The sequence below is a fragment of the Haliotis rubra genome, unplaced genomic scaffold (genome assembly GCF_003918875.1).
Source record: "Haliotis rubra isolate DU_JTF1 unplaced genomic scaffold, ASM391887v1 Scf507, whole genome shotgun sequence".
Taxonomy (NCBI): Eukaryota; Metazoa; Mollusca; class Gastropoda; order Lepetellida; family Haliotidae; genus Haliotis; species Haliotis rubra.
In genome coordinates, this window is record NW_025767199.1 from 501,106 (window position 1) to 645,284 (window position 144,179).

General features: G+C 43.1%; 1 protein-coding gene across 5 annotated transcripts; it reads right to left on the bottom strand.

Moving 5' to 3' along the window:
* Nucleotides 1-12,437: 12,437 nt before the first annotated feature.
* Nucleotides 12,438-110,998, bottom strand: LOC124292098. Of its 5 annotated transcripts, none has more exons than XM_046729137.1 (3): nucleotides 110,242-110,998; nucleotides 72,931-73,077; nucleotides 12,438-18,421 (listed from the first exon to the last, which is right to left on the bottom strand). In XM_046729137.1, the coding sequence occupies exon 3, from the start codon at nucleotides 18,416-18,418 to the stop codon at nucleotides 16,469-16,471; it is 1,950 nt and encodes a 649-aa protein (XP_046585093.1). In that variant the 5' UTR covers nucleotides 18,419-18,421; nucleotides 72,931-73,077; nucleotides 110,242-110,998; the 3' UTR covers nucleotides 12,438-16,468. The 5 variants fall into 5 exon arrangements, with proteins under 5 accessions (XP_046585093.1, XP_046585094.1, XP_046585095.1 ...); XM_046729138.1 differs by lacking the exon at nucleotides 110,242-110,998 and adding an exon at nucleotides 104,054-104,314; XM_046729139.1 differs by lacking the exon at nucleotides 110,242-110,998 and adding an exon at nucleotides 78,004-78,069.
* Between the last annotated feature and the right edge of the window lie 33,181 nt (nucleotides 110,999-144,179).

Sequence of the window (144,179 nt, forward strand, 5' to 3'; positions counted from 1 at the left end):
GTTATGTCATGGCGTGACACTGTGGATCAGGGCGTTGACGGTTTCAGTTATGCCATGGCGTGACACTGTGGATCAGGGCGTCGACGGTTTCAGTTATGCCATGGCGTGACACTGTGGATCAGGGCGTTGACGGTTCAGTTATGTCATGGCGTGACACTGTGGATCAGGGCGTTGACGGTTTCAGTTATGCCATGGCGTGACACTGTGGATCAGGGCGTCGACGGTTTCAGTTATGTCATGGCGCGACACTGTGGATCAGGGCGTTGACGGTTCAGTTATGTCATGGCGTGACACTGTGGACCAGGGCGTTGACGGTTTCAGTTATGCCATGGCGTGACACTGTGGATCAGGGCGTTGACGGTTCAGTTATGTCATGGCGCGACACTGTGGATCAGGGCGTTGACGGTTTCAGTTATGCCATGGCGTGGTACTGTGGATGAGGGCGTTGACGGTTTCAGTTACTGTGGATCAGGGCGTTGACGGTTTCAGTTATGCCATGGCGCGACACTGTGGATGAGGGCGTTGACGGTTTCAGTTACTGTGGATCAGGGCGTTGACGGTTTCAGTTATGCCATGGCGTGACACTGTGGATGATGGCGTTGACGGTTTCATTTATGCCATGGCGCGATACCGTGGATGAAGGCGTTGACGGTTTCAGTTTGTTGAAACAAAAAAGCACAGATATGCTGCTGAGAAACCCTTGTCCATAGCCTTGGCAAACATGGTATTCACTATCTGCAGATCCTGCGCTTGCTACGGGGCGACAACTGCTCATATGGAAAGAGAAACAATTTGCATGATCAGTTCTTTAGTAATTTGTGAGGCAGTGAACACTTTAGGCAGTATTCTAATTCAGTTACATACCGGTTTGTCGGCTTATTGTGGGAGAAAGATCCACAATGATGGTGGTAGACGTATATCGCCTCATTAAAACCCATGAACCCAAGTAGGAAGACAACAGTTATGACATTATACGATTTAAGGGAGACTACTCTTGCTGCCTTCACGCTGTTTTTCATCGGGATCAGGTACATGCTTTCGGCGGTAGTTAAAAGACACAGGTTGGTCGTTTTTCTGTCGGATTTCAAACCAGGATATTTCCACAGAAATTCATGTTTGTCTGCCTGTGGGATTCTGGAGCAGACTATTTCCACAGAACCCCATATTTGTTTCTCTATGGGGTTCCGAGGCAGACTATTTCAAAAGAAATCCATGTTTGTCTACCTATGGGATTCCGGAGCAGACTATTTCCACAGAACCCCATGCTTGTCACCTTGTGGGATTCCGGGGCAGACTATTACCACAGAAACCCATGCTTGTTACCTTCTGGGATTCCGGGGCAGACTATTTCCACAGAACCCCATGCTTATCTCCTTGTGGAATTCCGGAGCAGACTATTTCCACAGAACCCCATGCTTGTCTCCTTGTGGGATTCAGGGGCAGACTAGTTCCACAGAACCCCATGCTTGTCACCTTGTGGAATTCCGGGGCTAACTATTTCCACAGAACCCCATGCTTGTCTCCTTGTGGGATTCCAACCCAGGATATTTCCACAGATCCCCATGCTTGTCTCCTTGTGGAATTCCGGGGAAGACTATTTCCACAGAAACCCATGCTTGTCACCTTGTGGAATTCCGGGGCAGACTATTTCCACAGAAACCCATGCTTGTCACCTTGTGGGAATTCCAGATCCCCAGACTATTTCCACAGATCCCCATGCTTGTCACCTTGTGGAATTCCGGGGAAGACTATTTCCACAGATCCCCATGCTTGTCACCTTGTGGAATTCCGGGGAAGACTATTTCCACAGAAACCCATGCTTGTCACCTTGTGGAATTCCGGGGCAGACTATTTCCACAGAACCCCATGCTTGTCACCTTGTGGAATTCCGGGGCAGACTATTTCCACAGAACCCCATGCTTGTGGAATTCCGGGGCCTTGTGGAATTCCGGGGAAGACTATTTCCACAGAACCCCATGCTTGTCACCTTGTGGATTTCAGGGCAGACTATTACCACAGAAACCCATGCTTGTCACCTTGTGGAATTCCGGAGCAGACTATTTCCACAGAGCTCCATGCTTGTCACCACAGATCTCCATGCTTGTGTGTGGAATTCCGGGAAGACTATTTCCACAGATCTCCATGCTTGTCACCTTGTGGAAATCCGGGGAAGACTATTTCCACAGAAACCCATGCTTGTCACCTTGTGGAATTCCGGGGCAGACTATTTCCACAGAACCCCATGCTTGTCACCTTGTGGAATTCCGGGGCAGACTATTTCCACAGAACACCTTGCTTGTCACCTTGTGGAATTCCGGGGCAGACTATTTCCACAGAACCCCATGCTTGTCACCTTGTGGAATTCCGGGGCAGACTATTTCCACAGATCCCCATGCTTGTCACCTTGTGGAAATCCGGGGAAGACTATTTCCACAGAACCCCATGCTTGTCACCTTGTGGAATTCCGGGGCAGACTATTACCACAGAAACCCATGCTTGTCACCTTGTGGAATTCCGGAGCAGACTATTTCCACAGATCTCCATGCTTGTCACCTTGTGGAATTCCGGGGAAGACTATTTCCACAGATCTCCATGCTTGTCACCTTGTGGAAATCCGGGGAAGACTATTTCCACAGAAACCCATGCTTGTCACCTTGTGGGATTCCGGGGCAGACTATTTCCACAGAACCCCATGCTTGTCTCCTTGTGGGATTCCGAGGTAGACTATTTCCACAGAATGTCATGTTTGTCTCCTTGTGGGATTCCGGGCCACAGAACTTCCGGTTTGTTTCCTTGTGGGATTCCGGGGCAGACTATTCCTACTGAATTTCTTCTTTGTCTCCCCTTGGGTTTCCAGAGCAGACCATTTCACTAATAATTCAGGTTTGTCTCCTTATGGAGTTCCGGGGCAGACTTTTTCCACAGAACTTCAGGTTTGTCTCATTGTGGGATTCCGGGGCAGACTATTTCGATAGTACTTCATCATTGTATCCCTTTGGGATTCCTGGAGACTATTTCTACAGTACCCCACATTTGTCTCCCTGTGAGATTCCTGGAGACTATTTCCACAGTATCCCATATTTGTCTCCCCGTAAGATTCCGGAGCAGACTCTTTCAAAAGTACTTCATATTTGTCTCCTTCAGGGAAGAATGAAAACTGATGCTGTTATTGTCCCTGGTTTTCCTCGTTGAAGTTGTTTTTCCTCATTGAAGCTAATTTTCCTAACTGACGCTGCCTATTTTCCCCCTCACTAATGCTGTTTTTCCTGTTCACCTCACCCCACTCCCCACCCAAACACACACACAAACACACTCAATAATGCTGTTTTTCCTTACTTGCGTTGTACTCCCCCTTCACTAATGCTGGTTTTCCTGTTCACCTCACCCCACTCCCCACCCAAACACACCCACACACTCAATGCTGTTTTTCCTTACTTGCATTGTACTCCCCCTTCACTGATGCTATATTTCCTGACTAACGCTGCTTGTCGTCACTGGCTCTGTATCTGACGATGCATGGACTCAGGTTCAAGTATCTTGTGGCTGGAATCTAACAGGCTGATTGTGTGTCAGCCGAAGATCGACATTTTTGACTGTACCAGACTTGCTTATGGACGGACTCAGATGCACCTAAAATAACACACATCGTGGCTCTGAAAAAATCCATTCTCTCACTTATGAGTGATGTAACGATCGGATTCCTGCAAGCTTTTCAACAACGTAAAATAGTTCTGTCAGTTTCTTGCCGCCCTTGATCACAAGCAGCCACTGCAAACCTAAATTTTACTTAACTGCTTGTGTCTATGCTTGAATTCGAATCGGGAGAAGCTGTCAAGGCATATGTAAGATGCTATACATCCTTGTTTACAATCCGTGAAATTTGAAATCAGGATTCGTTCAAAAATCAAACAGATCTCAGGTGGATTGTGTATTTATGGACCCTGTCTTCACGTCAGTATGTCTTCAAGTCAGTATGTCTTCAAGTCAGTATATGTCTTCAACACCGACGTGAATGCACTAGGGCAAATACACAAATCATCCTCTTAGTTCCTGTCGGCGCCCTTCCGTCTCACGCATGGTGACAGCAGGATAAACAGCTTTCTTCGTTAGAGATGAGAATAGAAAGGGAGAACCGTTTCAATTGAATAGAAATTGATGATCTCTAGTTTCATCATTCGTCAATAAATTATGCAGTGCTTCTCGCTTTTATAAGAAAACATGCCAGTACAAGCGAAATGGGATTTTCTTTGATCAGAAATTCCGTGCATTTCGGATAACGGGCTTTGGCGAGCAGCTGCTGCAGTTCTAACGAAATTCCTTTGAAAGGGAAGTAATGCCACTGGCTGACAGCTTTACGATACACTTCGGGGGAATCGGCAATGCAACTACCGGACGGCATTATCTCCCTTTGTGCACATTAAACATTCGGCACTGCTCGGGTTTTTACGTCAGACTAACAGACGTAACTGACGTAGCGAGAGCTGTGTATCTCGAGTGTTGAGGCTATGTATGCTTTCATCGATTAACATAAGCCTGTACAGTACTTTGTTTACAGAATGATTACTTTCAGCGTTACATTTCACGTATCGCGACAAGCCTATACCAGTCAGCTCTGTTAGCCAGTGGCTCGTCCAGACAACACATACTTGGTTAAAGCGTTCGCTTGTCACGCGGTAGGTCGGGTTCGATGCCTCACATGGGTACAACGCGTGAAGCCTATTTATGGTGTCCCCACAGGGGCGTTTGGGTAGTCTTGTGCTCAAGCGTTCGCTTGTCATGTCGAAGACCGGGTCCTCTATTTCGCTTTATATGCCCAATGTGTTTTGTTTGACGATCATGCTAGTCGTAAGAGGCGACTAACGGGATCGGGTGGTCAGGCTGACTTGGTTGACACATGTCATCGTATCCCAATTGCGCAGACCGATGCTCATGCTGTTGATCACTGGATTGTCTGGTCCAGACTTGATTATTTACAGACCGCCGCCATATAGCTGGAATATTGCTGAGTGCGGCGTAAAACTAAACTCACTCACTCATCCAGGCTTACTGTGTGACATTCAAGTTGATCAACGGGGCCAATATCGTCTTGTCCCTTAAGCAATTGTCATTACTCTTGTCCTCAAATCTGAATACTAAATCTGTTTTAATGAAGGTATAACTTTAGCCTTTTTCCCATCAAAACAGTAGTCTGAAGAACCCGTGTTCGTCTAAACCCGTCCACATGGGTACAATGTGTGAAGCCCCTGTCTGGTGTCACCGTGATATTACTGGAATATTGCTGAAAACGGCGTGAAACCATACTCACTCACACGTCTAAGCACATATGTTCTTGCCATTAATGTGCCATATCATTTATGTACCAGTTTCCATTAAGGAAGCCATGTACATATTCTTGTCCATAATGGCAATAGCGTGCCATACTTTCGAATTCGTTCATCGAAGAACTTGTATGCCACCATTGGTGAATCAAGGCATCCATGCACAGTAATTCTACTTCAGCAAAGCTTCGGCTTACGATATTCTTGTCAAACAATCACTAGCTTTGCCTGTTGCCCACCATATTGAGTACGAATCAAAGCATTTGTATATACAATTCTTGCCAACCAAGACAGCTGAAGACCATGTTCCTTTTCATCGAGGCAATGAAGTGGCATATTCTTGTCCATATTCTTGTCAGTGGAGGTGTACCATATTCCTGTTCATCGGTCAATAGAGTACGATGTTCAATAGAGTACGATGTTCAATAGAGTACGATGCTATCACCCAACGGGCATTGTTGCACTCATTCTTGTCCAACCAGAATACACTACCATCTCAAAAATGCCACCTGAGATGTCAGTGAACACTATTCTTGTCTCTGAAGACATAATTATCATATTCTTGACTTCTTTGATGGGTATTTTTAGAAATTGAGGTGATGAGTGAGTGAATTTAGTTTTACGCCGCTTTAACAACATTCCAGCAATATCACGGCGGGGGCCACCAGAAATGAGCTTCACACATTGTGCCCATGTGGGAAATCGAACCCGGGTCTTCGGCGCGACGAGCGAACGCTTTAACCACTAGGCTACCCACCGCCCCTCAGGTGATGAAGAATGATGATAATTTTATGGATATACAAAATAAAGAAGTTGTATATCCATAATATCATATTCTTGTTTATTGGAGCATTCGTGAGTCATGACCTATAGCCTATCCAGGTGCCCATCAGAGGAGCTTGGTCCGCCAACAGCCTAAATACGGACGTCCAGGTGAATGAGGTTTTACTGGTGATGAATACAAAATTGGGGACAAGTAATATGCGTATTTTATCGCCGGTCACAAGCTGTGCTCAAAATAAAGACAGCACTTTCTACTTAAGCTCGTAATTGAAACCAGCATAACGTTGTCAGTAACAACGTGTATCCATTAACCTTGAGCACCAGGCAACGCAAGTAACTGTTGACTTATTAATGCCGTTTTCTGATAACAGAAATACATTTCAAAGTGTACATTTACTGGCGATCTTGGCAACCAGTGTTAACTTCACGATGAACAGGATTTTTGTGTTTGTGCTCCAAACTACCAAACCGTATTCATTCAAGTAACGGGATGACCTTCGCGTATACGAATATTCACAGCAACGTTGATGCACTTACGTTTGGGCGAGCGTGCGTGCGTGCGTGCGTGCGTGTGTGTGTGTGTGTTTGTACTAGTCCAGACTACACGTTGGTAGTGCTAGAACATTTAGATACCATTCCTCAGTTTTTTAACAATACTAGCCTACTCTGACACAGTAAACTGACTCCGAGGTGAAGGGTTTGTTTAACCTGTTGAGGGTCGAGACGGTGACATTTGCACATGTGTGAAGCAATAGGATTGTGATTAATGTACGTATTAAGTACTGGGTGTACATGCCTCATTCAAATGTTTTAGGAGACGGTTTGGGGACAAACTTTAAGTGGTTAGAACCTACATATTTCAAAGTTCAATCTCATTCCGAAGACACCTGTCCTTGTTTCATCTTCATGTCGAACACCAGGCAAGGTAGCTTAAAGTATCATATTTAACGGCTTTGGTAATGACGCGACCAGGAATCGAACTGGCGTCCTTCCACTAGACCGCGGAGGCGCTTTCAGATCCCATGGAAACATGTCCCACTTTCATCAGGCTGAATCGTCAGTAACCTAACCCACTGGGCCATCCAATAGTCTGATAACCTGGGGATGATACATTTTCGAGGAACCCGTGAAGATCCAGGCTACAATTTGTCTTCAGGAACCCATGGTTGTGGTAAGGGGCAACTAGTGGGATGTGACTTGATGTTCATGATGTCAATCACTGGACTGTCTGGTCCATACCATTCTCTTCCCACAAAGGTTACTCAAGTCATATTTTCCCACGTAACCTCTGTTCTAATACGGCCATATTACCCGGTTCTCGTAAGATCCCAAGTCGACAAAAAATTCGCAACACGAATTATCTCCCTTCTTTCTATCCAATCAGAATACGCGTTACATCGACTTAGATCCTATATGGCGCCCGCCATGGAGTTAGTTGATCAATATGCATAGGACAGATTCGGTATTCCATGTTTAACTGAAAACCAGAAACTAGCGATAGAAAGTTGGGCCACAAATATCCCTCCTCTGTCGATGTCATATGTTGATGTGACACACGAGACATTTAATGGCTAGCGTGTCCGTTGTCAACGAGGGCGATTGAGACGCCATTGATCTGCCATTACATGTCTGAGTTCTGTCTAAAAGAAACGTTTGCGCATCGCGCAGGGGAGGAGGTTCTAGTTTTCCCGAAGCATACGGAAATTACCGAGGCTTTGCGAATGATCACTTGTGAAACAACGTCGCTGATTGCACAACTAAATCTGATTGCAAGCAATCACGAATCCTGAACACTCGCACCATGAAAGGGCCGTATTGTACAGAGGTTACATGGGAAGATATGACTTGAGTAAGCTCTGTGGGAAGAGAATGGGTCCACACTCGATTACTTACAAACCGCAAACAAACTTTCTTGAAGTAATTTGTAGAAAAATGTTTCAGAAGGGATAATGTTGCCTCTGACCACTTAACGTTTGCTTCAAGTCCCCAAACCGCCTGATTGCCTAACACAATTGAATGATGTATGTACACCCGGTAGTTGGGGCGGTGGGGTAGCCTAGTGGTTAAAGCGTTCACTCGTCACGCCGAAAACCCGGGTTCGATTCCCCACATGGGCACAATGTGTGAAGCCCATTTGTGGTGTCCCCCGCAGTGATATTGCTGGAATATTGCAAAAAGCGGCGTAAAACCAAACTCACCCACTCACTAACTCACACCCGGTAGTCAATACGTACTCTAATCACAATCACATTGTTTCACACATGGTACTAATTTTAACGTCTAGACCATCGCCAACCATCAGCAGTCACTTCAAACCGACTGTAACGAGTCCGTCAAACCCAGACATGTACCTGTTAGGGTTACACAAACCCTTCAAAGACCATTTCCCGGCAGCATCACACACGACAGCCACTGCTTCACATCCGACCACGGCGGACTTCATTGTCCTTGTTTAGGGCCAAACAAACCTTCTCTCGAGCCCTACCCGAGGGGGGCATCAAACGCTGATCACAGAGAGCGGCGACAGGAGGCCCCAAAGGAAGACGTCATCAAAGTGGCATCTGATATTGAAACAAAGGAGGATTAATGCTGACAGGGGAGATGGGGATGGAGATTACGTGGCCCGCTGAGGTTTGTAGTGTCTAGACTCCCCAAAGTGGCCATCAACAGCTCATCGGCTCTCTCAACTGTCTCCAAATCCGCCCGTGATTGAACTCAGGCCTTGCACCGACGTTGACGCCTAATAAACACAGCTAATCTTATCTCGAACTCTCAATAACCACCCTCAAGAATAGAAGAAGCTAATACTTGAGATATATCCAGTTTGATGATTGGACGCCGATTGCTTGATCCCGAGAGCGTCAGCCATCAATACTTATACACGTGTAGAACATGCGCATGCGCGAGCACGGTTACGCACCTACCGTTATGTGTCTCCAGGGGTGATGGAGTGTGATTCTAAACATTCACTGAAAAGACCAATTTGTCTGTTGCTAGTGATCGTAACGGGAGATAAATGGCAGTAAGCTGAACCTAATAAGGTTCCTCTCTTCAGACTCTTTCTGTGACACATGACTGTAAGCGGATCAACGTTGTCCACTGGAAGCTTACAGAGATACTGATTACTTGAATGTTGAAGTTTCCACACCGGAAATGTATGACGTCCGTCAGACCTCGCGGAAAAGGCAGATTTGTGACCCCATACTTACACACATACACCACCCTGCAACTTAATACATGTAACAGGAATAGATATTCAGTCAGGTTTGGTTGTTGCCGCCACAGGGAACAGGCCTGTCCCGAAGAGTTAGTGAGTATGTTTTACGCCGCTTTTAGCAATATTCCAGCAATATCACGGCGGGGAACACCAGAAATGGGCTTCACTCATTGTACCCATGTGGGGAGTCGAACCCGTGTATTCAGCGCGACAGGCGAACGCTTTAACCACTAGGCTACCCCACCGCCCCTCCCCCATACAATAACAGTGTGTCCGTGTCATGTAATTATCTGCCTGTTATCGCATACCTATGTTATAAACCGAAACCTATCTTTCTTAAAACACAGGCGTAGCCATCAACTTCATTTTGGTGATGATTCGTGATATGTTTGTGTCTAAAGGTCTGTTTACGATGTAATGCTGTTTGAACAGCCCGGTAACCTTAGTGCAATGTTAAAGGTCACATAAACCCTAAGGGGTACAAATACATAAATCACTAACTGGCATCGTTATAAATGAAACCCCGTCATTAAAACTACTCATTTCGACCTTTAATTGACTTAAATCGACCTTTTTGACAACAGTGCACAATTCTCACCCGCGAACGAAATTTCAACCAATCAGAGCGGCGCGTCTCTGTGACGTCATATGAGGAATAGCTTTGAGGGCCGATGCAGAATTCATCTACATTTTAGGGGGTAAATTATCTTGTTTACAGGCTTGTATAAACCTGAAATCGTGACAATTGTTGTGGAAAATGAAAGCTATATGTTCTCACAATCTACTGGCATTTAATTTTGTCTCCTGCTTTGCCTAGTTTCCGAGTTACAACTTGTTTTCATAGACGATTCTGTCAAAATCGATTGGTGTCGTTAGGCCCTATTTGTATAATGACTGATCTAAATTGATCCCATTTCTGTGTTTTTTTTTACCTCGATATTTAATCATATCATGTAAAAATCTGTTTGTATTCTCAAAACAGTGTCGGCCCATAAGTTTTCACATGCAATACAGCAATTAATATTCCCTTGTTCTAACCCTTGTTAGGTGGTATAAACCTACACGTTATTTGTCATCATTCACTTGATGGTCAGTTAATGAATTTATAACAGGTATAATTAGTGGTAACACACTTAGATTACCCGACAAAGGTTCCCATTTGGCATTTCTTGTGTCTGGAGTAAATATTCAACATTATAAACATCGATCAAAGGATTAACCGATAACACGCTGACTGATTAATTACTTTTATCTTACACAGCGGAATTGTCAAAGGTAGTGTTTATGTATGTAGATTTACTAATCTATACTGAATACACTCTGTCGTGTCGGTGTCTGCGTAAAACAACGTGCTCCGTTCAAAGGATTAACCGGCAATACATTGATTGATTGCCCATTATTGGCTAACTAAATTACTGTTTTTAAAGAAAGGCGGACATTATGCAATTAGTTGCCAGGTGTGCTATCTTGGGTGACCAATGAGACTATACACCAATACCTGAAAAGATTGATCACTTTTTCGTATATTAAACTGTTAAACGACACATCATTTGGAACAGTTTTGTGGATATTGATGGATACATTCCTCGAACATGGTAATGGCCTGATATTGTTCCTATAACTTTAATCTGTTTTAATTTTAATATTTGCATTTTGTTTTTGTTCATTTGTCGTAGCATTCAACAGAATCATTGTTTTCGCCGTGAAGTGTAATGAGACAGACAACATGCACTAGGGTGTGTGTGCGAATTATGATTCACATTGGCAAACTATAAAATGTCTAGATATTACAGTTCTGTTATAAATTCACTATAAGTATCAGCAGATCGTCTGCTTTTTATTTAGTTTCAAAATGCATACAAGTATGATCACAAACTAATTAGGATTATAAGACCAAATATAAAGACGCACATTGACTAGTATCTACATACTGGTGAGTGGACATTAACCATGTGAATGTAGCAAGAAATTTATCGCGCAGTATTGTAACTTCGACCCCCACCTCGCTTCCGTGGAAGAAATCGTTATGTTATAAGTTGTGTCATGCAAAATCCGTTTGGTTATGATTCCAATACATATTTAACTACGAGTAGAAAGTAGTTTTGATTTTCTAACTTGATGAAAACAAACTATAATCTCATTAATTCTAACAGACTTTACGATTTTCAAAAATGGCGGCGCCCTGTCGGGAACATCCGCCAGTCTGAGGATAAATGCTATTTAGATTTGTTTTCACCGAGTTACAAAATCAAAACTACTTTCTACTGGTAGTAAAATATTTATTTTATTGATGGCCAATAGGATTTTGCATGACATAGCGTATAGTATAACAATTTCTCTCCTGGCAGCGAGGTGGGTGTCAATATAATACTACTTACAATATTATTGTTACTTCGACCACAACTTCACTTCCGAGGAAGAAATCGTTATGTTACAAGTTGTGTCATGGAAAATCTTTATGGTCATCAATCATATACATATTTTACTACTAGTAAGTAGTTTTGATTCTTTAACTTCCGTGAAGCGATCTGAACACAAGTAAGATATCGTTTCAGGCTTCCACAACGCTCGCTTCGCACTCACAAACATAACCCATTTAGCACGAACTGCGGGGTCCTGTGGAAATCTGTGCATGGTGACACCATCGCCCGACCCCGAGGAGCAATTGACGACAAAGCAACGATTCGACATGTCGTCGTTGATGTCGAGAAATCATCAAAATGATGAGCATGCTACACACTTTCTATACAACTAACTGAAAATCGTTCCTCATATGACGTCACTGCAGTGCTCTGGCGACAGAGTTACGTAACCTGTCTGTGGTTTCGTTGGCGGACGAGAGAGAAGCAGGCGACTTTTTTGGCCACTTTTAAACGCTCGGTATTAATTAACCACAAGTTTTTAAAGAATAAATTTGGTGTTCCGCATAAGACTAACCACAAATCTTTCATATGTAATGGTTAAAAGAGTAACAAAAAACAAAGTTTAGTGGTTCTTTAAAGAATGGGAGTTAAGGTTGGTTAACCTTAGTGAAGGTTGCTTCGTGAAAGGAGCCCCAGGCACGTTCTGGTAAAAAGAATTGGTAACTGGTAGCTGGTAAAGACGGTCAAATAGTACAGTATGGTATATCTAGATTTATTTCACAAATGAGAGTATCCAAATAAGCATGTCATTATTTCGAAAGAATATTATTGTAATTGTTGATCATAAACATTCCATACAGAGCCAAAGGAAAAGGACGCATTTATGAGAAAGTGAGTACTATATTGTTTTACACCGCTTTGAGTGATGTTCCAGCAGCATTAAGTCTAGAGATGTCTGGGAAGGGCTTAACACATTGTACTCATATCTACACGTGGACCTAGTACGACGAGTGAATGAACACTGTAGGCTACACCACGGATACACATGAAATTAAATCGATTGGTGTTCTCACATTTGTGTAATAACAGAAATGGATTCGCGAGACAAGAGAAGCTACCATAGCCATAGGGGCCACCAATTCAATTGTGTTTATAAGACTTAGCTTGTTACTTAATGGTAAAGTATCTGATGTATCAAATTGAAGCATTGTGCTCGCCTAAACATCCCCGTGAGGATCCTGGATGGCTGGCTTGTGTCCCATGATGTTGGCAGGAGTCAACGAAACTATAGGAAGGTTATATAGTAGTTGGTTGATAGACTAATCCTTGAGTGAGTGACTTTAGTTTTATCCTGCTTTCAGCAATACTCCAGCACTATCACGGCGGGGGACACCATAAATAGGCTTCACACACTGTTCCCATGTTGGGAATCGAACCCGTGTCATGGGCATAACGAGCGACAGCTTAAACCTCCAGGCTACGCCACCGCCCGACTAACCCTTGAACGCAATGTGTCTCGGTGGTCTTAATATCAACCAGTAGTTTCTCTGGTCTAGCTTTCGTAGCATTACGGGGGCGGTGGGGTAGCTTAGTGGTTAGATCGTTCGCTCGTCACGTCCACGACCCGGGTTCGATTCTTCACATAAATGGTGTCCCGTCCTGATATTGCTGGAATATTACCAAAAGCGGCGTAAAACCAAACTCACTCGTAGCATTATGCCTGTCGTAAGTCTATGTTACGCCATCCCTAGGACTACGAACGCCCTGTTATCTGTGTAAACATGCCGATGAACGTTTTTTACAGGGATAACCAAATCTGTCATTTTGACTGACTGACTGAGTTTGGTTTTACGCCGCTTTTAGCAATATTCCAGCAATATCATGGCGGGGGACACCAGAAATGGGCTTCACTCATTGTACCCATGTGGGGATTCGAACCCGGGTCTTCGGCGTGACGAGCCAACGCTTTAACCACTAGACTACCCCACCGCCCCTGTCATTTTGAAACATACACTTGACACATTACGAAAATCATTTTTGTGTATCATTAAAAGATAAAAAAAGCATCCCTAAAAAATGGAGTTGTACAAGTCGTGGAGAAATAGCTGATATCTGGCGCGACGTTAAAGACGATTCTCTTGCTCACAACCATAAGATGATGGTTATAAATTATAATGTTATATAGGGATTATAGAGAAAAGGAGGACAGATTTACTTGGCTCTGCAATGGTGTGTATGAACAACAAGAAATTGATAGAAATTATGTCGCCTTAACTTTACAACATCATCAACAGTATGGACAAATAAACAAACATAAATAATGTGAACACAGGCATGTTTGTTGAACAACAGAAACAATCAGCGTATCTTCAACGAACGTATTGCACAAATTAAGGAAATAAATAGCACTATAATTGCATTTTCTATAAACGGTTAAACAAGTTCCCACGAATGGCGCTAAATGTATTTCATAACACTAACATAACATAACGCTGTTTGTCTCCGTAAGATATCCTCAATCACTTGACCCCAAACGATACTTAGCAACCATACGGAAGTACACATTGCATTCGTCAACACTCGTGTAATTCAGGGAAAAGCCGTACTTGTGTCCCGATCGGGAACATTGGTTCCGTCAAAAGACATAAGTTAATTGTGGAACTGCTTGAGATTGTCTTGTCGATTTTATATGTATATTGCCATAAAAGTTGTTCTTTACGATCAAAGAAGAGTTGGCGTACATTCCGTATAATTCACCAAGTCTAACTCTCGTCTTATTCTTTACCAAGATTTATAAAGAAGGATTTCCTCTTTGAACTTTAATCACACTCGTACGAGTATGCCCATTTCCAAAAATAACAGTAAACGGATCTTGTTGCAGGTTACGGAAAAAGGCGAGTGATTACGGAAAGGGGCGAGTGGTGACGAATATCTTGCTGGTTGCTCTAACCTCGGACTCGGTCGTGTATGAATCCTGAACCTATTTCTGAAGCCACGGACAAAAACTCGATCTTAACATTAACTGTGCAGATTCTTTCCCACGTTTTCCGGTGCAAATATAACTACAGAACATTTGGGAGTGATTGTAAATAAATTGCTGATAGGTGATCTTAAAATATTTAACAATTTCCGCAAATATCAAACAAATAACTCGATCTTGTAAACATGGGATGGTAAATCCTTAGGTGACGGTGAATATGAAGGAATAATAACCAGTAAAAATACATGTATTCAACAGAGATTGTATACACTACCGTTCGCCTGATCTCTGTGCTATGTGTACGGCTGCCTTAGCCCCACAGCGATTGATTCAGATCCCATCGTCGGGCATGTTCGCCTCCATGCTACTTGCTACATGAATGACGTCCAATATCGAGCACTAATCTATATATCACGATCGTCTTCAAATATAACGGTTATCTCATGGGCCTTCATTCAAACAGTTTACCCAAATTATCAAGATTCTATTTTTTAACATTGAGCAAATGTGATTTCCTTGATGACATAACAAGCAGTCATATCAGAGAAATGGGTTTTAAAACGGCTTATCTGATTAAAGCTAAAAGGATACGAGACCAACCAATAGACATTCGTGAAGAGGGGGGGTCCTTGGAATTTCCTTGGATACTGCGTAGTTTTATCTACAGGTGAAAAACAGGATTAAAAGAACAACTATGACCCTACATTTTTGCAAAAAATATATATTTTGTACGCACAGTTTTATGCACACATTTTTTTCAAACATTCTGGGTCAATTGATTTTTGGGAAAACAAGTCCCATCTCTTCACCCCTCCAACACTGAATGGTCGGTCCCTAATTTTACTTAAGTTTTTTGAATTATCATATCGTAATATAACTAATGAGTCAACTGCATCACCATTCTACCTTACGGCAAATGTTATAAGCATTAAACATTCGTGAAACACATGTACAAAGCTGTCTGAGATAGGAACACAAAGTTCTACGTGTATATATGTAATGTGCTTGACGACACATAACTGGCCTTGCCATGTGATCTTTTGGCAAAGAAGGATTTGTAAGACAAAAATTTGATCCGTCCGACGACACCGAACTGTCGTACAAAATCTCAGCCGAACTCCGGCACAAGATCCCAGCCGAACTGTGGAACATTCAGACGCCATATCACAGACATCAGACGTGGAATGTTGGAGGAAACAGTGCAGCTGTCCCTTCACGAACAGAAGCCATCACAGAAAGAAATAATACTAATCACTGGTTCACAACATGTACAGATCCAGGAACACGCGACATGGGAACGCGCTCCGGGCACACATCCAATGTTAGGCATTCCGTGACTGTATCTATCTCCAAGCCTCAGAATTAAGAATGTTATCGTGCAAACTTAAGACAACATGTGTGCGAATAGAAGAGTTAATTGAGTAGAAAGACTTGAATAGAATAAACTATAGCTGAGAAGACGTGATACACGTCTCGAAGAAAGATTTCAATGTACACAGGGCATTCTCCCGGCAAGCGTTGATTGGAATGTTTATGCTGGTGGCTTATGTAATGCTGTCTTCTCATCACACTCTGGAATTCTTGAAACTGACGCAGGGTCACAATGCTATCCCTGTTGTGTAAGGTGGTCAGATATGAACGATGGTTATGAAATGTCTAATTATGAGCCGTCGTACGACCGTGTGATTTGTTACACATTATACTATGCCGACTGGAAAGAACACACATTTTGATGACGTATTACACAAAGGGTGATGACGACCAAAGACCACACATTTTGATGACATGTTACACAAAGGGGAGATTACTACCTCCCAAACGTCCTTTTACACGAGAAACTATCGTCTTGGTCGCACATGAGTGTCTGGTGATAAAATACTTGTTGGGTTTCAGTGTTGTAAAGTTTGAAGTCCACACTGAATTCCATCTTACAACCACTCACACACTTTTTATCTACTGATGGCATTGTGTTGTTGAACCCTGCCAGGAATTGGTGACAGTACACATCACTGTGCTTTCCAAACTCGCTCTTCTCCTTCCGACGAGTGTTCGGGCCAATTTCACACAGTTTTGCCCGGGTACAGTTGTTATAGCAACAGGTGTCGTCACGTGTCACCTCCACCTCCATCTTAGTACCGAAGGCGCACGTTGCACAGACGCGCAAGATGTGATCCACTATCCCGTCCCGACTAACTCCGGATGGAGCTGGGCCAATATATTTATGCCCTAGTACGAATCGCGTCACTTCCGGTGAGCTAGGACAGTTAATGCGAATCATATTTTGAAGAGTGCCTGGATTTGATTGGTTCAAATATATATGCTGCTGATAGGAAGAGAGTGGCAGGACCGAGGGACAATATGCTGTGACACCTACAACTAGACGCGAGCCCCGTAAGACGTCGAGGGTGCTGCTTGTATTCATACACAGGCTCTGGTAAATTTCAAGTTTTGATAGACGGAAGTCGTTGGTACTCACACCTTTGGAACTGGACACCTTGAGTGCTACACACGTTAGACGAATGGAATGAAATATTTTAAAACAGCTGCCGTATATATGGTTATAAAGCACATCTCTCTCATTTTTCACCGTACGTGCGACCTCGGTGCAGATATCGTGGTCTAAAGTCGTGTCCGATCCCTCGATCGATAAACACAAGTTTATAAACACATTTGTCCCACTTGAGCAAAAGGATTCCTTCATTTTTTCTACTGACACATTGGTACCTAGAGGAAGCGGTAGAAAGTAGTTAGGCATCTCCTTCTGATTCTCGTGACAATTGTCCTGGGTGGTCGGCCAGGGCAGAGCGTCCATCATGACAGGTGCGCCACCGTCTGTGGTGAGCGACCCCTGAATGAACGATCCGTGGTATGTGTACTGACCCCCACATTTGGTCACACGGAGGGGGAGACGGGAGTTGCACTCCTCGCGTGTGACATTAGTCCGTGACTGAACGTGAGGTTTGATGAGCCCTTTGGAGATACGAAGAAACACTTCCGCATACGTCCCGAGAGGCAATGTCACAATGTGGGACAAGGGAACCGACATATCGGCATCCGGTTTGGTCACTGAAAATACTTTACACTCCAGACTTTTAAATCCGTGTGTCCAGTCGTAACTAACAATGGTACCGTCGGGTAACATAACGGATGCGAAATTGTTATCACCTTTAAACTGGATGTGGGTCAGGTCCGACCCCTTGGCATCACCAACACTTATAGAGAACAAGGAATGGAAACTCCCATCCATGCCCTTATGGCCAAACGTCCGGAGAGTGGTTCCGTTACTGAATGTCACTTCAAAAAGCTTGCTGCTGCTAGAATCCCTGAAAGACTGGAATTTCTGGATGTAAAGTTCCGGTGGTGGTTTGGGCGTCGGAGACGGCGGCGATGGAGGAGGGACCACCATAGAGGTGTTGATTGTTGTTGAGTTGAGCCACGTAGCAGGTCTCATTGCGTTACCTTTGGAAACACTGAAGAACACTCCCACGAATACTGCAAGTATTAAGATCGCCACAAGGAATATTATAATCACTAAAATCCACCATTTTCGTCTTGGTCTCTTGAACACGGAGACCGATGTTGGCTTATCCAAGCCTCCGACTCCCAGGAAAGCCTCGCTTTCAGGCTGGATGTGCCCATTGCCATTGGCTAGACCGGCCTCGTTGGTTTCCGCTGACAGGAGACCTTCCTGTGACGAGTCGAAAGTGGGTCGGTCTGGGTCACGTGTCCGAATGCCCGTCAACTCGATGTCCGCCATAGTCTGCAATAGAAAATCATTCAATCAGAAATTTGTCAATAATTCTCATTCATGAATCATGATGGCACAATAACATATGACTGAAGTACGGTTTGTTCCAGCATCAAGATGACGATAACCTTTAAGGAATTCATCGTATCCCCACTGCGTAGATCGATGCTCATGCTGTTGATCACTGGATTGTCTGGCCCAGACTCTGTTGTGTACAGACCGCCGCCATATAGCTGAATATTGCTGAGTGTGGCGTAAAACTAAACTCACTCACTCTTTGTTTTCATCAAGATAAAGACAGCAGAAAAATACAATATGACATTCTTTTCACTCATTGACCCTTTTCATCCTTAATTATCAAATTAACACTTGCAGATGGTGCTTTGATTCAAAGCTTGCAGGTGCCATACAGGCAAACCCAAAGTCTGGCATATATACTCATGCCAATAATGGAGACTGGTTATTCTCTGGCTTGGACTTTTCCTATTTTAACGTTGACTTTTTCTATTTTCACGATGCTATAAAACTGAACAACTGTTCAAAGCGTGTGACTCACTCATGCTAAAAGACCCACGCCCCCGTTAAGTAAACCCGTGTCAAATCCGCCATAACATCTGCTACTCAAGAGTATTGCTTCCAAATAACGCAGCGAATCTTTGATAGAACAAGGGAAAAGTAAGGTTTGGTCTTCTTTGAGCTCTTTGGTCTGTTGACTTTGAAGTCGCAATTACCAGGGTTGCATGGCGAAATATTGCATTCAAAATGGTTGTGTTATAAGGCAGATAAAACACTTGGAAAAAAACCATTATTTTTTTAGTTAAATATCATCAATTGATTCCAACTCTTCCTGGCGAGCGTTCGATCGCTGGAGCCTTCAACTAAATGAATGACAAAGGGGTGCAATACAGCCACGGGAAGTAATTTCACTACTGCTAAATCATATTAACATTCTTGTAAACATTAATTTGATTTGCGGAAGCGATCCATTTCAGTTGGGCTTATGGCCACGACTGCAGCACGCTATTGATTGTAGCCATTACGTACAACGATCACGGTAAACACTCGACGTATGAAGACCCATATCAAAGGGAACACTTCGTGGACGATTTCAGAAACGCACTTAAAATCGGGCAGAAAATTGTCATAAATTTTCATGATTGTAAATGGGATTCCGGTATGATTGTAATTCTCAATATTCCGTCTTTGTCCTTTAAGGTGCATTAACATAAGGCGTTCATCTGCAAGAAGCACAATTGATCCGCGCACACTCATAATGTAGGATAATCGGGTTTTTAAAGAAGAGTATAGTTGCCATAATTGCACATATCTGGAAATAGTAGTTCCTCTGAAATAAAAATAGCCCTGTGGTTATGTAATTGACAATATTCTGCTGATGCCCAGAAGGCAATACAGCTGAAATGATCGGGGGAAAGCAGTATTTATTTTGATTCTTGCTCTGATTCGTTTTGATTTGCAACCATTCGCGGTCCAGCATGGCCTGGGTGGACACCTGCAGCGTCCACAGGCATATAAATCACACAGGGTGAGTGAGTAAATTTGATTTTCCACCGCTATTAGTCTTACAAAACGGAATGAACAGTCGACGTTATATGATGGTGTTCGAAGACGGGTAATGGGCGTGTAGGGTTTCCCCCGAAAATATGCCCCGTTTTTGCCCAATCTCTTATTATAGCCCTTGTTGCGTAATATTAAAGACATGATGTCAACATTAACCCAACGTTGATATTGTAATCAAAGATACCGTAATGGGTCCACACTAACATACAAAAAAGACTAAATACCCTACGAGGAGATATTGTATCAGCAACGATTTACATGTTCCCGTGCACAAATAGCGAACGCAGAGAGTGAGAGAGTGACTTTAATTTTACGCCGCTTTTAACAATATTCCAGCAATGTCACGGCGGGAAAACAGAAATGATCTTCATACATTGTACTCATGTGGGGAATCGAACCCGGGTATTCAGCGTGATGAGCGAACACTTTAATCACAAGGCAGAGAGACTTGGCAAGGAATTTCAGGAGCAGTTCATTCACACGAAAGGAAACTAGACGAATTTATGCAGTAGTACCATTTCAGATACATAAATGAAAGACCTATAATTTCATAATTCGAGAAAATCAAAATAGATGAAATGGACAAATATATACACTGAAATTGAGAAATGAAATTTGAAAAGATTTTAATAATATTCACCAAAAACGTTGACAACGATGTTTTCATATCAAGTTAAAAGTAAACGATTTTCAAAGAACTCGACCCTGTCCCTTAAGGATAACAATTGCAGCAAACTAAAAATGTAGTGTAACAAGAGCCCAACTCCAGTCAAAGTCAGCACCGGGGACCAATATCATCAGTTGCTAACTCAAGTTCCCCATACACAGTTTATGTGACGCCCGTGTCAAATGAATTGAATTACCCAGCAACCTCATACAAATTAAAGGTCAAGGCCATGGTTAAATACACTTCCGCCAACGTCACGTGACATGACGTTAGGTGACGTGTGCACACACGGGAGGCCGTAACTGATTTAAATAATCAGAGCTGGGGAACCTCTCGGGATATTACTCAGTGACTAAAGCTAATGTCGTCAGTCTCTAAGGCTGTAATTGTCGTTGATGAAGTTGCAATTGTCACTGATGAGAGATGCACAGAATGAACTTGTGAGCAGATGAAAGAACTGATACAGTTGAAAGAAGCGATAGGTTGGTAGTGGAACAGCTGCGTCCCGTTACGTAATTGTTGCCGTTGTGAGTGAGTGAGTGAGTGAGTATAGTTTTACGCCGCTTTGAGCATTATTTCAGCAATATAACGGCGGTGGACACCAGAAATAGGCTTCACACATTGTGCCCATGTGGGGAATTAAACCCGGGTCTGACGAGCGAACGCTTTGACGACTAGGCTACCCCACCGCCCCATGCAGTGGTGCTTTTACTTTATCTTACTGCAGGATAGTCTTACCTATGAGTCTATGACCACCGTTCAACTGAGTTAATCGTAATTGGAGGATTTCGTCAGAAGTGTTATTATTATGTAAAGGAGGTTTGGACCAAAGACTTGGAGCAAGTAAACCCTGTAAAATTTCGACCTACGACACACAGGCACGAACGCACACACACGCGCACGCGCACAGACATAGACACAAGCGCGCGCGCACACACAATATATATATGCAGACGCACGCACAAACGCACGCACACACATACATACATACATACATACATACATACATACATACATACATACATACATACATACATACATACATACATACATTTTCGGATGACATACAGTCAACGCTTCCAACACACGTCTTTCCCCATCCTTTCAACGGATACTGCACCCCGGCAAATTGGATGTCCAGACAGGTTGGTTCAACTCGCCGAAACACCAACTTTCGCCAGATACTTCAATCTTTTAGGAAGTGTAACAATTTATCTGCTGACGATCACCCAAATTACAGAGCGACATATTTTTACCAGCCATCAATTATATCATCTCAATCTACACTGGGAACGGACAACAGACCGTGGGTCGCAGGCCGGTTCCGAGGGGTGGATGGCCATGTCACTGTAAGTATGTTCTCTTCTGGATTTGGTGTAAAGCAGCAGTCCAATAGAAAACAGGTTTTATGCGTGCACATGGACAACGTATGCATTCGTGCTAATCCTAGCTGTCCCCAGTGTTCGCTCCACAGGGGACTCTCTCTGCCCAGAATAAACTTGTGGCATTAATAAAAGCGCACTGCAATGACATGGAATCATCAATCAGTTGGACATATCAAAACATCAGAAAACTCGTTACAGTGATGAAGCGCAGTACAGAGAATAAATAAAGCAACTTGGATTTGTTCTCGAGGGAATTCATTACAAGCCTGGATTAAGAAAAAGTATTTAAAGTGTTTTCTCCAACAGCTCGTCCTGTAAATACTGGAAAGGTGGGGTAGCCTAGTGGTTAAACCTAAGTTCCATTGCCCACATGGGTGAAATTTGTGAAGCCCATTTGTTGTGTCCCCGCCGTGATGTTGCTGGCATAATGCTAAAAGCGGCGTCACTCACTCCTGTAAATACTGATAAGTCAAACAGGACACATACGTCCAGGACAATGCATAGCTCATCAATATAATAAAACAACGTACTGCTCATACGTTGTCTGACTACAGTTTGAGTGAATGCACGAGTGAGTGCGTGAGTGAGTTATTGTCGTTAATATTCCATTTATGTCACGACTGAAATTGGCTTCACACAATATACTCATTACGAACCGGTAATTTGGTGTGATCAGCGAACACTTCTAACACTAGGCTACCTAAAGGAGGGGATACGGAGGGGGAAGTGTACATCGTCCTTACAATACCCACCACCACCACCACCCTCCACACACACACACACACGCCTATCATAATAACTAAAAACGGTAGACACAATGGTCACAACGTTTTTTAACGATACAATTATCAAAGGTCACTCAACCATCAAGTACGATTCTATGAACAGCACGTAGTAAATCTTTCAATAATGGTGTAAAAACGCTGAAATGGAAAATATATCATTTTCCTTAACATTTCGTTTTGTCTGTAGGCCTGTGACAAAACATATCCGTCCTAATCCACAATTCGTAATTTTCGTCCAGGCTACCAAATCTCTAGGATATATAACATCAATGTATCCCCAGAAGCTATCATTAAAAGGGAGAATTCTTTCAAACGAAGGTATAATGTATTGTCTAGGGAGTATGAACTCGTGATCACTGGCTGCAAATTGTCGAGGGATTGGATACAATTAAGTAGTACCAAACAGTCAATCACTAAATCTAGTGACACCAAATATGATAAGTGCGCTTATGAAATATGCTAGAGTGTTATGGATATGCCAGTGCAGCCCCTTCCCTCCCCAGCCACAGAGAACGCTGGCACAGAACATGCAAATGCGACATTTCATATAGGTTGCGTTCCAACAAGACTATAATACAAAACGATAGAGATGGATGCTTGAGGGGAAATTTAGCAATGTTGGTGTGATCAATACCTCGGACTAAAGTGGAGTGGTTCCATAACTGATTCAATTGCCATGGCGTGAGGTGGCATTTCAAACACCACACACAACCAGACAATACAGGAGATAGAATAAAACAACCACGTATATACCTTGTGTCGGAAAAACATGTTGGCGGTAGTTGTGGAATAACCACTCCTTCTATAAATGGCCCCTTGACATAGTCTTCCAGACGCCGAAGAAATGGGTGATTTGTCTTGAGCAGACGACACAGACGAAAGGGCTTACCACCCTTTGATGTACAGCTTTACCTCGTGCAGCTTGTTAGAAGCAGACGCCATCCAAAATATGACACCGGCAGACGACATCGAGCACATGAAACGACACCAGAGTGAGCAGACGACATTAGAATCTGACACCACTGGTAGTAATTTCTTCGTCGATGTAGATTTCTGGCCATTGTTCTGTGTTACAGGCAGAAGAGGCTGCCACGCGGCATGACGCTACTGAGAACGGCAGCTCTGGAACCAGAGCTAGCTTCCTAGGCAGGTGCATACAAATCGCCTCAAGCAGACGACACACATGCTCCCCGAATCTGAAACCGTGAGTTACGCATGCCCTCTAACTTCCGGTCAACAGATGCAACTGAGCGAGGTGTCTGCCAGCAGGATTGACAGATCAAATATTAATACACGCAATGTGTCTAAACGCAGCAATTGACATGGTTTCAGACGAGGTTGTTCCATATTCAAATGATACTGTGCACTTAGACACCATATCGATGGAGGATACCAGGCCACAGTGTCACAACTGCATTTTAATGAGGATTACAGAGCAGCGTGAGAAGACTAGGCGATGCAGGGGATTTGCAGAAGCGGGCATGTTATGTTCAAATCAATGAAATGGCACCTCAACTATAAAGAATTGATGTGTAACAGAAGAGGTAACTTACACCTACGAAATTCTGCTATCACATCTACGAGGTGAAACAACAGCACCATCTCATCACATTGACAAGTAGGCTAGTATCGTCTTGTCACTTTAGGAACACCCCGAGTCGATATGACTTGTTTGTAACATACAGTAAGATGTACAAGTCCGGAGAGAGCCTTCTGTCTGCCTGGTGAGGGCGGTGGTGAGCTGGACAGATAGCTCACCAACTTGTTTTCACGGCTGATGCTGCTAGAGAGTTTTAGTGTTTCTCCAACGTCAACACTCTTTGTTATCATGTTAAAAGCAAGCTGATCAATGGGATATAAACTAAACAAATACCAAAATAGCTGAGAGCAAAGCTCTTACTGTCGTCCATAGTCTATTGAAGAGTTAGTGGTGTTTAATGCCGCTCTTAGTGGTTCTACAGCAACTGAAGACACCAGACATGACTGCACACATTCTGTACTTAAGTATTTCGGTGCGGCCAACAGAACACAGTTATCGTGCACAAGGATCTGACGCCCTAAGGTCGGCCCTTTAAAAATATGTGTCATGTTTTTGTGACAGGTTTATGATGAGGTTCAAATGGCCCTTTTCAGGACCAAATTCTGCTTTCGAAGGTATTTGAACGAGGAATAAAGAAAGTATGAAAGCAAATGCAATACCTAGAAAATATTGAGAATAATGAGATAATTTTGATTTTTTTTCTTTTCAAGAATGTTTTAATAATAAGACATATGACGAGGTTCAAACGGCCCTATTCAGCTGCAAATTCCGCGTTGCACGGTATCAGAACAAAAAATAAAGAAATGAAGAAAGCACAAGGAATACTAACAAAATGCGCTTATCAACATCGAAAATATTGAGAATAAGACTTTTTTTAATAATAAGACATAAAATTACCCGGGAAGCAAATCAGCAGATTATGATTAAACTGTCATGCTCAGCAAAATGTGCTGTACGTTTATGCCTCTGTTCTACATCACAAAGATATGGGTCTCAAACTTTGTCCCAATGACGGGAATCAATCCGGTATTCGGCTTTACGAGCGTTTACTTAAACCACAAGAATACGAATTACTAAAGCACAGAATATGCAGGTCACACATTGCAGTCAAATGATTCACATGTTTGCAATGATTCAATGAGGGCCAGATCCAGAACCCTTAGGGACTCACTCTCCTGAATGGTCAGAAAATCAAAGCGGAATCTTTCGAGTTTCGAGATACAGATGGTTTAATGTTTTAGAAAGGGACATAGATTTTCAAAATTACACGTTTAAAACAGGTCATGCAACAAAGTCAGTTGTCATATCCTGTGCAATAATCTGTTTACACTATGTTCACACTATGTTCACGGGTTAATACATGTCGCATCGACTTGGAAGTAGTGAGTGAGTGTGTGAATATGGTTTTACGCCGCTTTAAACAATACTCCAGGATTTGACGGCGGTGGACACAAGAAATGGGCTTCACACATTGTCCCCATGTCTTCAGCGTGGCCCGTGACGCTCTTACCACCAGGCTACCCCACCGCCCCGACATAGAAGTAAATATATAACGTCAAGGCATGAGTGAGTGAGTTAACATTTTAAGTCACATCGGCAGTATTTAAGCCATATCGTGACTATATCAAGTTATATACTAATAATAATTATAGATAAAAACCTGTCAACAAAGGACAGTAAAACAACTAGACTATCACACATACATATCTTAAAACTAGTAATTAAAGTTAAAACATTGACACCATACATGACAAGACAATATAAAAACAGGCTATATGGATCGCCAATAACTGAAGGTAGATCACCAAACTAGGGACCATGGGGACTTACAGCACCTGTGCTGCCTGCATGGATCCTAACTGGACCTACACCATCCCTTCTGCTCCTGGCGATTGTAGGGAAATTTAGCCATAATTTATGATAACAAATATTCTACGTTTTAAAAACCGGTATGTTTAAATTTCCTTCGATGGTTTTGGGACTTACGTACATTCTCAGGAGGACAATAATTCCACAGTACTTTAACCCCCCTTGAGGATACAGCCACTAACAATCTGAGTTACTAATGTAAACTTCCAATCATAAAGTAGTTATCTATTTACAAATCATTTAACAAATCTATTTCTTTTATTCAAGGCATGAGGATAACAGTCTCGATTATTTGACGTAAGAATTCCGCAATGTGAATGGATGACTGAAAATAACGTGATGACACCAGGTGTTCGCGAAAAGGGTACAAGCTGATGAATGTCAGGGCATCGTTGCCCAAACGTAATGCGTAAGAAGAAGCATGGTACAAGAGTGAGTGAGTGTGTATGGTTCTACGCCGTTTCTAGCTATATTCCAGTACTATCACGGCGGTGAACACCAGAAATGGGCTCCACATACTGATACCTGAAAGTCATTGTGCACGTACATTTTATATTTGTACACATGCTGATACTAGAACTTGATAATACAGTTTTGAACTCCATATTTTCAGTACTGATGGTGAACTTCATCAAATCTTATTCCTCTCACAGAAATACAGATATACATACATAGTGCACGGCTGTTCTTTCGGGTGTACCGTTTCCCTGTGCGAAGGCGTAGTGGGTTGGGGGGTGAGTGGGGCGTGCATTTGACCATGTATTCAAGCGGGGAATCGAACCTGTGTATTCAGCTTGACTACCGAACGCTTAACCATCGCCCCTCCCCCATACAATAACAGCGTGTTATCGCATACCTATGTTATAAACCGAAACCTGTATTCTTAAAACCCAGGCGCAGCCATCAACTTCATTTGGGTGATGATTCGTGATATGTTTGTGTCTAAAGGTCTGCTTACAATGTAATGCTGTCTGAACAGCCCGGTCTCTACCCACCCTCCTTCCTGATTCTCTGCCAACAAGGTCACGCCTTTAACATCGGATCGAAGCACTACAATGGTATTAACTAACTTTCATGGTATTCAGTGACATCACAGCTGATTGCTGTAGACAGGACCCCAGTCTACAGAGATGGTTAACTGAATGTAACTTACGACTTCGACCAGAATTATCACTAAGAGGCTCCGAAGGAGGAATTATCACCAATAATGTCAAATTAGGACGTCACGTATAATATAATAGACCTCAGTTATGTCATGAAATTAGAAGTCCTTTGACACACATACGTATAGCTTCCTTTCGAACATGGCGCCAACTCTAAAGCGTGTACATTCTTAAACGTCACAATCACATGATTCTAGCTAATATATACACTATTTCTGTTATGATATACAAGTTCATTTCATCTTTCCTTAAAAAATCAAATACAATATTTGGAATGGCAAATCACCCATCTATACACAACATAGCTCGATTTTTCGACACGCTTGAGTGAACATCCGAGACGCAGGAGCCTGGTGGGTAGTGTGGCACGTATAATCTATAATATTTTCTAGTGAGGTAGACTGTTCTCCATAGTTTAGTATCACGCATTCTGAGCAAGTCAATGTTGTTTTACGACACAATCAACAATATTCAGTTGCATAACGACGGTCTATAAATAGTGAGTGAGTGAGTTTAGTTTTACGCCGCACTCAGCAATATTCCAGTTTTATGGCGGCGGTCTGTAAATAATCGAATCTGAACCAGACAATGAAGTGATCAACAGCATGAGCATCGATCTGCGCAATTGGGAACCGATGACATGTGTCAACCAAGTCAGCGAGCCTGACCACCCGATCTTACGACAAGCATGGGTTACTGAAGATCAATATCCTAACCCGGATCTTCACGGGTCGGTCTATACATAACTGAGTTTGGAACAGGGAATTGGTGTTGGGCAGAGAATCAGCAACAACAATCAACGCCTTCGAATCACAACGTCACACATTCAGTATATTGTTAACATAGAGAGAATGGACAACGTTTTACAAGTATTATGACCAAATACACTGTGTATATAGTGTGAATGACCATGTGTTGATGCATAAGTGTGTCAGATGTGCAACAATAAATCATGTATAAACTGTTGTCTTACGTTGGTTACTTTGGAGTGAGACTATGGTTTTAATCTGCTTTTAGCAATATTCCAACCAAATCACGGTGGCGGACACCAAAAAATGGGCTTTGCACATTGTACCCATGTGGGGAATCGAACCCTAGTCTTCGGCGTGGCGAGCGAACGCTTTAACAACTTCCCCACCGTCCCCGGTTACTTTGTAACACATATCGGGGCGGTGGGGTAGCCTAATGGTTAAAGCGTTGGCTCGTCACGCCGAAGACCCGGGTTCGAATCCCCACATGGGTTCAATGTGTGAAGCCCATTTCTTGTGTCCCCCGCCGTGATGTTGCTGGAATATTGCTAAAAGCGGCGTAAAACAAAACTCAGTCAGTCAGTCAGTGTAACACATATCGTAATTAACATACGGTTTTATTTTGTGTAATTCTTTTATATCATTGCTGTCCCTGGTGTATATATAAATAAATGATTGTAACATACTATAAAACTTGATTGTGTGTATTTTATTGTAGAGTAATTATGTATGTTGATTCTGTGCCTGACTAATAAACTAATCTTTTATTTACTAAGGGGTTGTGTTATGTGGGTTGGTAGCGCACTTTGGTACCTCTGTCGAGCGAGCTGATTTCAATTCTATCCTTTTAATAACATGGTGGTTCGGGCCCGGACATGTCAAGGAACTATCTTTCTACGAGAGTATATGGAATTCTGCTTATTGATGTCGAACTGGGCACAACCTAGCATGGAGAAGGCGAAAAAGTCATGGGTTTTCGCCAACACCCGGTGTCATCACTAATTTAACAGTGATTCATTAAGGCATGCTCATATCGACCCTGCTTTTAGCAGAGATTTCTAATGGATGTGGAAAGGATTTTGACGCTTCTATTTCGACATTGTATCACTGTGGAAAAACAACCGGGGCTTTCGATCTGACACGCGAATGCTTTATCCACAAAACACAACTCTATGAGGAGCGAAGACCCGAGTTCAATTCCTCACAATGTGTGAAGAGCATTTGAAAACGTAGTTTGATCCTAGTGAGTGAAAAATTGAATGCGCCCAGACAGTAATATCACTTCTCACGCAAACCAGAGGTCGAAAGCATGAACATTTTCTCGCTCGTCACTTATATACTAAACAACATTCAACAATATGAAAAAAACGAAAGTAAATTATACATATTTTAAAAAAACATCCTTAATAAAAAAATTCCCAATCACGCGTTTCCTTAAACTGATCTACTCTGTCTCACAGTCCCTATTTTCCCTACAGCCAAGCCCTCGCTGCAATGCTAAAGCCCTAAATGAAGCAAGTCTAGATTTCCCCAGGTTCTGAATCTCTGGTCTCCCTGGGGCTCCTTTCCAATGTGAATGGGATTGTTTGTTACTATCAAATTATAGATATTCAGAGACTAAACGTTAGTCTAAAACTGTTCCTACCCTGAATGTTCGTGTTGCTGTAACGCAACCTTGACGAGGAAACCCGTTCCCTGGCTGGCAACAGATATTGATCACCACATACTAGCCTCTTCAAGCCAGCAGAGTGCAACTCTGGTCTTTCATTGACTGATAAATATGTGATCTACAATGCTTCATCGTATGCAATTACAAACAATAGGAAGCAGATGAAAGGGTCTTGAGATGCATGTTTTCCTTCTCCAGCGAAAATCGCCTGGAGAAATAGTTAATGAAAATGTTACTGGAAGGATGGATTTTCCAACCCGTTTAGAATCTCAATGAGTGGCGTTTTGTTACAAACCAGTAGCCAGAACAAATACTGTTATCCAACAGTTACAGAGTTCCGGCTAAATTAGCCTGGCTTAACTGACGCTATCATCAGCAAGACCCATAATGGGCAGTATTTGCAAAGGTTAAAAACCAACATAGGGAACTGAATGAGAAAATGTAACTTAATTGTTGGTGGAGGAAAGTTGCACTGATGTATTCATCCTTTAAAGTTAACAAAGTTAAGACGAATTAGACTTTGCCAAGAGGCTTGCTTGTCTCTGGGAAGAATGGGCGATGTAGTCGGTACGTGTGGTGGTTTGTAGACTCATAGGATACCAGGGCAGCGTGACTTCCAGATGACGGAAACACAGAGTGATGGACATTAGCATGTTCTTCAGTACCCTTGTGGAGAAACTAACATGGTACGAGTCTGGTTGTCCAAGTATAATAATAAGCTGTAACTAGGCAGTGATATATATCGCTGTCCTGTGATAGACCTCATTCATGTAGTCATTCCTGCAGTTGAGAAAAAACAGTGATCAATATGTTGGTTGTAAAATCAGTGCGAGTATTGTATCGCAAGAGATATGAGCAGTTACATCGCAGGAAGGAACGATGCATATGCATGGCAATGTCATCAGTGATTTCTATTATAGCCTTGAAACAGGGAAGGCATTAATGCTGACATTGGGGATCGTTTCTGAACATGGACACACATGTCCAGCAGAGGATACTCCAACATGGTGAAACACAGCAGGCGATACTCAAACAGATTCGCATTAAAGCTCTTGATACTCTAGACACTGGTCGAGATGAGACGCAAAAGCTATAGTAATCAGGTTAGATATCGACTTCAACATAATCAGGAGTAACTGGCTTCAAGATGACGAAAGTAGATAACAGCTGCACAAATCAGGCTTTTTATATGCACAATCTACATATTACAGTTTCAGAAGACACCAAAGGCCTACAACTGACACAGCGGAGGGTCTTGATGGAAGATATACTACTGTACCAAACTCAGCCACATTGCAAGGACTCCCACAAAACTTAACGCAACGACGAGTCAAATTAAGATGGTAAAGAATAAATCAAACAAACGATAGTCGAAGCAGCAAGGTCGCTCTCTCCTCTCCCTAGTAAAAAGCCGAAAATAACGCTATGTACAGTGTACGGGATTTAAACCTGGCTATCTGTCATTCTCCTGCCACGACCAGCAATCTGGGTTTCTTTGCCTATTACAGTGACTGACTTGTGATTTCTCCAATTGCTACCACAATTACCCCAATATCAGGAAGTCAGAAGAACCTGTGCGAGCCGATATCAACACAATTCCATTAAATTGACATCGGCGTAGAAAGTGTATTTTCTGTGATAGGCATGTGTATTGATCGCACGTCTCAGTACAGGAACATTTTAACAACTCGGTCTGGTATATCTACCTCATCTTGCGCTGACTCAAGGTGTTATCGCATACAGGCCCGCATATCCAGCTCTCAATATTAAAACAGGTACATGTCTCTTGCAGCATTTTCTGTGCGGAAAAACGGCTATTTTGTGCCTAAGGATGTAAAACCTGCCCCTGATCTCTCATAAGACTAAAAACTGGACACTTTCTAATTAAACCTCCAGAACCTGACATGAAGCAATTTAATAGCCGGTGATCGCGGCTGTAAAAAATAGCGCCTCTCTGAGTAGTTCTGTCAGTCAGAGATGAAGTAAGTCTGGGTTTCCATGCTGCATCACGACACGGCATGGGGGTAACGTCCTCTAGGTGACGGGGTCCTGGTGCTGCTTCACAAGGTACGATGGTAACGTCCTCTAGGTGACGAGGTCCTGGTGCTGCTTCACAAGGTACGGGGTTAACGTCCTCTAGGTGACGAGGTCCTGGTGCTGCTTCACAAGGTACGGGGATAACGTCCTCTAGGTGACGAGGTCCTGGTACTGCTTCACAAGGTATGGTGGTAACGTCCTCTAGGTGACGAGGTCCTAGTGCTGCTTCACAAGGTACGGGGGTAACGTCCTCTAGGTGACGAGGTCCTGGTGCTGCTTCACAAGGTACGGGGTAACGTCCTCTAGGTGACGAGGTCCTGGTGCTGCTTCACAAGGTACGGGGGTAACGTCCTCTAGGTGACGAGGTCCTGGTGCTGCTTCACAAGGTACGGGGGTAACGTCCTCTAGGTGACGAGGTCCTGGTGCTGCTTCACAAGGTACGATGGTAACGTCCTCTAGATGACGAGGTCCTGGTGCTGCTTCACAAGGTACGGGGTAACGTCCTCTAGGTGACGAGGTCCTGGTGCTGCTTCACAAGGTACGGGGTAACGTCCTCTAGGTGACGAGGTCCTGGTGCTGCTTCACAAGGTACGGGGGTAACGTCCTCTAGGTGACGAGGTCCTGGTGCTGCTTCACAAGGTACGGGGGCAACGTCCTCTAGATGACGAGGTCCTGGTGCTGCTTCACAAGGTACGGGGGTAACGTCCTCTAGTTGACGAGATCCTCATGCGAATTCACCACAAGAGATAGAAGGAACAATTGTGTCTCGACAAGGGATTGGGGTGGGGTGGGGCCGTTAACGTTAATCTGAAGACGGGGTCGCATGCTTTGTCACGATACGGAGTGGAAATTACGTCCTCAAAGTTGCAAAGTCGCTCTGCTGCATCACGACAAGAGATGGAAGGACTCTCTCTATGAGACGAGGTCCGCATGCTGCGTCACAATGGATGAGGTTAACGTCTTATAGATAACGTGGTCTCCATGCAGCGACGTCATTTAGGCGGCTAAAGTCACGAAAAGAGGCGGTATTGACTTCTAATAGATGACGAGGCCCTAATGCTACGGCAAGATACGGAATGGAGTAACGTCCTTCGGGTGACGAAGTCCTCATGCTACGACAAGATACGGGATGGGGTAACGTCCTTCGGGTGACGAGGTCCTCATGCTACGGCAAGATACGGGATGGGTAACGTCCTTTGGGTGACGAGGTCCTCATGCTACGGCAAGATACGGAAAGGGGAAACGTCCTTCGGGTGACGAGGTCCTCACGATGAGAGATGAATGTAACGTCCGCTAAATGACGATGCTGCGTCACCACAACAGGTAACACAACGTCCTCTAAAGAACGAGGTTATCCTGATGCATCACGACAAGGGATGGTAACGTCCTTCAGATGACAAGATGAACATTAGGAACATTTTGAGAAGGACTGCAGGCAATACAGGTGACGAGGTTGAAGTACGGTGACGAGTTCAAAATGCCAACATTATCAGATATTTGGGGCTAACGAGATGCGAACTTAATGTCAAGGAAAGGAGGTAAGGAGCCTACTAGTGACGATGTTAACAGTGTGAACATTAGGAGAGATAAAGTACGATCCTCTCAGGGAGGCGATAAACAGTGACTACACCATGAGAAGGATTAGTGATAAAGGTTGCCCGGGTGACAAAGGTAACGGTTACTTTAAGGCCAACAAATAGGGTAAGACCACATTTGGTTGTAAAGTTCAATTTGTTGCACTAGACGATGACACAAGGCCACCCCTATCTAAACTTGTTAATGTGAAGCTGAAATATTGTTGTAACCAGACAGGACAGGAAGATTAACAAATCTGAACATAAAACAAAATTACACATCACAGAAAATCAAGCAAAGTCTCATAAACACCTCTCATGTGACCCTCTAAATGAAAACTAACACATTTAAATCGTGAATTAAGACGTAGATGCCAATATACTACTCTATACCTTACACAGGCTACCTGTTGCTTACCTACAGCGGGACCATGCAGGGGGGTCCATCTGAGCATCTCCATACATATGCATGTGTTTCTACCCGAATACTCTGAGCAGAGCAGCCCAGGTAACACTATACGGTAAGGAAGAAGTACGAACCTTGAATATCCTGACCGGGTTATACTTGGCCATGCTGACGATTGTTCCGGCGTCAGATACAGTGTTGTATTGATCCACAGCAAATACGATGAAAAAGCCAGTTGTGATGTTCCTATGTTGTGGAAGAAGGGCATGTATCCACCCTCCCTCCACGACACACACACACACACAGACAAACACACACACTAACGAGGGGAGTCCCTCATGCGAGAAGGAAAGCCCACACCAGACTCTCCAAGAGAATATTGATCGGATTTAGTCTCTTCAAGACGCCGGGGAGGGTCGACATTTACCCTCGCGCGAGGCAGTCCTGAATTATACTACACTGCCACCACGTGGAGAAGTTACCAATTTTCTCGAAAATCACGTGACACATTAGATACATTTCGATCAGGAATTCCCGACAAACATGTTCAGGATCACAGTTGTCTAATCATCCACCACTTGCGACTAGCGATAGAGAGTGAAACTCATCACATAAACTCAGCAATCGGAAATTTCATTAAGATTGTAGACACGGCATAACCTGGTGGTATTCTCGCCCAAGCGAGGTGGAGGACAAACCACATGTAGCTAATCTGTCTATCAACCCTACACCCGTGCGTCTCAGACACTACACCAGTGCATCCTAGACACCACACCACAGCAGCTCACGTCTCAGACACATTTGCCTCCCCAGCTGCAGCTCTGATGCTGACATACTCCCATCGCTCATCATCCTCAGCGTCCACAACGTTAACAATGAACGAAAGGATCATATTTTTAAAAATCCAAATGAGTTTAAAAAGGCAGTAAGCTAGTGGTTGTACACTGAGCTGCTTGCTACTCGAGAGTCCCTGTTTCAAACAGAGGCTTACTGAGCAAGAAGCGCATCTTGCCTAACAACACGTTTCAGGGAACCGGTGCTGGAAAACCAGGAAGAGATCATAGCAACAAGCCACGCGAGCAAAAAACGATGTATTTGTAGAATTACAAATGCCATAGGAGATTATACCTTGTCAGCAATACTATTAGTGAGTGAGTGAGTGAGTTTGGTTTTACGCCGCTTTTAGCAATATTCCAGCAATATCACGGCGGGGGACACCAGAAATGGGCTTCACACATTGTACCCATGTGGGGAATCGAACCCGGGTCTTCGGCGTGACGAGCGAACGATTTAACCACTAGGCTACCCCACCGCCCCCAGCAATACTATTTAGTAAATGCTATTTTATTATTGCATATACCTGATCGAGGCGGAATAGACGAATGCTGGATGAAAATAATGTATATGAATAAGTTTCTCTGTTTGGTGAAAAAATGTGGCGTATTTGGTTTCTCGTTCTAGAACCGCTCCTTCCTGAAGGAGATTGCAGTCTTAAAGATAGATTTGAATTTAAACAGACACTTATAGAGAATGTCATTTATGTTATCATATATCATGATGCTTTTATTTTTTTACCAAAATATTACAGTATGTTGTTACTTTATGTTCCACGTTTTTCTGATTACATGGAATACGTGAGTTGATTTCAGGTCACTTAGGCAAGAGACCCCTGTTTGGATTCCGGAATAGAATATGTCCTCAGCAGCCTTTGCTGGTCATTAGATACGATTATGTGGATAAGATGGTCAGACTCGGTGACTTAGTTGGTGGCCTGTCATCGTATCCAGACAGCTTTGATCGTTACTCATAATATCGATCACTGGATTGTTGAGACTCGGGTTACCTGGCTGGAATATTGACAGTGCGGGGTCAAACAAAACCAGCCGGCATCTGATATACTGCATAGTCAATCTGGACAGTGTTGTCACAAAACCAGCCGGCATCTGATATACTGCATAGTCAATCTGGACAGTGGTGTCACAAAACCAGCCGGCATCTGATATACTGCATAGTCAATCTGGACAGTGGTGTCCCAAAACCAGCCGGCATCTGATATACTGCATAGTCAATCTGGACAGTGGTGTCACAAAACCAGCCGGCATCTGATATACTATCAATCTGTCACAAAACCATAGCATCTGATATACTGCATAGTCAATCTGGACAGTGGTGTCACAAAACCAGCATCTGATATACTGGCATCTGATATACTGCATAGTCAATCTGGACAGTGGTGTCACAAAACCAGCCGGCATCTGATATACTGCATAGTCAATCTGGACAGTGGTGTCACAAAACCAGCCGGCATCTGATATACTGCATAGTCAATCTGGACAGTGGTGTCACAAAACCAGCCGGCATCTGATATACTGCATAGTCAATCTGGACAGTGGTATCACAAAACCAGCCGGCATCCGATATACTGCATAGTCAATCTGGACAGTGGTATCACAAAACCAGCCGGCATCCGATATACTGCATAGTCAATCTGGACAGTGGTATCACAAAACCAGCCGGCATCTGATATACTGCATAGTCAATCTGGACAGTGGTATCACAAAACCAGATATACGGCATCTGATATCACAAAACCAGCCGGCTGTATAGTCAATCTGGACAGTGGTGGCACAAAACATGTCTGAATGAAGCCAAGATCTATGGATAGCACAGCTTCTTAACTGCAATGAAATCTCGGTCTCGGTGTAGATACTAACACCGTTATAAAGAGTCATAACGTCGTTAGTATCTATCTATAGAACTTGGGTTTCCTTCATCTCTACAACTTCTAAAATGCCTCTCAAAGAAGTTATGTCTGAATGGATCTAAGTCATTTTGCCAAACGGCGCTTACTGAATTTAACAGCAGTCTTCACATATACATTAATCAAATCTGTCCAACTACCGACTGTGATGTTAAACAAACCAACCAACAATCATAAGCAAAATCCCAGTCATTACACCAGATATGATTGGCAACCAAATACATTGTAATTACCATGTGAATATCTGAACCCGGGATTTGATTGACTTATCATTGAGCTACACAATCACCCAAACGTGAATAAGGAAACTACAGGGCCAGAGGAAACATACGATCTCACATTCACAAACAAGTGTCATAAAAGTATTCAGGGAATATTATTAGCACGTCAGCATAAAGAGCTCTCGGGTTTCGGGCCTTGAGTACAGTATATGATTACAGTATGCAATGATTTGTTAGGAATCGAACCGAGTACTTTATGTAATTGACAAAAGGACTTGAACACAAAATACTTCTGATAAACACCTGAGTGAATGTTAATAAACACCCCATATTACTGATGGGCAACAGAGTGAATGTTTTTAAATGACCCGGGTGAATGTTCTTATACACCTGACCTTACTGATATGACCTTACTGATAAGCACCCGGTGAATGTTCTTATACACCTGACCTTACTGATAAGCACCCGAGTGAATGTTCTTATACACCTTACCTTACTGATAACACCCGGTGAATGTTCTTATACACCTGACCTTACTGATAAGCACCCGAGTGAATGTTCTTATACACCTTACCTTACTGATAACACCCGGTGAATGTTCTTATACACCTGACCTTACTGATAAGCACCCGGTGAATGTTCTTATACACCTGACCTTACTGATAAGCACCCGGTGAATGTTCTTATACACCTGACCTTACTGATAAGCACCCGAGTGAATGTTCTTATACACCTGACCTTACTGATAAGCACCCGAGTGAATGTTCTTATACACCTGACATACACCTGACCTTACTGACCGAGTTACTGATACAGCTGACCTTACTGTAAATGTAAATGTTCTTTACACCTGACCTTACCAATAAGCACCCGAGTAAATGTTCTTATACACCTGACCTTACTGATAAGCACCCGAGTAAATGTTCTTATACACCTGACCTTACTGATACCCATGTTCTTATACACCTGACCTTACTGATAAGAATGTTCTTATACACCTGAAATGTTCTTATACACCTGACCTTACTGATAAGATAAGCCCGGGTGAATGTTCTTATACACCTGACCTTACTGATAAGCACCGGGTGAATGTTCTTATACACCTGACCTTACTGATAAGCACCCGAGTGAATGTTCTTATACACCTGACCTTACCGATAAGCACCGGGTAAATGTTCTTATACACCTGCCCTTACCGATAAGCACCCGGGTGAATGTTCTTATACACCTGACCTTACTGATAAACACCCGAGTAAATGTTCTTATACACCTGACCTTACTGATAAGCACCCGAGTAAATGTTCTTATACACCTGACCTTACTGATAAGCACTCGGGTGAATGTTCTTATACACCTGACCTTACTGATAAGCACCGGGTAAATGTTCTTATACACCTGACCTTACTGATAAGCACCCGAGTAAATGTTCTTATACACCTGACCTTACCGATAAGCACCCGAGTAAATGTTCTTATACACCTGACCTTACTGATAAGCACCGGGTAAATGTTCTTATACATCTGACCTTACTGATAAGCACCCGAGTAAATGTTCTTATACATCTGACCTTACTGATAAGCACCGGGTAAATGTTCTTATACATCTGACCTTACTGATAAGCACCGGGTAAATGTTCTTATACATCTGACCTTACTGATAAGCACAGGGTGAATGTTTTTAACACCGCAGTGAGTAATATTTCAGCTGTGCCATTGTGACCAGTAAACCTTCCAGTCTGGGCCAGGCAAACCAGTGTTTGACTGCATGAGGAGCAATGCAGGTATCAGGATACGGTGACACCGACGTTTTAACTCCCCGATACTCATTACTACTGGAGTAGCCTAGTGGTTAAAGCCTTCGCTCGTTACGCTGAAGACCGGGTTCTATTTCCCACATGGGTACATTGTGTGAAGCCCATTTCTGGTGTCCCCCGCCGTGACATTGCTGAATACTGCTAAAAGCGGCGTAAAACCATATTCACACACTCACTCATTAGTCAGCTCCTAGTTTGAACTGATCTTCAGTAACCGTAACACTAACGGGATCGGGTTTGGGACTACCAGACGTGATTGATGCATGTAATCGCATATCAAAGGAATTCATTCACTGGATAGTCTGGTCCAGACTCAATTATTCACAGACAGCTGGAGTATTGCTGCGTTACAGACACACAAAATATCTCGGCTATTATTACAAACATGGATGATGGAGATATATTCAGCTGTGGAATTCCTAAGGGACAAATATAGCTATTGAAGAAATATTCCCATTTCAGAATGTATACCACAGAGCTGATGTCTTGACACTGATGATAGACGCCGTGCGCCGCTCCAGTTCACATTACGATCGAATGAACTCGGACAATTTGTAAAGACTGCGAGACCGGTGTTCACAACAGCCCCACAGCAAGCTAGACCCACACCACCAGGGGGTGTTGACCATATTGATGACGGAAATAGCTCTCGTTGACACTAATTAGACCAGAAACGCATGAATACTATTATCACAAAGCAATACCTCTCAAAGACTAAAATTAGTTTCTTTCGCCCTCTTAAGTCTAAATCAACACTCCTTCCTCGACCCAAGCCCTTCATCCGCGCATCAAACATACAGGCCTTCAATATCGACCACAATGTTCCAAATTAATGTCCCCATCTAATGAATACGGCAGATTACTGGACATGAGATCTGAGGGCGATGCCGGTCTGAGATGTCAGACAAGTGTTTCTCAGAAAGCCAAGCGAGTGAGTGCATGTTGTTTGATGCCACGTCATCAATGTTCCAGCTACCCTTGGCGTTACAGGAAGTAATTCGCGTGTTCTGTGTGTTTGGTGTCTTCAGTGAGTGAGTGAGTGAGTGAGTGAGTGAGTGAGTGAGTGAGTGAGTGAGTGTGAGTGAGTGAGTGAGTGAGTGAGTGAGTGAGTGAGTGAGTGAGTGAGTGTGTGTGTGTGTGTGTGTGTGTGTGTTTATGCGTGCGTGCGTGCGTGGAAATATTGTCCATAGTAGGACCAGACAAAGAAGTGTCACCAATGCTTACGTACTGGCAATAAACTTAAAAATGGAGATGTTTCAGGTGGATGTTTGTCAGCTTATATAGACAGGCATTTCTCAGGAGCTAGGAGAGTAAACACTACGCTGTTGTAGTAACAGTTTTCAGTTTGTCACATTAGATGTTACTCAGCCATAAATCATCAAATTATGTACACTCGACAAATTTGGCGCGGAACCGGAAACTGACAACAGAAACATGGCGACTCCCATAGCATGACAGTCCCGCAGCTATCTTCGTCCGTTATCACAAAGAACTAAATCCATCCAAATTCCTACAAGCAAATAGTATGGAACCGGTTTCCTACATTATAGAGGACTAAACCAATCTCAGGGATATACCATTGCTCTACAAGCCAACAACATGGAATCACGATTTGTTATCTCATAGAACTAATCCATTCAAGAGAATATCCCAAATGTTCTATAAGCAAACATTATAGAATCACTGGCAAGCGATTCAAGACATCCATCTTGTGGGTACACGTGAGATATTAAAAAAAATGAGATTTGTTTTAAGATGACCTAAAGTCCGAGAGAGATTCAATTCTACCGAGATATGATGTAATCATCTTGAAAATTGAAAAGGTCTCGTACACTGAAGTCGCTATACCACATCATGTACTGGAAGTATTCGTGTTCGTGTGAAAAGGACGTGTCAGCCCTGGATTTGCTCAACACGAGCTCCGGAGGAGTCATGTACTTGACTGTTCTTGAGAGATGAAGCTCACTGTGGGCGGAACGATGGAGTAGATGTACGTTGATTTTAGCAAGTTTGCTGCCATTTCAATGCGGATAAACACAATGACCTTATCAAATACGTGGCTGAGAATATACACGATTCATACATGCCAAATCAGCCAAATCAGCATGTTATTGACGGAATGATGCCAAACCCTTCCAGTACTGAAATTATTGAGCAATTGTTGAGTAGCAGGACTCAGAAGATCCTCTGTACGGTTTGGAATATTTAAAGCAACACTGATCACAAGTTTAACAATAACAAAGGTCACGATATTGGCAATATGGATGTGAAAGGCGAATGATTGTTCAAAATGATGCTGGAAAAATCCCCTTATAATCTATGGATTAGACAGATCATCATATATTCAATTAGGCTGCCAGTGGCTAATTTAAAACCAGTAATACTAGTCATTGTTGAGATCATTCACACAAACATTCATCTACAGGATGCATTGGTTCCGCCGATTGACGACTGGGGTACGACGGAATAAAACTAGTCTAGGGTTTTACGAACATTGTCTGCCCACTATAGGGCGGTGGGGTAACCTAGAGGTTAAAGTGTTGGCTCGTCACGCCGAAGACCCGGGTTCGAATCCCCACATGGGTACAATGTGTGAAGCCCATTTCTGGTGTCCCCCGCCCTGATGTTGCTGGAATATTACTAAAAGCGGCGTAAAACCAAAACTCAGTCAGTCAGTCAGTATGCCCTCTATGAATTATAGTGTTACTTTAAAAGGACTTATCGCGGTCGCGTTACATGATTGTGTACCCCCTAAATAAGGGACTGTCTGATTGTGACACTGGTTTTGCGTACAATCACAATTGATTTATTGCAAGGGAAGGTGTGTATTTCGCCAATGAATTGTATTTAGCATTGTGTTAATCAATAAAACGCTATTAGGCATGCCATTCCCAGGAATATGATATAGATTCATTGCACAAATTCGCATTTCCTCTTTTTATGAGAGATGACTCACCCTCCAAGCTGGGTACTGGTGAATATCACCGCATATACTGTATATATGTCTATTGGTGTTTGAATCGTCAGGGGCACTGTGGTCTACAGAGTGAGTAATTCTTAAGATATGTACGTATACAGATACTAGAAGGAAAATCGTACACACACTGATACTTGCAGGTCAAAGTATACGTACAGATACTTAAAGGTCATTGAACACTTGTAATTAAACTGATACCAGAAGGTCATTGTGCACATACAAATACCTATAGCTCAGGGTATATATACTGCTATTACAAGTGCATGGACACGACACTAGCTAGAAGCTCCTGGTGAAACCACCTATCCTCGAAGGTCGAATTAGTAACTACTAACTACTCTATCATTGCAAACACACTGCTAATATATATTATTTGTACACATTCTGAAATCAAAGTGACTGTGTGAGTGAGTATGGTTTTACGCCGCTTTTAGCAATATTCCAGAAATATCACGGCGGGGGACACCAGAAATGGGCTTCAAAGATTGTACCCATGTGGGGAATCGAACAGCGTATGACGAGCGGACGCTTTAACCATTAGGCTATCCCATCGCCCTCTGAAACCAGAAAGTCATTGTACGCATAGTGATGTAAGAATGTCATTGTACACACGATGATGCCAGAAAGCACTTGTACACCTACATTTTGCAAGATTATTGTACACATGCTGATAGTAGAACTTGATAATACAGTTTTGATCTTCATATTTTCAGTACTGATGGTGAACTTCATCAAATCTTATTGCACCCACAGAAATACAGATACATACATAGACACCAGTACATGAGCTGTTCTTTCTGGTGCACCGATTCCCTGTGTGGAGGCGTAGGGGGGAAATATTTGACCATGGAGGTTAGAAAGGAAGGCATCGCTGCCATTGTACAAATTGCTCAGACCATGCATCATATTTGTGTGTCTGTGTAGGGCACCCGTGGGAGTACAACCCGGGATTACAGCAGGATAACAATGCATTTGTAGTGGAATGTGTTTACACTGGAACTAATACCCGCCGGTGAATTCTGCATCTGACGAGGCGGTGTGTCTGATTGACGTGATAGCGAAGCACTATGTTTTATTTATCGTGTAGAACCAACCTGTACATTATCTGTTACAGCAGGTTGTTTATGTAGGTTATTGAGGCGAGACATATATTACGTAGAAAACCATTTTATAGCTTTCAGGAAAACGATGCTATCAAGTCCATAGTTCTAGTCATTTTTAACATTTCTACAACCTCCGTGGTGAAGTGGATTGCCTGTCTGCCGGAGAGAGGAATGTCAGTGGTTTCCTTTGGCTGGCCGTGTCAAAGGATATTAAAAGGTGGTATTTGTTATTACCCTGACTGCGCGCAGCCTTAAAGGGGTAAAATAAGTACTAGCTGGCGTAGAATGAGTGTTTGAGTGGCGACATGGCATGGACATAGGCTAGCACAATAAAAACGTCATACGGTTCAGGGGCGGATACAGCTTTCTGAGAAAGGGGGGAGGGTGCACACATCATTTTCACCCTTTTTTCAATGGTCATTTAATAAACTTTCAGGACAAAAGGGGTGGGGTGGGGTGCTGGATCCGCCAATGCCGTTGGACTTGTGTTATCAGCCACCCATCGTCACATAGCTGGGGGAAAATGTATCGTACATGTAATGGTACCCGTGCTGGGGGCGAGCCACATCGCCTTTGTGGTAAACGGAAGCCCCTAGCATATGGTTACGTCTTTGTCCATTGTGTGTGCGCGCGTACGTGCGCGCGCGTGTGTGTATTTTGGCTTTGTGTGTGGTTTTCCAGTGGTGTGATGGTGAGGTGGGGGGAGAGGGAGACAGATTGGAGCGTTTGGTGGAGGGATGTCACAGGTGGCCGAGTCGTTCCAGTCCCCTCAGCCAAGCCAGAGACATAAAAGTGAGTGAGTGAGTTTAGTTTTACGCCGCACTCAGCAATAATCCAGCTATATGGCGGCGGTCTGTAAATAATCGAGTCTGGAAAAGACAATCCAGTGATCAACGGCATGATCATCGATCTACGCAATTGGGATACAATGTGTCAACCAAGTCAGCGAGTCTGGCCATCCGATCCCGTTAGTCGCCTCTTACGACAATCATGGGTTGCTGAAGATCAATTCCAACCCGGATCTTCACGGGTACAGAAACATAACACGACGCTTAAGATCATCATCAGTTCAGGCTTCCCTCCCACATCAAGCTGCCACGCCATGACATAACTGAAATGTTGTTCAAGACGGCGTTATACCAACCTCACTCACTCTAACCCTGTATGCTGGGTATTGTCTTATTGAGTGTACTAAGACCTTAATTACTTCTCCGGGAATGATCATTGATTCCTGCACTGGATATAACATGTTAAATGAATAAGTTTCCTTTTACGTCGCTTTTAGCAATATTCCAGCAATATCACGGTTGAGGATACCAGAAATGGGCTTCACACATGTTAAATGACAAATCGTAAAACATACACGCAAAACGATAGTGAAACTAAGGTTGTCAGGTGAACTATTTCATAAAGCGTTATAAATATTGATTTGACTGACTGAGTTTGGTTTTACGCCGCTTTTAGCAATATTCCAGCAACATCACGGCGGGGGACACCAGAAATGGGCTTCACACATTGTACCCATGTGGGGATTCGAACCCGGGTCTTCCGCGTGACGAGCCAATGCTTTAACCACTAGGTTACACCACCGCCCCCATATTGATTTGAGAATTATGAGTATCTGGAACTGACACAAAGGTCCAAACGTGCACATACCACTTACACGAAACACATATGAAACATCCCACAAAGTATACTTCCGTTTCCGGCAAGTTACTCACATCCTTCGTAGATAACAATACTTTGACGGAAACAGGCTCCAGATGTAGAAGTCGTGCGTCGTGGAAGATGTGTTGACATTTACAAACAACTCGTAGATTATTACCAGCTTTATCTATTTTTAACGTAATCATTCAGATAAGACTTACAGAAAACATCGACAAAAATAAATCTTCTTAGAAGTATTACCAATCCGCTCTGTGGCACTATCATCTACTGGACAAGCGTGGGTTATAGTCGCCTGTGGCCTGTGCACACATGTAATGCATTAGGACATCGTATTGACATTATGCTTGGAACGTCACCATGTGATGTTATTCACAGGCTGTAGTGATACTCGTGTGTAAACAGCGCCCAATAAAATAGTCCCGTCCGCCGACGCAATATCGCGCTTGAAGGATATACTGCATATCAATATTCCTAACAGTAATTTTCTTTATGAGTTCTTTCCAAATATTTTGTCTGCACTAGCACTGACACTTATTGTCAAATATTCGTATCTGTGGGCATGGAGATTGTATTAGTTTCAAAGGAAAATATTATTTTGGATTTAGATACGTGTTCATAAACATTGACACCCTGGTGAGACAGGAATCAAGCACTTGTGCCAATACACGAGTGTTGTTGTGGTCGTACTATATGCAAAGAAATTGAACATTTAAAAAATTATCACGAAAAGAAAAATATATGTTTTAAAAAACATGATATCTGTGAATAAATGAACACGGTAACCACATATGAAAGTATTCCACTTTCTGTCAAGACAACAATGCTGTCAAGCAGAGAGATGCTCTTGTTTCGGTGACATTACTGTCACATTAATATGCTGTATCACATGCAGAGATAATACACAATGGCTAATCACCAAAATTGTGTACACAACCTAATTCACTATAAACATCTTGTGTATCTCAGAATGAACTCTTACATCGCATGTCTTGCAAAAGGAACACTGAGAATGTCACCAAAGAACATTATGAACATCACATGTGTCACCAGAGGATCACTATGAACATCACATGTGTCACCAGAGGATCACTATGAACGTCACATGTGTCACCAGAGGATCACTATGAACATCACATGTGTCACCAAAGGATCACTATGAACATCACATGTGTCACCAAAGGACTACTATGAACATCACATGTGTCACCAAAGGATCACTATGAAACCCCATGTGTCACCAGAGGATCAGAATGAACATCACGTGTCTCGCCAAAGGATCACAATAAGCATCACGTGTGTCGTCATAGCAACACTAATACATTCCAATTGTCGACATACGAACACTATGAACACACCATCAACATAACATAATGAACAGTACGGACATGTCAGTTTCATGAAGATGAACAGTATTAGACCAGGTGTAGCCCAGATATAGAAAACTTTGTAGACGGCACCATCACAGATTGAACACTTTAGACATGAAGCCTTAACAACCTGAAATGGAGAGTACAATAAGAAACACAATATGTACATCAGCTGCATATAAGATACCCCCACCCCATCCCCTACAGAATACCGACATTACGTGGGTGGAAGTAAGACACATTGAACTGATTAGCAGAAACAAATCCCTTTATGATCACAACGCGTATATGAGAAAGCAACACTTGTATCTACGTGTATGTAAACAATACATATTGACAGAATGCGTACGTCAAACAGACCATTATATCCAGATATAGAAGACACAACATTATAACCAGATATAGAAGACACAACATTATAACCAGATATAGAAGATAAAATAATGGACACAATGCCAACATCAGTAGAAACCTTACGGACAACTTGTAATATCATAAACGAATAATGGACATCAAGTGTATTTCAGAGGGAACGTTTTTAGCATAAATGAAAGCTAAACTTTGCTTTATATGAGCCCATTTAACCATTCTTTGTCCTTCAGTCGTTAACAGGTGGGAATACCTTTAACGCGTTTTGCAGCCTCCACGCTGTTAACCTTAGCACAATTGCAACACTGTATCACACATGACCAAAAAAATATGTTACATTAAGAAATAATATTTACTCAGAAAGGGATGATATTATGAAATAACACTGAAACACAATGCAGTCTCTTGCTTCAAAGGGGGATCGTTCCCCATATGACTCGGCTCTGGAGATATTTGCAAAGCAAATATTTAGTTTGCTTTCGTGATGGAACGTTTTTATTGAATACTTTAACTCCAGTGTACTGAAAATATTGTGTAGGTACCCCAGGTTGGTATGCCCTCTTCCTTGGAAGTAAATAGGTCTTGTAAGGTTTGGGATGTGTGATATTTGTGACGAAAGATGCTACATATTTGGAGGAAAAGGTCTTACCATTTACATGTAAAAGCTGAGTTTACTTTTCACACATACCTCCAAATACTATCACCTATCGTCGTTGACGAGGGCGCGCGATGGGCTTTGACAAATAGCTTTTAGCCGTTACGTGACACGGGTAGGAAAATACTCAGTTGTGGACAATTGAGACAACATGTCTCAAAAGAATGAAAAACCTATGTAATGATCTACGGCTTTCGGGAAGGTCTAGCTTACACCTCATTATGAATACACTCGTGCTTGGTGATGCACTGGGTCAAGCATCTTTCTTCTGGCGAACGTGACTGGAAAAATATCACCACGTTTTCTTTCTAAGCATAAGGTTTACCTCCTTCGGTGACGTTTACTTAAGAGCAGCGTATCACCTTGTTAACGTGTATCCTGGGCCTCGTTCTGACTGTCATTGTGGTGACAGTAACGACCAGATTTCCAAAGTAAGGACAAAGAAGGCTCTGTCCAAACCTTGGTTTTTGTCTGTGTTGATGTCTGACGTAAACAGGAGCGTGGAAATCAAGACTGGGCATATTTACGTTGCAACGTCAAAAGTACGTCGGCTGTTAATATAAACTGTGTTTTTCATGAAAAGGAGGGAAGACTGAGTGAGCTAGGTTAGTGAGGGGTGTTTGCGTTGCCTTCAGTAATATTTTAGTGAGCGAGTTTAGTTTTAGCAATATTCCAGCTATATCACGGCGGGGGACACCAGAAACAGACACCATGCGACGAGCGAATGCTTTAACCACTAGGCTACCCAACTGTCCTTAGTAATATTTAACGATGGATAGCCAAGGCTGTACTGAAGGCTAAGCTCCTGGATGTATAGTAATTCTATCGTTTAAAGAGGCAAGTCTAGATAGTACGAGGAGGCCAGTCTGTTAGAGGGATATTTATAGATTATTTAGAAATATTCATTTAAACTAATAATTATTACCTGAGAGACTTGTGTAAGTCTGAATCATGGACACCAAGCATAGTGTAGGGGTGTTATCGTTATTTGAGGAGATGTTTAACCTCTCGCAAACATCTGATGTTATCACTGATTTTCAATGGTCCGTTCATACAATTGCAGTCGGAGTTTGCCTTATACGCCCAATGGAATCCGTTTATTCTGATAACCGAGACTGGTTATTCTCTGGCCTTGACGTTTTGCATTCACTATATTATAAGATTGTTTCTTTACGTTTGAAGCGATTTGAATATTGTATATTGTTTTATTGTAGATCGTTGAAAATTGGATTAGCTGGGCTGGTATGTAGGGATGTGTTGAAAAACATCTCCGTATGTCCCCGAAACGAAGGTATAAAACAGATCTCGCGAACACAACCAGGTTTGGAAGGGTTGGATGCACTTTGTCATTCTGAGTACGGCGTAGGTGCTGACGCTGTTCTTACGCATAAGTAAAAGCTAGTCAACTAACAGACCAGGCACCAACGTCTGTCGTCGGATTCCTGCTCGTTGGAGACAAATCTTCCCCGGTGAGACTCGTTGTCCTGATGACAAGATCTGAATGCCACCTACAGGCGTCTTCAGGCGTCAAATTCGATATGGAGCGACTGCTGTGATTGGGGGAGAGATGAAGCGTGGGATCAAACCCGTCATGTTGCTTTGAATTTTTCTAATTCATACCTCACAGGCATCTTAATGCCAATATTGTCTGGATATAACCTGGCCGGACAAACCAGTGGATACGATTATGAGCAACGTTCGTCGGGTCACGATGACATGCATCAATCGAATCTGATCGCCTGATCCAATTGACTTCCCCCTCTCGTCTTGTAAGTGCAGCGACCTATTCTCACCCTGACCTACAGTTTTGAACACTAATGCTATGCGCTCCATGGACTAGCACTTATCACTATTCCAGCTATATGTCGGTGGTCTGTAAATAATCGAGTCTGGACCAGACAATCCAGTGATCAACAGCATGAGCATCGATTTACGCAACTTGGATACGATGACATGTGTCAACCAAGTTAGCGAGCCTGACCACCCGATCCCGCTAACGTAACCATTAAGGATTGATTGATGTCAGTGAATCAGTCTTTCCACTGACGTCAAATATAGAACATAACAAACTATAGCATTCTATGTTGTTTGAACACCAGAAATTGTAATAAAGGCTGCACACAATATGTATTTTACACCATGTTAATATATTTTTACTTTTTATGTCCCAAATGCCTAACGTGAAAAAACGACAAATGATGCTGTTATAAGAAACCATTTCCATGACATGTGTAAAACTACTGCTAATCTGAAAGAAACACTGTTTCCACTACCAAAAGAAAGCACACCTTAAAAAGCCAATGTAATGCATTGTATATCGCGCAGAGCAAAGACTAGCACTTACTGACAAACTCGATTATACCTTAGTCACATGTCACCTGTCACCTTGTATATGTCATACAATGTGAAAATATCTGCTTTCTTTGTTGTTGAGAACTCCCAATCTGTCTGTGTCTGGTTCAACAATAGGACAGAAAGGGTTACGGTAAGGAAACCAACAGGTAATTTGTAAGGACAACAGGTCACTCAGCTGGACAAAACCTGGACCTCAGCTAGTGGTCATAGCGATCTCTATACCTGTCAAACTGACCATGGAGGGTACAAACAAGCCCCATCCACTGTCAACCGTGGCGCCGGTTACGGTAACCGAACAAACTGCGATGACAAGTCTATTGGACGCACCTGTTGCCTGAGAATGTTAAACAAGTTTCTAACCCCGTGGGTTTTTATGAAGGTTGTAGTTTGGCACAAATTGCATTTGAATTTTAGCGCCTGTACAAATTATATAAATGTAAGTACAAAAAGCCTTAGGAGAAATTAGTTTAGCAACTTTTATTTTGATTGGTGCAATTCTGAAATTTTAAAATTGACCCCAAGCAGGTCATGAAGGAAATTATTGAAAACAAACGCATACACATCTTACTTGCATTAGAACTTATTGCGAAACATTGTATTATTGTGCGTGCCACGTGGTGAGATGAACATGACATTTTTAAATGTCAACATCAGATCGATTCAAACCTAAGTGACCTTTCATGCCAAGTTTCAGTAACCAAAGTGTCGATGGTATCGTGTAAAATAAACATCGACGACGACGGGTCTTGAAAGCCTTGATTCAAGCAGGCTATGATGAACTTCTGAATGAAATGTACGACGAGACTGAAAACTTTCGGAGGCACTGTAGACAATGTAAATATGGACATACTTTACAAAGAGAGACATTGGGGTAGTGGTGTGGTTACAGCTTTGACACATCACGCAGAAGACCCGGGTTCGATTCCGGTTTAAATGTGAGGTGAGGTGAGGTGAAATTGGGTTTTAACGTCGTGCTTGAGTATATTTCGCTCATATGACGACGTGCATGCGTGTGTATGTGTATGTGCGGCTGCCTGTACTAGCCCAGACATAAGCTGGATTAATAGTGCTAGCCCACTGAGAGACCATGCCGCAGTGAAGCATGAATACCTCACTCAGACACATTATACTGACTCCGAGCCGACCAGTCCTTGTTGTACCCATTAGTACAATATTTTAACGTCTTTTGGTATGACGCAGTCGGGGATCGAACCCGCGACCTTCCGCTCTCCGGGCGGACGCTCTAACCACTACACCACGGAGGCGGTCGGTTTAAATGTGAGCACTTCATGTATGGTGTCCCCCGCTGTGATGTTGCTGGAATATTGCTGCTAAAAGCGGCGTTAAACCAAACTCACTCACTCACTTTTATAGAGACTTGATTTTATTGCAGCATCTACTGAGTGTGGAGAGAACCGTCGGGGGCCCATAGAAACATGCCCCTTAGACACAACTGACATTAAGGCATTCTTCACCAGTTTCTAATCGAACACACATACACAAACCTTGGGAATGATGATTCGAGTACGCTAGAAACCATCACGAATTATGGGTCTATTATCACAAGGACATGGCCGAACCAGCAGACTTTATCGCTAATCTGAGCAGTCAGGTCTCCAATCGAACACGCCTCGGTGACGAATCTATTGAAACTGATTGGCTGTGTATTAAAGCACACGAGGGAGATATAAGGATGGTATATTGACCAATAAACATCGGACATATGATAACCCGTGTCTGTGGGGCCTGAGACAGACAGGTCTTGCCAGGCAGCATACCCACAGTGGAAATCAAACACGCCTGGAAGGGTTTCTGTTCGCACGGAAGGTAAAGTAATGAAGACAAGGGGATGGATCCATAATTCTATGACCTTGCCCGATCTGGAAGATTAAAAACGATACTTTCATCGGCCCCTATAATTGATCAGTTTCTACATATTGCGTGACCACAGCTATGAGATGCGTTGAGAGGACCAGGGTTGCGTTAAGTTTATTCCTACACGACACTCAGACAAGGTAAGTAGATCTGCCTACCACGCTTCTACTTGAGAAGTTGTGGCGAGTAGACGACGGAGTTGAGTGACCCCTGCGCTGCCGTGGACTGCCAGAAGGCTGCCAACAACCCCGGTGCTGGATGTTAATAGAAATGGCGGAGAGCTAATAGGCGAGACTACATTTTGTAATTTGTAGTTGATGGTTGGGAAGACTTTCTAACAGGGTGCCGATTGATTCCGTTCCCCAAATATCGAACCCTTGACGTGATGCAAGGATACTGTCAGTCGCATATCACGCTATGTATAGAACCAGGGAGACTATATAATGATATGAATATCAATGATGAACCTAATTGTATGAGGAAAGCCTATTGATTGATAACAGTTTATGCATTTGATCCAGTTACATCACCGAGATGAATTCTACTTCCTTCCAAAATAAACATTTCAACAACGTTTCTGAGAAATCTGAAGAAAAACCCTAACAAAAACCCACAAAACAAAACATGCTCATTACATTGTACATTCTTGAAATCAGTGTGAAACAACACAACATACAAACATCAACTAATGGAAACCAGTTCTTTGTTTTTCTAGACACACATTATACGTTTCTCCAGAATAAATCTACAACCGCCGATGCCAAAGCGCTCCCTTACGATGGACCCCCACACTCCTTCATGCGATACCCCCCTCATCCTAGTGCAAGACTACAACATTTGTACCAAACGAATTCCGAGTGTTGCCGACACAACTGCACATCCATACAAGGCGTCGAACACTAGCACACGCATATAGATCTGGTACATTACCAAGTTGGCTAGACCGCTTCTGGTCAGGAAATCGCCCCATATCACAGCACATACCAGACTATACATGTCGGAATCTTGCATATTAGAGAGAGCGTTCAACACAAACTGGTGCCAAGAACCTTCATCTACATCCAACCCACACATTTTACATTTTTCTCTGACCCACACAACCATATATTTGAGTAACGTAAAGAGTCGTCATTGTCATTACGATATCGTATCTCTGTTCCAAGGCGGATAGGAACTAATTAATGAAAGTGACAATTAAAAGATATGCGGACTCCAATCATTGCAGATTAACAGCCATGACACCAGCAAAACCGATAAGCAGTGAGTGTATTCCAGCAATATCACGGCGGGGGACACCAGAAATGGGCTTTACACATTGTGTCCATGTGGGGAATAGAACCCGGGTCTTCAGCGTGACTACCCCACTAGGCTACCCCACCGCCACCACCGAGAAGCAAGCTCTGTCTATTAGGTATTTGTTGAAGCACGATCACAAGCAGTTGTATGATAATGCGAAATGACGCTCAATGCGTTATGTCTTAATTATGGTCCTACTGTAACCAGTTACCACGATACCTCCACAAGTGGATTACTGTGTTGAACGTTGTTACTGTTGATGGAGCAGCGAGATGAGTAACATCATTACTACAATAATGTACTAACTGATGATGAAATTACCACCAACAATAACGTCAACCCATGCCACACAGGTATAACACCGCACCTATGGGGTACTGTGGACAGAAACGTAATGATAACACTCCTGTCGATTAACGTGGATAGTAACGTAATGATAACACTAATACAGATTACCGTGAACAGAAACTTAGTAACAGTAACACTGCTACACATTACCGTGAATAGAAACGTAATGATAACACCCCTATGCATTACGTTGAATAGATACGTAATAACACCCCTATGCATTAAAGTGACTAGAAACGTAATGATAACACCCCTATGAATTACCGTTAACAGAAACGTAATGATAACACACCTATAGATTACCGTGAATAGAAACGTAATGATAACACCCCTATGAATTACCGTTAACAGAAATGTAATGATAACACACCTATACATTACCGTGAATAGAAACGTAATAAAAACAAACCTACGAATTACCGTTAATAGAAACGTAATGATAACACCCCTATACATTACCGTTAATAGAAACGTAATGATAACACCCCTATAAATTACCCTGAATAGAACGTAATGATAACGCTCCTATACATTACCGTGAATAGAAACGTAATGATAACACTCCTATACATTACCCTGAATAGAACGTAATGATAACACCCCTATACATTACCGTGATTAGAAACGTAATGATAACACCCCTATACATTACCGTTAATAGAACGTAATGATAACACCCCTATACATTACCCTGAATAGAACGTAATGATAACACCCCTATACATTACCGTTAATAGAAACGTAATGATAACACTCCTATACATTACCCTGAATAGAACGTAATGATAACACTCCTATACATTACCGTGAATAGAAACGTAATGATAACACCCCTATACATTACCCTGAATAGAACGTAATGATAACACCCCTATACATTACCGTTAATAGAAACGTAATGATAACACTCCTATACATTACCCTGAATAGAACGTAATGATAACACTCCTATATATTACCGTTAATAGAAACGTAATGATAACACTCCTATACATTACCGTTAATAGAACGTAATGATAACACCCCTATACATTACCGTGAATAGAAACGTAATGATAACACTCCTATACATTACCGTGAATACACTCCTATACATTACCGTTAATAGAACTGAATAGAACGTAATGATAACACCTCCTATACATTACCGTTAATAGAACGTAATGATAAACACCTATACATTACCGTGAATAGAAACGTAATGATAACACCCTATACATTACCGTGAATAGAAACGTAATGATAACACTCCTATACATTACCTGAATAGAACGTAATGATAACACTCCTATACATTACCGTGAATAGAACGTAATGATAACACTCCTATACATTTCCTATACATTACCGTTAATAGAACGTAATGATAACACTCCTATACATTACGTTAATAGAACGTAATGATCCTACACATAATACCGTAATGATAACACTCCTATACCTATACATTACATTACCGTTAATAGAAACGTAATGTTAATAGAAACGTAATGATAACACCCTATACATTACCGTGAATAGAAACGTAATGATAACACTCCTATACATTTGAATAGAACGTAATGATAACACCCTATACATATTGAACGTAATAGAAACGTAATGATAACACTCCTATACATTACCGTTAATAGAAACGTAATGATAACACCCCTATACATTACCGTTAATAGAACGTAATGATAACACCCCTATACATTACCGTTAATAGAAACGTAATGATAATATACATTACCGTTAATGAACGTAATGATAACACCCCTATACATTACCGTTAATAGAACGTAATGATAACACCCCTATACATTACCGTTAATAGAAACGTAATGATAACACCCCTATACATTACCGTTAATAGAAACGTAATGATAACACTCCTATACATTACCGTTAATAGAACGTAATGATAACACCCCTATACATTACCGTTAATAGAAACGTAATGATAACACTCCTATACATTACCGTTAATAGAACGTAATGATAACACCCCTATACATTACCGTTAATAGAAACGTAATGATAAAAATCGAAACATACACCTAGCCATGGGGAAGTATCTACAGAGTCACATTCATCTTTCGGTTTCTAATCTACAAATCGGATCGCTTTCTGAAACCATTATTTGTATATCGTGATACAGATCGAATATTGTCAAAGGCGTTGAAAACCCTCACTCACTCACTCCATCTGTTGATGGGTTACTTATTGCTTCCTATGTCCAAGACTTTGTCAGGTTCTATTCTCGTTACTAACATGACATTAACAAGCAGGATTCTATGTACCGACGACCTGCCGGAGAATGCTGCTGTTTCCACAGATTGCATAACGTACATCAGCTTGCCAGAGATGCCTGCCATTACCTCCCTTGCCCTCCACTCTTTCAGTATTGTTAAATGGTCTAACGGATATGATTAACGACTTTATTACCATGCCATGCACATAAAACTATTGATCCTGTTCGCTTGTGCTACACTGCAAGATAACCCATGCTTGTCGTAACAGGCGGCTAACGGGATCGGGTGGTTAGACTTACTGACTTGGTTGGCACATGTCGTATCCAAATTGCGCAGATCGATGCTGATGCTGTTGATCACTGGCATTTCATTACAGTTTGGTTACTCCTGCACGTATAAATAATTATGTAAAAAGCATGTCACTTTGACTGTAGCTGTCAGTGTGGCCTACATGGTCAACACGGTATTGGTTTTTGTTGACCTGACACGACATGTGACCAGTGGGCAGTTTCCAAATTTTGCTAGTCAGTCGGGCTAGGTATGCCTGAAAGTTACTAGCTCACAAAATAATTCACTTGCCCGAAATGTGAAATTCAATGTAGACACGGGTTTCATCATTAAGCTTCTATTATGAAGGATATTTTTATCAGGCCATAATCGTGCATGATTTAAAAGTGTATTATAACTAAACAAGTCGGAGAGAGTGATATATTTACAAAATGACACCATGAAAATAAACTAGCCAGTCGAGCCAGTGACTGTTGAGATTTACTGGCCCAACTGGATTTTTACTAGTCACGGGCTAGCGGGCCAGTGGCTATTTCGCACACTGTCATGTGACTAAATACCTATTACCGTGATCATGTTATTGTGACAAAGACATGTTTTAATAACGAGCGTGGTGTCAGTCTGTCTAGTTAATACACTGCAACTCACGTGCCTGACGTCCTATGAGTTGAGTTGGGTTGGGCTTTACGTCACATCGGCATCATTTCAGCCATATAGCGACGACAAGTCTGCTTTCATGAACATTTCAAGTACAAAGTCTAAATGAGATTTAGTTTCAAAACATATACATTCATCACATTCTAATTTAAAAGCAGAAGATGCCATAGCACCAAATCCAAAAGCACGCAATTCGTTGTTCACATTACAAAGTTACAATTCATGATACACGTCAGCTTCCCTCAGGTAGTTAACAATGAGATGCCCGCTCACACGGGAAAATAGATCTTTCAGATTTCTCACATCATAATGTGAGTCTCTTGCAGTCGAAAAGTCCACACAGTCAAGCAGAAGATGCTTGATGGTGAACACCTCATCGCAAGAAACACACATGGGAGGTCCATTCCCATCCGTTTTCAGCAAATAGTCATGAGTAATACGACATCGTCGTAAAACTACCTCGGCAAGAATGGGTGTTCGGCAAATCGTGCTTGTCGTAAGAGGCGACTAGCGGAATCGGGTGGTCAGGCTCGATGACTTGGTTGTTCAATATCTTTTCCACCTGCCAAGATCGATGCTTATGAAGCCCTACAGTGGATTGTCTGGTCCAGATTTGATTACTTACAGACTGGAAATCATACAGCAGTAATATATTGCTGCGTACAGTCTCAATCAACAACGAACACTTATCTGGCTTCGTACGTTGTCAATCTGGATATTAATGTCACATTTAAATACATGTCTTTAACATGTCATGACATTCAGACTAACGGCGGCAACTGGATTTACACCACGATCTGGCCCATGAGGCAAAACGGTTATCGTGACATTAGATACGCTCTCGACATGCCGACGTTGCTGGGATGGGTAGCGCCACGGACGTTGCTCCCTCAAACCAGTCACCCACACGATGTCTGGAATATAAGCACTGATAGCTGCACACCTGGAGATGAAGGTATGCGGTACGTGTATGCACAGGTGTATCTAACACAACTGGCGAAAGCTGAATACCTGTTCGGCATACTTAATTACGAATCCACTTTATTTTTCTTATATTACAGCTAATCTTAATTACATTCCTGTCTGTCATTTAGAATCGTCGAATCTTTTTAGCATGTAAACATGCTCTTTGGCAATATGAACACAGGGCTTTGAATCCATAATTACCTCATGTACATCATATGAAATGTACTATACATGTTTAACATATTTGAGAATTTTATAACATTTTGTAACCAAAATAACTATCGATGCAAACGCATATGACAAAAACCGCAATAACGAAAGTTGTAAGCACTGCAGCTCAACAACCATTAACTGTACATATAAAGAGCTATATTCCTTTGTGAGATCACGTGTATAAATATACACCGCGGCTGGTTATAAAACGTTCAAACAACACGGATATGTAAATTGTCCCATAACACCATATCTCACATTTTAATCTGTTTAGACAATCACTTAACTAAAGCTGCTGTCGACGCTGACATTCCAATACGTTACATACTGGGGTATGACAAAAGTCACACACAAACTAATGATATGTACAAACTATTTGACAATAAGTCATGTACATGTATATGGAAAAGTTCAACAGAATATGGACAATTTTATAGAAGATATTTACAAAGCCAAATATGCATTTTGAGACAAGAGCATGTTTATACAATGTCAACAATTTCTGTTCGACTGGTACCACAAACAGGTGTTTTCAATATGGCTGTTTTGGTGGCCATGTTTAAAAACTATTTCAAACCTCGTTCATATAGTCATTATTGCTGAGAACAGGCATCTGGTTAGGTGTTTTTTGAGGTGATGATGGTGACAGAAAGGGGAAATCCATTTTGACGCATAGTGTATAGGTGAAATAAAGGTCTGAATTTGAAATACTGCTAAGAAAAAGAATATATGCATGTGATGAAAGTCACTACTGGCTCATACTTTTCACATTTCATTCCATTTTGAAGACAAACAACTCTGTAATGGCAATAAAAAGCCTTTAGAGGCCATCTTGAAAACTGGGTTAGGAATCTTTACCAAATTCAAGTGCCATCATTGGCGGGAACAAGCACGCGATGTTTCAGCTACATTAGTCAGCTGAGTTAGATGGTTTCGGTATGTATCGTATTTACAGTGGCATGAAAATGAATGTTTTTTTGAGAGAATAACGGAGCCATGTCAAGGTGCAAAGGTTAAACAAAGGTCAAAATACCAAACTGTCTCAGAAAAAACAACATACATGTATGTGCCCAGCACCACTACCAACTACATTAATATCACATTTCATCATATTTTTCGTAAAAAAGATGACAACACCTTTCACTTAGCATAGTGGTTAAAGCGTTCGCGCCGAAGGACCGGGTTCGATTCTCCACATGGGTACAAGCCCACAAGAACATTTGTGAAGCCCATTTCTGGTGTCCTCCGCCGTGATACTGATCAAATATTGCTAAAACCGGCGTAAAGCCCAACTCCCTCACTCACTCATTACTTCAGGAACAGAAAATGCCAGTTTTAGGAACAGAAGTAACGACCATCAGTAACTTTTCGAATCGGATTTGAACCACAATGAGTCCGGTGTCATCATTGGTTGGGTGAAGCACGTTTCAAGTTTCAGATTCATTGGAACACTGGTTGCTGAAGAGGAGGCATGAAGACATGACTCAACATGGAGAGCTAAACATCCCAAAACAAACGCTCAAGTTCATACGACTTCAACAAAATGTAAAGGTTTGCTCTTATGTAGAAAATGATTACAACAACGGTAACATACTGGCCTTGTCGTTAGTGATGGTGGTATATGTAACAATACACACCTCTTCGCCTGTTCCCTCTGACCATCCTGAACGAGGTGTTGCTGCGGGAGGCATTATACCGGCGGAAAATCAAGACGAGGTATTGAGAGTCATGCCTGCTGTTCCCGCGGTAATGACGACGTGAGACGCTATAAACACCTGGTAATGCATCACATCAATTGCGTGATGGGAATACGGGAGTTTATCACACCCTGACCGAGCTAGCTAGACCAGCACGTCAGTAGGTGTACATTGCAGAGACAGAGTGAGTGTTTTTTTACGCCACATTTAATAATGTGTCAGACATATCAATACCTGTCACGACACCGAGTGAGTGAGTGAGTGAATTTACGCCGCTTTTAGCAATATTCATGCAATATCACAGCTGACACGAAAAATGGTTTTCACGCATTGTACCAGGAATCGAACCCGGGTCTTCAGCATGACAAGCGAACGCTTTAACCACTAGGCTACCCCACCGCACCTCACGGCACCGAAGACCCCTGCATTAACTCTGTACTCAACGTCTCCTACAGTGACTCAGTGGTAAAAGGTGGTATTGACATTTGGTCTGTAAGGACGTAAAACCGAATGTAATATTGACAACAAACATGACAGTGTTACAAAATGACATGTTACACACAATTCTGACGTGATTATTACACAGGTACGAAAACATTCATATACACTGATCATAACATACCTATCAATATATAAACAATAATAATCATGTTTCTAACATTAAATACCGAGAACATTTTAGATCACAATATAAAACCAATAATATATACAGGTGTTTGATTTTGAGAGTCTATCGCTACAATGGAATGAACAGCGGGTGAGCTGACATGAATACAACCAACATAGCACACATACCTTCCCACTGTTGTCGACTGAGCACGCCATAGCTCCACGGCGACACACAGACACACTAGGCGTAGACACGTGGTGAGTGTATAGGTAGACTATCTACAGGTATACCTGTCACCGCTATATTAAACTGATATATATTCCCGACACGGGGTCTCAATGACATACGCCTGTTACTGCATCATCGTTCAATGCAATGCTTTTTAGTTTCCCTTCAGAAAGGGCAAACTGATAGTTATTCATGTTTTGTCCAGGTTTTCGAGAGCACTTAGATGTATGGGCAAACACGGCCCCACCGAGCTAATTGTTGGTAATGATTCACGCCACAAAGAGGAAAAACCAGTCACAACGCGCTGGCGTAAGCCCGTTATATAAACGGTTTACATGCTCGATATGGATTTTTCTCTCTCCACTCTTAAGGCTCTTATCAGGTGGATATAGAAACTGAGATCACAAGCGACAAAAGAGAGTTTTTCTCTCATCGTTCTTGACAGGAGGGGGTAAAACTGGGAGGATAAGAGGGGATTACTCTCAAAGAAAGACTGAAGCACCACTGCGTATAACAGAGCAGAGATCTAAGGTTGATGCATCACTTTCCTTATATAGAATTTTATCACAGTATTAGTTGCGTGTCTTTATCGAGTACCCTTGGATGTTTTGTTTTAAAAAAAGACATGATTATAAATCTTTTGATTGCAAGAGCTGAGAACAGTGTCAAACTGAAATCTCAAATGACCCTCAGCTCTTGCAATCCCGACTGGGATAAAATACAACTTACCATGCTAAGTTACCCACAAATTTAACAATGTTCTAATCTATCACACGAGTGCCTGTTGACAGGCATGCGCTATAAGGCTACCCCTAGTTTAAGTAACGTATGGTCGCAATTCCTCACATACATGAAGGGGCGAGTATACATGAGTGAGTGAGTGAGTGAGTGAGTGTTGGTTTTAGGCCGCTTTTAGCAGCATTCCAGCAACTTCACGGCGGGGGACACCAGAAATGGGCCTCACACATTGTACCCATGTGGGGAATCGAACCCGGGTCTTCGGCATGATGAGCGAACGCTTAAACCACTAGGCTACCCCACCGTCCCGAATAAATGAGACACACCACAGCTGAAGCGACGGAACTTTCCACATTTCCATCATCCGATCGATATATAATTACTTCCGTGATATATAACGGGTAACCTAGTGGTTAAACCGTTCGCTCGTCATGCCAAAGACCGGGTTCGATTCCTCACATGGGTACAATGTGTGAAGCCCACGTTTGGTGTCCCCCGCCGTGATATTGCTGGAACATTGCTAAAAGTGGCGTAAAATTAAACTCACTCACTATAACGAATCACATTATTTATAAATTTGAGAAGTATGATCTATTTAAGTATCATTTCGAATATTCCAGTAATCACGATTGGAATGAGATTCGACACGGAACTTATCTTTTCAACGCGATGAATCACTAGAGGCCTTCTGAATGGCATGGCAACAATACAGCACTACCCACAGCACGTGGTTTCATCTCTGTTACGGAACGACCACGTTGTTGACATTCAGCTCCATTAGTTTACCACCAGATGTGGACACAATTCTATCAAAAGCGGTCATTGATTGTACATTTTAGGCATATCCGGTAAACAGCTCAATTTTTCATCTTCACCACAAGATATACCGACCGCTCAATATCGCGCTCAAACGCCATCCTATCGTCTGGATAGCTGCTCCTTTGACACACTAACGCTACAGTAAGTGAAATATACACCGGGGATTACTAAAATGAAAGATACCTTTTTCCGGCTGTCAGCAGACGACATATTTGAAACTGAAAAAGGCAGTCGTCAGTTTAGGCAGACGACAGTTTAGGGATGTTGGTGCAACTTCTTACCTCTCAGCAGTGACATCAATCACGAAAGGAACCGCTCAGCCAATTCATATTCCCCACTCCTCGTCGAAATCATTTCAACTATTTGAGCACACAACTGTTACAGAGAATGCAAGCAGACGACACCCGTAGCGCGTGCCCTATCCTCTTGCCGCTGACAAATCAGTGAATGAAAGCCGGTAGTCGGGGGCTCATTCATAACATTTCAGACGGGGCTTCCTGTCAAGTGTAAAACGGAAAAATATCCACTTCTGCATACACGTTACGTATGGCCTATATTGCTATCAGTCAGCGGCGTTATCAGATGACTTGATAGTACAACGATAACGTTGCTACACCTCCACGGACTGGGTCACGCTCAGGGAGATCTACACAGGCTGTGCAATCTGTTCATAATCGTGTGAAATAGATCCTGGGCAAATATTTCCATATTGACTAATGTCTGTTTTAAAAACGGCCAGCTGAAGGGACTACTTTCAACACCGGCCGCCTGTGAACTGGGATCGGCGAGGGATTGTGACTTGAAAAGAAATATGACATCATGGAGTGAAGTTTTATTGTTGACGTTGTTTCTTTATGTGTCATGGTAATTTTAGCTGAATTATATTGAATTAGATTTCGGCTATTTGTGACTAATTCGATACGCGATCGATAGTTGCCTCTCAAGCGTCTCCTGACGCTGGGACACCAAGCGTTAATCTTTGTGAAGCTTCATTAAGGTTGTCGAAAGCAGGTTTTCTTCAGAATATCATTATAGACGGTTTGCCAAGCAACTAAAGAAAGCTTTATACATGAAAGGTGAACCCCACTCGGCGTATATTAAGCATTATAACACCTTAAACCAATAAACGTTTGACATTTATGAGACAAACAAACCCCGTTCAATATCATAGCGTACTAAGATATAGCGGCTATGCTCAGGCCTACATATTTACGTATACAAGCACAGCTTGCACATAATAGCTATTCACGAGAATACGTGTCAAGTGTTTGACATGCAGTGGTGGGTTTGTGTGGTCGATCTCTTTGTATAATGAGGCCTGCTGCAGCAACGACCGTCTGCATCAACGACAATAATCTGTTAGCGACTTTAAAAACATGTCAACAGCGACGCCATGACCATATAGCGACTTCTACAGCGACGAGTTCCCTAATATGTGGCCACATATATCACTCGTACAACGACCTGTGTTTGTAGTCGTTTCATAGAACAACTTAGTTTATAACCGGATACAGTATAGCGATCCAGGTAAGATTTGGTCGCTGCAATCCACTATTGGACGATGGCTGTCCTAAATTAGTCCCTATAACAATAGGACAGCCATCGTCCTGAATTAGTCCCTATAACACAAGTAACGGTATCTGGTGGTCAGGCTTGGTCGATGCATGTCATCGTAACCCGGTTGTGACAATCGATGTTCATGATATCGATCACTCGATTTTCTGTTCCAGACTCGTTTATTTATTTTACAGACTGCTGCCATATTGTTGCAATATTGCTGACAAACACGCATAATCTCTTACAGCGACTACATGAACTGCATCGTCTACAACAACGACATGATCTCTTACAGCGACTAGGTGTATTACATCTGCTACGACAATGGCTAACAACAACGTCTGCAACAGCGACTACATGAACTGCATCGTCTACAACAACGACATAATCTCTTACAGCGACTAGGTGTATGGCGGCTGCTACATCGGCTAACAACAACGTCTGCAACAGCGACTTCATGAACTGCATCGTCTACAACAACGACATAATCTTTTACAGCGACTACATGAACTGCATAGTCTACAACAACGACATAATCTCTTACAGCGACTAGGTGTATGACATCTGCTACGACATTGGCTAACAACAACATCTGCAACAGCGACTACATGAACTGCATCGTCTCCAACAACGACATAATCTCTTACAGCGACTAGGTGTATGACATCTGCTACATCGGCTAACAACAACGACTGCAACAGCGACTACATGAACTGCATCGTCTACAACAACGACATAATCTCTTACAGCGACTAGGTGTATGACATCTGCTACGACATTGGCTAACAACAACGTCTGCAACAGCGACAACATGAACTGCATCGTCTCCAACAACGACATAATCTCTTACAGCGAATAGGTGTATGACATTTGCTACGACATTGGCTAACAACAACGTCTGCAACAGCGAATACATGAACTGCATCGTCTCCAACAACGACATAATCTCTTACAGCGACTAGGTGTATGACATCTGCTGCGACATCGGCTAATTAAACAACCACTTCTGCTACAGCAACTACATTAACTGCATCGTTTCCAACAACTACTAAATGAACATCAACGCCTACAGCGACAACAACAAAACAACGAAATCTCCACAACATTAATTACACGAACACAGGCATGCCCGATATAACGGTCACATGGACAAAGCGCCGATCGACAAACTGTCGCAGTGTTCCACGATGCTATCTATTGGGGCCGACTCCATGCTGCAATAGCAGTGCTGCGGAGGACGTAATTATGCGCTTCATTATATCATTACGCTGTAATTGTATCATCTATTTGTGGCCTGGGCTCATCAGCGGGACAAGGATGTTCTGCACGTGGAGAGGTCGTACACCTCCACCACGTTCACATGGATTAAACATTCTCGGTAGGGGCGCGTGGGTGGAGGCGCATGGCCCGTATCGTAATCAGACGAGGAGGATTTATCTTGGTCGGACTGTGTAAATTGCTAAAATTGCATGGATCTTTAATGCATACTTTAACTCCCATTAACGCTAGACAGGCATGCGTAGAGAGAGTTGATGGGTAGGTATTTAATGTTTTTATTGCACTATTACGATATTAAGATGGCGGACGACATCAAGAGTTAGTGAGTGAGAAGGGTTTAACACCGCCTTGAACACTATTTGTTGTTATCACATCGTGTCAGCTGAATGCGGGGTGAGTGAGTAAGTGAGTTAAGTTTTACGCCGCTTTTAGCAGTATTCCAGCAATATCACGGCGGGGGGCACACGAAACGGACTTCACACATTGTACCCATGTGGGGAATCGAACCCGATCTTCGGGGTGACGAGAGTACGGTTAACTCTTGGCTACCCCACCGCCCCGAATGTGGGGTGAAAGAGATGAAAGTCTGTTTCAGCTATCGCTTTGACGAAACACACGAGCGTGTCACTGGTGCTTACAAACCTAGAAAAAATACATGTCGAACCGGGATTCGAACACACGACGAGGCGAGGTGATCAACCGCGCGTAGCCATGGTGACACTAAAGCCAGACAAAGGTTTCGACCACTACCAGACTAAACTAACGCTTAGTCTCTGAAAATACATAATTTTGTGAAAAACAAGAAATTCCATTTAAATTGAAAATGAAACCGAGTGAGCTCGGAGATGCAGAACCTGGGAAAAGATGTAGAATAATCATTTGGGGATTTTGCATTGCAGAAAAGATTGGGCGGAATGGAAATAAGTGTGGTTCAGGGGCGGTGAGACAGACTTACTGCCAGCCAACAGCCAACATTAGAAACATGTACCTGAAACCTTTGAACGTTCAGTAGCAATATCCATATCCCATTATGTAGATATACAGAAGGCTTTCTTTACCTACAAGTGGTTTTACTCTACAAACAGCATTAACCCAAAGCAACCATGCTATACAGTTACTATATTCAGTATTTACAGACCTGTTATGGAAACAGTTTATGCGCTTCCAGGCGACGAGTCTGAATTCCCCAAAGATAAACACGGACCAAACTCGCCAATCACATCTGAAAGGTTTCCCTGTATGAACAGTCATCTGCCCACGACACTGTCTCCACAAAACCGACATTCCCTATTTACAGATCGAATTACATGTATTTCTTCTGCCAGTAGAGTAGCATCGACTCTCCTAGACGTTTTGTGTTCTCCTCAGATGACGTTTTATTGAAAGATGATTGCATATTGCGGCACTCAAACGTCATGTATTAAACCTAGTAAGGTCGGAACAATTCAATCACTTGTCTGTCGTATTTTGGGAAAATGAAAGAAACTGGTGGATCAATAATACTAGAAGCCAGTTGTGCTTCTGATGAAAATGAAAATTTAAGTTATTTGTAGGCTAATCCGATACTGTCAAAACAAGCGGACCGGGCAATCATATGGCTCACAAACTGCTCGTATCAGCCAACTATACAACAAATTGTGTCACAAATTACACAGCAAGGCCTGTCACCCACTATACACTAAGGGCCCGTCACCCACTACACAGTAAGGCCCGTCACCCAATACACAATAAGGCATATCATCCTTTACACAGTAAGGCCTGTACCCCACTACACAGTAAGGCCTGAAACCTACTACAAGGTAAGGTCTGTTACCTACTACACAGTAAGGTCTGTCACACACTACACAGTAAGGCCTGTCACCCACTACACAGTAAGGCCTGTTACACACTACACAGTAAGGCCTGTTACACACTACACAGTAAGGCCTGTTCACCCACTACACAGTAAGGCCTGTTACCCACTACACAGTAAGGCCTGTAACCCACTACACAGTAAGGCCTGAAACCTACTACACGGTAAGGTCTGTTACCTACTACACAGTAAGGTCTGTCACACACTACACAGTAAGGCCTGTCACCCACTATACAGTAAGGTCTATCACCCACTACACAGTAAGGTCTGTCACCCACTACACAGTAAGGCCTGTCACCCACTACACAGTAAGGTCTATTACCCACTACACAGTAAGGTCTGTCACCCACTACACAGTAAGGCCTGTCACCCACTACACAGTAAGGTCTGTCACCCACTACACAGTAAGGCCTGTCACCCACTACACAGTAAGGTCTGTCACCCACTACACAGTAAGGTCTGTCACCCACTACACAGTAAGGCCTGTCACCCACTACACAGTAAGGTCTGTCACCCACTACACAGTAAGGCCTGTCACCCACTACACAGTAAGGCCTGTCACCCACTACACAGTAAGGTCTGTCACCCACTACACAGTAAGGACTGTCACCCACTACACAGTAAGGCCTGTCACCCACTACACAGTAAGGCCTGTCACCCACTACACAGTAAGGTCTGTCACCCACTACACAGTAAGGTCTGTCACCCACTACACAGTAAGGCCTGTCACCCACTACACAGTAAGGTCTGTCACCCACTACACAGTAAGGTCTGTCACACTACACAGTAAGGCCTGTCACACACTACACAGTAAGGCCTGTCACCCACTACACAGTAAGGCCTGTCACCCACTACACAGTAAGGCCTGTCACCCACTACACAGTAAGGCCTGTCACACACTACACAGTAAGGCCTGTCACACACTACACAGTAAGGCCTGTCACCCACTACACAGTAAGGCCTGTCACCCACTACACAGTAAGGCCTGTCACCCACTACACAGTAAGGTCTGTCACCCACTACACAGTAAGGCCTGTCACCCACTACACACAGTAAGGTCTGTCACCCACTACTACACAGTAAGGTCTGTCACCCACTACACAGTAAGGTCTGTCACCCACTACACAGTAAGGTCTGTCACTACACAGTAAGGCCTGTCACCCAGTACAAGGTCTGTCACCCACTACACAGTAAGGTCTGTCACCCACTACACAGTAAGGTCTGTCACCCACTACACAGTAAGGTCTGTCACCCACTACACAGTAAGGCCTGTCACCCACTACACAGTAAGGTCTGTCACCCACTACACAGTAAGGTCTGTCACCCACTACACAGTAAGGTCTGTCACCCACTACACAGTAAGGTCTGTCACCCACTACACAGTAAGGCCTGTCACCCACTACACAGTAAGGTCTGTCACCCACTACACAGTAAGGTCTGTCACCCACTACACAGTAAGGTCTGTCACACCACTACACACAGTAAGGTCTGTCACACTACACAGTAAGGTCTGTCACCCACTACACAGTAAGGCCTGTCACCCACTACACAGTAAGGCCTGTCACCCACCACACACAGTAAGTAAGGTCTGTCACTTACTACACAGTAAGGTCTGTCACCACTACACAGTACTGTCACCCACTACACAGTAAGGTCTGTCACCCACTACACAGTAAGGTCTGTCACCCACTACACAGTAAGGTCTGTCACCCACTACACAGTAAGGTCTGTCACCCACTACACAGTAAGGCCTGTCACCCACTACACAGTAAGGTCTGTCACCCACTACACAGTAAGGTCTGTCACCCACTACACAGTAAGGTCTGTCACTACTACTACACTAAGGACCTGTCACCCACTACACAGTAAGGTCTGTCACCCACTACACAGTAAGGTCTGTCACTTACTACACAGTAAGGTCTGTCACCCACTACACAGTAAGGTCTGTCACCTACTACACAGTAAGGTCTGTCACCCACACACAGTAAGGCCTGTCACCCACTGTACACAGTAAGTCAGCCACCCACTACACAGTACAAGTAAGGTTCTGTCACCCACTACACAGTAAGGCCTGTCACCCACTACACAAGGCCTGTCAACTACACTGTAACCCACTCACCCACTACAAGATCTGTCACCCACTACACAGTAAGGTCTGTCACTTACTACACAGTAAGGTCTGTCACCCACTACACAGTAAGGTCTGTCACCCACTACACAGTAAGGCCTGTCACCCACTACACAGTAAGGTCTGTCACCCACTACACAGTAAGGTCTGTCACCCACTACACAGTAAGGCCTGTCACCCACTACACAGTAAGGTCTGTCACCCACTACACAGTAAGGTCTGTCACTTACTACACAGTAAGGTCTGTCACCCACTACACAGTAAGGCCTGTCACCCACTACACACAGTAAGGCCTGTCACCCACTACACAGTAAGGCCTCTGTCACCCACTACACAGTAAGGTCTGTCACCCACTACACAGTAAGGTCTGTCACCCACTACACAGTAAGGTCTGTCACCCACTACACAGTAAGGTCTGTCACCCACTACACAGTAAGGTCTGTCCCCCACTACACAGTAAGGTCTATCACCCACTACACAGTAAGGTCTATCACCCACTACACAGTAAGGCTTGTCACCCACTACACAGTAAGGCCTGTCACCCACTACACAGTAAGGTCTGTCACCCACTACACAGTAAGGTCTGTCACCCACTACACAGTAAGGCCTGTCACCCACTACACAGTAAGGTCTGTCACCCACTACACAGTAAGGCCTGTCACCCACTACACAGTAAGGTCTGTCACCCACTACACAGTAAGGCCTGTCACCCACTACACAGTAAGGTCTGTCACCCACTACACAGTAAGGTCTGTCACCCACTACACAGTAAGGTCTGTCACCCACTACACAGTAAGGTCTGTCACCCACTACACAGTAAGGCCTGTCACACAACACACAGTAAGGTCTGTCACCCACTACACAGTAAGGTCTGTCACTTACTACACAGTAAGGTCTGTCACTTACTACACAGTAAGGTCTGTCACCCACTACACAGTAAGGCCTGTCACCCACTACACAGTAAGGCCTGTCACCCACTACACAGTAAGGTCTGTCACCCACTACACAGTAAGGTCTGTCACACACTACACAGTAAGGCCTGTCACCCACTACACAGTAAGGTCTGTCACCCACTACACAGTAAGGCCTGTCACCCACTACACAGTAAGGCCTGTAACCCACTACGCAGTAAGATCTGTCACCCACTACACAATAAAGTCTGTCACTTACTACACAGTAAGGTCTGTCACTTACTACACAGTAAGGTCTGTCACCCACTACACAGTAAGGCCTGTCACCCACTACACAGTAAGGCCTGTCACCCACTACACAGTAAGGCCTGTCACCCACTACACAGTAAGGTCTGTCACCTACTACACAGTAAGGTCTGTCACCTACTACACAGTAAGTTCTGTCACCCACTACACAGTAAGGCCTGTCACACACTACACAGTAAGGCCTGTCACCCACTACACAGTAAGGTCTGTCACCCACTACACAGTAAGGCCTGTCACCCACTACACAGTAAGGTCTATCACCCACTACACAGTAAGGCCTGTCACCCACTACACAGTAAGGTCTGTCACCCACTACACAGTAAGGTCTGTCACCCACTACACAGTAAGGTCTGTCACCCACTACACAGTAAGGCCTGTCACCCACTACACAGTAAGGTCTGTCACCCACTACAGTAAGGCCTGTCACACACTACACAGTAAGGCCTGTCACCCACTACACAGTAAGGTCTGTCACCCACTACACAGTAAGGCCTGTCACCCACTACACCTGTCACCCACTACACAGTAAGGTCTGTCATCCACTACACAGTAAGGTCTGTCACCCACTACACAGTAAGGTCTGTCACACACTACACAGTAAGGTCTGTCACCCACTACACAGTAAGGTCTATCACCCACTACACAGTAAGGTCTGTCACCCACTACACAGTAAGGCCTGTCACCCACTACACAGTAAGGCCTGTCACCCACTACACAGTAAGGTCTATCACCCACTACACAGTAAGGCCTGTCACCCACTACACAGTAAGGCCTGTCACCCACTACACAGTAAGGTCTGTCACCCACTACACAGTAAGGTCTGTCACCCACTACACAGTAAGGTCTGTCACCCACTACACAGTAAGGCCTGTCACCCACTACACAGTAAGGTCTGTCACCCACTACACAGTAAGGTCTGTCACCCACTACACAGTAAGGCCTGTCACCCACTACACAGTAAGGTCTGTCACCACTACACAGTAAGGCCTGTCACCCACTACACAGTAAGGTCTGTCACCCACTACACAGTAAGGTCTGTCACCCACTACACAGTAAGGCCTGTCACCCACTACACAGTAAGGCCTGTCACCCACTACACAGTAAGGCCTGTCACCCACTACACAGTAAGGTCTGTCACCCACTACACAGTAAGGTCTGTCACCCACTACACAGTAAGGCCTGTCACCCACTACACAAGTAAGGTCTGTCACCCACTACACAGTAAGGCCTGTCACACAACACACAGTAAGGCCTGTCACCCACTACACAGTAAGGACTGTCACCCACTACACAGTAAGGCCTGTCACCCACTACACAGTAAGGTCTGTCACCCACTACACAGTAAGGTCTGTCACCCACTACACAGTAAGGCCTGTCACACTACACAGTAAGGTCTGTCACCCACACCCTGTCACACACTACACAGGTCTATCACCCACTACACAGTAAGGCCTGTCACCCACTACACAGTAAGGCCTGTCACCCACTACACAGTAAGGTCTGTCACCCACTACACAGTAAGGCCTGTCACCCACTACACAGTAAGGTCTGTCACCCACTACACAGGTCTATCACGTCACCCAGTAAGGTCTGTCACCCACTACACAGTAAGGTCTGTCACCCACTACACAGTAAGGTCTGTCCCCCACTACACAGTAAGGTCTATCACCCACTACATAGTTAGGCCTGTCACCCACTACACAGTAAGGCCTGTCACCCACTACACAGTAAGGTCTATCACCCACTACACAGTAAGGTCTGTCACCCACTACACAGTAAGGTCTATCACCCACTACACAGTAAGGTCTGTCACCCACTACACAGTAAGGCCTGTCACCTACTACACAGTATGGTCTGTCACCCACTACACAGTAAGGCCTGTCACCTACGACACAATACCCAGTGGATGTTTATAGTCATTTATAGTATAAATGAAGAATGGGAACTATTTTTATTGTGATGAAAAACTTCTTTATTCTGTATAAGCGACGTTTCAACATAGATTCTAATGTCGTTGTCAAGGAAACGTGCTTGACAACGACATTAGAATCTATGTCGAAACGTCGTATATACAGAATACAAAAGTTGTATATCCATAAAAATAGTCCTCATTTTCCATCTACCCAACTTCTAGAATGCCAGTCAAAGAAGTTATAGTATAAATTATGGATTAAACTTCATTTGAACACAACCATTTAATTATTCGTTTGTTTTTCGCTTTACACAGGTATTTTTATTTTCACAGGCAAATTACTATACACTTCTACTAGACAAAACACCATTTTTGTGGAGCAGGTGACAAACGTTAGTGAGGTAGATGCCGTTATTGACCCCTGTGGCTGGGGTACAAGGGCTACTGTCAGCTTTAAGCCAGGCAAATCCTGACCCCGTTCCTCAGCGATCGATTGTGTGGCGGTATTCATGTCATAACTGAAGTGTAGTTGATTGAGTTACGGCCATAAGATGTCTGAAAAAGTATGCAGACGCCACATAGTTCGATGTCATTTTGTCACATACCACGGTAGCGCTGTAACCTAATTTTCACAAATGGAATTCAGACGAATTTTTTTCCTGCCGATATGTATCGCGTAATAGACAGACCATTCGCATTTCCGAGAGATTGTGCAATTAACAACGCTAAACATTCTGTAATTGTGGGCGTGGCAGTTTATCAGAGACTATTTGTTGTTATAGTTGTTTCTTATGCTGAGCAAGCAAGCGTTGTGCTTACACAACAGAACTGAATATGTTATGTATATGCTGGCCATGAGGCTTTCAGTACAGTTGGCCAATCAGTCCGCCTCAACGCGATCAGTGGTTTAACACAGGCACGTGCAATATAGGAAGAGAGACAGTCTCTGCGAGTGAGTGAGTGAGTTGCGTTTTACGCCGCTTTTAGCAATATTCCACCAATATCACGGCGGGGGACACCAAATATGGGCTTCACCCATGTGGGGAATCGAACCAGGGCCTTTGGCGTGACGAGCGAACGCTTTAACCAGCAGGCTACCCCTACCGCCCCTGAGAGTCACTGTGGGTTAAAGATGATCCAGTTCAGTCAGTAACTGAATTGCACTCTTGGAAGTAGAAAATGAGGAGTTTTATGTCTTATATCTACGTGGCCCCTCCCGAACACCACTGACTTTGGGCATTATGCAATATCCATGATTTGTCCACCAGGAAATTCTGTTAACGAAACTGGACCATGACAGTCGTATTTAACGGGTTAACACTTTTTACACTATGGGAGCCTTAGCAGATCCGAACACACCACCATTCAGGTTATTATTAGACTCCTACATTTGATGTCGGGATATGTCGGATATCAAATCTTTAATATTGATTACACAGGCTCGCTTCATATCTAAATGGATAGATTAACTATCCATTCGGACCTTCGACCATCAGTGTTCGCCAGACCTTGGGCCTCTGAAAGTGATTATGTCCAGTCAATGTCTGTTCTATGGCATTCGTATTGTGATTACATGACCCTGTTACTGACAGTAATGAGTACCGTTAGAAGACATAACGTCACCAGATTTTCATTTCAATGTGCCTGACGTTACAACATTTGTTATAATATTGTTACTCTTCATTGACAGATTCCTTAAATGACGAACCGCAGACGCCAATTGCAACTTCTCGTCGACAGAGGGCGTGCGTGCGAGACTATAAAGGTCTCGCGAGACGAGACACGTATACATGGAAGTTGCGTGCAAAGCGCCAGATGTGTGCCTCGCTGCCCAGTCTGGAGCCCTCAGTTTTGAGGGTATAGGCTTATCTGTCAATAGGTATTACAAGCTTACCGGCTACGTTGACGATGTCGTATACAGATACACCGGTGCTGATCTGACGCTGTGTAGTATCGCCGTGGACAGAGCGGAGAACATCAATCACACTATCACCAATTACCCCCGAACAAACATCGCTGGGAAATTTCACCGGAAGGGTATCTGGAAAGAAAAAAACCTCCGATGGTTAAATTTGCTTTCTAAGATTAAGTTGCGAGTGGGTGTGTTTCGAGACTGTGTGGTCATCTTGAAAATATGGAACTCCGGCGTTTAATATCGTTGAGACAATACTCGATGCTATCCAGTAAATGACGCCAGGCTGCAAGTCTCTCTGGTATAATCGAACACGGACCCCCATCTAAATACATAGTTTCATGCATCCGCATGCCGATTTGGTTTTGTGGAATTAATTCTATCAACTAAATCAGCGAACAAACCGTGCACAGATCCGTCAACAACATCATGGCGTTCTGACCTGCATTGTAAATGGGTTCGTTTTTAGGCAATACATTCCAAGATGGAGCGTGATGTTTTTTCGAAAATACGAATTAGCCACGACTCTATGGGCATTCCCATGGAGGTTGAGGCAGTTGCAGGCATGGAACCAGCATGGAACTGGCATGCAAGTTGGTTCTACAAACCTGATAGCCCAGGGTGACGACAAGGGTCTTCTTTGTGAACACAGGCTGACAACCATGCCGATTCTTGTCCTTTGAGGCGGTCAACTCTTTGATATGCAAGCACTTATTTATCATCGATATTTTGCGTAATAGCGATTCTATTTCCAAACCATTCTTTCCTCCAATTATCTGCCAGTTTAGGCTTTGACCCTTGGGAAATTGTGGAAGATTACAGCATGTGAATGAAACGCAGTTGTTGCAAAATAACTTTGATCGGTGATGATAGGAGGGAGGGGGGATCAGGAAAATCGAGATGGGGGAGAGAGGGGGGGAATGGGAGAGGGGATGTATCTAAGATCAATTGTTGCCCTCTTTTGGTAAGGGCAAGGTCAGCATTACAACCAATGAGATCGATCTCCCGTTACATGACACGGGGATGCAGCTCACCAGATATACCATATTTAGAAATATAAATATTTTCTCAACCTGCAGAACATCTGTGGAGTAAGGGGACTTGTTAACGTTACTGTAATGTATCGTGCACTGTCAGTTTACGTGCCAGTTCTCTTAACATTTTGACAGGAGCTAATTTTCGTCCGTACGGATTTCTATTTCAGTACATAACGATCGAAGCATCGGTCTTGACTTGACACGTAAAAGCAAAACACATATCTTTATCATTGATTAGTTTCAGTTCTTATGAAAAACAGAACATTTGGGTATCAAAAAGGTTTTAATGGCTGAGTTTCACACAAATCAAACTGCCAGCATGCGTGTGGCGTATGATGCCAAGAATGCAATTCTGGAATTGTTTTCCGTAATCATCCCCAAGATCGGAACAAGGAATTAGAAACAATATTGACAGGTCGTTCAACGTACCATGAACCCTCGCTAGCTTCGATCCCATTTATCTGGAAACACACATTCCGTCAGACTGGTGCTCGAAGTGAGTGAGTGGGTTTGCTGGTGAGTAAGTGGGTGGGTGAGTGAGTTAGTTAGTGAGTGAGTGGGTTTGTTGGTGAGTGAGTGAATGGGTGGGTGGGTGAGTGGGTTTGTTGGTGAGTGGGTTTGTTGGTGAGTGAGTGAGTGGTTGGATGGATGAGTGGGTTTGTTGGTGAGTGGGTTTGTTGGTGAGGGAGTGGGTGGGTGAGTGGGTTTGTTGGTGGAGTGAGTGAGTGGGTGGGTTGGTGGTGGTTTGTTGGGGTGGGTGGGTGGGTGAGTGGGTTTGTTGGTGAGTGAGTGAGTGGGTGGGTGGGTGAGTGGGTTTGTTGGTGAGTGAGTGAGTGGTTGGATGGATGAAGTGGGTTTGTTTGTGAGTGGGTTTGTTTGTGAGTGAGTGAGTGGGTGGGTGGCTGAGTGGGTTTGTTGGTGAGTGAGTGGGTGGATGGAAGAGTGGGTTTGTTGGTGAGTGAGTGAGTGAGTGGGTGAGTGGGTTAGTGGGTGGGTGGTGGTGAGTGGGTGGGTTTGGGTTGAGTGAGTGGGTGGGTTTGTGGGTGTTGGTGGGTGAGTGGGTGGGTGAGTGGATTTGTTGGTGGGTAAGTTAGTGAGTGGGGTTGAGTGGGTTTGTTGGTGAGTTAGTGAGTGGGTGGGTGAGTGAGTGAGTGGGTTTGTTGGTGAGTGAGTGAGTGGGTGGGTGAGTGGGTTAGTGAGTTAGTGAGTGGGTTTGTGGCTGAGTGAGTGAGTGAGTTTAAGGCCGCTTTACAGTATTTCAGTTATATCATGGTGTGTCAAGAACCACAATCACGGCGAATCTGTGATTCAAACCCTTGATCATAAGTTCCTGTCGTTCCCAAGGGACGCAACTTTGCAAAACGAATTGAGGCGGCTTTGACGACTGCGTTATGCGCGCCCCGTAGCTGCTTATTGGAAAATGTACAAAACTTCAACTTATATTAATACATATGGCGGATAAATTATTCCGGAAAGGAACTATATCCCGAGAAGTATCACCTTATCTTTTACTACGTATTAGGACCAGCTGATTCAACAACTACGCTGAAAACATAACTGACATGCATTTCAGAACTTTGAATGTCAATAACAGATACGACAGCAAGGCCAACGTCCATGATTGTTTATTGTTTGTTCATAAACATCAGCGTTAGTGAATATATGTTGAAACACGTTGCGTGCAAAATATTTCTTTGACGTCATAATTTGCCACATCAAGAGTAAAACATTATATGGCGCCTACCACCTACGTCACTTCCGGGGTTTTCTCCCCGAATTGGAACATGAAGTTAGAAACTGAGCTTGTCACATCAATCTTTCATAAGGCGGTGGGGTAGCCTAGTGGTTAAAGCTTTTGCTGGTCACGGGGGATTTCGATCCCAAATCTGAAGGAATGCTGGAATATTTGATAGCGACGTAAAACCACACTCATTCTATTGTTATTCTGGTAGCAATTCAGATCTTCCAATAGTACATACTTGTTTCTGAATTTACTTTCAGGATTGGGGATTTCAATTTAATCCCAACATTATTGAGTGATTTAGCGTTTTGGGGAACATTCGGAGGTTACTGACATAAACCTTTACCAAATCTGCAGAACTATATTTTCACAAGGGAGATAATGCTTTATTCAATTTACAAAATGTGACAATTTACAAAATTGTGTGTGTTTGGTTTAACGCCGATTTGAAACATGAACTCCACTTATGTCAATGCATGCAATCAGCTTGACAAGAATCAAACCAAGACGAATATTCAAAACCACATATTCTAAAGAGATATTCCAAGGGAGACAACTCTACAGATGGAATTTCTAATGACTGGATGACTCGAGTTCCTTCACCGGTTTGTAGCCCAGCTAATAAGTCCCATTATTCCGCTGTCTACGGAGTAATTACACCATGAATTAGATATTCATGTTACAACAAATCAACTAATGTCAGATGCATATGATCTTTACATTCTATTCACATGCAAAGGCCAAGCTAACATTAAACAAGACACATGAAACTATCACGTGGACTTTGAACTACGCAACATCTCAGATGACATCAGAATTCTTGTGGTGGATATGTTAGACTGTGCTTTGTCCCGGCTATGAAACCACGGCCCTTTTTTTAACAGTCTTCTACATGGACGGCACGTGCAGCATTTGAGCTGACTTTCGTAGACCCACCCTGATAAGGCCGACCGGAAATATAGACCGTTATGACTCATTTACGTAATATAAAGTGTCCGAAATTGCTGATGCATTATTTCGATGCTTAGAACACGATGTAATCATATGTCATTATGCGTTACAATTTTGACCTCATGGCAGGTGCGCGGTGTATAATATAAACAGCCGTTATTTTTATAACGCCAGCGAGCTGGAGCGTCAACCAATCCGACGGTCCTGCATGCCCGTTAGGCGTTCAGGAGATTCCATGCTCTTGTGGCATTTGGTAATTTGTATATATATCTTGTATTCAGATTGTAAAGTCTCATTAGGGGGTATCTTGTGCCATAGTGCCACGTGCATCCTTAACAGAATAAACACGTGACAAAATAGACTCGGGGGTCAGGTTAGTCATACAGATAGTCACTGGTGAATTTGATTATGTCTTCCGTCAGCTAAAGAACGTTGTTTAACGCCGTACCCAGCAATATTCCAGCTATATGGCGGCGGTCTGTGAATAATCGAGTCTGGACCAGACAATCCAGATCAACTGCATGAACATCGATCAATGTGAGGTGAGGTGAAATTGGGATCGTGCTTGAGATGAATGTGTCAACCGGGTCAGCCCAGAGCCTGGTTTTATAGTTCTAGCCCACGATGCCCGTTAGTCGCCTTATACGACGAAATCCTTGTTGTACCCATAATGCCGAGGTTGCTGAAGACCAATTCTAACGCCGGATCTTCGCTCTAACCACTACACCACGGGCGGCCTAGCTGTTTGATCCCGTTACGCCTCTTACGCGGTTGCTGAAGACCAATTCTAACCCGGACCTTCACGGGTGCCTAGCTGTTTGAACGTAGAATGCAAATGATCGTTGAAGACACGCAAACCAGTGGTTGACAGCATGAGCAATCACCCATGTTGGCTTTGATGACAAGCATCATGTACATGGGACTGTCCCTAGACAGCGGTGACACGGTTTCTGGGCTTGACATTGTACAAGCATGAGTGAATTATCATATTTAGCATCGGAAGGTTTTATGGAAGATATTTCCAAAGTGGACGCAGCAGTGACAAGAATGATGTCAGATGCATTTCCCTACATTTACTTGCATCAGGGTTAGCGTGTTCCCGTATTTTCCTAGGTAAACAATTGATGTGTCTTTGCATGTGTCTGTGACCACAGGTGGTTCATTGCAATCATAACAATTTGATAGGGATTCATAAACACAGAATGATAACATATTCCGAATCGTGCAACCGAGATTTCCACGAATATGTCATTTTCATTTTCAGGAATGTGGTTCTTCTGTTAGGTACAGAATAGTCGTGGACATTGGTACTACAGTACATGATACAGATTGTAGCATATCAGCATAATGGAAGTGTTTGGACCAGTACTCCGTTACGATCCAGCTGGATGGTAATTCCCGTCCATGATCTACACGCATTAATTCATCCAACCCAGAACTTGACCTAGAATCAACATAGAGACCAATTCATTAAAACTAAGGGGAGATGATTCTGCAATTATGGTTGATTATTGGCCGACACGAAGATCCTCGCTGGCAGCAATCAATACGAGATGAAAGGCGACGCGATCCTGACATTTATAGGGTTAAAAGAGGTGGCGATCTAGGAGGGGATAACTACATTCAACTCCATCACCTCAGCATCGACTTCACCTACACCATTACATCCTCTTCCAAGCCTCGGACGGCGTTTAACTCTGTGTCACCCCCCGTTGCCCTCTCCCCTCATACGCCTCCATGGCCCCACCGTACCCTAAACACTATAGTGAGACGCTGGGTCTACTATCACTGCAGTTCATCTGGAGCTGTGTTATTCATCAAGTAATGAAGCAATCTCGAACTAACGCAAGGGAGGGTAACCTCCAACTGACGCATACTCCTGACGCCAGATCCTCCACAGAGAAGACTAACACCTCGTTGACATTTATGTCTTATTCATTTCAAATGTAAAGGTTTTCGATGTTATTAATAAAGTATAATTGATAACTTCAATTACTACGAGAAGTTTGTTGATATATCACTGGGTTTTTTCAGTTAAATTCTGTCAGATACTTGATACTCTATATTTGAGCATTGGAAACAAATAGAGCTCGGATGGCAGTTAAGACCCTCAGTCTTAGTTGCCTGGTAAGGAGTGAGTGAGTGAGTGATGGCAGTTAAGACCCTCAGTCTTAGTTGCCTCAAATCAGTTGCGGGATATCAAAACGGGATATCAACAATGTGAGTGAGTGAGTCTGGATTTGCGCTGCTTTGAACGGTGGCGTTTGACCGAAATCACTCAGTCTTATGATATGCATGTTATTGTATACAAACTTATATGATATATACTACTACCAGATGGATACTACAGTATGATCCAAATGACCGCAGTATGATCAGAATATAACACAGTAGAATGTTATCGCATAGAATGGTGTTACCCCGTGAGAATGAAGAACTGGTTCAACAACTTTTGGTGCACGGGGCGACTAACGGGATCCGGAGGTCTGACTCCTATTGCGTTGTCCGATGCTCGTGATGTTAATCACTGGAAACCTTGCCTTCGATTTGTTTATTTAAAGACTGTCATCAATCTACAGGCACATTGCTCAGCGCTGCTTAAAACAACGAAAAAAACTAACGTGATATTGAGATGTGATGGTGAAAGATGGGGTTCCTATTGCACTGGCGGATGGACACAGTTTCTAGGCAGTCACACAGAACATCTACAGCCTCAAACGCCTCTGATTAGATACTGCACTTGCGAGAAGAGTAGCCGGAGTCTGGAATTGGATTCTATTTGGATCTGGGAGAAGGAGGTACAGTAAATTATAGGTTGTCAATATCCAACACTTACCGGAAAAGACAACCCGTATTGTTGACGAATACGTAGCCTTGGGCCCTGACAACCAAGTCCCAGTTACAAGAAGGGTGCAATTACGGAATGAACGTCAGTTTCGTTTCAGAAACACTACAATCCAACTTTTGTATGCCTACCATGAATCACCCCCTGGGACTTCAGTGTGTCCAACAACCCCGTACGTCTCTTCTCAGATATGAATACCATGGCAAAAACTTAAACTGATATGAATAGCTATTTGTTTACGCATGCTAACTAAACATGGAAGGTATCAAAGGGACATGTCGTTATCTGTCATGTCTGTGGCCCCGACTGGATAAGGTGGGCGATATCCAGTGATGGAGCAGATACACATCTTCCGCTTGTATGTATCGATCCTGGAGACTATCCTGAGTGTTTACGTTCCTCACTGAGGACACAGGAAAGTATACGCTATTGCGTACGTAGCTGAAGTTTTGACAGGTTCGTGGCACCATTGACTACCCTCTGTCATGTGAAGATATAGATACGCGATTAATGTTCAATACTTTCGGTATTCCTTGCCCATACTGCGTCCAGCGTCTCCATCATTTATCCATCACTAGTTACCACTTGTTCTGTGTGTCCCTACCTAACAAGGATGCATAATATACACAACCCGTGAAGGTCCGGGTTAGAATATTGATCTTCAGTAACCCATGCTTGTCGTAAGAGGCGACTAACGGGATCGGGTGGTCAGGCTCGCTGAATTGGTTGACACATGTCATCGGTTCCCAATTGCGCAGATCGATGCTCATGTTGTTGATCACTGGATTGATTGGTCCAGACTTGATTATTTACAGACTGCCACCATATAGCTGGGATATTGCTGAGTGCGGCGTAAAACTAAACTCACTCACTCACTCAAAACATACTTAAGCAGAAGCAGAATTAAGGCCAATACGCAGTGCGTAATACGCAATATGATCTATGACAAATACCATGTTCATAAATATACATATTCTCAAGCGTTGGGCCTCGCTGTCTTCATCAGACACAATGTTTATATTGACGAAGGCTGGGAATCCATGTAGAAAGGATATTTGAATTTTCCCACTGGAATTGAGCACAAACAAGATAAACCATTTTCGGCACGTTATCTGTCATTTTTATAGATAATGTTGCCAAATAATAGTCTTACGGAAGATGTTGAGTGGTCACGAACATGGCAGAAATTTACGTGAAGTTAACATTTTGTCAGTTATATCATTGTGGGTCAGCTTACTAAGGAATATGCCCTTGAAGATCCGGGTGATGGCCGGTTTTCAGCGACCCATGCTTGTCGTAAGAAGTGACTTTGTTGATGCATGTCATCGTGTTCCAGTAGCGTAGATCCATACGGATGGTGTCCATCATTGGATTGTCACTCAGTAATTTACACACCGCCGTCACATGGCTGGGACATAGCTGAATGCGGTGTAAAAATATACTGGGGAAGGAAATCCAGATGTGATGTTTGTCTTTGACCTTTGAGACCAGTGAAATTATTATATCAGAGGCCATTGATAGACAGTGAGTGAGTGAGTTGGGTTTTGCGCCACTTTTAGCAATATTGCAGCAACATCGCGTCGGGGAACACCAGAAATGGGCTTCACACATTGTACCCAGGTGGGGAATCAAACCCGGGTCTTCGGCGTGACGAGCGAACGCTTTAACCACTAGGCTACCCCACCGCCCCGCATGGGTAGACAAAGGAAGAAACCAGAATTCGGACAACGCTCAGCGGATCCTGAATCACATAAGGGAGGTACTACAGAGCGCATTGCGACTCCTTTGACCTCTGGGTGAGGTTAAAAGTTTTGAACATTTAGCGGACTACACAACATGTAATCAACTGTGGCGGTTCGCCTCTATAAACACTTACTACAACAAAGGGACTGTAATCCTAAAGACTCTTGAGTTGAAAGGCGAGCGCTTTCGTACGTCCTGGTCAAATTTCTCAGAGCAGTTGGGGCAAGCAAAGCTTTATTGCCAAGTACTGAGACCTAAGAAAGTACTAATCCCTTTCCGAAAGATGACCCAATGGCCAAGTGAGGCCTTTATTCTGCAGCGTCTATCCTATCCTTTTTTCATGACAATAAAAAAGAGCACAATATGACACACCCATCTCTCCCTTCCCCGCCCGCAAACACTCCCCTTTCTTGTGAAGTTTCGTTGGTTTTCATTTGACATACCGTTTGACCTAGGTACCAACATTCATACAGGATAGTGCTGTCTATCTGTTTCTTTCACAAAATCGTTTTTATTCAAATTAGAGTGTGCATCAGTGGGGTGTTATTTCCATGCAGCATCTCCGTGGCTTACAGGGATTCCCATCTTTGGGTCTGAGCCAAGGCTCCTCGTCTGAACAACACCAATAACAAACTCCTGAGACTCTCACGGATGGTAATTGTTTGGTTGTGTGAACTTGGAATATATGTTTATTGAATACATCGGCAGTATCTAATGCGATCTTACAGTAGATTGTTACCACAAGATACCTAATATGTGTGTAAATTGTGAAAAATATTGTTTTCACAAGAGTAACCTCTTTGTTGGCTGCTTATTTGTATATTGTTGAGTGAGTGAGTGAGTGACGCTGCTTGGAGAGTATTTCACTTTCATGGCGTGTCAGTTGCACACTCAGCAATATTCCTGCTATATGGCAGCGGTCTGTAAATAATCGAGTCTGGACCAGACAATCCAGTGATAGACAACATGAGCATCGATCTACGTAACTGGGATACGATGACATGTGTCATCCCGTTAGTCGCCTCTTACGACAAGTATGGGTTACTGAAGATCAATTAACGGGCCAGTGGGATTAGGAAGGGAAGCCCCAACAACCAATACGACTGTGTCAAACAACTGAAGTGATACAGGTCTTAGTAGTTTATCACGAACCTGAACATGATGTTAAAAAACTTAGACACATCATCAACGCGAACCGGGATTAGAAACCACGATCATAGTTTCCTGGCACGTCTAAGGTACGCAACGGGACAGCAGGGACAACCAACCCCCCTTTCCCAGTCTATTCTTTAGGAAATCGTTCCAATGAGTGAGTTTAGTTTTACGCCGCACTCAGCAATATTCCAGCTATATGGCGGCCGAAAGCGTTCCAAAGTAAGCGGTATGATTTAAAACGCACTTCTACACTTCCATTTGGCTACAATTCATGAAACACATGTTACAAAATATATATAACCTTCTCTAATAGGATCATATAGTTATACGGTATCTAATCGAAGTGATCTTTTAATAAGGAATTCAGATCGAAAAGGAAAACCTGAATCGATTTTAATACACAAGATGGCGGTTTCGTTTTTCTTCGCTTGAAATGCTGTACAGTTGTATGAGCTAGGGTTCTGATCACAAATACGTGTAATACAACATCGAATACTTGTATTTTGAATGGGTCATATAATGAATATACAAATACAGTGGAGGCGAAACTGTCTTCGTAATACGAGAGTATCGCCATGTAGTCACGCTAAACCTCCAGTCTCCACCGTTAGAGTTACAAATCTCGGAATCTGGATCGGAAACGGACAATGACTCAACTTGATCAAATAACAGCCAATATATAAATTTTGTCAGGATTGGCACGGCTCGGTGCACGGAGACGAAAGAATGACTGACAATAGAATATATAATGTTTGGATTAATCCAGACAGTTTACTGAAGAGATGAAATGTGATATATTTGCTGAGAACGGAGTCACTCCGTGGCCGAATGAAATTGTGTATATCTATTACATTAGCTGATGTGGCTCGCCGTCTGCATTGTGCACACATTGAGTGTTGGGGCACGGGTTGGCTGGGGGAATGTAATGGCGTGGTTGTAAAGATATTATGTCCAATATACGTTCCCCGGAGCATAGAGGGAGAGGAGATTGACTAGCAGTGCTTTGCAATCACATCAAACACAGATGAATCTTTTCAAATGACGTATTCTAGTGGGTGATATGGAGTGATATTCATGGATACTATAGTGTAAGAAGGTCATCGGAAGTGCGTTATGAGGCTTTTCGTATTAAAAACATTGAGATCCGATTTGATTACGGTGCGTGAGCGGACAACAAGGGGACACATCACAGGGATGTCCTGGCCCCTAGGGTCCTCACATGACGTAGGTCTATTCATACACTTGACTGACATCCTGGCGAGGCTCCATCACCTTTGTGTGAAGACGTTCTCAGGTGTAGCTTGGAGAGATGGAGGGAGGTGTTATATAGGCTATATCTGTATAATATACAGTAAGTCGGGTGATATTAGGTTTAGTTAGCTGGTTGATGAAAGCCGCAATTCTAGATAATTCTGTGATTGACATCAGGAGCATCGACGAACGCAACCAAGATACGATGTCATGCAAGATACGATGACAAGCGAGCCTGGCCACCCGATCCCGTTAGTCGCCTTTTACCATAAGCATGGGTTGCTGAAGGCGATTCTAACCCGTATCTTCACGGGTAAGGGGCAGATGTACTGATATCTGTACATCGAGGGTTCGATATCATGGTGATATCTAAATATACGGAAGGAGTTAGTCAGGGAACAGAAAAAATGAAGCCTTTGGTATGAATTTGGGAAAATCTAAAGTGACATTGCTTGTTTGGTTGTTGTTTAACGCCGCACTCAGCAATATTCCAGCAATATTCCAGCTATATGGCAGCAGTCTGTAAATAATCGAGTCTGGACCAGACAATCCAGAGATCAACAGCATAACCATCGATCTACGCAAATGGAATACGATGACATGTGTCAACCAAGTCAGCAAGCCTGACTGACCACCCGATCCCGTTAGCCTCCTCTTACGCCAAGTATGAGTTTCTGAAGACCAATTCTTACCCGGATCTTCGCGGGTCCAAGTGACGTTAACAACCAGCCAACGGATATGATGCTGAGAGACCAAGGAACTTGAGTGAGTGAGTGAGTGAGTGAGTTAATATTTAACGTCACATCGGCAATATTTCCAGCCATATCGTGACGAGAACATTTGATATTGAAATGAAATATATGTTACAGTATATTATCAAAAACCTGCCGACGAAGGACAGTAAAACAACTAGAATATCACAGATATGTATGTAAAACTAGTAATTAAATCTAAAACGTTTTACCTATAGGGGAAAAACAATACAGTATAAAATGGGCTATAAATCGCCAATAACTGAAGGTAGATCACCATACCAGGGACCATGGGAACTTACATTACTTTTGCTACCTGCGTGGACCCTACCAAGGAACTTGAAGAAGTTCGCAAAAAGAAACATAACTTTACGTAAAAAACAATTGATTCCTTCAACATGACTGGCGAATTCCCATCAGCTTTCCTCAACGTCCATGTATGTGTACGTCCAGTCACGAACATGATCCCTAACGTAGCTCTTGAATCAACGTGGGACCTCCCAGGCCTTGGCAGCAGACGAACACACTCTTGACACAAATGCACGAAGATTGCGTCTTATCAGACTAAATATACGGACGTACTCCGTGTGGAGAGAGGGACAAATTCATAAATGCAGTATTTACTTATCAAGTTGACCTCCCAGAACTGTGTGCCCAGACTGGTCGATATGTGTGTTCAGTTATCTAAGTTAACACACGCATTGCACGGACGGCACGAGAGCAGCATGAGACCATCACGCGCTATTACTTCAGGATTACTGGTAAACATTGGATAATTTGCCCATGAGATACACCAATAACTGGGAGATAAAAAAAGGATTTAATCATCTTTGAGGGGTGGGAGCCCTTTGATGAGATACTTTCTATAACGACCATAATCTTTTGTTGATCGCCATTCTGTATCCAGGGACTTTCAGACATTACGACAACGCCCGAAGTGCTTCCTCTCAAATACTTTATAATCTGTCCAGCGAGGGTAAAATGTATTCTAACAGCATTCCACTCGAGCTGTTCATTGATTAGCGTATTGTGAAACAGTGTCATTGATAGAAAAGTGTTGATTCTTGTCTTGGTGGAAATGCTGTAGAGTAGTAAATGCAACAAATCAATGCCTGGGCCCTAATTCCTCGTTCAAACCGCAACACCAAGTCCCTCATTGTGATTATATATACTGAACATCGACAATTGACGTTTTTCTGCCAAGTTCGCTCCATAACAGTCATTAACAATCTCGCTTATTTCAGCATTCCACAAAATAACGGTTTAGAAACAGAAACAGACACTTCTTTCAGTGGTATGCATGCATTAAAGAACAATATATCACCCCAATGTGTCCGGAGATCATGTAGAGGTTGAGGCATAACCTCAGTGACTCCATTGCTTGTAGGAGCTGTGTGTGTTGGCGGGGTCCTATACTGGGTCGGTGGGCAGCCTGGCAAGCGTTCACGCACGTCAATGGTACAATAAGTCGGTTCTTGGTGCCTCCTGCCATTACTGGTGTAGTGTATACACTCACTAACATTGGATCAATGGGCGGTCAGATGAAGCCTTGGTAGTGATGCAAGAGTTTCTGGTGTACTGGAACACAGACTGTAGGCAATGTCATAGGAAATCAGGATTGTGGGTCATGAAATGTGAAGGCAGGGTTGCGGGCTATGTAATGTGTAGTCAAGATTGCGGGCCATGTAATGTGTAGTCAAGATTGCGGGCCATGTAATGTGTAGTCAAGATTGCGGGCTATGTAATGTGTAGTCAAGATTGCGGGCTATGTAATGTGTAGTCAAGATTGCGGGTTATGTAATGTGTAGTCAAGTAATATGTAGTGATTGCGGGCTATGTAATGTGTAGTCAAGATTGCGGGCTATGTAATGTGTAGTCAAGATTGCGGGCTATGTAATGTGTAGTCAAGATTGCGGGCTATGTAATGTGTAGTCAAGATTGCGGGCTATGTAATGTGTAGTCAAGATTGCGGGCTATGTAATGTGTAGTCAAGATTGCGGGCTATGTAATGTGTAGTCAAGATTGCGGGCTATGTAATGTGTAGTCAAGATTGCGGGCTATGTAATGTGTAGTCAAGATTGCGGGCTATGTAATATGTAGTCAAGAAGATTGCGGGCTATGTAATGTAGTCAAGATTGCGGGATATGTAATATGTAGTCAAGATTGCGGGCTATGTAATGTAGTCAAGATTGCGGGCTATGTAATGTGAAGTCAAGATTGCGGGCTATGTAATGTGTAGTCAAGATTGCGGGCTATGTAATGTGTAGTCAAGATTGCGGGCTATGTAATGTGTAGTCAAGATTGCGGGCTATGTAATGTATAGTCCAGATTGCGGGCTATGTAATGTGTAGTCAAGATTGCGGGCTATGTAATGTATAGTTGGGATTGCGGGCTATGGTACAGTCAAGATTGCGGGCTATGTAATAATGTAGTCAGGATTGCGGGCTATGTAATGTGTAGTCAAGATTGCGGGCTATGTAATATGTAGTCAAGATTGCGGGCTATGTAATGTGTAGTCAAGATTGCGGGCTATGTAATGTGTAGTCAAGATTGCGGGCTATGTAATGTGTAGTCAAGATTGCGGGCTATGTAATGTGTAGTCAAGATTGCGGGCTATGTAATGTGTAGTCAAGATTGCGGGCTATGTAATGTGTAGTCAAGATTGCGGGCTATGTAATGTGTAGTCAAGATTGCGGGCTATGTAATGTGTAGTCAAGATAGCGGGCTAAATGTATAGTCAAGATTGCGGGCTATGTAATGTGTAGTCAGGATTGCGGGTTATAGTAATGTGTAGATTGCGGGCTATGTAATGTGTAGTCAAGATTGCGGGTTATGTAATGTGTAGTCAAGATTGCGGGCTATGTAATGTGTAGTCAAGATTGCGGGCTATGTAATGTGTAGTCAAGATTGCGGGTTATGTAATGTATAGTCAAGATTGCGGGCTATGTAATGTGTAGTCAAGATTGCGGGCTATGTAATGTGTAGTCAAGATTGCGGGTTATGTAATGTGTAGTCAAAGTTGCAGGCTTTGTAATGTATAGTCAAGATTGCGGGCTATGTAATGTGTAGTCAAGATTGCGGGCTATGTAATGTGTAGTCAAGATTGCGGGCTATGTAATGTATAGTCAAGATTGCGGGCTATGTAATGTGTAGTCAAGATTGCGGGCTATGTAATGTGTAGTCAAGATTGCGGGCTATGTAATGTATAGTCCAGATTGCGGGTTATGTAATGTGTAGTCAAGATTGCGGGCTATGTAATGTGTAGTCCAGATTGCGGGTTATGTAATGTGTAGTCAAGATTGCGGGCTATGTTATGTATAGTCAGATTGCGGGCCATGTAATGTGTAGTCAAGATTGCGGGCTATGTAATGTGTAGTCGGGATTGCGAGCCATGCGATATGTTATCAGGGTTGTTGTTCACAATTTGAATCACTGGATTGTCTTGTTCAGACTAGAATAATCTGCAGAGCGCCGTCGTATATCTGGAATAGTGTTGAGAGTGGCATGAAACAACAAAAAAGACTAAACACTCACTAATCCCAAAACAGGTTTAATTCCCACATGGGTAGTGTGAAGCCCATTTCTCGTGTCCCCCGCCGTGATATTCCTGGAATAATAATAATACAAGCGGCGTAAAACTAAACTCACTCACACACAGACGTCCAACAAGTTGGATCAGCTACAAGTGAGTTTGCATTTATAGCATTTAAATCAATATCCATAAAAAGCACCACGCGGTACCCTCAGTGACCCGTTCCTATTGCCAGGTCGATTTGTGATACTCGTTTAGATCATAGTTTTTATCATAATGATAGAAATTTATGTAAGTATGCACTTAATTCTTTGATAATAAATACACAAGGGACTGAGAGTTTGAGATGTTTATGTCATCTTCCTAATCAGCCACTGTCGTCACTCACTCACGCCCGGGCAGGTTGGAGATAAACAATTAAATGTTATAACGATGGAGCTCACGCCACATGGCGTTACAGATACGGTGATTGATGGTAGAGTCGGTAAAACATTGCTTGTACAACTGTCAGCCACAGACCCAACATCTTCATCCCGATAACCCACGGAATTCTTTAAACTACAAACATCCATCGCCGTGAAACGGGAAATGGTATTTGGATTCGGGTCAAAGGCATATCATACAAGAAATAGATATAAAAACGTCTGCAAAAGAAAAACTGGCGATAAACTTCTATTACACGGAAATAGAATGGATACGTCAACGATAATGGCTTTCTCTGGTGGTCGAAAGCGACATCGTAAAGGGGGGAAGCAATTCCGGCAGAAGCATGACATACTTAAAACGGAAGGCAAAAGGTTCTGAATTACGTTATGGACAGACCTAGCCAGTGTGTATTACCTCCCCATTAAACCACTCTTCTCGTTGGAGATAGTAAACTAACTGAAGACGGTCGGTCCGGAACATCGACATCAGTCGAATAAAGCCGGCGAGTAAACAGTCATCAAGATATTTCATTGTACACATCTGTCGGTTGTCGTAATTATTTTGTCGTTATTTCCAGTAGAAGGACGCGGATGTTGTAGTTGATGGTAAGCTGAGTCAGTTTCTGCCGAGGCGTTACTCTGTTGGTCCTCATAACCCAGTCTCATTAAAATCCGATCTTTAACTCCTACATGATGCTTCCCTGACTCGAGTTCAGAGGACACAAGCATGGGAGGTCGCAAGGTGGATCTTTGACGGAGCAATCAAAGTGAGAGATTTGTGGGTTCTTGAGCCAACTTTATGTCAGCTTTTTAATTCGATTTCATTTTCTTTACCAGATCGATTCGGAAATTTCGATCTCTGTCCATGGAAACCGTCAGAAAACACAATATAGCCCCCAAAATAATCCTTTGGGTGTAAATGGTGGCACTCAGAAACGAGCGGATGTAGAATATAACCACAACTGCGCGGCATGTTTTTTCACGTTCAGATTTCCTCGATTATATTCGAGTACGAGCTCCAGAAAACAGATACGCATGTGAGAATGTGTGCGCCTAACACGACCTCCAATGGCATGTCATCAGGCCTCCATACAGAGAGGTATCATATAGGGGCAATTGTGGGATCTGATTTACATGAAACTGCTTATGGCGCATCGTCATTTTCTGCAAGGAACGATTTGAACAACTGGCGATTTTCCGCCATGTTGTAAAGAGAATATTATTCGGTTCTATAGGAATGATCTTTGATGAGAGACGTTGTCATTGTCTTCCAGCAATCTTTGAATCGATCTGACATATATTTCCCTCAGTGTCATTGTTCACATCATAGAGATTCGGACTATTCTACCCTTCATCATCTACTCTGGCAGCTAAAAGACAAACCTCAGCACTTTGGATCTTGGAGATCCATATGTCTTGTGGATTACTCGTGGTGATTAGACAGTTTGGGATACCTTAAAATGTGACGAAGTCCCTTCTGAACTTAACAGTGTTAACACAACGCTGATAGATCGGCCAACTCACAAAATTCGTAAGAGGCGACTAACGGGATCGGGTGGTCAGGCTCGCTGACTTGGTTGACACATGTCATCGATTCCCAGTTGCGTAGATCGATGCTCATGCTGTTGATCACTGGATTGTCTGGTCCAGACTCGATTATTTACAGACCGCCGCCATATAGCTGGAATATTGCTGAGTGCGGCGTAAAACTAAACTCACTCATTCACTTACAAAACTCCCACAGTGCTGTATATGACGTGATGGATCTCGAACTAATTCGTTTGTTGACAAACTCAGCAATGTAACGGTGTCCAATAAATAACAGTCCAGACAAATAATCCAGTGATAGATATTATGAGCATCTCTCCACACCGTTGCAGTACGGCCACACACAATCAACCAAGACAACGAATCTGACCAACTGAACATAGATTGCTGAGGGCGTGTTCTAACTGGGAATTCCACGGGGGCCTCAAGCTGTTGTCTTCATGCAGCTTTAAATTTCAAATTATTCTGCGAGCTAAATAATGCCAACTCCATGTTACTATATCCTGCTGCAGTTAAACCCATGCTGCTAAATATTAATTTGATGGAACCCATGTTGCTAGACCATGAAAAACCTTCACTGATTCTGTGAAACCCATGCTGCTAAATATTAATGTGATGCAATCCATGTTGCTAGACCATGTAAAACCTTCAGTGATTCAGTAAAACCTTCTCTGCTAGATCATTATGAGATGTCTCCAATGGCGTTAGATATCGATGCAGTGAAATGAGACGTGACGTGCATGCAGGAAAACACATGTTCCTTCACATCGATACAATTTTGACTATTTACATTTCACTGTACGCAGCACTCAGCATAGACTAAGGCTTAGTCTCTGAATATATATAATTTTGATAGTAACAAACAAGCCCATTTATATTGGAAAGGAGCCCTAGGGAGACCAGATATTTCAAAACACACCAGAGTTTCACACAATAATCTTATATCAGGAATAAGAAAAATAACCCTTGTTTTAATTACAATTAAATCCTGAACCGCATTTACAATTGGGCTGCTATGTGTGGACCCAAGTCAGACAATGAAACAATACTTTTTACAACATAACATTCAGGAAACCTTCACCCAAGATTTTTGCTTGATTTGTCTCTTCAAGACCAGAACTGTGCACAAGCCTCCACTATAGCTTCATGTCACCCAATGTGCTTGTTAATTAAGAGTTGACAGATAAAAAATGTGAGGCAAGATTCCAGACCACTGGTGAGGATGTTGGTCCAGCCAGCCATGGTAGTTAGATATGATTTACTTTGAAATCCGACCCCAAAAGTGAGTTAGTTTTCATTTCAGATGTTAACAGACCTTGAACCTGAGGAAATCTAGACTTGCTTTATTTAGGGCTTTAGCACTACAGAGAGTGGGCTTGGCAGCAGGGAAATTAATGTGGTTCAGGGACTATTTACATTTCACTGTACGCAGCACTCAGCAATGCTCTGGTCGTATGATGTTGTATAGACTAACGCTTAGTCTCCGATTATATATAAATGTGTTGTAAACAAATAATTCCATTAACATGAAATAGAGCCTTAGTGAGATGGGAAATTCAGAAGCTGGGGAAATCTAGACTTGCTTCATTGAGGGCTTTAACATTGCGGAAAAGGCTAGACTGAAGAGACAATAATGTAGTTCAGGGAGTGTGAGACAGACTGGACGATGTCCTGTAAACTTCAAACAAGTCAACCAGCCTGACAGCCAGATTGATTAAACCACCTCGAACGAGGATACTGGGGACGGGTTCTAACCTGAACTCCCTATTGCATCATTGAACAGCTATTGATGATTATGCTGGACACTGATGTAACGAAACCAGTGATTCTACACACCGATGCAGTGGCACCAACTCTACCAGGCATGGACACGGTGAAATCCTTGATTCTAGATCAATTAATGACTGATTGAATTACTTAAGTATTTTGCTGTAGTGAAACCCGGTTTTAGATCGGGCACAGTCCAACATGTTGCAAATTGTCGTATTGACGTGACATCTTGCAGAATTTAATTTGATTTAACGACCACCATAGTCACATGTCATTAACGTCAAACATATTCCCAGGCACAAGTAGTAAGAGAACCCAATGATGCTATTTTAAGATAGTAGATCAGTTCAGGGAAATGCCGATGTAACAATCGACCGTATTCATGTGGTTCTGAAACGTCATCTTTAAACGTCCGTGGCATGCAATGAAATGTTTATCGAGCATTACGTTTATGATCAGTTGTAACAAATAATAACACGCTTGGCATTTTCTAAACAATATTAATTCCCATTCTTTGTTCATCAGGCAAGAAATATATCATTTCAGATGGTTTCCCTGACAACGCCCCAAACCCTCTAATTACCATACATGGCTACACGAATCTGCATACGCGTTCAGACAGATTGTCAGATGATATGCCTCTCATAATATTTTCATCACAACTGCTTTTATCACTTAAACCATCTATGCCTACGGACAACCTGGGATTTATGAGAGTGGTTCGTGATACAATCTTCTGTCGTGATTAGAACTTTAACCCCAGCTGAAGAACCTCGGTAGATGTTTCAGACAAAATTATTACGTTGAACCTTTGTTATGTGCTATTTGAAGGTTAAATTACGTCGAACGTCAAATCTCCAGTGTGGCAAATCAGCGCTGCTATTACTCTCCAATGATTGGCTTGGGAGTAGTTGGCATTCAGATAGTACGTAAAGCATTTGTAGATTAGACTCTGAATATTCAGCAAGGCTTCATAAGTAATAACTAATACTTTGGGAAACAATTGAATCGAACTTAACAGCATGTTTTGAAGCCATAGGGTTATTCAATATACCCAAACGTCTATATGTCTGTGAAAAGAAATCAAGTCACGGATTAAAATGCTAATTGCACCAAACTTCGAGGTCCTGAAGCTGTATCAAACCCAGAAGTATTCCATTGATTCGTCTCGATGAGAAACTTATATTACTTCTTTAAGAAGGTAGACCAAAGTAATGACTTCAGAAAAGCCGTTCTTGCTGTAATGCCCTCCATGTAAGCGGTATTAGGACATGACGACGTTTTTTCCCTCGGGCAATTCAGGACCACATCTCGGGGCTGTGAAAAACTTTTACCATACGCACATCATTTCATTTCATACGTTCAGTAGAGCAAGGCGAGCTTGTGACGAATGATGTATCTCAGAAAAGACACGAGAACCTGGTTCTGCCAAAAGCCCGGGAACCGTATCCACAAAGCGTTCGAAGCATTACGTCATTCGTAAGTCAACGATGTCGTGAATAGATAGGTCGTAACGTTACGAACGCTTTGTGGATCGGGTCCCAGGATACGACATTGAATTCTGTAGCGAAATGAATGAAATTAAACAGCTACTTTTGAAGTTCTTGATATGCATACATTTCCATGTTGATTCTCAAAGAAATAACTACCAGTCTTTATTTATAGGATGGTATGGGAATGCGGTCGATTAATTCAAGCCTGCCTCGTTAGTATGCAGTGATATTCATACGATTCCGACATACAAAAGCCGCATGCCAGTTTTGATCCACTACCATTGATATTTCCATTTCCGCTTTACAAGTGGACGTGACCTAATGTCAAAACCTTCAGCTGAAATGAATATGCAGGACGACTCTTCAACAGATGTTCTTCGCCCGACTGTGCAATACACATCTCACTCCTGACCTTAATCAGGCCATTTTGAACAACCACATTGTGCTTTAGCTGTTTCGACAGATAGGATGGGTTTATCTTAACGAATTCGCTAGCAAATGGCAATTAAGAATGTTGTATGCTAGTTTTCTTCCCCGAGGCATTTGCGTGCAAGGTTTTCTGATGACTATATTATCGAAAATCAAAGATGGCCGCTTTGTGGCCATATCAAATTTCAGGTTTCGTTACCTTGGGCTAACTTTTAACCTCCTTTAATTGATGTGGAATGGGTTTTGTCGTTTCTATTTTCATCTCAGTCTAATTGGCACAACTAACCTAAACATTGCTGTTCAAACGCCTTGTGTAATACCTATACCCATCTTCAGTAACCCATGCTTGTCGTAAGGGGCGACTAACGGGATCGGGTGGTCAGGCTCGCTAGCTTGGTTGACACATGGCATCGGTTCCCAATTGCGCAGATCGATGCCCATGCTGTTGATCACTGGATTGTCTGGTCCAGACTCGATTATTTACAGACCGCCGCCATATAGCTGGAATATTGCTGAGTGCAGCGTAAAAATAAACTCACTCACTCACTCACCTATACCGATCAGCAAAACAAGCTACAACAAACTATACTCACGGAAACGAGTAAGGCAACACATGAAAGTTCCAGTGTTCCTTTATTCGTTTCCAGAATTCTTCACAAGGCATGTATTGCACTGTGGGTGAAATTCTGGGAATAAATAAAGGAACATTTGTACTTTCGTGTGTTCCCTCATTCGTTTCCAAGAGTATTTATAATTATCAAGCATGATCCTTCTATTTCCTCACCCCACCCACCCCTCAAACAAAGAATACGCATATTAACGATTTTCGCTGCGTGTTACGACAAACTAGCCAGGACATTTACCTTCAAACTATGTCGGAGGTATATCGAATAGAGTTCAATAATTGTCAAATAGCCTGTTCCCTTCCACTGATTTCCCCAAACTCAGCTAGAAATAAAATAGAGGCATGTGAAGTAGCCTCATCGCCATCGTAGAATCAAGAGTGACAACAAAGTATTCACATGACTGTATGACAAAAGGGACGATTAGTAGCAGTAGCAGTAGCAGTAGCTGTAGCAGTAGCAGTAGGTGTAGCTGTAGCAGTAGGTGTAGCAGGAGCAGTAGGTGTAGGTGTAGCAGTAGCAGTAGCTGTAGCTGTAGCAGTAGGTGTAGCTGTAGCAGTAGCAGTAGCTGTAGCAGTAGCAGTAGTGTAGCTGTAGCAGTAGCAGTAGCAGTAGCTGTAGGTGTAGCAGTAGCAGTAGCAGTAGCTGTAGCAGTAGTAGCAGTAGCAGTAGCTGTAGCAGTAGCTGTAGCCAGCAGTAGCTGTAGCTGTAGCAGTAGCTGTAGCTGTAGCAGTAGCTGTAGCAGTAGCAGTAGCTGTAACAGTAGCAGTAGCTGTAACAGTAGCAGTAGCAGTAAGCAGTAGCAGTAGCAGTAGCAGTAGCTGTAACAGTAGCTGTAGCTGTAGCAGTAGCAGTAGCAGTAGCAGTAGCAGTAGCTGTAGCAGTAGCAGTAGCTGTAGCAGTAGCAGTAGCTGTAGCTGTAGCAGTAGCTGTAACAGTAGCAGTAGCAGTAGCAGTAGTCAACCTTTCCTTGTGACTAACACATTCCAGCAGCTCCAGCATTTAGAGGTAAACCTGAGCTCGTGCTGCTCTTTCGACAAAGACGTCTAAGAGCGTCACACGTCAATTGTCCAAACGTTTTTCATCAGAGTTCCAGCATTCACGAGCTTAGTAATGCTTTTTAAAACCTTTATGGTATACATTTGACGCATCAGTTAGCAGCAAAGAGGTTTTGATTTGTATCATAAGATTACATTCCCGTGTCCCAGAACAATATGTTTCCTTGTGTTCGGGACCAGCACCACCAGTGGAGCAGCCTACGCCCACCATTTCGCGAACACCTGGCACCATCATTATCTGATAATGTTCACATTAATACATTGGAGCCGATCTGGTCGGTATCGTAAAAAGAAATCTGCTTTTAGCAGAGATTTCTTACAATCTTCGAAAGAATAATATCGCTTATATTGGCATCATTTTAGATTTTTACCTTGCCTTAATCCACTTAACCTTTTTATGGTTGTTTTGTAAGCCGATCTGTCCACATCACAACGTCCATACTCAGTTTACTGCCATCCATTTAATCATCCTCTCTGAAGCATGCAGAATCAATGGCGTCAGCATAACGTAAGCGGTAAAGATATCAGAGAAACAAGAAGCGGACTACAATGTCCTCTGGGCACTGCTAACTAGCTACTTTACATCGCAATGGGTGTATCACACACCGTACAATTAATATACAAATAGCGTTTATTGTAAAGGAATGTTCCTCCTGCGCTGAAAAAGCAATCTAATTTTCAAAACGAACGCCAAAGGACCGATGGTTACGTCTTTGCAAAAACCTATTACACTATTGAATGAAAGGCAGAGCGCGGAGTTCAACAGAATACCCTGTAAGGATATTGCTCCCACAATAGGGAGACTGGAACAGTGAGGGCATATTCAACACAGTATTAAAGATAGAGTTTCAGGGAGTATTACATAGAAACCGCTCAACCCTAATTTCACCGCTACGCAGGGGAAAACACATCATGCAGCAAAATAGGTTTATGATACTCCTGGGCAAGTTGTTCAGAAAACTGGCTACAGTCTCCCGTTTATATCACTATGAATGCTTGATTATGTGGCGTGATGTTCTGACGCACGACCAAGAAATGACATTGAATTTTGTTACGACATGAATGAAATTAAACCACTACTTTTGAAGTCATTGATATGCATACATTACCACGTTGATTCTTAAAGAAATAACTACTTTTCACCCGTGGTGTTTAATAATAGGAAGGTATGGGAGTTCTGTTGTAAAACTGCTGAAACCATAAAAGGAATGTATTTTTATACACGTATGATGAGGCAATAAGTGACGTAAAATAAGTTTAACGCCACATATTCCATCATGGTAAGATATTCCAGCTATATGGCGGCGGTCTGTAAATAATCGAGTCAAAACAATCCAGTGGTCAACAGCATGATCATCGATCTACACAACTGGGATACGATGACATGTAACTAAGCCCTCTGTCAATATGACTGATTGAGTGAGTTCAGTTTTACGCCGCACACAGCAATATTCCAGCTATATGGCAGCGGTCTGTAAATAATCGAGTCTGGACCAGACAATCCAGTGATCAACAACATGAGCAATGATCTGTGCAATTGGGAACTGATGACATGTGTCAACCAAGTCATCGAGCCTGACCACCCGATCCCGTTAGTCGCCTCTTACGACAAGAAGGTTGCTGAAGATCAATTCTAACCCGGATCTTCACGGGTCGATGAGGCAATAAACAACACCTTGAAGGTCCATTATGTTATTGTTGACTTGGCCAAAAGATGGTGGTGTGTGTAGGTTCCAGGTCAGCAATGCCAAGAGTCCATTGTTAACGCTGAACAGAAAGACAACTGCCCCATTGGGTCATACTGCCACTTAAAACATCAACCCAAGTGTTTGTCCGCCATGATGTATCCTTCTTATGTCCTGTTTTATGTGTCGGCTGATTAGCGAGTGCTTCGTCCAGACGCCATCTTGATTTATGAATGTCTCGCCGTCATAACATACTTGTACGTGTCCAACAGACGGACTCCATCACCGAAATCATGTCACAATGAACACTCGTTACTTTTTCTAGTCATAAATCAATAATAATTCCCCCGTCAAGTGGATTAATATTGCACGGGCTAATATTTGAAATTTAGATGGAACTCCGAAAATAAACTTCGTGGAGCGTGGCGTAATTTGTTATTCTGCTTCACTGGAAGTTCTGCAGGATTACCAGATACACTGTTGACCTTCTGAAAATACGATCTGCTGACAGCGGGCACTGCACCAAGGCAATTATATACCGCCGCCAACCGAAGTATAGGGAGGAAACTATAATATTTTGCTTTGCTGAATTTGGCGCCGTAAACGCTAGACCAGAATTGTTCTGCTAACTCGACCAATATGCGTTTTAATACGACAGCAGATGATGAAAGATAATTTGATTTTGGTGATAGAAAGTCCCGGAAACGTGAGACCAGGTGACACCTTTCTTTCTTTATGTTCTGCATTAAAGTACTCCCTTTGTATTATTGAAGTAATCCCACGTTCTCCGTTCCTCGAAAATGTTATTCTACTACAGTACTCAATTTTTGTAGGGGATACTGAGACATTTCACTTTGCGTAACTATTCAGCGCAACGACAGAGAATAACCAGTCTCGATTATCCGACGAAACAGACTCACTGAAATCAAACCTAGAATAGCCGTGAAAAATGTTATTTATTAACGGAACACTGAAACTTAGTGACGTCACCTCGCGTTCGCGAAAGGGTTAGCATATCCTGGTCCAAAACACGCGCAGGACAACATGTCGAAATCTGTTATTTCTATCGATTATATATCTCTATCTATGAAAATCTCATATTTCTATCTATTTGGGGAAGAGGAGAAGCCGGGTGGTTAAATGTTGTTCTGGTCATGCAGATGGTCATGTTTGAATCAAATAGAGTTAATCTTTGCACCCCATGCTTATAGTAATAATCGACTCATGAGATCAGGTCGTGAGGCTAGCTGACTTGGTTGTCAGCTTATCCCAATTGCATAGATCGATGCTCGTGGTGGTAATTAATCACTGGATTGTCTGATCAAGACTCGATTATTTCCAGGCGTTAGTTGGAATATCGCTAAGTGTCCCATTCTGGTGTCCCTAGTCGTGAATTAGCTGGAGTGTTATTTTGAACGAAACAAACAAACAAAAACAACAACAAAAAACACCATTCACCATACACGGATGTTGACTGAATAACTATTACCGTTCATGTCATGAAATTCTACAAACTAAGTAAGATAATCTGATCTAATCAAACCCTGAATAATTTTGTTATAATGATGTTTCTGAATCACCAATACCAATACTCAAGCATAATATAGGGGGCAACCGGTTTTTGTCTGGCGCGCTCGTCCCATCAAAGCAGTGGGTTCGATTCCCCACATGGGTACAATGCTTGAAGCCAATATCTGGTGTCCCTGGCCGAGATATTGCTAGAATAGTGCTAAAAGCGGCGTAAAACTAAACTCACTCACTCACTACAGGCAACGACATTCAGATTACTATTGAGTAGTATGCAACAAGCAGCTGATGACGTAAAATACCGTCGTACCTTGAACCTCGCGAACACCCTCAGGCCCAAAACGTCTTGCTTGCGATCGTGTTTATAGAAACACACTCTGTCGGAGGTATCGGTTTCATTTCCGTCTTCCTCCTAGTGTCGTGTATAAATAGAGGCCCAGACATACCTATGGCAGGCTTTGCTAGGTGATAATGGCACTCCAATATAAAACTAATCAACGCCACATTCTAGTAAGAACGGTTGACGTTAGTATCTGTACATTAACGAGCTTTAAGGTAAATCTTGACATAACGTATGTACCTGGCCCAAGGACCTTTTACTGTAGTAAATGACGCGTTTGTCGGACAGCTGCTTGTACTTTTTCGTTGGGTGGAGAGTTGAACACGAGATCCAGGGGGTCATTGTGACGCAGTTAGCTGTACGGTGTTACGTCCCTTAGATATGTCAGGACTCGTTGACCTAGGTTTGAATCAGAAGCTCGAAATGCTTACGATCAATAAACCTTCTTGGACATTTATCGTTTTAGGTTTTCCACTTATGTTACAAGTCGTGATGAAAATATTGATTTAATTGGAGTTAAACCCAAGTTATCAACTCGAATTGTCAGGTGGAGGGATAGCCTAATGGAAACGCATTCACTTGTCACATTGAAGGTCCGGGTTCGATTCTCCATGGATGTACATTTTGTGTGTGTGCGTGCGTGTGTGCATGTGTACCTACGTGCGTGTGTGCGTGCGTGCGTCCGTATGTGTGTTAAATGATGCTGGAACATTGCTTAAAGCCACTGACAACCGTAACAACTCTGATCCCAACATACGATCAGATGGGGTCATAATTTAAGTATATTACTGAGATATTACTCTGCGGAACACCAATAGCGTGTCTGATAAACTAGGTGGAAAAGAAACTGGGTCTACTATGCTACTAGCGAACACCTTAACCACTTGGCTACCTTACCCGACAACAACAGAATACGGCCTCTACGATTAATACAGGATTTCCACCAGAATACATACACAACGAATATGTTCATAACGGTTCACGACAAAAATCAAATAACAACAATGTTTGACCGTGACATTGTCTCGATGTCTCGCTAAAGTCTCGTAATAAATCAGAAGGATATATTGCGATGAAATCCCCAGCACTCGCTGTCATCACTGCACTGAAACTACCAGATCAGAAGGGCTATTATAAAAACATATGTTCTACTTAACCGATGATATACGAACGTAGATACACGTAAGACCAAATGTCACATCTCTGTGTTAATGGTACGTGTTCACCTCGCCCCGCAGTCACGCCCCGTGATATTAACGCAGCTGTGCCGAGAAGCGAAGAGACAGGTGTGAGAGATGACGTCACCCGCAGGTATCACCTACATTTACATTTACCTGTATGTGCTTTGATGTTTGACTGGCGCTGAGATACTTTCCTCGTGAAAGGTGATGTTGTTTCAGGCTCAGCTCTAGGAGACTCCAATGTTTCTCTGATTCGCAAAACAAACTTCACTAACGCATCCACACACTGACCCTGTAGGGATTTGTGGCAGCTAATAGCAGGTAATACAGGGTTTATTGGAGGGGTTACTGGGGACAGCTGACGGTCAGTAGCTGTGTAATACCTGGATTAGTCGCCGGGTCACCGCGGTCCCCAGAAACCATACAACTCGGGATATGTTGTGAGTGAGTGAGTGAGTTTAAGGCCGGTTTAATGTGGGATAAAAGCGCATGGGAGCGCATGGCCTCGGGCACTGACAAACCTAGTAACATAATCACGGCGAATCTGTGATTCCAACCCTTGATCATAAGTTCCTGGCGTTCCCAAGGGACGCAACTTTGCAAAACGAATTGAGGCGTTTTGAACGACTGCACCATACGTGCCCCTTGGCTGCTTATTGTGAGTGAGTGAGTTTTACGCCGCTTTTGGCAATATTCCAGCAATATCACGGCGGGGGACACCAGAAATGGGCTTCGCACATTGTACCCATGTGGAGAATCGAATCCGGGTCTTCGCCGTGACAAGCGAACGCTTTAACCACTAACCTACCCCACCGCCCTGGAGATGTTGTGACATCCATTGGGGACATTGGAACATGGCGATTAGATTTCACTACTCTCCGATATATTCATTGTCTGCTTAACCAGTAACCGCTACTTAACATGCGATACATGATATCTCTGATCTATTCCTTAATCTTTATTAGGGATAAAGAGAAACCAGACGCAGATTATAGTTACTGCACATTAATGATGTCACCTGTAGTGTAGTGAGTGGTTCCATTGATCTGAGGCAAGAATTAGTATAGCTGGTGAGTCTTGTTGAGGGTCTCTTTGGAAACTACACTGTAGGGCGTATTTACACGCGTTTGGTGGTGTCTAAAAATGAAACATAAGAGAACTGGTGATTTATTTGATACGATAACCATAACCGTGTTTTGGACTTAACGTTTACTTTTTTTCACGGTGACTGTTTTCAGCCTAGTAAGGTTTTGGTAACGTTTGTAATTGTACACTATTTAACCACGCTGTTTCGTGCAGCCATATTACGGGACGTCGGCTCATTGTGAGAACAAAACACAAACCGTTGTTGTTTGTTTTATAACGCCGCACTCAACACCTTTCCAGCTATATATGTTAATAATCTGGATTGTCAGATATCATCAGCATCGATCTACGCATTTGGGATATAATGGCATGCATCAAGTAAGTCAGCGAGGCTGGTGTAGGTCGGACACATGGATGTTTGACGCCGCATATCGTGTCAGACCCTTGAGGTACCCCAACCGCTTTGGAGGCAACGCGACAATGGTAAGAAACATTAGGAGGGCCATATTAAGTGAGTGAGTGAGTTTAGTGTTACGCCGCACTCAGCAATATTCCAGCTATATGGCGGCGGTCTGTAAATAATCGAGTCTGGACCAGACAATTCAGTGATCAACGGCATGAGCATCGATCTGCGCAATTGGGAGCCGATGACATGTATCAACCAAGTCACCGAGCCTGACCACCCGACCCCGGCCATATTGAGAGGTTATTGAGAGGTTCCTGACCTTCCAAAGGGACGTAACTCCGTTAGGGAAGACTGGCGTTAGGGAAGACTGGGCCAATCATCTCGGCTCTTTGTACATATATTTGCAGGCTCCATATAACCAGAACCAAGACTTATGGTAACAGATCTTTCGCAATTGCTGGACATTTGCTGTGGAACAGTTCGCCAGAAGAGATCAGAACAAGTCAGACACTTGATGTCTCCAAATCAAAATGAAAGACTCATTTGTTTTTGCCCACTACAACAAAACACAAATGCAGACTCATGGACAGCGCCTTTGAGCAGTGCTACATTGGAAATAAGTGCAATACAACATTATCATTATTGACTGTAAGTACGCTCAGAATAATCACGTGCCCTTAAATTTCGGTAACCGGGGAGCTGTTATTGTAAATTAATGAATACCTTCTTTTTAAAAATCGTACCATGCACACAAAATAAACAGGCTTTGATCAAATACAACCGATTTCGGTCAGCCGCGATGTCAGCTGCATTTGGTCAGCTGCGCTAGCGACCGTGCGCTGTAATCAATAGTGAAGCGAGAGACAGAGACCCGTCGGGCGGTAAATCTCCAGTATGGCGACAACGACCGATAAGGGCCTGATACAGCCCCTTATACCATGATGGTCATTACGATAGGCGGAAGATAGTGTCAAGGTAGTGGATAAAAGTCAAAATCCGGATAATTGCTACCATTTTTATCAGCCCTGTGTTTATATACAGAACGTTCCAGGATTAGCGCTATCCGTTGACAAACAAATTGAAGGCAGTAGGAGTACTGCTAAGAAGTTTAGATAGGTCAATTAGAGACATCTCATGTCCATTAATCACAGAATAAATGCCACTTAATGTAGCGAAATACCATGTGTATAGGGCGAGGGATGACTTAACACGAGTACAAACTGTCATATAAAAATAATCTCGCATGTATATCCTTAGGTCCACCTTCCTTATTTGAAGTTTAGACAGCAATAGGAAATAACCTGCGGGATTCTGGATTATTGTGTATGGATATACATATGGATATATATGGAGTTTATTGCTTCTACAAATGTTTTAAAAGCTACAGATGAAAGGGTTCTGAATAACCAGTGTCGTCAATCTTGGAGTGAAACTTTAGATACTTCTTCATGAGGCACATATTACAAACATTTTTCACAGCAAAAATCATTTAGATCCTTATCTTTTGGAACGACCTACAAATCCTGGAACATGGTAAATCCGCTTTTAAAGCTAATCATAGATTACCCTACTCTAGAAACTGGAGTAGCATCGTTTATCTGACAAATAATGTAGATGCTGTAATGAAGAAGTGTGCGATGAACATCACATCAAGATTACATGCCCAAGTCATCCAAAGGAAAAATATCTACCTGAGTATGGTTGTTAATATCAATAAGTAGATAAGTTTTTATCAATTTTGAAATCGAGTTATGCACCACTTACTTTAAAATTAGCCAAATATATTATATATATATATAATGTCCATTTATATGGCGCCCAAACTCCACTGGGGCGTGCTCATAGCGCATACAAGAGTCAAGGAAAAGAAGTAAAAAACTTGTAACAGTACAAGGTGACTTTAAAAGTACAAATGGAACAGATGGGTCTTTAGGAGACACTTAAATTGTTCCAACGACTGGGCGTCTTTGAGAAAATCTGGCAGTAAGTTCCATTTAGTGGCAGCTGCAACACTAAAGGACTTGTAACCAAAGGACATTTTCTTCCATGATGGCACTATGAGACTCTGTTGATTCTCAGACCTGAGGGAACGTGGTGGAATGTACATACATACAATGTCATATTAAGAAAGGTTTGTGTTTGTACAAATGAAATGTATCATGTACGTACACACTTGTATCTGCTTCGTTGTTGTCATGTAAAAATACACAAATAGCAATATTATCTGTGTCATGACATGTGATTTATGAGAATAACGTCTCTTCTTCTTCTACAGAACACTCGTATGTGAGCTCGCTTGTAATACCATACATGTTTTGGATACATTCAGAAAAATCACTATTAGACGGGAAGTATATGTTACACACGTTATACGTGAAGAGTCTTATATCGAGGCACCCAGCCCTGATGATACGCGTGAAGGGCGAACGAACCATATGCTATCCGACAGGCTGTTCAAAATTAATTTACCTGTCGGCTGCAAATCAAATTCAGATTACCTGGTCAAATAGTGAAGTTGCCACAATACCTGTTGTACGTCGTGGTTACCATCCGCCCCTCTCAGTCGAGAACTGCACAAGATGCATCCCCACAAACATGGTCACTAATATCTCCATTCTCAGTGTGAGCATCCATTATGCTTCCAGAGATCACCTCTGTGTATCCCCAACTAATGAGCTTCTCACTCCATCACATAAACACAGTGTCTTCAACACGCTCGGGTACACACCAGCCTTTGTCAATGTTATCAGGCGAAACATCTCCCTTTAGTTTTGCCGGGGTAATTTGGAAAGCAATTTTATAATTACGCGGTAGTCCTAAAGGTTAGTCACTGTATATAAACACGATGTTACCTCGCCCCATTAACTTCACGTCCAACAGAGCGTGACGATGTGAATGAAATATTAAATATTGATATTCCTTAGCGCGTATTCGGGTGTGGCGGCTGTTACGGTTGCACGATAGACGCTTTCAGCTGGCGACATGGTGAACGCGCTCTCTAACCACCAGGGATAGGAGTTTTGATATTCTTTGTTCGTTAATTGCCTGTTTGTAGTTTGTTAGTATTACATAGGCGGGTGGTTGAAAAGTTCTGAGCTTTGTTGAGCGGTTGCTAACTGTTTTTCCCCTTTGAGGTCCACACCGACAACGATGGAATGCAGGGATCCCGATCATGGAGAAGGCTTCCTCCCGTCGGTGTGAAAAGTTCCGCAGAGCACAAATGACGTGATCATCACTTGCATACTGCTTGCCATTTCTTCACTTTCAGGAAGAGATGGAAGTGTGACAGTGAATATGGATGGTGATCAGTGAGTTCAAATCTAGTCATGCATTGCATCTCAAGACGTTTATGGTGGAAGCCCAATTCCGGTGTCCATACCGTCAAACACTTAACAAAGCAGATTAACATCATATTGACCAATAATTATAACGGCCGGCCCGAAGACTGAACATGGTTTTCCATGGAGGAGACAAGTATGTTTCCACTGCAAGATTAGCTTCTCCATAGTGATGATACCAAAGCTAATAATTCAAGGTTACAAATCGCTCAATAAAACCCGCCGGGTCTGATTCAACACCGCAGGAGAGGTGATGATTCTGAGACTCTTCTGATCAGGATTCATATGCCTTGGAACCCAGGTTACCGAAACTGTTATAAGTGTTGTCAGTTCGTTCATTAGAGCGTTCTCAGCTTTCTCAGAACTGCATACTTTATGAATACACAATGCCATTGAGATAGTGGTCAAACGTAACGTTATGATATATTTGGAATTACACTTTCTTAGTGAAGTACAGATTCTAGTACTTTTGTTGGGTTGAGCCCCATTCGGGATTCGAACCCACACCGTGCATACTTTAGCTCTGTGACGTGTGGTGTATCGTTGTTCATCACCATAACCGATATATTGGAACCATTTGAAGGCATGCGTGATTCTGATCATGCTCGAGGCATGCTGTCCACCATGAACTCTTTAACTGCCAACCTGTTTAATAGTGCTGGACCACTGAAGATCCCACCATGTTCATATGGATGGGGGGCGGTGGGGTAGCCAAGTGGTTAAAGCGTTGGCTCGTCACGCCGAAGACCCGGGTTCGATTCCCCACATGGGCACAATGTGTGAAGCCCATTTCTGGTGTCCCCCGCCGTGATATTGCTGGAATATTGCTTAATGCGGCGTAAAACCATACTCACTCACTCATATGGATGGTTCTTGGAGTTATCCCTTCCAGTCGAGGATTCTTCATAACAGTTTAGACATACTTTTCAAGGACAGAACTAACATTGTAACCTTACAGTGTGAAGAAATAAACTGCCTGGTTGTACATTTGGTTCAACTGCATGAAACGTATTGTACTTGATATATGCAAACTATTAATGGTGTACAGTACATCAATAATTCATACCTACTAGTGATCGGTAGGTATATTAGCTGCAATAGTTTCATGACTTGTAACGAAATTACATAATTTTATTTCAAAGTAGAAACTACAATATGTTTGTTTCAACAGAGTGCATTAAGTGAGTGAGTGAGTGAGTGAGTGAGTGAGTGAGTGACTGACTGACTGACTGACTGACTGACAGAGCGAGTATAGTTTCAATATTCAATATCACGGCCGGGAATACCAGAAATAGGCTTCACACATTGTAATCATGTTGAGATCGGAATCAAACCCGGAGTTTCAGCGTGACAAACGGACGCTTTAGCCATTATACTACTCCACCGCCCAGAGTACATTAAGTGTATCTGCATATCTGCATAACACAGGCCAGCCCATATCGCCTCATAGTAACTGGATTTTCTGTTATGTTTAAATCAATACACATTATTATTTATCTTCCACTCCCGTCTACGGATATCCCTCGCACAGCTGTTTAAATAAAGGTCGCGTTAATGAACGTCCTAACACATCATCCCGCTTACACAAATAATGCTTGACCTCATTTAGGATCGATATGTTTTACAATCGCTGTAAAACAACACTTAAAACACAATTTTGGTTTTATGTTACTGTTTTGAATCAATTTCGAATTCCCCAGTTTTGTTCATTTCTATTCCTCTTTAAGTGAGCACTTATTCGGAGGTTTTACGCCACTCATATTTTTCATTCAAACCAGGAAGGTTCATTTGCGTGACGATCGAAAGTCTTAACCACTATTCTACCATGTACCCCTTTACTATCTTTGCGCTCAACAGGGATGGCAAAAAACGAACTGTCACTGGTCGACACTAAGTGAGTGAGTGAGTCTTTGTCCGCTTATAGCAATATTGCTGCATTATCACAGCGGGGGACACCAGAAATGGGCTTCACACATTGTACCCATGTGGCGAATCGAACCCGGGTCTTCGGCGTGACGAGCGAACGCTTTAACCACTTGGCTACCCCATCGCCCTTCGACACTAAGGGTAGGTGCCCAACATACCACCACAAATTAGCAAGTGTCAAAAGTTTGAAAGGCGATGGATTTGCTCGTCACACAGAAGACTGGGGTTCGATTCCCCACATGGGTACAGTTTTCGAAGCCCATTTCTGGTGTCCCCCCTCTGTGTTACCGATGGAATATTGCTAAAAGCGGCGTAAAACCCAACTCACTCACTTACTTACTCCAGTGTCTGCTTTCGTTTTTGGACGGCGTACATCCGTGCTCATGCAGTCAACCAATGGGTTTCCTGGAACAGGGAGTTATTTACTGCGATATTACGGGGACGCCACCTCACTCTCTAGTAATGTTACACTTGAACATGTGCAGCTCAGAGCTGAAATAACGGTAATTATTGACTGCTAGTGTCTGCCCCATCCACACCCAGCGCCCTCGCGGTATGAACGGTGCGTTAAGTACGACCACTTCCCACAAAATTACCCCACAATCCGATGGCACATCAAATCTGAATCTTTTAATTCTTCATAAACCACCAACAGTGGTACGCGAGTTAATGCAAACGACACCCCAGATTATTTGACGTCAGTTATAGGGGAAATATAAACGCGTGGTTTGTCGTAATTAAAATGTTCACGTCGTACGACCAGTGCTGTTTGACAGGCCCTATATGAGATAAGTGTATTTTTAGACTGCGTAAGCAGCTATCAATCTCAGGGCAGTAATAAAGCTGCCTATAGATGCAAACATTCTAAATAGCCTTCATAAAATATAGTGTGTCAGGTTTTGCTGGATGGACTAGCTACTTTATTACTCCCCGACACGAAGTAGGAAGCGCCATTAAGGGACAAGGGACACTTTTGAAGGTCTTTGGTTTGCAAAGCAAAATCTGCTTTGTTTTAAAATGTGTTCAGCCTCCGGTAGTTTGTAATACTATTGGATGTTTTTTTCTGAGCGGAATAATCGTTTGCGTGGAGGTTTCAGAATGAACAACTGGTGTCCTTGTTGCCACCATTAAAACTCAACACCTGCTACAGGGTTATAAGTTTGAGTTTACGAGCGTGTGCAGAAAATGTTGACACCATTGACACAGATGTGGAGGTTGTTACTTTTCAAAATTGTGTTGGACGTGGTATGCGCTATAAACACAGAGATCGGTGGGCCAGATTTGTTTGACGTGGTATGCACTATAAACACAGAGATCCGTGGGCCAGATTTGTTGGACGTGGTATGCACTATAAACACAGAGATCGGTGGGCCAGATTTGTTTGACGTGGTATGCACTATAAACACAGAGATCGGTGGGCCAGATTTGTTTGACGTGGTATGCACTATAAACACAGAGATCGGTGGGCCAGATTTGTTGGACGTGGTATGCACTATAAACACGGAGATCGGTGGGCCAGGATTTGTTTGACGTGGTATGCACTATAAACACAGAGATCGGTGGGCCAGATTTGTTGGACGTGGTATGCACTATAAACACGGAGAACAGATTTGTTTGACGTGGTATGCACTATAAACACGGAGATCGGCGGACCAGGTTTGTTTGACGTGGTATGCACTATAAACACAGAGATCAGTGGGCCGGATTTGTTTGACGTGGTATGCACTATGAACACGGGGCGGTGAGGTAGCCTAGTGGCTAAAGCGTTGGCTCGTCACGCCGAAGACCCGGGTTCGAGTACAATTTGTGAAGACCATTTGTGGTGTCCCCCGTCGTGATATTGCTGGAATATTGCTAAAAACGGCATAAACCCATATTCAGTCAGTCAGTCACTATGAACACAGATCTGTGGAGAAGGTTTGTTTGACCCGGTATGCCCTATAAACACAGAGAGATTGGTTGGTCAGATATGTTGGACGTGGTATGCGCTTTATTCACATTGGAGGGTCAGATTAGCAAGACGTGTTTCAAGCTAATCTAATACACCATCTAGCTATCTAATATAACACCTATCTGCATGCATTTGCATGTCAATCTGTCTACATTTCTAACCGTTTGGCAGTTATTGACGACAAAAGTATGACACAGTCGAATCTTCGGTAACTGGATTAAAAAGACCACATATACTGCCGGGAAAATAGATTCATTTCAAACAGTGTTTGAAAAACTTTACAAACATTTATATAAAGACTCTGTAGACACACGGTCCCAAAAACACGTATGATATTTATTCGTATCAAATACATCACCACCGGATAACCTTCCTTGTTTGTTTCATGTGTCGCCACCCTCAAACCCGGGTGTTAAGTTTCTGTTGTCCGACAGAAGGATGTGCTTCTACATGGAGTGAGTGAGTGAGTTTAGTTTTACGCCGCTTTTAACAGTATTCATGCAATATCACGGCGAGGGACACCAGAAACGGGCTTCACACATTGTACCCATGTGGGGAATCGAACCCGGGCCTTAGGCGTGACGAACGGCCGCTTTAACCACTAGGCTACCCCACCGCCCCTCTAAATGAAACATGACGATGAATATAACGTCAAGATGAGTGATGAGTGAGTCTTTCACGCTGACTTCGCAGTACCACAGATCGGCTTAACAAATGGTGCGTATGATGAGAATCGAACCTTTGTTTCCAACCGCTTACGAATAGACGCATCAACAACCACCAGCCTAAACTATCGCCCTGACCTGACGTGCAATGATGCCTGTAATCTTGATGAAGAGCTAACAGCATTTGAGTCTTCTCATCGAAAGTGGTTGGAAGGGTTAAACCGACATTTTGGCACTATTTTCTGTTGACGTTGCTAACAGCTGATTCTAGCTTGTCTAACACAACGACTGCATGCACATGAAAGATGAATCTTAATCATTTAGACAACAATGGCGTCGACCAGCCAGAGGGTATCATCACCCATGCAATTTTCCGTCTTTGACAACTTTCTGCTCCCATTAACGGTCTTGTGGAACTAATTTGTCATACATCGAAGTCTCTGTTGCACGTTTGTATCTCTCCATGAAATCCATTGTGTATGTCCATTTAGAAAAAACACAAATGGCTAAATTTGCCCCAGGCTAGAAGGGAATTCCTAGCGCCATTTTACAGAGTATGGTGAATATTGATAAAATCGACAATCACAAAACGCGCTGCACGCCGTATTTAACCAGGCTTTCAATGATAGCCATACCTGAGAGGTGCCATTGATCGGGCGAAGTCAAGCTTAATGGCGCATAATAGTATCTTCAGTGTACGGGCCAGTTAGCATGATGCTGTGTTCACGCTGTCAGGAGTTTAAGGAAGGTATGCCAATCTCAATCTCCCATATATATCTCAAGGTTATCACAGCTGTCAATATCAATAAAAGATGTAATTTGTTAAATTACTTACCGCCTATCGAACTACGCTTTATCTCTCCCACAACACGTTCAACGCAGTATCCATCAATGTGTCGTCTGCTTGAGCAGCGATCGTCGTCTGCCGTAAGGTATTAACTTCCGGGTCATCCAGGTTGAGATAAAAATGAAAGGAGGTGACAAATCTCAACACATGTAATCCATACGTGGTTTAAACAACGTGTAGAAGTGGGTTATGGCCATCAGCTGTCCGTAACGCGCAGACAAGGGTGAATGAGTACAAGGCCAGGTGTAATGTGAGTCACTGTTACCTGAGTCTCTTTACAGCGTCCAGCGACGAGGTGATACACAATAGAATGTCACACGCTCTCTCAAGTATACATGTGTGGGTGGATAGCTGAACTGTCTCAGACTCAACTATACACCTTCCCATCACTGTTTGTCGAACGTGCTGATAAACCCTCCACTCGGTCCGGACACGGGTCAAGGTGTCAGTCAGCCCAATAGGATCGCCATCCCCCGATAAGCTAGCCTCGGCGATAATCCAGACTTCCTATAATCCACGTGTTTACAAAGACGATATATCCATGTCCTCAGATCTCCTGACCGCTGTCCGTCACATCAGCGAGGTGGCCCGGAGCACCTCGCCCGCCTTCAATTATGCTGCGAATGTAAATAGTCCGGTTTGAGTGGTCCCGTGAAGGCCAATTATTAGCTATGTGGAGTCCGACAACACGGCCGGTATTAAGGTGCTGTTTAGATTGTGTCGGCAGAAACACACCTGGTACACAACGACTTCACAGCATGGAGAGACTCCTAGCATTACCTGAATCTCGAGCCTTTGTTCGGCTTACTAATGAAGCCATGATAATAGTCGTTATAAGGAGGTTGAGATTCCGAGTCATTGAAGGATATCAGCGATATAAAGGGGTGTGATTTGTTGACTGGGGAAGAAATTCAATTGTCATTTATTAACCAAATTAAATTGATCATGTATGTTTGATATGTTGTGGAGCATATTTCACCATGGTGATTTGAATACACTGTGAATAATATTGTCATATGCATGCGTGCGTCAGCAGTGTTTACCGTCAGTTTCGGAAATATTTTAGTCAAATTTAACCTTGTCCTGGGTATTGAATCGTTGAATAAATTTTAAATGGAGATTAAAGATTGATTAATCCCATGAGTAAAGAGATTTTTCGTTTTGGCTGATATTAAATTCAATACCAACAGTTTTACTGCATTGACATCGGTAGTGAAACTGCGTAGGAACGTTAAAACAGCTTTCTTGAACAGCTGGAATACGCGGTAAGCCTAGTGGTCAAAGGCGACATGATTGAGTCGTTATGACCCTGTAGTGTCGTGTTACAGTTTACCAATCCCATCAATATTTAATATGGAGACCCGGGTTAGAATTGCTCTTCAGCAAGCCATGCTTGTCAAAAGAGGCAACTTATGGGATTGGGTGGTAAGGCTCAGTGTGGTTGATGCATGTCAGCAAATCCCGATTGCGTAGATCGATATGATGTCAATCACTGGGTTGTCTGGTTCAGATTCAGTTATTTACAGACTGTCATAAAGAAGGCAAAATTGCTGACAGCGGCGTTAAACAACAAACAAACAAAAAATAATATGGTAGTGGCAAATATTATTGTTCATGACAGAAAACTAATATTTAAGATTCCTTAGAGTTCAAAATGCCCGGTGTTTGCTGTCAAGTGTTTAAAACATTCTGTGTGAATGAGGGAGTGACTAGTATTTTACGCCGCTGTAAATATTTCACTCACACCATGCTGGACAACATCAAGCTTGGGCGTGGACACGACTTTCGGAAGCAGAGTACTGGTATAATGGTATAACTTGTATAATGTAAAATACACATGGGTACAGCACAGACCCTCCCTTTCCACTCACTAAATATATATGAACATACATACACATATAACAACATCAATTAAATATAGCAACAGTTGCTATGCGGATTAACTGCAATAATCTAAACCCTGTATTCTGACCAATACATAATAAATGCCGTTTTTAAGAGAACGCCGTATCTACGCTTGAAGTGGTGGTTATTGAGTTCACTCGTCAGACCAGGCCACGTTTCGACTGCACACACTGCTCTATCTTGGTGTCCCCTACTCGTAACATTCATTTCATCTCCTACTCCAATTCCATTCACTCTTTAAACCCGTCGGTTCGAAACTTATTATGAACTCCGGGTATCACGAACTTAAAGGTTCACGAACAATGCTGTATCCCTAAACAACACCCTTCCAACCACCGTACACTGCGAGTGAGCGTGAGTTCAATGCCCTATCCCGCCACTGCCTGAGTTTCTTGTTTGTTCACAGGCCGCCGTTGCAGGGCAGGTAAACGGCATGGCGGCGACAGGTGACAAACAGGGCCTAGATTTTCGAAGCTCTCTTAGCGCTAAGGGAGAGCGGAGGGTCGCGGGTTCGATCCCCGACCGCGTCATACCAAAAGACGTTAAAATATGGTACTTGTTGGTCCCTGCCTGGCGCTCGGCGTTAATGGGTACAACAAGGACTGGTCGGCTCGGAGTCAGTATACTGTGTCTGAGTGGGGTATCCATGCTTCACTGCGGCATGGTATCTCAGTGAGCTAGCACTATAAAACCAGCTTAAGTCTGGGCTAGTACAAGCAGCAGCACATACACATACACACGCATGCACGTCGTCATATGAGCGAAATATTCTCAAGCACGACGTTAAACCCAATTTCACCTCCACCTCACCTTAGCGCTAAGATAGTCGTAAGTTAATGTTAGTGAATGTCAGTTACGACTATCTTAGCGCTAAGAGAGCTTCGACAATCTAGGCCCAGGCACTTACTTTTTCATGCAAATTCTGGTATGTTAGTCGTGGGTGCTACTACAGAGCAGGATCTGCTTACCTGAGACACCTGGTGTCATCACACATTTTCAGTGATCCACATTATTTTCACTGCAATTTTCCCTTAACGCCGAAAGGAATCGCTTTAGAGTTGTTCTCTGCGTTGACGTTTTATGTATTATTTGGTCCAACAACTTGAACAGTATTTTCCGTTATCAAGGCATTTCAGTTGGTCTGAGTGAGTGAGTGAGTTTATTTTACGCCGCTTTTGGCAATATGCCAACAATATCACGGAGGGGGGACACCAGCAATTGGCTTCACACATTGTGTCCATGTGGGCTGCGTACCCGGACAGTAGATCCAAGACGTTTCCCACTTCGTCAAACCAATGAACATGGTGCTAACACCCTTAAAATGAACAAAACAAAAAGAATTAAAACAACAATAACACTGACTGACTGAGTTTAGTTTTACGCCGCTTTTAGCAATATTCCAGCAATATCACGGCGGGGGACACCAGAAATGGGCTTAACACATTGTGCCCATGTGGGGAATCGAACCCGGGTCTTCGGCGTGACGAGCCAACGCTTTAACCACTAGGCTACCCCACCGCCCACAACAATAACAAAGCAAAACCATTATAAAAAAAAGAAGAAACTATGATTACCCCAAAAAAATAAATATAAAAAAACCGCCACAACATGATGAGGGTGGATCATGGATGCAAATCCACGTTCATAGGTTCCTAGTTCGACTAAGGGACGCAACCCTGCACGATGACGGTGCCACAGCGTACAGAACTGACTGAGTTTGTCATAGATGAAGCATTGCTATAACGCCGTTTTATGCTAAACTGACTATAGAATGGTCATACAATCTATAGAGATTAATAACGTTCTTTGAGAATAATTACAACGAGCAGCCTATTTGATTACTGTTGATTCCAACAGTCAAGACCTGACAGTAGACAATGGCTGCACCGAATACCACCAGTGACTCTACATACACGGCCATTTTATGTGACCAAATTTCATTACCAGAAACATCATTTCCTCGCTAATCCAAGAATGCTTTCACCGACCCAGCAGGAAGTGGGTTCCTGTAGTCAGATCGGGGACAGACATTTGCGTCAAGGAACTCCAATACATTAGTTATGGAAACGAAACTGTTCGGTCATTTGTGCTGAAGCTAGAACTGCAGTTATTCGGATAGAGTAATAGATTGGGGCACTTTCTTCGGATCGGGTAATGTGATTAGGGACGTTTTAGGGTATATCATGGATGATTGTTATAGCAAATGTCATCATTAATAAACGACTTGGTCTCTGTGTTAAGGGAAAGAAAGAGCACAAACACCCCTTAGGATTGACCCAAATGAGGCAATATATTTAATGGGTACTTGATCACATATGTTCGTATAAGACACATATTGCCTAAGTTTGATTCCACCAAGCGGAACACAGAAACCAGTGGCTGACGGCACGAACACCAATCCAGTCAGTCAGATCACAGGACCTGTCCATCCAATCCACTTTTGTCGTCTCGTACGGAGTATTGTTACCTAGCCTTGGTTTCGAACCTAGCCTACTCCGGAATGATTACAGGGTGGGTGGGATGTAGCCGATGGATCATATCAGGATCTAAACCTTAATAGAGATACGCTTTCTAAGGACAACCAATGGCGATGTCTTAGATAATTTGCCAGGCGACCTGTTTCCTCCAGCCGCCATCTCCAGTGTAACCTACAATTATACATGGTTTCCATTGGCGGGTAATTAGCATAAAATAGAAATTGAAATTGAAAAATGTAATCCTTAACTCACCAACGTTTAACTCCCTAGACTTTAGGCTGTCATAAGTTCGATTACCATGAGACACGTTGACGTACACAAACTCAAGATGCCTTTTAAGCTGGGTTGTTTTGTATTCATATGTTTTGATGATCTATGTCTACGTCTGACATTGTATGATATTTGTATGCATATCAGACTTCTCGGAAATGTTACTTCTTCAGATCTTTCTGCTGCTTTAATCTTTTGCAATATGTGGACTATGATATAAAAAATAAATGCTGGTCCCGTGATTATGATTCTGTGAAAATGTTAGGTCTACATGCTGCAGCGTCGTCGTGGCTGGCTGGCCATACATGGAAATAGAGCAAAGTGAAGCGTTTCAGATCGAGGAAATACATCCGTCAGAAAGACAGAAGCGCGCCCTCCTCTCTTGCTTCATTGAGAAGTAGGGTAGCCTAGTGGTTAAACGTCCGCTCGTCTCGCCGCTGGTGCGGGTTCGATTCGATGGCCCGTGTTCGATCTGACCGCCCGATCCCGTTAGTTTTTTACGATAAGCATGGGTTCCTGAAGACCAATTCTACCCCGGTTCTTCAGGAGAGGACAGGTATAAGAGGAACAGGGGACGGTTAAGGGGAATTGGGCACAGGTAAAGGGTACTGGGGTTAGCAAGGGGTACCGAGGAAACGGGTTCTGAGCAAAGCCAGGAGAGACCTCTCTTCAACCCATAATTTGGACGCGACTTTCAGTGAAAGCGCCCTCTCTCCGATGTACAGCCAGGGGCGGTTACACTGTGTAAGCATATAAACGTGTCTACAAAGATCAGTGTTAGTGCTGGCACTACTCCTGGGGGATGTTGTTGTCAGTCACATCATGGATAACTGTGTGTGATACTCATGGAATGTGACAACATGATGGATGGAATCTAGTCCTCTACTATACGCTTATACATACATACAGATTCATAGTTCCATGGTACATCAACATCTAACTACGTGCCGCTACTGCTACTACGTTGTATTGACTTCTACTACTACCACCACAACCTACTACTACTACTACTACTACTACTACTACAGACTAACGCTTAGTCTCTGAATATATATCATTTTGATAGTAACAAATAAACCCATTAAATTGAAAAGCTACTACTACTACTACTACTACTACTACTACTACTACTTCTACTACTACTACAGACTGACGCTTAGTCTCTGAATATATATCATTTTGATAGTAACAAATAAACCCATTAAATTGAAAAGCTACTACTACTACTACTACTACTACTACTACTACTACTACAGACTGACGCTTAGTCTCTGAATATATATCATTTTGATAGTAACAAATAAACCCATTAAATTGAAAAGCTACTACTACTACTACTACTACTACTACTACTACAGACTGACGCTTAGTCTCTGAATATATATCATTTTGATAGTAACAAATAAACCCATTAAATTGAAAAGCTACTACTACTACTACAGACTGACGCTTAGTCTCTGAATATATATCATTTTGATAGTAACAAATAAACCCATTAAATTGAAAACTACTACTAGTACTACTACTACTACTACTACAGACTGACGCTTAGTCTCTGAATATATATCATTTTGATAGTAACAAATAAACCCATTAAATTGAAAAGCTACTACTACTACTACAGACTGACGCTTAGTCTCTGAATATATATCATTTTGATAGTAACAAATAAACCCATTAAATTGAAAAGCTACTACTACTACTACAGACTGACGCTTAGTCTCTGAATATATATCATTTTGATAGTAACAAATAAACCCATTAAATTGAAAAGCAGCCCCAGTGGGTTGGGAGATTCGGGAACCTGACCCTGGGGAAATTTAGACTTGCTTCATGCTTCACGACCAGTTCAGACCAGTGAAGATCCGGGTTAGAATTGGTCTTCAGTAACCCATGCTTGTCGTAAGAGGCGACTAACGTCCCGTTCCTCAAAGGATCGCGTTAAGATGGTCAGAACATAGACTCAGTCGTGCTACGATCGCTGGTTTGACACATGTCATCGGTTCCCAATTGCGCAGAGCGATTCTTCATGCTGTTGATCACTGGATTGTCTGGTCCAGACTCGATTATTTACAGACCGCCGCCATATAGCTCGAATATTGCTGGTACACGAAGCCAGCTGACGACAAGGCATCGATATAATGCAAAACGTGAATGAGTTACTTGTAATACCTTTACTGTTTTGGCTTTGAAACTACACTTTTGTGTTGAAAATGGGCAGGACAAATAGGTGTATTTTTGTCTAAACTTGTCCTTTAATAAGTATATCATAACAAAATGCTATGTGGAAACGCATAACTTACAGTTTTAAATGAGTGAGTGAGTGTGAGTGCGTTTTGTTTTATGCAATATCACGGAGGGGGACACCAGAAATTGGCTTCACACACTGTACCCATGTGGGAAATCGAACCCGGGATGATGTTTGTTATTTGGCAAACAACTACAACAATGTATACATGATTTGAGTTTCTTTGTTCTCGTTTTCATAAGAAATGCTTACAGCTATAAAGAAAACAAAGGGCGATACGTGCAAGGCTATATCATGTATACCAATCAATAGTAGGGCTGGGACGATTCACCGATGCACCGATACATCGCGATACATATAAGTTTGATACAGCTATGGTATCGTCGACTGGTGTATCGATACAAAACGATACAAGAGTTTTTTAAAAACAGTATTATCTTAAACATGTTAAAGTACTTATCTAGAGAAAAATACGCAAGTATATATGACAGAGTTACTCGTTTGTTTATTACAATAGTGTTATTGTTATGCACAAATACCTTGAAATATATTATTTTAAACCTTAATACTGTGTCATTCTTTCAAGGTGTATGTATCGTGATACGTATCGTATCGCAGGTAAAATATCGCGATATGTATCGTATCGTGATATAGTGTATCGTCCCAGACCTAATCAATACTGGATATATGGATAGTGAGTGAGTGTGGTTTTACCCCGCTTTTAGCAATATTCCAGCAATATTCCAGCAATATCATGGCGGGGGACACAAGAAATTGGCTTCACACATAGTACCAATGTGGGAAATCAAACCCGGGTCCTCGGCGTAACGAGCGAACGCTTTAACCACTAGGCTACCCCGCCGCACCCACAGCGTTAAATGAACGACTTCTACTTTGGTATCCGTGTCTATCCAGGCTTTCATCTCGAGTGTTATACATCATATACCAGGGGCCAATCGGACATGAGAGGAGGTGGTCCTTGTTGCTGGTGTCATGTTGTGTACCCTCCCAGCATGACATTCCACGGATAGAGATGTTGCCATGAGGCAGTCTTCAAGTCCTGTCATCTCTGACATGACGTGCATGATCACACAGTGGGAAATACATCCCACAGATTCCAACAAAGGCAGGGTACGGGCTCGCATTCCAGGGCTGACACGGTCTTCTTTATCAACATAATTAGCCAGGAAATCGTATCCAACATCAGATATTTGAAAAACATGTTCTCCGTGAGAAAGCGGTGAAATTACATTTCTTGCGTGCGACGCCATCTTTGAAGGCCATGACATGAGACTCCCAACGGCACCCCAGCGAGTGATGACGTCATCGCTCCCCCCCCTCCCTCCCCCCTATGTAACACTGCATCAGATCCAGAACTTCGTCTCACAGTCCTGAACCGCATAATTTTCCCTTCTGCCCAGCCCTTTCTGAAACGATGGAGCCCTAAATGAAGCAAGTCTAGATTTCCACTGGTTCTGAATCTCAGTTCTCAATTGGGCCCCTTTTCAGTTTGAAAGGAATTATTTGAGTTAATCAAAATTATTTATATTCTGATACTAAGCGTTAGTCTAGGAGAGGGTATTAAATATTTCATCTAGTTCTGGAAGTACATTGTTGATATACTCACGCATTGGTCAGCTCACTAGAGTACATTGTAAATTGCCTATAAAATTGTCTATAATCAATTTCTATCAAATTATATATATTCAGAGACTAAGTGTAAGTCTAATCAAGAACCGGTGTTACTGTTTGGTTTTGGAAAGTCCACGAGTCGAACATATTCATATTCTGAAATTAAATTTATACAGTTTGCTGATTCCAGCCTTTTGAAAGCCATGTTAAAATATAATTATTTCAAAATTATACTTGCTTTCTTTGCTGATTCCAGCCTTTGAATACCATCACAAACAATATACCATTCCATCTCTTTGTTACTCAGCAATGGGGTAGATGAATTAGACTGAATTGGTTAATTGCACGTGCTTAATACATTGCAAGAGACAATCAGTGTCAGCGATGAGATTGACAAGCGTGCGTGCGTGCGTGCATGCGCGAGAGTATGTATGTCTGCGCCAGTGTGTAGTAGCTGATCACCTGCAGCCAGAAGGTAGACTAACATCTTTTCTCTGAATTAAAACTTTTTCCGAAAAAGAAATAGTTGCGAAATCATATTAATTAAACCGAGAGACTCATTTTTTTTCTGAAACTGCATTTATCTGGACTTCCCAACTATGACAGACTTGCATAGGATGTTCTGGAGATATTTGTGTGAAGATCTGCATAACAGGAACCCTTATGATTGATAAAAGGCTCGATAAGGACCCAGAGGCTATCAATCCGAGTTTTCTGTTTTGGAGGAGGAACGAGATTAAAATGGATCAGTCGCACGGCTTCCTTTGATGAACTTCCAGAAAAATGGATTTCCTCGGGTTTCGATAAAAATGGATTTCCTCGGGTTTCGATATTACGATGTCTGTTCCTGTTCTTGATTCCATCTCCATTACAATTATACAGAAAACACTACCTGCCATACATGCCGCGTTCCAACATACCAGATCCGATGGTTATTGATGGGAACATTTGTACAAGCATCTCACTACCGCAACAGCTGACATATGCCAAACTTGACATGCCAGAATACCGTAACAATCACCCACTACACGTGTCAGAACGTAGACAGTATGTATTTCATATAGACATTGTTGATATACCAACGTACTGGTCTGCTCACTAAAGTACATTGTCAAGTCGCCTATGTAGTTGGTATGCTTCACAGCCAAGACTCGGAATTTAGGTTCAATGCTCAGTTCACACTCCGCTTTCTACAGACTGGACACAGATCTCCCAGTCCCCGAACCACCATTTTTCAATGTTTCATCATCAACGTGTTTTGAAATTCTACCGTGAGTGAGTGTAATTTTACGCCGCTTTTAGCAATATTCCAGCAACCTCACGGCGGGGGACACCAGAAGTGGCTTCAGACATTGTACCTATGTGGGGAATCGAAGCCGGGTCTTTTTCGTGACGAGCAAATGCTACCCTAGTCTGTCTCACAGTCCCTGAACCACATTAATTTCCCTACTGCCAAGCCCTCTCTGCAGTGCTAAAGCCCTAAATAAAGCAAGTCTAGATTTCCTCAGGTTCAGGTTCTGAATCTCTGGTCTCCCTGGGGCTCCTATTCAATATAAATGGGCTTGTTTGTTACTATCAAAATTATATATATTCAGAGACTAAGCCTTAGTCTAATGCTACCCCACCGTTCCGAAATTCCACCGTCTCAAAGGATCCTCCCTAGTCTGTCTCACACTCCCTGAATCACATTACTTTCCCTTCCACCAGGCCCCATCTACAACGCTAAAGCCATAAATGAAGCATGTCTAGATTTCCTCAGGTTCTGAATTTCCTTTCTCACTGGGGTTCCTTCTCAATTCAAAAGGAATTATTTGAGTCAATCCAAACTATTTATATTCTGAGAGTAAGCGTTAGAAAGTATTTCATCTAGTTCTGGAAGTACATTGTTGATATACTTGTTACGCATTGGTCTGCTCACTAGAGTACAATGTAAAATTGCCTATAAAATTGCCTATCATAGCCATTGCTTGATAGCCGAGACTCGGAACTTAGGTTCAATGCCGATTGCATGCTCCAGTGTCAATATAGTATGGACACAGACCCTCTCCTTTCAGGTGCCTATAGAGGCTGATTGTGCTACCTGGGTGAGTTGGATTACAGTAAAAACATATCTATTGTTGACTAAGGCTGGTGGCACCTCTCTGTGTCGGGCTCATAAGTAAGATGCCCCCGAGCTAGATTCTCCCTTCGGTCCAGTGATATGCTCCTTTCATACTGTGCAGTCAGGCTTCTCTATCTGTATTAATAACCCACACAACAGGTAAATTGGTTGTTCATTTCATCTACTTTCATCACGATCCCAGGTAAAAGATGTTTAGTACCTGTCTGATGTGTATCTGTGTAAGTAGGGTTCAAATTGGCAGTAGGTAAAATGCCACCTGTTATCTGAGGTGGAAGATTTAGGCTAAGTGCTCCTTTAAACCCCGGTGTAGGTACATGATTCGAAGCAGAGTTGCGGCCCTTACCAGTGTCAGTATCCGCGAATGAAACAGTCGCTATTTTGCTCTTCTTGTCTGTCAACATGACCGTCATATAATTCCATTGAAATTGTAAACGTGTATAATTTGTGCCAGTTTTGGGGTGTAAAATGTAAATGTGAAGTTTGTGTTATAGCGTTGTCAATCACTCACTCTCCAACTTCGACATATGCGCTACATAATATCGGATGAGTAGGTTTTGTAACATGAAAATTCGGAAACAATGTTACTTTGAAAAAAAAGTTGTTTACTCGTTATTAGTTCCGATAATATGTTGATATTATCGACTGTCAGTAATTGTTTTAGTATCTGATAAACGCCACTCCCTGTTGTGTTATTAACAACATCAAAGTCGCTGATGGACGTGTGGGCATAACGCTGTCATATTTTCTACCACAGTGACATATTACTACTGGGCTACACGAGTTTCTATAGTCTGTCTCACAGTCCCTGAGCCACATTATTTTCCCTACTGCCTAGCCCTCCCTGCAATGGTAAAGCCCTAAATGAAGCAAGTCTAGATTTCCTCTCTGGTCTCCCTGGGGCTCCTTTTCAATTTAAATGAGTTTGTTTGTTACTATCAAACTTATACATATTCAGAGGCTAACCTTTAGTCTAACGAACAAGGTGCAACAGACCCTCCCCCGGGCCGAGATGTACGGAATACTTCTCTAGGGTGATGCTGATAGTTCACATGTCCAGATCCTGATGAGGGCCCGCGATATTCGACACCATACACAGCTGTTGGCTGCAGTGAACTGAAGCCCTGAGAGCTTGTCAGCTCTCAATATATCTATAAGCGAACAACACTGCTAAAATTTGTATAGGGTCATTCCTACTGGATATAAGAAACCTAAAGTATAAGTTTAAATGTATACGAGAGTGTACACTTTCTGAAGCAGCTCGACAGCCTTATCGAAAGTAAGTGAATGCTTAATGTTTTACACCGTTTTGACCAATACTATAGCTGTATCTCAGCAAGAAAGTTTTAGAATTTGTGAAACGGACTACCAGGCTAATCGTTCAAAAGTTTACAAACACGTCGTGTTATAACTGACTGACTGACTGAGTTTGGTTTTACGCCGCTTTTAGCAATATTCCAGCAATATCACGGCGGGGGACACCAGAAATGGGCTTCACTCATTGTACCCATGTGGGGATTCGAACCCGGGTCTTCGGCGTGACGAGCCAACGCTTTATCCATTAGACTACCCCACCGCCCCCGTCGTGTTATAAGATATCTTTGGGATACTAAACTTATCCTAACACGTTGTCGAATACACGAACTACTTTGAATGTTGGTTAAAGAATTAGTTATAGCATGCATCGTGTCTATGTGTCATACTAATTAGGTAGAATAATACCACCTTGTCTCTTTTAGAGACCCCAGAGTACCCGAGACGATCAGGCTTAGGATTGGTCTTCGGCAACCCATGCCTGTCGCGGGGTCAGGCTCTCTGATATGGTTAATGCGTTCCATCGTATCCCAATGACGCTCATCATGTGAATCACTGGAGTATGTGGTCCAGACTCGATTATTTACAGACCGCCGTTATTTAGCTAGAAATATAATATAGTGCAGCGATGTTGGTTGTGCTTTTACTGTTTTACGCCGCACTCAGCAATATTCAAGGTATATGACGGCAGCCTGTAAATGACCGAGACTGGACCAGACAATCCAGTGATCTACAGCATGAGTATCGATCTACGAAACAGGGATACGACGACGTGTCAATCAAGTCAGCGAGTCTGGCCACCCGATCCCGTTAGTTGCCGAAGACCAATTCTAACCTAGATCTTCAAGGGTAGAATGCAGCGTTAACAAACAAACAAACAAACAAACAAACAAAAACATACAGTCTCTACAGCATTATTTCGTAAAACATTCACTTCTTTTCCTCCTACGGCTCGAATTTTAAAAAGTGGTCACATGTAACATGTTATATTTAGGATTACCCTTTCTGAGTTCTAGCACTTTTGGTGGGTTGAATCTGGGATTCGAACCAACACTCTCAGAGACCCGAATCAGTACTTTACTGAGAAAGTTAAATCCTAAAAGTAACATATGTTACAATGAACACTGGTAGGTAAAAGTTTAAAACTCCGAGGCATATCAGTGAGTTTTAATCTTTTACTTATGCCTCGGAGTTTTGAACTTTATTTATTTCATTGATATAATTCATTAAAAAATATCGGGTGATATTCTTCATTTACTATCCTGTATCAGTGTAGAAAATCGAACCGCGACTTGTCATATCGACCATTGAATCTCCGACCTTCCACCATGAGGTGAGGTGAGGTGAGGTGAGGTGAGGTGAGGTGAGGTGAGGTGAAATTGGGTTTATCGTCGTGCTTGAGAATATTTCGCTCATATGACGACGTGCATGATGCGTGTGTATGTGTATGTGCGGCTGCTTGTACTAGCCCAGACAGAAGCTGGTTTTATAGTGCTAGCCCACTGAGATACCATGCCGCAGTGAAGCATGAATACCCTACTCAGACACATTATACTGACTCCGAGCCGACCAGTCCTTGTTGTACCGTTTAATGCCGAGCGCCAGGCAGGGACCAACAAGTACCATATTTTAACGTCTTTTGGTATGACGCGGTCGGGGATGGAACCCGTGACCTTCCGCTCTCCGGGCGAACGCTCTAACCACTACACCACGGAGGCGGTTCCTTCCACATGACACCGACGTAAGGTGATGTAGTATTGCCAGATATCCTGATATTGTAACACCCAGGCTATCCATCAGTAAGCTGTCCACGATATGTCGATGATGTGATTAGTGTTCTCTACCCCCGCAGACATGAATCAGATCCGGCCAAACTAACGCATGGACGACGAGGCGCCATTCCGTCTCTGGTGGTTAGCGCAAGTGTGCATGGCTTTGTTGAGATCGAGGTGATGAAAGAACGGAAAGATGATTTTAATTTTTGAAATGACTTGGTAATCCCTTAAAGTGCCAGAACGTGACAATCGAGACAGACTGATGAGCCAACACGTGGTATTATGTTTTCGAATTCCAACATCGGACGTCAAACAGAAACATCAGCCGTTGGCAGCATGGTGCATGCCTGCCGTCTACTTGTTTCAATCATTAATAGAACAACAATGCACTTGTGAAATTAACGCTTTGCTGTCAAGTACTTTTTCAAATTAATTCCTTTGCGTTGCGGGATGTGTGCTATTGGAATTTGGTGTCGGGTTGATCTATTAAGCCAACCAACGTTTTGACAATGAAAATATTTGAACTGGAAAATGTTTTTTATTCTAATACAAAATCAATTTCAATTCTGACTGAATTAAGAAACCTGAACAGAGCTATAAATTGCTTAACTGCCTGTACACATGAGTGCATCATCTGCATTCACAGGAAATACTCAGGGATCAAGTTCACATTGGAAACATAACCCAGGACTGAATATTTCACAGATGGCCCCCTGAGACTTCCGGGACAATATGAGCTCCACCTAATGCTTGTCTCCCAATTGGAATTCTGAAGGTCAGTCGGATACCAAAACATCACCCGTGGAGATCCGGGGTAGAACTGGTTTTCAGTAACCCAAGCTTGTAAGAGGCGACTAACGGGATCGGGTGGTCAGGCTCGCTGACTTGGTTGACACATGTCATCGCATCTAAATTGCGTAGACAAATGATCATGGTACAATCAATGATCAATAGCGGTTTCACTGCAAATATTAACGTAAAGAGAGTGAGTGACTTTAGTTTTACGCCGCACTTCGAAATATTTCAGCAATATATCACGGCGGGGGACACCAGAAATTGGCTTTACCCGTATACCCATGTCGTGAATCGAGCCATGGACTTCGGCGTGACGAACGAACGCTTTCACCACTAGGCTACCGTAAAGCAAATTTTACTGACTACATGATTGCAACCATAAACTTTATCTGTAGTACTAAGTTATCGAGTTCACACTGGAAACACAGCTCGCTCTCCATGACTGACTGTGTATTGTGACAAGTCTGACTCTCCCTCTGAGTCCGCCTTCTTAGTACGCCAGCACAATGGCCGGGGATGACTCCTATTATATATTCTCAATCTAAAACATCCACCTTGAAAGACTTATTCTGGGTAGATGCATAATAATATCGTCCTTTGTTCCCGAGCACAAACGATGACTGTTGGCAGCCAGTGCGACGCACAAAAGACCTAAGAAAGAACTGCCGACTTACTGGACAGGAACAGACGTAAGATTTTGACGCTATTCAAACGGTTTTAATGGAAGTTTACTTTATTACCTACAGCCGTTCAGGTTACAATAGAACCGGGATGTTATTAGGGTTGGAGTGTTATGGGATTCGGGTGGATCCACTCGACCATGACGTCATGTGGCTCTGCCAACAGAGGCTTTAATACACGATAGTTCATTTAACGTCACTCAGAAACAACGTTCTCATAAGAACGACACCCTCTGAACAAATACTCTATGAACCTTAACGCCATTTGGCTTGTGTTTGACTTCTAAGGCGTGGGATTCAGTGTCGGGTTCATCATAGCTGCTGGGGGGCAGGGTTAGCCTTGTGGTTAAAGCATCCGCTCATCACGCCGAAGACCGGGGTTCAATTCCCTAGCTACCTGGACACAATGTGTGAAGCCCATTTCTGGTGTGCCCCGCCGTAATATTGCTGGAATGGTGCTAAAGCAGCGTAAAACTAAACTCGTTCATAGCTGCGGTCACTCCTCATCCTGAGCTAACTGTATCCCATCATAGATTCTTCGTCTTTACAAGATTTCTTTGCTAAATACCACTACTATGAGTTCCTGTCGGAGGACTGCCAATGTCAGTTATTGGAGCTGGTCACGATGTTCTCATGAACACGGGGCTATGTCTCCTGTAACAAATCGAACGCAGGTCCTCCCGTACCGAACGACAATCAGCTATATTTCAGTGTTAAGTTCACTGCTCCGCAATACGGCAAATATACACTCATATTGTAAGCACGCATATGTTCTATTTAAAGATACATATTTAGGATAAGACACATCATTGTTTTCAGCTGACATCTCTCTCACTCACACACACACACACACACACACACACACACACACACACACACACACACACACATCCATAAAAGTCTTGCCTTTATGATGTATTCACATGTAAATGCCCCTCATCACAAGACTCTATATCCTATTTGATGATTTTCTCCCGGAATGTTGAAAATGCAAAACAAGATGTATAACGTGGTGTGTTGGTGAACATGTTTGGGAATCCGCCATGGTCGGAAAGGGGGAACATTACCAGCATGGGTATACATACCCACCATATATCTTTTGATATTCTGCTATCAACAATGTATCCCTTTCCACATTCAATCATCACTGCTGGCCTCATTTGAACCATATAATCCTGGACTAACGCTTTGAGTCTCTGAATATATATTAACAATAAATAAGTCCATTTAAATTGAAAAGAAGCCCTAGACTAATAACTAGTCTCTGAAATGAACATATACTAGCCACATTGTCAAAATATTATCCCAGTTGATAAGTACGATAACAAAGTCAAAGGTACATATAAACTTTAATGGAGGGATCATGAGACCATAACAAGTCGGGAGAATTTCAATTGAAAAGTCAATCACAATGACGTCACGAGTCCACAAGCGGGACAGGGGTCAAACGACCATGTCACAAGCTCAATAATGGGTATGTCCACCATCGGCATTGAGAACAGCAGTGCATCGACGACGCATAGAGCCTATCAAACGTGCAAGGAAGGCTTGTGGGATGTCACGCCAGATTCTCTCAAGTTCTGTTGCAAGGTCAAGGACGTTATCTGGTGGATGAGGAAGACGGCGTAGACGTCGATCCATCTCGTCCCAAGCATGCTCTATCGGGGAGAGATCCGGTGAATTTGCAGGCCAAGGCAGTAAGTTAACGTTGTGGTGTTGCAAAAATCCATAGCAACCCTTGCCGTATGAGGGCGGGCATTGTCCTGTTGGAATGTTAACCCAGGGCCATGACGTTGCAGAAAAGGAATTTCCACAGGTCGAAGAATCTGATCCCTGTAGCCCACACAAGTTAAGTTGCCCTGAACAATCACCAAAGGAGTTCTTTGGCGTGCTGTTATTCCACCCCAAATCATCACGGAACCACCACCAAAGCGATTCCTCTCCAAGACAGGCCTGTGCATAACGTTCTCCCACGCGTGTATAGGCACGTTGACGTCCATCACTATGGGAAATGTTAAACCTGGACTCATCTGTAAAAACAACATTTCTCCACCGAAACAAGGGTCTGTGGACATGATTTCGGCACCACAATCGGCGAGCTTGTCGATGACGTTGTGTCAGGATAGGCCGTATGGCGGGACGTCGTGGTCTGAACCCGTCGTGACGTACACCTTGTCGAACTGTGTTGGGGTGGATACGGCGAAGTCCTGGGATGGTTCGGGCAGTCATCACTGCAGTCTGAAACCTGTGGTGAAGATGGGTCACCCTTATCCATCTGTCCTGTCTTGGCGTTGTCACACGTGGACATCCAGAACGTGGCCGATCGATGACGTCATTTGTGTTCTGGTAGCGTCTCTGTACCAGTGCAGAAATTGTGTTCCGGTGGCAGTGGAAATGTGCAGCCACTTGTCGTTGAGACATTCCCCCACGGACCATCCCAACGGCCTCATGCCGTTGTTCAGACGTGAGCCTTGGCATGCTATGCGTTTCAATAGCCGTTTAATTTTTTGAACGATCGCAAGGGCAGGGGTTGAGCTTTCCAAAGTGACAGTATTGTGTGGCATTCATTTGCTCTTTTTCTCTTTCCCGGAATGCACGTGCAACAACGTATTGCACGTCTCAAGGACGAACCCACTGACGTCACGGAAAGTGGCACGTGCATGCCTGTTGGATACATGTCACTAATCTCTGAGTTTAAATCCTTATGTGTCTACACAGGTTTGATAAATTTAGATTTATAATTTTTGAATGCACAGTTTCTTTATGTGCCTAGTATATTTTACAGAAAGAAGCTCATAATAAAACAATAAAATATAATGAAAAGGAGCCCTGAGACTTTCTTCATTTTCAGACATTTCTAGACTTGCGTGGGCTTTCTTGGATATATTTGCTTCAGGGTCTGTATGACAGACTAAAGGAGCCCCAGTGAGATGGGATATCCTGAACCTGAGGAAATCGAGACTTACTTCATTTAGGGCTTTATTGCAGGGAGGGCAAGGCAGAAGGGAAAATAATGTGGTTCAGGGACTGTGAGACATATGGTCCTGTGGGTACCGCTGTCTTCTCTCGTCACCCTGGGATCTGGAAACAAGTCTCCGTATACATGCATGAGCTAGTTTCTCCGTCTTCCACCTTGACATGGCTGCAATATTGGGAACCGTGGCGTAAACCATGACGACCATACGCGTCCCATAACTTCCGGTTCATGATGTCTTGAACGCCAAAAAACCATACCGACATTTTGATGGATGGACTGCAGTCCTCCTCATGGTCCCAAGTTCCCCGTTTTCCCATCCCACTTAATCCTTGGTGCATCGTCAGCAGTTCTTCTGTTAAAACGTTTAGCACATTACCGACTTTTTAGCTGCTAGAGAACCTTACAGGACAGAATGGCAGGCGAGAGGGATTTAATCGGGATTACATGTCATGGAATTCCACTGTAATTGCAAATCAATTTCAAAGAATTAACGAACGGAAGGGGCGTTCTTTCAATAACGAAAAGACGCTGATCTCGTTGGATCGCCGCGACGAATCAATCACCAGGCAAAATATACTGCAGAAAATAAACTTGGAATGGTGGAAAAGGTATTATCTTGTGGCAATGTTAACTCTGACAGACGTTAGTGCTGTTGAAATAGGAACCTTCTGACACCGACATAAAGCAACATTAGCCAAATGTCACAGGGGCTTGGTCGCCCAAGGGTCATTAATTTGTTTCTTTAATTAAACGCGGACAGAGAGGCGCCACTGAATTCGTACTGAATAAGTAGTTAAATGTCGCTTAAGGTTTCATGCTTGTAGATATGTCTGTGAAAGATCTTCTGCTACCCAAGCCACACAGTCTGACTCCAATCAAAATATACATTAATCAAATGCATGTTCCACTCACGTATATTGGAGTGAGTGTGTGAATACGTTTTTTCGTCGCTTTTAGCAATACTCCAAAATCCCTCCAGAACACCAGAAATCTGGGTTGACATATTTTACCCATGTGGGGAGTCGAACCCGGGTCTTCGGCGTTACGAGCTAAGCTATCCCATTGCCTCCGTTTGGCATTGGACAGTTGCATTCCCCACATGGGTATAAAGTGGGAAGCCCATTTCTGGTGTATCTCTTTGTCATATTGCCAAATGCGGCCTTAAACCTTATTCACTCACTCATTATTTAAATGTCCAGTTTTATTTGCATGCTTCTTATAAACGTCACAATATGGCTGAAATTTGCCGATGTGACTAAATATTAACTCACTCACTCACTATCATATAAATATATGGATATAATTCGATCAACGTTTTTTGGTTTGGTTGTTGTTTAACGCCATACTCAGCAATACTCCAGCTGCGGTCTGTAAATAATCGAGTCTAGACCAGACAATCCAGTGATCAACAACATGAGCATCAATCTACGCAATTGGCACACGATGACATGTGTCAACCAAGTCAGCGAGCCTGACCACCTGATCCCATTAGTCGTCTCTTACGACAAGCTTGGGTTTTGATGAAAACCAATTGTAACCCGGATTTTCACGGGTCTGTTTCATCAAAGAGATGGCATAGTGATGAGGTAATTGTATGTTGATATACTGGATAAGATTTACCTCCCTTTGTACTGAATGAACATTACAAGCAGTACATCAACGGTAAAGAGATTATTCAGTCTCAGGTGGTTGGCTTCAGACTTATCGCGAGTGGTGACAGCTTCATCGCGAGATTGCAGCGCTGAACATCGGGTCACATGACATCATTGTCATGCGCATTCGCCTGACACATTCAGGCAGAGTAGGTGGAGATGGAGAGACAATAGAATTCACTCCTAATCTCCACAGTGACCGGTGGCCTGGCTTATATGACTGTCAAGCTGGGACAAAGCTAATCTTTCCAAGATGGCGGCGTTGTCGTCTGCTGAATAGAGTAATGGTGGTAATGAATGATGGAGTTCAGGCACGCGACAGACGACAGCAGAAGTGCATTAAGTTACTTCCAGTGATGAAGTGTCGTGTGTCAAAAGTTTGAAGCATCGGTCTCACCCCTGTGCGGACTAATTGATGATGTTAAGTAGTTTTACAAGCATATGAATTCATCATAGTCTTCTTTGCGGATTAAAATAGTTCCATGCATAAAAAAATCATCTTGAGTATTTTGCGTGATAGCATTTGCCTTTTAGATGATGTCTTGGATTTATTTTTGATGAGTGTATGCTGTATCCCATGTTTGTGCCTGTAACGAAATTTATACAATGGCTATATCGGTAATAAAGTATCGTCCTTTAGATGAAGCTGACATATTAGCTAAGTGAAGTAAAGAGGGTTTTTAAGTGCTTTTATTCCGTATTGAAAGATCCACGATTACGCAATGAAAGCAGCATTCTTTTATTGATTTTGTTTGAAAATAAAGTTTAAAGGCTAGGTTTGGACAGCATTCGCCAGACGTCTGAGGTCCAGATAATCGTGAGCAAGGTTTGATTTCATTATTATTTTCTGATAATCTCACAAGAACTCTTGTCCCGACGTTATATAGGTGTTGACATTCCCCATCACTTGTGTGTCTGGAAGCGCTCCGAATGTTCGAAGTTTTCGGATGTGTCGAAGTGCGTCTTGGTGTCTTGCTATTGTCTTCAACAATTCCACTCACTACAACATTGTCGTTTCGCATATAAATACTGAGGGTTAATTATATATTATATACATCACACTCATTTTTTGGATTAAAGGCTAAGTGACTCACAGCAAATTGAAACAATGGTCTCATTTTCAGCACTGACCCTCGTCAATGACCCAGTCGTTCTGGAAACTCCTTGAGGTGATTAAGTGAGTGTGGTTTTACGACACTTTCATCAATATACCAGCAATATCACGGCGGGGAACACCGGGAATGGACTTAATACATTGCACACATGTGGGAAATCGAACTCGGGTCTTCGGCGTGACGAGCGAACGCTTTAAACACTAGGCTACTCAACCGCCCTGGAAACGTCTTGTCTGACCTAATAATTGTACTGTCGCCGATCCTGACTCATTTTTCGCGTTAACAGGACAGCGGGTTCGTGTTTCGTTATTCGAAAGTTCGTTATTCGTTTTTCGAATAACGAATAACGTGCTAGCAGTGGGTTCGTTATTCAAACGTTCTACATGGAATATCTATAGCAGTGGTGTCATATATATACACTGAAACTGGGTCCCATTCACAGGTGTACCAACTGAGCAGAACTTCTGAATAACGAAACACAAACCAGCAGTGGGTTCGTTATTCAATGTATCAATTCTATCAAATGTAAGATAAATATAGCCTACCATATTACCAGAGGGTTCGTGTTTCGTTATTCGTCTTTCGAATAACGAATAACGTGTTAGCAGTGGGTTCGTTATTCAAACACTGTACATGGAATATCTATAGTAGTGCTGTCATATATATAGGGACTACACTGAAATTCATGTGATTGCAGGTTCCATTCACAGGTGTACCAAATGAGCATGAGGTGTTTAATTATACAGAAACTCTGAATAACGAAAAACTAACCAGCACTGGGTTCGTTATTCAAGGTATGCCCATCAATTCTATAAAATGCTCAAGTTGGTCATCTTCTCCTCGACTACCAACTTCAGACACCTCAGGAGTGTCGACGCCGTCGTATTTGTGCAGCTGTTGTTGATCTGAAGGTAAGCCTTGAAGTGATCTCCAGTGCCTACTGTGTGCGCAAACAGGTCATATCTGAGAAATAAAATATGCTGTAAGCTACACATTCAAAGAGATTTTTGGTTCAACAACAAACTGACACTTCCAGATTGCCTCACTCTGACTGTAACTAGCTCTCGTTATTTGGCTGAAATACTTACAACTCTCTCACTGGGACACACAAAACAAGAATCGGCAAACGTTAAGGTTAATGAGGTGAAAACAGTTATTATTACCAATTTTCAAATAAATATGTTTAGTTTGACATTCATGTATTTGGAACAATCTAAAATATCTCCATATTAAAATCACCTGTTTGCTTGTACAACCACTGTATCAGGTAACGCATGCGTGCATTGTATACCTAGTATCTAATAGAGGAAATACGGTACCCCCTTCTGAGTAACTAATACATGGTAGACACCCTGATCTCCTATACTTCGATACATTTAAAAGCATCATTTGAATGATATACTGCCGTTAGTAACATACAGCATTTGAAAATCGGAAAGGAACCCGTTGTATTAAGAAATACTGAATTACTAAACAGTTGTTTGGAGATAGGCTATAGAATATCATAGAGTTGGTGTGGTGGACATAGGTTGAATAACGAACCCGGTGCTGGTTAGTTTTCCGTCATTCAGAAGGGCTGTATACGACAGCACTACTATATATATTCCATGTAGAGCGTTTGTATAACGAACCTGCTGCTAACACGTTATTCGTTATTCGAAAGACGAATAACGAAACACGAACCCTCTGGTAATATGGTAGGATATATTTATCTTACATTTGATAGAATCGATGGGTATACATTGAATAACGAACCCAGTGCTGGTTAGTGTTTCGTTATTCAGAAGTTCTGTATAATTACGGCCCGTGAAGATCCGGGGTAGAATAGGTCTTCAGCAACCCACGCTTGCCACAAAAGGCGACTATGCTTGTCGTAAGAGGCGACTAATGGGATCGGGTGGTCAGGCTCGCTGACTTGGTTGACCCATGTCATCGGTTGCCAATTGCGCAGATCGATGTTCATGCTGTTGATCACTGGAATGTCTGGTCCAGACTCGATTATTTACAGACCGCCGCCATATAGCTGGAATATTGCTGAGTGTGGCGTAAAGCTAAACTCACTCACTCACTCACTCTGTATAATTACACACCTCATGCTCATTTGGTACACCTGTGAATGGAACCCGCAGTCTTTTATTACATGAGTTTCAGTATATATATATGACAGCACTACTATAGATATTCCATGTAGAGCGTTTGAATAACGAACCCGCTGCTAACACGTTATTCGTTATTCGAAAAACGAATAACGAACTTTCGAATAACGAAACACGAACCCGCTGTCCTGTTAACGCGAAAAATGAGTCAGGATCGGCGACAGTACAATTATTAGGTCAGACAAGACGTTTCCAGGGCGGTTGAGTAGCCTAGTGTTTAAAGCGTTCGCTCGTCACGCCGAAGACCCGAGTTCGATTTCCCACATGTGTGCAATGTATTAAGTCCATTCCCGGTGTATATATATATATGACAGCACTACTATAGATATTCCATGTAGAGCGTTTGAATAACGAACCCGCTCCTAACACGTTATTCGTTATTCGAAAAACGAATAACTGAAACACAAACCCGCTGTTAACTTCTGGCTGCTGAGGCTCCCAGCATCTCACCACAAATCCCTCTTGCTGTAAAGTGGATGATGCTTCAACTGTTTTCCGACAACGAATCTAACTCATTTCAGACATACATTCAGATGACACCGTGTCTGCATAATGAATGTGTTAGGTTCCCCGATATATTCTGATTACCCAGAGACTACTTCACGAGCAGCCAATTGAATACTTACAGATTGTCCAGGGATATTTTTTGGGCAATTACTGCCCAGAAGCCAGACATTAACGAAAACAAGATACATTTGGGGCGAGACGGGGCTGCTAATTGATTCAAAACAGACCCGGTGTTCCTTATTCGCGTCTGTTGGCTCGCGCAGAACAGTTATCGATAACTTTTATCAGTAGGAAGGGATCACGTTGAGAAATTGGGCGGAAACATTAAAGTGAAACAGACACTTAAAAGGGATGTGGAGGTGAAAATGTTGGGAGTGTGCACGTGGTGACTCACTATCACGACTGGGTGTGGAAAGACGATACGGCAACACGATCCTACCACGGCAACACGCTGCTGTTCGATGACAGGCGTATATCAGCAATTGATTATAACCATAACGGTAACTGGGAGGTCGCTGGGCTCCACAAGCTGCAAGAACAAGTCCTGTACCAGAGAGTTGAGTGGGCTCCACAAGCTGCGAGAACAAGTCCTGTAACTGAGAGTTGGTTGGGCTCCACAAGCTGCAAGAACAAGTCATGTAACTGAGAGTTGGTTGGGCTCCACAAGCTGCGAGAACAAGTCCTGTAACTGAGAGTTGGTTGGGCTCCACAAGCTGCGAGAACAAGTCCTGTAACTGAGAGTTGGGTGGGTTCCACAAGCTGCGAGAGAACAAGTCCTGTAACTGAGAGTTGTTTGGGCTCCACAAGCTGCGAGAACAAGTCCTGTAACTGAGAGTTGGGTGGGTTCCACAAACTGCGAGAACAAGTCCTGTCACTGAGAGTTGGGTGGGTTCCACAAGCTGGGAGAACAAGCCCTGTAACTGAGAGTTGGGTGGGATCCACAAGCTAGGAGAACAAGTCCTGTAACTGAGAGTTGAGTGTGCTCCACAGACTGCGAGAACAAGTCCTCTAACTGGGAGTTGGGTGGGTTCTACAAGCTGGGAGAACAAGTACTGAAACTGAGAGTTGGGTAGGCTCCACAGGCTGCGAGAACAAGCCCTGTAACTGACAGTTGGGTCGGGCTACACAGGCTGCGAGAACAAGTCCTGAAACTGAGAGTTGAGTGGGCTCCACAGGCTGCGAGAACAAGTCCTGTAACTGAGAGTTGAGTGGGCTCGACCAGCTGCGAGAACAAGTCCTGTGACTGGGAGTTGGGTGGGTTCCGAAAGCTGGGAGAACAAGTCCTGTTACTGAGTGTTGGGTGGGCTCCACAAGTTGGGAGAACAAGTCCTATCACTGAGAGTTGGGTGGTCTCCACAAGCTGGGAGAACAAGTCCTGAAACTGAGTGTTGGGTGGGCTCCACAGGCTGCGAGAACAAGTCCTGTAACTGAGAGTTGAGTGGGCTCGATCAGCTGCGAGAACAAGTCCTGTGACTGGGAGTTGGGTGGGTTCCGAAAGCTGGGAGAACAAGTCCTGTCACTGAGTGTTGGGTGGGCTCCACAAGTTGGGAGAACAAGTCCTATCACTGAGAGTTGGGTGGTCTCCACAAGCTGGGAGAACAAGTCCTGAAACTGAGAGTTGAGTGGGCTCCACAGGCTGCGAGAACAAGTCCTGTAACTGAGAGTTGGGTGGACTCCACAAGCTGGGAGAACAAGTCCTGAAACTGAGAGTTGAGTGGGCTCCACAGGCTGCGAGAACAAGTCCTGTAACTGGGAGTTGGGTGGGTTCCACAAGCTGCGAGAACAAGTCCTGTAATTGAGAGTTGAGTGGGCCCCAGAGGCTGCGAGAACAAGCCCTGTAACTGAGAGTTGGGTGGGTTCCACAAGCTGCGAGAACAAGTCCTGTTACTAAGAGTTTGGTGGGCCCCACAGGCTGCGAGAACAAGTCATGTAACTGACAGGTCGCTGGGCTCCACTAACTGGGAGAACAAGTCCTGTTACTGAGAGTTTGGTGGGCCCCACAGGCTGCGAGAACAAGTCCTGTAACTGAGAGTTGGGTGGGTTCCAAAGCTGAGAACAAGCCCTGTAACTGAGAGTTGAGTGGGGGTGCGACAACAAGTCCCAGTTGAGTGGGTTCTAAGCTGAGAGAGACAAGTCCTGTTTGATGGGCTCCACAGGCTGCGAGAACAAGTCCTGTTTGGTGGGCCCCACAGGCTGCGAGAACAAGTCCCTGCTCCACAGGCTGAGAACAAGCCCTGTAAGTGAGAGTTGGGTGGGCTTCCACAGGCTGCGAGAACAAGTCCTGAAACTGAGAGTTGAGTGGGTTCCAAAAGCTGGGAGAACAAGCCCTGTAACTGAGAGTTGGGTTGGCTCCACAAGCTGGGAGAACAAGTCCTGTAACTGAGAGTTGAGTGGGCTCCACGAGCTGCGACAACAAGTCCTGAAACTGAGAGTTGAGTGGGTTCTACAAGCTGCGAGAACAAGTCCTGAAACTGAGAGTTTGATGGGCTCCACAGGCTGCGAGAACAAGTCCTGTAACTGAGAGTTGGGTGGGCTCCACAGGCTGCGAGAACAAGTCCTGAAACTGAGAGTTGGGTGGGCTCCACAGGCTGCGAGAACAAGCCCTGTAAGTGAGAGTTGGGTGGGCTACACAGGCTGCGAGAACAAGTCCTGAAACTGAGAGTTGAGTGGGCTCCACAGGCTGCGAGAACAAGTCCTGTGACTGAGAGTTGAGTGGGTTCCACAAGCTGGGAGAACAATTCCTGTAACTGAGAGTTGAGTGGGCTCCCCAAGCTGCGACAACACGTCCTGTCACTGAGAGTTGGGTGGTCTCCACAAGCTGCGAGAACAAGTCCTGAATCTGAGAGTTGGGTGGGCTCCACAGGCTGCGAGAACAAGCCCTGTAATTGAGAGTTGGGTGGGTTCCACAAGCTGGGAGAACAAGCCCTGTAACTGAGAGTTGGGTGGGCTCCACAAGTTGGGAGAACAAGTCCTGTAACTGAGAGTTGAGTGGGCCCCACAGGCTGCGAGAACAAGCCCTGTAACTGAGAGTTGGGTGGGCTCCACAGGCTGCGAGAACAAGTCCTGAAACTGAGAGTTGGGTGGACTCCACAGGCTGCGAGAACAAGCCCTGAAACTGAGAGTTTGGTGGGCCCCACAGGCTGCAAGAAGAAGTCCTGTCACTGAGAGTTGGGTTGGTTCCACAAGCTGCGAGGACAAGTCCTGTAACTGAGAGTTGGGTGGGTTCCACAAGCTGCGAGAACAAGTCCTGTCACTGACAGTTGGGCGGGTTCCACAAGCTGGGAGAACAAGCCCTGTAAGTGAGAGTTGAGTGGGCTCCACAAGCTGGGAGAACAAGTCCTGTCACTGAGAGTTGAGGGGCTCCACAGGCTGCGAGAACAAGTCCTGAAACTGAGAGTTGGGTGGGCTCCACAGGCTGCGAGAACAAGCCCTGTAACTGAGAGTTGGGTGGGCTCCACAAGCTGCGAGAACAAGTCCTGAAACTGAGAGTTGAGTGGGCTCCATAGGCTGCGAGAACAAGTCCTGTCACTGAGAGTTGGGTTGGCTCCACAAGTTGGGAGAACAAGTCCTATCACTTAGAGTTGGGTGGTCTCCACAAGCTGCGAGAACAAGTCCTGAAACTGAGAGTTGGGTGGGCTCCACAGGCTGCGAGAACAAGCCCTGTAAGTGAAAATTGGGTGGGCTCCACAGGCTGCGAGAACAAGTCCTGTCACTGAGTGTTGGGTGGGCTCCACAGGCTGCGAGAACAAGTCCTATCACTGAGAGTTGGGTGGTCTCCACAAGCTGCGAGAACAAGTCCTGAAACTGACAGGTGGGTGGACTCCACAATCTGCGACAACAAGTCCTGTACCTGAGAGGTCGGTAGGCCCCATAAGATGCGAGAACAAGTCCTGTAACTGAGAGTTGGGTTAGTCTGTCTCACAGTCCCTGAACCACATTATTTTCCCTACTGCCTAGCCCTCTCTGCAATGCTAAAGCCCTATATGAAGCAAGTCTAGATTTCCTTAGGTTCTGAATCTCTGGTCTCCCTGAGGCACCTTTTGAATTTAAATTGGTTTATTTGTTACAATCAAAATTATAGTTGGGTGGACTCTACAAACCGAGAACATGTCCTGTAACTGAGTGAGTAAGTATGGTTTTACGCCGTTTAAGCTATATTCCAGCAATATCACCGTGGGTGATACCAGAAACGGGCTTCACACATAGTATCCACGTGGGGAATCGAGCCTGGGTTGTAACTGAGAGTTGTGGGCTTATAGACCAAAACATTAACCTGAGAGTCGTATTGGATCTTACGCTCGAGACAGAACCGTGGATCCGACTGCCATGACAAGAACCTCTAGCTGCAGCTGTAAGTCGAGATTGGACAGCTGAGACAACATCATGAGTGAGTGAGTTTAGTTTTACGCCGCTTTTAGCAATATTCCAGCAATATCACGACGGGGGACACCAGAAATGGACTTCACACATTGTACCCATGTGGGGAAACGAACCTGGGTCTTTGGCGTCACTAGCGAACCTTTTAGCCACTGGGCTACCCCACCGCCCCACAACGTCATGAAGTTGCAGTTAACTCCAGCTACCATCACTTCATGACTGCAAGATACAGTAATCAGTAATATCATCTCTACATCGACGCAGCAAGCAACACTGACCAACATCACAGCTGTATGTAGGCAACCAACAATACACGGCTTTACATCAGCGCAAAAGAATACCCTGTCTTTACTCTCATCAGAAACACATTCAGTTTGGTGTAAAGGGAAAATTCTGAAAATTATAAGGGTCACTAAAAATCAGTGATGACACAAGGTGTTTGCGAAAAGAGTAAAGGGAGGCGACAAGCGGATTGGGGTCAGGCTCGCTGACAGCATACACCACATATCTACCGGCAATAGTGCGCAGAGTCATGCTGTTGACACCAGACTCGATTATTTCGCAGAAAAGAGTAACAGTGTGAGTGTTGTCCTATTGATCTTCAGTAACACCCATGCTTGTCGTGAAAGAGGCGAGTCTTTATTATTACATGAGTTTCAGTATATATATTGACAGCACTACTATAGGGTCAGGCTCGCTGACTTGGTTGACGAATAACATGTCACGAACCCGGTTCGCGAAAAATTGCGCAGATCGATACTCATGCTGTTGATCACTGGATTGTCTGGACGAGACTCGATTATTTACAGACCGCCGCCATATAGCTGGAATATTGCTGAGTGCGGCGTAAAACTAAACTCACTCACTCACAACATATCAACGATGTTGACAACAAGGACAGTTTTGGGCAATATCCCTAACCTGGACTCGTAATCAATTCATATTTCGTCATCAACACATCTGTATCTAGACAACCTGCATTAGTAGCTATAATCAACATTAGCCCAGCGGATAAGTGATCAAATTGTGCACTTTGCGTTACAAGCATAAAATTTGGCATGATTGTAGCTTATACCCGTCTTTCTGAATAAAGATCGAGAGGCCTCGCAAAACAATTCATATTTTTCATAATTTTGGGGAAAAGTTAAATAAAATAATTTTTTCTACTATTTTCATCATAACTTGAGAGATTGTTGTGCTGCTGTATGGCAGAGCAAGCAACCTCATGAAAGTGAATGAAGCAAGAAGGCATTTGTTCGCCACGAGGGGGAGAACACTGGACAACATACTCCAAACAGAATCAGCTTTGATCCAACATATAAAGAGAAGCTGTAAATCAGGGGAGTTATGTTTGTGAGTAACCCCTGATGAAATCACAGGAGTTTCCAAGCCCACTGCATAGGGGCTGACAATAACTCTCTAGGGGAGAGCTTGGACAACTCTTCTGATGGCATGAAAGGGCTGCCAGGAATTGCTGAAATGCATGTGTAAAAAAATTTCAAACCGATCCAAGTGCGTCAAAACAGTTTTTAACTGCACTGCACTTTTCTAATTCAGTCAAGCTAGATACAATTACACGATTGAGTAACCTTCCACAGATTGGTGTGATAGCTACTTTGAGATTGATGTTGAAATGAAACATGTGTGCGTTGATTTTGATATGTTTTTTATAGGTAATCCATAGCCAACGGAGCTCCTACATTATACATGTAAGTAAATCTAATAATAAATTCCTTCAAATAAACTGTAACCTGTTCTCACAATATTCTAGATACATAATTTATGAGGATTTAATATTGCTTGTCGTGTGAGGCAACTAACGGGATCGGTTGGTCAGGCTCGCTGGCTTGGTTGACACATGTCATCGGTTCCCAATTGCGCAGATCGATGCTCAGTATGAATCCACAAAGGACAACCCATGCCGTGGATGGCATCATTGAAATCAAAGTAATGACACTGATGACAACATATCAATTATTTAAGATGCTCATGCTGTTGATCACTGGATTGTCTGGTCCAGACTCGATTATTTACAGACTGCCACCATATAGCTGGAATATTGCTGAGTGCGGCGTAAAACTAAACTCACTCACTCACTCTTCCAGGCAAGAACTCGTGATCTTCCAGCATTAAAAGATCGCCACCAGAGAATGTGTCTATAATTCCAATAAAGCCGTTACCTGTACAGCGGTAGAGAGCCGCTGTCAGACATCAATAATTGTATCCTATTTAGGTCTACACAGTATGGACAAACTATGTTTGTAGAGTTATAATTAATCCCCCAGACACAGTGAGTTGATAAACCTCAAGCTGCAGTCAACTTGGGAACTGGGGGTCTTCGTTTACAGAAGAATGATGAGGAGTTCAATGTTTCAGTGGTGATGTTAGAGGCGTCTTACGGTTGAAACCAAAATAGACAAACCAAATGGACGCGGATTGATGTACTGGGTCGAACTCTGATGTGGGGTATCAGTCAACCATAGGCATCTCCAGGCATTCAAACCTCCTCTCAGGTATTTACAACAAGCAACACCTTTCAAAATGTGAAGACATAGCCTGTCGTTTGAATCAAGAAAGTGTTGTTTTTCTTTCTTAATGCGATTAAATAGTATCACGAACCAACCAAAACACAACTAACCCGCTACGTCATGAGGACTTACTGATAAGTTATACCGATTTTATGGTGTAAGTCTTGTTGGTGAACTTTCAGTATGAATTCACAAGGGACAACCCATTAAGCCGTGGATGGCGTCATTCAAATCAAAGTAATGAGACAACATATCAATTATTTAAGACTTTGCGTTGCTACAAGCCCTTTAAAAAATACCTAAACAATGTTGCCAACAAGTCCGTCACCATAAAACTCCATATATTATTTAGGAGTGAGTGAGTTTAGTTTTATGCCGCTTTTAGCAATATTCCAGCAATATCATGGCGGGGCTTCACACATTGTACCCATGTGGGGAATCGAACCCGGTCCCCCGGCGTGACGAGCGAACGCTGTAACCACAAGGCTACCCCACCGCCCCCATTATATAGGACTACCGCTTAACATGTATCCTATTTATCCATTCTTCTATGGGTGATATATGCCATAATGATATCGGTTTATATCCGACACGTTATACAGGCTCTCTACTGAACTTGAATCATTGTTGCATCCTCGACTGCTCCGTCGTCACATGACTCAGGCAAGGTCACAATTGGTCAAAGTAACCAGTTTAAATTCCTGGATGGACAGAGAAACCAGACGGAAACAGAGATCTTCCATACAGGAAAATACAGAGATACGCACTCCGTAAATCTTTACTGGGCAGGAAATACCCCTTTAGCTTTAACTCAACGGACTTACTTTGCCTATTCATCAGACATATCAACATAGAACACAAATCAGGACATCAGACAAGAAGGCATCCCTTCATGGTTCCACTGATATCCCATAATGCAGTATTCCGGATGTAGGTGTCAAGGTCATAGTGATAGACGTTTTATGGACTTCCGGCTCGGTGAAGTTATTTTGAACATGGCGTCTCCGATGTTAAACGATTCCGTATTGAACGTCCAGGCAAATTAGGAATTCATTCAGACTAAATTAAGAGCACATTTTATTCTTACGTTTCATTCCTTAAATTGAGTAAGATAATGGAGATTTTCCAACAAACGGAAATGAAAACTAGATGTCCGATACAACAGAACGCATTATCTGGCACGTGACAGGAAGTATTGTGTCAGTAAACTAATGTTCAAAATGTATTTGCCAAAGTCCATGTTTTTTTTCTTTCTATCTGTAGTGAGGAATAAGGTATGAATAAAAAGAGCTCGCGTACGTCCTGCCAAAATCCATGAGTCCATTCGACCTTCGGCTGTGACGGCTTGTCGTCAGACCCACTCTGTCATTCAGGACAGTACCTTATTAAAATGTTCGGACTCAAGCTTCTCGGAACATGACTGACATATCTGCCATGAACAGCAAGCAGGATACAGAGACATGCAGCTTAAAGAAGTCGGTATTTCCATTGGTGGTTCATTGGACGTTACACAATATTGTCACCTGAGATAGTCATGGTTTGCGAGAGTGGTTTCATGGCGATTGTGGCAACATTCAATCGATTGCGGAATCACCATCACAAGGCTCATCCCCTATCACCAAAGAGGGAATCGAAGGGAAGCGAGCCAGATCCAACAAATATGTCAAACATATGTCTGCAGTTGGGTTACTGAGTTCGTAACATGTTAAGAAAGAAAAAGAAATTTCAAACAGAACCCAAACAAACGCGAAAGCAAAAAATGAAGCAAAAAAGCAAAGAAAACACGAAAACATATATCAAACCAATTTCTTAGCTGACAATGCGAAAACCTATGATATTTTTTTGCACGCCTTTACAATCTGACGTGGCAGCGTTGACAGGGACACCGATCACAGGATATAATACAGATTTGTGTCATATGCATCAGCTTTCATCCGTTCGCTAAGAACGTACTTCAAAAGCCATGGTAGTCACATTCTCTGAAGAGAACTATTTCCCCTTCCGCACAGCCCTTTCTGCAATGGTAAAGCCCTCAAGGACTGACTGACTGAGTGAGTTTAGTTTTACGCCGCTTTTAGCAATATTCCAGCAATATCACGGCGGGGGACACCAGAAATGGGCTTAACACATTGTGCCCATGTAGGGAATCGAACCCGGGTCTTCAGCGTGACGAGCCAACGCTTTAACAACTAGGCTACCCCACCGCCCCAAAGCCCTCAAGGAAGGAAGTCCAGATTTCCTCAGGTTCGAAATCTCCCATCTCACTTGGGCCCCTTTTATATTTAAAAGGAATTATTTGTTTCTATCAAAATTATGTATATTATGTGTACCAAGCGTTAGTCCAGTGATACAGATCTGTGTCATATGCTTCGGCTTCCAACTGTTCGCTAAGAACACTGGGCTTGCTTCACGAGCCAACAGTGGAACCGGTCTAGTCATCTGCGGATGAAGCCTCCGTGACGTCAGACACTATGAGCGTGGTATTTCAAATGCTAATGCAAAACATTATTCAGCTACAGTTTGCGTGTTTGCAGTCGAGGTCGCGCATTCTAACATGTCTTTAATTAACGAGGAGCATACATACTTGCTTCTGAATAATTAACAAGGAGGTTTTTATTGACAAAGGGAAACCCGACGCTCTATGAATCACTCGTGGACCTTCTCTTATTTGAGGACGAATAAAATACGTATAGCGTGTAATTTGTGTTGCTATTTCCATACAGGACTGACTGCACAGATTTGAGACGAGAGCACAATGGACGCCTTTAACGACAGGTGTGACGGGTTGGCCCCTCGTGGACTACATTTATAAATAAGAATCCGGGTTATCATGGTAACGCTGGTACCATTCACGCACTGGTTATATAAGTGTCAGCAACTGAGTTGCGGCCTTGGAGTCAAATCAATGTAATGTTTCATTACCCGTTTCTTGTTCCGAGTTAAAATATCTATTCTGTTGACGTCAGACTTCAGAGCCGCTGATACAACGATAAATACGAACGCTCATTATGTTGTCGAAGGTAATTAGAAAAAGCACCTCGCGGGTGAAAAATGTTGAATTATAAAAACACATCTCATAATACGGTCCCTGTTGAGAAAATACAAGGTACTTATGGTAAATCATGATAAATTACGTCTTAAAAGACATCCCAAGCATCTGACAACCTTTACCTCTGGGACACAGGCTTATACGCCATGTGATAAATTCGTGAATAACAGAAACCCTTTTTATTGATTGTCCTACGTGTCGACTGAACAGAGAAGCGATCCAGCTTAAATTAACAACAGAATGTGGTTGCTCAGTCATAACATTAAATGAGAGTCACATCTCGTTTATCCGGAAATTTGATGGAGTAGGGAATTACTACTTTCTTCATCAGCTGAGCGCACGAGGACAGC

Excerpts from the sequence above, each read along its gene's own strand:
- LOC124292098 (XM_046729136.1), bottom strand. The coding sequence starts at position 59,522 with ATGGCGTGCTCAGTCGACAACAGTGGGAAG. Across the intron at positions 18,422-59,492 it reads CAGTCGACAACAGTGGGAAG|ACTATGGCGGACATCGAGTT; the intron begins GTATGTGTGCTA and ends TTTCTATTGCAG.